Raw genomic sequence first — 109,529 nt, 5'->3', positions numbered from 1 at the left:
TGGATTTAGGCATGTTTTGTTCGTTTTGGTTGTTGGGATTTTTTTCCCTTCTTTTACAGTTTAATTTGATAGCAAGCTGGCAGTGGAGTAAATGGAGTAAATGAAAACCCTGCTTTTAAATTGTAAGGAAAACAGCAGGTAGCCATTCATACCGCTTCAGCTACAATGGCTCAAAAGGCAACAGAGCTCATCCAACTTTTCTTCTTACATAGCCTCTAATTGAAAGAGCATTTCAATAACAGCTAACACCTAGCAAGCGATTTGGAAGAGGTACAAGCAAAGAAATGTGCTGTAATGAAAAGCTCAAAAGGGTATTGTCTTGATACATGGTTGATTTTAATAGAGGGGGGCACTGTTCTGGTACAGGGACAAGAGCATAGAATCATAGAATATGCTGAGTTGGAAGGGACCCACTAAGTCCAGCTCCTGGCCCTGCACAGGATAGCCCCACGAATCACACCGTGTGCTTTGTCCAAATGCTTCTTGAACTCTGGTAGGCTTGGGGCTGTGACCACTTCCCTGCGATGCCTGTTCCAATGCCCAACAACTCTCTGGATGAAGCACCTCTTCCTGATATCCAACCTAACCTGCCATCCCAGCTTCCTACTGTTTCCTTGGGTCATCAGAGAAATCAACACTTGCCCCTCCACTTGCCCTCCTGAGGAAGTTGCAGACTATGACAAGACTGCTCCTCAGTCCTTCCTTGGTAATTTATTATCAAATACAGCTAAAAATGTCAGTAGAAAAACACAGAGGGAAAAGCATATCACACCCATCTGTCAGACCAACAACCCATCCACTTTTTTTTTCCCCCTGGAGAAACATGTAGAATGGAGAACAGTATGATTTTGGCTGAAGGCTGAGGGCCAAGGAGTATTTGAAAACAATCATATTTCTGTTTTTAAGAATCCTCCAGACCTAACCTGCTTTATTACCTGATACATCGGTTCCTCCACACCTGGGAGCTTTCACAGGCTTACTCCAAAGCTAAATAGCAATAGGAGACAGCAGAAGTTTTGTCGCTACATATAAGACTGAAATGCATGGTATTAGTTCATCAGATAATAGTGACAATAAGGATTCTTCCCCTGCACTTGGTACTAGTGACGCCACACCTCGAGTGCTGTGTCCAGTTCTGGACCCCTCAATTCAGGAAGGACATTGAGGTGCTGGAACGAGTCCAGAGAAGGGCAGCGGAGCTGGTGAAGGGTCTGGAGCACGAGTCCTGTGAGGACCAGCTGAAGGAGCTGGGGTTGTTTAGCCTGGGAAAAGGAGGCTAAGGGGAGACCTTATTGATGTCTGGAACAACCTGAAAGGAGGGTGTAGCCAGGTGGGGACAAACCTCCCAAGTAACAAGTGACAGGACAAGAGGATGCAGTCTTAAGCTGTGCTAGGTGAGGTTCAGGTTGGACATTAGGAAGAATTTCTTCATTGGTTGATTAGGTATTAGAATGGAGTGTCCAGGGAAGTGGTGGAGTCACCGTCCCTGGAGGTGTTTAAGGAAAGACTGGACATGGCCTCTGAGTGCCACGGTCGAGTTGACACGATGGTGTTCGGCCATAGATCGGATTCGATGCTCTCAGAAGTCTTTTCGAACCTAAACGATTCTGTGACATGGCACAGTGCCTGCGGGATTGCCTGCGTTACTCGAGGGCCCCATTTACCCTCGTTCTCCGCGGGAACCGTCGCGCCCTCCGCAGAGGCGACGGGCGGGGGGGCGAAACTACAGTTCCCGTCACGCCGCAGGGGCGGAGGGAGAGCGGCCGATGCCCTGACGGCGGAGGCGGGCACGGGGGGCGGGCGCCTCACGGAGCTCTTCGCCGCGGCCGCTGTGGCGGGGCGGGGGCGGCGCTGCTATGGCGCTCTCCGCTGCCCCCCTCAAGGTCTGCATCGTGGGCTCGGGCAACTGGTGAGTGCGGCGGCCCCTGGCAGGGCGGGCACCTCGGCGGCCGCTGCGGCCCGGCCTTCCCGGCGGCTGTGCCCGCCCGGGCCTTGCTGTCGGTTCCCAGCCGGCGCCGTTGCCGCGCTCCCCTCAGGGGTGGCGGCTGTGAGGCCACCCGGTGCCGGCGGTGGAACACGGTGTCGCCGGGCCGTGGCGGGCTCTGGGTCGCGCTTGTTCCTTGCGGGAGGGCTTGTCCTGCCATGCCAGGGGGCTCGTCCTGCTGCCGGCTCCCTCAGAACGGAGGTGCTGCCCTGACCTACTCGGAGGAAGAAGCGGCAGAGTCGAGCAACGCAGTTCTAGTGCTTACTGACAGTCGCATGTACTGCGAAGTTGTTCTAGGATATTTTTAACCTGGTATTTGTTGTGTGCTTTGTCCGTTATCAGATGACGTAGACATTAAAGATGCTGTGCATTTTAAAAGTTTTTTTTCCAATTACCCCCTGCCTGTAGAACTTCACTAACAACCTCGCTTGTCTGCACAAGTGTTGCTCGGGGCTTTCTGTGTTTCTGTGTCTATTTTCAAAGACAGTTAAAGAAGGACATGCGAGACACTAGGTTATCTGAAATACCTTTTCTTTTTCCCCCAAATTGATTATGCTGAGACACACTGAGAGCTTGAGACATGGTTTTATTGCTGTCTCTATCTCTAGTTTATAATTAGACTTACATACACTTGCTTCTTCATCCACTGAAAGCAATAGACTTACTTGACATCATTCTTCAAGAAGAGTACCGTGTTAATAACCCTTTGTCATCTTAAGTTATTTCTTTTTCTTACACCAGATCCCTCTTTACAGTGAATAAATTAAGTGCAATGTATTATAGAAATAGGTCTTCACAGTTTGTCAGTTCCAATTACTAATGCTAAGCGCACATTATTCAGGTAACATAGGGTTTTAAGACTTAAATTTGGGGGAATTCCGTGTAGAGCAAGGCACTGTGTTTTATTAAACCAAGCTTGCCTGTCTTTTGTCAGGATGATCTTAGACTTGTTGCTCACCTCCTGCCCACTCTATGCAGTTGGCTTTTGCTGCTGTTAAAAATACCAGCAGCTGCCAAGTTTTAATTGTCTTTGTGATCCCCTTGTTGAGGGGATGGCCGACATTTCAGTGCAGCATCTCTGCTTTCCTTCCACTAGCTTGTAAGATGTGTGCATTGCACTATATATCACAAAGAAATTACGCAGTTAGACCTCATCTTTTTAGTAATGTTGTGGCTGTTGTTCCATAGTTGAAGTCTAAAAAAAGTTTTACAGGAAGTTTGACTCTATTGATTCACCCTGAAACATTTGCAGAAGCAAAAGGATTTGTCGATATTGCCTACTAGCAATAACCACATGCAAATGTATTTTGTTTTCACCTCACTAAATCAGTTTAATAAATAAGAAAAGTTCCTGCCTAATGGGATGACTTGGTGGCAAAATGCCCATATCTCCTATGCTGACAGAAAGAAAAAAGCTGATACCTGATAGTAGCATTCTCTCTTTCTTTTGGGGATAAATGTATTTAAATAACTTACGGCTTCTTTCATATGTAATGTCAGGGTTTTTTGTGAGGAAAGCAGAAATCAAAGTAATCCGAATTTGAAAATAGTAATTCTTGGTGAGGTAGGTAGTTTCTTCCTCAAAATCCATTGGATGACAGATGCCAAATCCTGCCTGCAAAGAGCACTGTGATTTGGTAATATGTGTAGCCATTGAACTAAATTGGACTAAATTTGTATACCTTGTAAGTGCCTTTTGAGCTGGGACCTGTGGTCCTAAAATATTTAATTAAAGTATCAGTATTTAATGCATTAAAGCAGGTATTTAGAAAGAAATTGAAGCATTTATAAATGTCTGATCACTGATATTTGGGGATTATATACTTCAGAAGCCTGGGTTATAGGGGTGTGTGATTGGTGGTGCCTAAATTGTAAGCATTGTAAGTAGTTGATCTGAGTGGGTTTTGCCATCTTGAGCAGGTTGGAAACAGTGGCTTTTAGGGTTCTGTATGAGATGATTCCATCAGACAAGTCTTGGCCTTCTCATGACCCTTTAACTTATACCTGGGGTGAAAAAAACCCTAAAGGAGCTTGGCAGGACAGTAGCTTTTGAAGGGTTAAGCCAGTCACCTTGGCTGATTAACTACTTCCAGTCGGACTTGTTTGGTTGGTTTGCTACAGAAAGGTCACCTTAACAATGAAGTTGACTTGGCAGGGGTCAGTCGACACCTGATGGAAGATCATGGGACAGGACAGATGGCTCAGCATGGAAGAGCAGGAGCTGTGCTGTCTCCTGGCCATGCCCTTTTAGGGTTGCTCAGCTTGTGTTAAGATATTTAAGACAGGGGATGAAGTAAGCTGTGTGGAGAGGCTACACCTTGGGAATATGCCTTGGAGCCCTGGGATTCCAGGACAGTGCCCAGAGTCATTTAAAGCATTGTACTGTAGCCTGTTCTGATGACAGTTCCAACGCAGGTTAATGAGGTGTGCACAGTCAGAATTTATCCTTCACTGTTTTCTTGGAATCAGTTGTTAATTAACCTGATTGCCAAACTTAAACTGAAACTGTAACATTTGGGAAAAGATGGGAAGTTACTGGACAGAGGGGTTTATGCAGCTAGGAACTTGTAGAAAACTGGGAGGAACTGTGGCTTAACTGAGGTGATTTTACTGGAACAATGGTAGAGCTAGATAATTATATCATTTGCACTTGCATGTTGTGACCTCTACTGCTGCTGTTATCAGGGAAAGTTAAGGAGCTTTTTGGCTTTGTGCTTTAATTAAAAAGTGATGAGGAGAAAGCAGACCAACTGTGAAATGGTCCTAAAAGAGTGGTTGCAACATCATGGGAAATGATGAACCAGAGAAGCCAGTCAGGAGAATCTTGTTGAATTCAGAAACTAAAACTAGGCAAATATTCACTTTCTTTAATACTGCATTCAAAGGTTGGTTAAAAAAAAAAAAAAAAGAAAAGAAAAGAAAAGACAGCTCAGGCATTTAAGTGTTAAATAGTAATGGAATTAATGTCTCACTTAAGTAGTACACACTGCCAGATTTTCTGCTGGCAGACTGAAAATCCTAGTCAGAGAGTTGCTGAATCAGTTATTTCTGTCTTGCTCTGTCACCAGCAAGCACAGAGAATGTGTAGTGAAGTTCAAAACAGAAGGCAGTGAGTTTGCCAGGATCCTGACTTTGTATATAAATCTGTAGGAGTAAATGTACTTTTGCTCAAGGAGCTCAAAGCACTGTCTGAGGAAAACATACCTGTGCTGTGTTGAATGTGAGCTCTGCTGTTTGTATGGATCTGACGTTTGGAGGCTGAGCTGGTGAGCCGTATAACAGTGCAGCAGAAACCATGCTGGACAAGGTTGATAAGAGATAGCTTGCAATTGTCTTCTGTATCACCCCAGGGCAATTTTTAGTGTGTGGAGTGCTATTAGAGAAGTAAATTCCAGTCTTTCAAGACATATAGTTTTATGGTTTGACTATAAAAGGTCTACTTAAGGTACTAAATTTTTTTCTACTGCTACTTAGAGGAAGTGACCTTAGTTATGTGCTAGCACACATCTTTAATACAAGCACAATGAGTTGTGTCATATCAGAAGCTCTTGAAGCAGAATGAACTCATTTTGTTCAGTTGCCAGCTATGGGTTTATTACAAACAACATCCAATATAAATTTAGAGGACTGTGTGAATATAACTAGAGTGGAAAAGTTTGTGTTCTTACCTTTCACACATAAAGTGTGCAGTTTACACACACACACACACACACACACACATAAGCCTCAGATCAATGACTGTAGTTTTATTGCATCTCTTAAAAATTTTTGTGTCTCCTTAGTAGGTAATCAGTAATTATGAAACTACTTCCTATCCCAGAGAAGAAACTTGGGTCAAAAGGTTTAATAGAATGATGAAAGGGAAGATCATGTTTGTTCCTCCTCTTGTAATTGTGATTAATTTTGTTACTACTTAGAGACTTGAGAGGCAAAACTGATCACTGTAATTCAGATCTTACTGTATGCTGTTCTTGGGAAGAATATGAGGGTAACAGTAATGGACTTGTCTGCCTGCAATTGCCAAGGATGCTGTCACTGTAGTTAAATTCTGTGAGGTTGGCTGCACAGCCATGAAGCTTATAACTTCTGCAACATATAAATGATTCTTGACTTTCAGTGCCTATCAGTATTGTACAACTCATGAGTCAGTCATCTTAGCAAAGAAGTTTCTCATCTCTTAAGGGTGACAATGATGCTGTTAATAAAATTTTGTATGTCACTTTTACCTCAGCTGTGAAGATACCTAAACTCTCAGTGGATAGCTGATAAGAAAACAAAATAAGTAAAGATGTTTCAGTAAATGCTTCACTCCAACCTACTATAGCTGTAGTTGAGAGAAAGCAGCAAGTGTGAATGACTAGTGTATTTTTCCACTCACTTAAATATGTAAAGTATTTTTTAAATACTTTACATAGTAAAATAAATACTGTTTAAATAAATAAATATTTAAATAAATAATATTATTTAAATAAAAATTAAATATTTAATGCTATTTTACTATTACTCTGTGGTAACTGGTCAAATAATCTGTAAATTTGTGATTGTTTTAAAGACAATCTTTTTTTTTTTTTTTTTCTACAGCAAAATCATAATTTTTTAAGAGTATTTTTGTTTTCTTTTGTGCAGGGGGTCTGCAGTTGCCAAAATAATAGGTAATAATGTAAAAAAATTGCAGAAATTTGCTCCCACAGTGAAAATGTGGGTCTTCGAGGAGAATATTAATGGAAGAAAACTGACAGATATCATAAATAATGACCATGAAAATGTAAAGTATCTCCCTGGATGCAAGCTGCCAGATAATGTGGTAAGGCTCAGAAGCTAAGGAGCAGAGGGAATATTGCTTGTGTTGTAAATGGAGGTAGAAATTTGTTTTGTTAACACCTCTAGGGTTTATAATATTTCAGACTATGCTATTTTACTGATGACATCAGAAATTTGAACAAGTAAAATTATGTAATTATGTAGTTAAGTAAATTAAATGCACTCTTTCTACTTTGGTGTCACTATTGTCTTTATGTTACTTCAGTTTCTGTACAAGAAAGCAAATGTGAAAACAAGAGCAAGATCAACAGCTATACCCTTCAAAAAAAAATGGCCTCAACCTTGGATTGGAGCTATTGGTCTGGGAAGTTTATGCTCCTGTTTATTTTCAGTGATGAAATGCAATAATTTGTAGCATTTGGCATAAGACCAAGCTGCTGAGGCTCAAGATCAAACTTGGGAGATTCAGTTTGAACATTAGGAGGAATTTCTTTGCAAAAAGACTGACTAAACATTAGAATGGGGTGCTCAGGGAAGTGGTAGAGATACCATCCCTGGAGGTGTTTGAGAAAAGACCGGACGTGGCACTCAGTGCCATGGTCCAGTGGACTGGGTGGTCCAGTGGACTGGTTCATTCCAAGTTCTATGATCTCAGAGGTCTTTTCCAAACGAATTGATTCTGTGATTCTGCTTTTATCAGATAACACTTGTGTGTAGTGTTAATTTTGAAAAGTTATGCAGCTTTTCTCTCCCATAACTACACAGGTTGCTATACCAAACCTTAATGAAGCGGTACAGGATGCAGACTTGCTGGTTTTTGTCATTCCTCATCAGTTCATCCATAAAGTATGCGATGAAATCACAGGACGAGTACCCAGGAAAGCGCTCGGCATAACTCTCATAAAGGTACGATAAATACCATGCATTAATAACTGAGAATGTGTCCTGGAATCTTCTAGGATGAGATGACTTGATGTTTTGATATGAAAAGTCTCTGTGCATTATTCACTTGATTGGTCTGTTAAACCTTTCTAGGTGTAAGATTAGAATTTGTCTCAGTCATTAGTGGATTGTTACGCTGTGCTTGCAGGAAGAGGAAAATGAGGCTCTTCACAAGACTTTTAGAAAGGAAGGGGGAGTCAAAATGTTTTGCACCACTAAGCTTTCCAGTCTTTTATTTGTTGTTTCCAAAAGCAGCATTAGATTAAGAGCAGAGCACAAGCATAATGCTTTGATTGTTAATGCACACCCCACACGCTGAGTTGATCATTTCAAGAACTGCTGAGAGAATTTCATGTGACTGAGAGGATAGTGCTCTTGTTCATGTCAAATATTACCTTGCAACAAGAGAGTCTGTTCAGCGTCACCCGAAGACAGTTTGAGCATAGGAAAGAGGAGAGAGCAGAGGTGCAGGAGACATTTCTCCGGAGTGTTTGTAGTTTTGTTGGCAGAAACGTTAAAAAAATGTGGATTAGCTGAATTTGGGATTGTTTTTGGGTGGGTGGGCTTTTTTCCTCTGTATGTTTAGCTGGAAATAATAAGCTATTCCCACAAGCTGGAAGATTCTGTTTTGTTGTTGCTTTGTAGGCCATTTTCTCAGCACACATTCCCTTGGTTCCTGTGATTTCTGGAAAATGATACATTTATGGATCTCTGCTCAAAAAAACCCATATCATTGCGTACTTCAACCTTGTGTCTTTAGTTTGGCTAACAAAGCCCATCAAATCTATTGTGTTGTCAGTGCTGACTAGTGTATTGCTGAAGTGTATGAAATAGTAATGCTTCTGAAGTGTTCTTGCTCCGAATTGTAGAAAAACTCTTCATACCATAGAAGGGTAAAATAAGGCACTGTTAAAAGTGCTCAAGATAAAGTTTATTCTCCTTTAATTTGCTGACTGTGATTTATATTCTCCTAGTGATAAGAATAACTTATGAAATTGCTGAACTAAATGAGGATTTATGTTAGCATATGTGAAGTCAGGGTCCTGGGCCTATATTCCCTTGGAATTACTGTTCTGGGTACTAACTACCAGTGCTCTAATGGAGTGTTGGTTAATGGCTATATTTGACAAAAAAAAAGAAAAGGGGGGGTGGGGGCAGTGGGAAGGGGAAGAAATACTTGTGTTTAAAAAAAAAAAAGAAAGCCAAACTCCAAACAGACAGAAACCCCCAGGAAAACAAAATGTCCATGCTTATTGTAGTGGTGGAAGTGAAATTGTGGCACTTGCCATGCAGTGCAGAGTTGGTTGCTGGGCATCTTCCCACTGTCACATTGCAACAGTGCATCCACAGGCAGCCTTTCCAAAAAAATGCTGTGAGGCCCCTTAATATTTTGCAGGAGAATGCAAAGTACATGTCAGTTTTTATGAAAAGGCATAACTATGCATCATTAAAAGTATCATTTGAGAAGAATCTCAGGTAGAGATTTAACACAACAATTCATTCTTCCCTCTACTTCTGCATATTCTTTAGGCATGCTGTTTTAATCAGTGTCATAGTTTTTGTGTGCTAATGCAATGCTAATGATGTTAAAGTGGCTTGTGTTAACTTTGATAGTTAAAGCGCAGTTCCACTCTGAAAAATATTATTTGTGGGACATCTCATTTCTGTGCTTTCTAAATTGGTTGTCAAGCTAGCAGTGTGTCATCTTTTAGTCTTTTTTTCCTGTTTTTTCTTTCTGACAGTCTAATCTTCAAGCAGAGCCTAATGTCTGACAATAAAACTGAATCTTTGGGAAATAAAGACATTAGTCTGCTGGTTAGTACTCATTTCCATTGAAACATTTGCATCTGTGCTGCTTTACATTAGCTCTGTGTCTCTGAAAACCTAGCAAGTGTCTGTGTGGCTGTGGGAAGAGGAACCATATAAAACTTAGAGTGCAGTATAACAGTGAGCACAGGAAGCAGGTAGCTGAAAGTCATTCAAAATACTCTTCAGGCAACCTCTTCAGCCTCATTTTCATTTCCCTGTTACAGGCCCCAGGGGTTGCTCTGACAGGCATGTTAGGATGCAAGGGATAAGCTCACTTGCATTGCCTGCAGACCATTGCTGCCCAGTGAAAATGCCCATGCTAGAGCCTTGTTTTTGCAGGGAGGAAGGGGTGTTTGTTTTTTATTCTGTCATTCAGTATTGGATTTAACTCTACAAGAAACAGGTACAGCTCTCCTTGACTTCGTCAGGAATTGTGCTGTTTCACAATGGAGCAGAATCTGGCACCTAAGCTTTTCTGGTCTCCTTTAACTTCCATGAATAATTGTTGTGTAGTTATTCACATTTTTGGAGTTGTTCCCAGTGTGTGCATGACTTTCTGTTTATTATTTGCCTGCTTAGGAAGAGGGGCCTTACAGTTATTTTGTGGGGACATTTTTGGCACTATGAGGGAAAAATGCAACATGCATTATGTGCTTGCTTTCAGGTTGTTTCTGTATGGCTCATTAAAGATGAGAAAGCAGAGCTGTGCATTATGCAGTACAAATTGAAAAATAATGCAGAAATACAAGCAACTAGTTTAATTGGCAGGTTTTATATAGGCATGATACATGATTGCGCCATGTTATTTAAGGAGCACCATGTTATTTAAGGACCTTTAAACTGTGGAAGTGCAAATTATTGCCTTCCTGAAATGTCACTACTAGCAGCATACAAGTGTGCCTGTATATATATATATGTGTATATATGGAAGTATATACAGGATCACACTTTTTGCCTATAAATCATAATTCAGAATTACCAATTCCCAAAAGTATCAAATCCTCAGCATTGAAATAGAGCATTGTACAAAAGGTGGTATACTGTGGGAAAGAATGACTTTCAATAGCTGGTCTGCTGTACCCCTGTAATAAAAGCTGAAAAGGATTCCACATTTAGCAGGCTGGGAGAAAAGTGTTTTATCAGAAGAAAGTGGTCTCATTTGGAGTTCTAGTTCACACAGTTCAGGGTACCAGACTCTCTTCTTCTCTGCAGTATTAATATGTGGGGTGATCTTTTCTAAGGCCCTATTTCTGCCCTTTTTCACACTTTGTAAGAATGCATTATAAATACAGATTAAAAATATCCTTAGAAGTTAAATTATCCTCAGTAATTCAGCTTTATACATATCTTTGAATGACTGTTCCATTTGTATTTCTACTAGTAAACTGTTGTTGGTGTTGTACACTGGGGAACCTGCCTCTGATATTTCAGTTCAGATATCTGTTCACAAAACAAGTTATTCAGATGCCATTTTGTGAGTTTCAGTGCAATTTCAGATCCAAGTTCAGGTCTGGTTCATAACTGATGGATTGGTTATGCTTCACTGATTAAAGATACGCTGATAATAAGCACCTGATTTCTGAGTTAACAAAGCAGAATGCTCAGCGCTAATTAGAATCAGGTCTTTGAGGACAGAATAAAAACTGGTTTCATCATCTAGAGTTTAGTCCTAAATCTTAAGGTGCTACCTCCAACAATTCTAAGACATTTTGGAGAGGTCAAAATAGCAGAAGTGTCTGTGGTAGTACACCTGTCATCTTTAGTCTCTGTCTGAATAGGCCTGGTTTCACTTCTCACCTGTGGGCAAGACTAATTGTGTTCTGCTTGCATCTCTACTGTGCCTAATGAATGACTTTTTAGTAATTGCATTTGATGTTGGCTGCAGGGAATAGATGAAGGCCCGGAGGGACTCAAACTGATCTCTGACATTATTCGAGAGAAGATGGGAATAGACATCAGTGTGCTGATGGGAGCTAACATTGCCAATGAGGTGGCAGCAGAGAAATTCTGTGAAACCACAATAGGTACTGTTCCAATTTGTAAGAATATCTAAAATGTGCACCTGTCCTCACAGGTGTACACCAAATATCTCAAATTTCACTGTTTTCAACATTAGCTGACTGTTATCAGACACTGTTGGTTGAATTTCTTAGAATGTTTACACTTCCAAAAATACTAGGACAATACTGGGAATAGAGGGAGAGATAAGAGCACAATTTTGCCTATTCTTACTAGGGTTATAACCTTAGCATGTGAAATACAAGCATGTTTTTTATCACCCTTCATATAACAACTGCTTCATTTTATTACTGTGTTTAAGATTTTTCTTGGATCTGAATGGCTTTATATGGATGAATAATTATAAATTCTGTACTCCAGCTCAGATGCTATGGTCAAGATGGTACCTTCATGCATGTTTGTTTTGGTTTGACTTTTTTGTTTGTTTTTTTAAGGTATCTTGTTTTAATTTCTCAAAATACTTTGTTCCCACAAAAACTAGAAATGGTTTTAGTTCTGTGTTGATGTCTGCACACCTTTGCAGCATAAGGATGTACCTAATCTTGGATTTTACAGTTTCTAGAAAGGTGTGTACTCATACTTTATAGCACTGAGTTCACATTATGGTTTTTTTTCAGTGTTAACTTTTACAGTTTTGTGCACTGCTAGCTTTGAAACATCTCATTCACAGCTTTTGCATTGAACTTAATTTTGAATGATTGAACATCTAGTGTTTAGAAATTTGTCAGGGGCAACATGCTTGATTAATAAAGCAGCTTTGACATACCTTTATCAGTAGCTATTTTTCTGGAATGCAGAGTTTGAAATAATTGGTTTAATTGCTCCTACCATAGTCTTAATTCATCTCTGTTTTATTATTAGCTGTTCTTTTTCAAGACAGTGATCAAAAAATGGACAGTGTGTAGAGAATTCATGACATTGTTATTTAGAACCTGTTGCTGAGCAGACAATAAATTGTGAAAAAGTCCTGAGTAACTCAGTGCAAAGTTTTTAAGTGCAATGTTGACATGTGATTGGTCCCTTAAAACAGGGTTGTTTATGGGATTGAGATTGAACAACTTTAGCTCTGCTTTTAGGCATTTTGGCTTGCACAGGAAAGGCTAAATATCATACAAATTAATTACTCATTTTTTTTAACTTTCCTTTCTCTCTCTCAACAGGCTGCAAAATCTTGGAAAATGGCCTTCTCTTCAAAGAACTCCTGCAGACTCCAAACTTCCGAATAACTGTAGTAGATGATGCAGATACAGTTGAGCTCTGTGGTGCTCTGAAGGTAAGATTAACACGCTGCAGGTGATACAAAGATGAAATAGTGATCCTTGTAGAAATAAAAGAGGGTATTTCAATTTAAAATAATAAGTTCATTGTATTTTATATAATATGTAAAACTGCCACGTAACATTTCCAGAAGAACCAGATGGGAAATGAGGGAGCAGCATTTTCTGAGAGCTGGCTTTTAGATCTGTGTCTCACCATCTGCCAGGTTCTCCTTCTACATCTTCCACTTAACTTACACACAACTTTGATGCAAGTATTGATTTCATATACCTGGCTGATATATTTCTAAATCTGTTTTAGTTCCCTTTTCTTTTTTGCAATAGTGTGTTCACCAAAAGAAAGGGAGAAGGAAGTTGGCATTAATGCTTTGTATCTATTGACAAAACTATCCCCCTCTTCATTGTCTGAAGCAATGTGAGCTCTCATGTTTTATTTTTTGTGGACATGTACTACATAAGGTTTGTGTGGATAACCACATACAGAAATTGCCTGAATAGGAAATAAGTTATTTTGGACAGATACTCATACAAAATTTTTTTAGAACAAAATTGATGCTGACAGGAAGCAAAGGCTAACTTAACCATTGTTTAATGGCTATTTTTGCAGGTTAATTTGCAGGCCATTAGTGAAGGGGGAGGCATTAGTTGTTTGGCACCCTAGCAAACAGTACCGTAGTTCACATTATCTGATACCTATCTTGAATGATTTCTGATGGGTGTAGTGGTTTAATTTGGCTTATTTATTTTTTGTGTTTTGGATAATTATTTTGTCTGCCTTTGATTTTGCTATTGAAATTTTGAGTAAACTGAATTAATTGGCTGCAAAGCTACCACACCAAGCAATGATGTCTTAAGGTAAGGAATTCTGATTCCTGCTTAGTGAAAGTAGATGGATAGCTATAATAGCATATTTTTTGGCATATTAATTTCCTTAATTTCATCTTGACAGCTGTCATACTGGAAGGCCTGTGATAGAGGAGGTTATGAGTCTGTGCACTGATGGGATTAGGTGTTTTGAGGCAACATACTTTGGAATAACTATATAGATAGAAATTTCTTGATATTATGGAGCTTGTAATTCATCTCCACAGATATTGCTTTAAAATGATCTGGTGATGTGGGAGGTTACCAGAACAGAAGCCCTTGAAAAAGTTTTGCAGATTCATTTTTCTTTGAAATACACTCAGCAGAATGTTTTCTGACAAGCATAAACTTGTTTAATAAAGGAGTCCTGTCCCATAAAATTTTTATTCAGGCAAATCTCATGAAAGGGCGTTAGAGATGAACACGCCCATCAAACTGGGCAGGTAGTCAGCAGACACTCAAAACTCCACTGTAAAGGTCTAAGGCAAGGTACCAGTATTTCTTTGGAATTGCAGTAGAATTTGAATAGATTGTTGTTTTTGATGGAAGGATACTAAGGTAAAACTTCTGGGGTTTTTTTGTAACCCCATTTTATTGCCCTCTTCTGCTTCATTATTCATTACAGATCCTGCAGACTGAACTGTCTAGTTGTATTTCTGAAAAGCTGTTTATATTCTGTGTGCTCTATTCATTTTTTATTGATTGCAGTATATTTTGTTAATTGAGTTGAGATTTCCAAAAAATGCACGGTATAAGGTCTAAACAAAAAGTGAATTAAGGATAGATTAACTGGTATAAAAATACTGTGGATTCCTTGCATAATTAAAAGGCAAAACTGGTATCAAGTGGCATAGATCTGTCATTCTAGTATAGGTGGTGTCTTTAAACATGCTCTGCCTACATCTAAAAGAAAATATTAATAAAATTGTAATTTTAAAGTAATTTTTCATTTAAAACCCTTTCTAGCTAATCCTAAATCTTGTGCTGGCAGCATGTAAATAATGTCATGAGCCGTTTTATTCTCAAAGATTGAAGAATTTTATTAATGCATTGGGAGCATGTCTGGCTCTGAAAGAAAAAAAGCTAAAATTAAACCTATGGATAAGGTTTTATTGCTATAGTGTAAAGCAAAATGCAAAACTCAGGTGTGAATAGTGTTTTTTCTTAGAAGCTGTACATATTTTCTATTAGGAGAATTGTTTGCTAAGGGTATGAGCCAGAACTTTGTTTTTTTATCATTAATCTGATAGTCTTCGTAATAAAAGTTCAAAAAGTAGACATATTTTTGTATTTTTTTTTAGAGTAAAATCTAATGTGGAGCTTCAGTCAGCTGACAGTTTGTTAAATTTGGAAAGTTACTTCATAAAAAAACAGTGAAAATTAGCTTAGTTTAACTTCCTGGGAGGAGGAAATTCCAATTTCAGAAGGTAACAGTGTCATGTTGTGTGGAGACACAGGCATAAAAAGAGGCTCTACTCTCTTTCTATAGCAGTGCCAATTCAAAATGTCAGTAGTGGCACTGCAAAATACAGCAAGGAGGACGGGGTAAACAGGCAAACACATCCCTCCAGACTGTCTTTCTGGATGTGGAAATAGTAAAAGCAATTCCTGTGTTGGTATTTAAAGGATGAGAAACAGTAAACTATGGAAAACAGTATATTCTCCCAGCTTCTGCACCTTTCTGCAAATACCAGCTTAGGAAAGGGAGACCTTCCTGGTATTACTGGCATAATGGACTAGCTGTTAAAAGCTTGTACTCTACTTCACTTTTTGTTTCTGCACGCCTTTCTAAACAAGGAAGATTTTCAGTGTGGGTGGTTGCCTAAAGCTTGTGAAAAATACAGAAGGGTAACAAAGAATGCTCTGAGCACAGCTTTCCCTTACAATGATAATTATAGGTTTGAAATTTGTTTTTGGAAGCCTGTTTGAGTTCAGACTGTAATATTAGGTAGTGCAGCTGGGTGATTATAAGAGAACATGTGCTTGATTGCTCTTTATATATGGATATATATATATATATGGGTATGTATAGAATATCCACTTCATTAACTGTATTTAGATTTGTGACAGTGGGCTGGTGGAGATACAGTGAAGTGCAGAAATCGGTGCCATGAAAATGCAGTTTTGTGTCAGCTTGGAGACTGGCTGAATGGACAGTGGCAGTGACTTTACAAAATCTGATGGTACTGAGGAGAAACAGCTTTCTACCGTAACCTGGCTGTTGGAACAAAAAGCGCTTGGTATGTTCTTTGTGAGGGTATTTTTTTTCTTTTGAGGACTGATGAACATTTCACATTTGTCTGTTGACCTTTTCTAAGGGTTGAGGACAGAAATTGATGAAGTTGAAATTTGGATAGTTTTTTCAAGGTGCCCAGTTGACTTTACAGGCAGCATGACTCAAGACCACCTACAAGTACATGTGCCATTTGCCAGACAATGAATGGGCCTTCCTAGGAAATGCTTAAAGATTATGTCACCTAAAAATAGGATGTGCAGCCCTGTCCACATACGGAGTTGCTGTTGGGTATTGATGGATGTAATACTGCAGAGCAGCATGGACTTACCATGTCAGAGGTGTCCTTAGAGTCCTTACTGCCTGTGCCAATGTGGTGTTAAAAGCAGCACCGATGAGAGGCCAGACTGAGCTGGGATATGAACCTGGCCATGTCCTTGAGAGGCTGTATAAACATTGGTAGCTGCAATCTCAGGGCTAACTGGGTACCCCAGCTTACCTCACTTAGTTGCAGCAGTGCTAGGGGTGGCTGAGAGGAGGAGAACTGAGAATCTAATGTCTGGATATGGCAAAATGGCCAAGTTCCAGCTGCCTGATGATCAGGGATCTAGAGAGTTAAAAACCTTTAAGTGGCAGCAGCCAAGGACCAAAACAGATGTGAGTTACTGTAGGAAGGAGAAGCAGCAGCAGCTGTGGTTGCCTTTCAGATTGCTTCAGGCTCATCTAAACTTTCTGGCTCCAGCTAAGCCTTAAGTAAAGAAGTATAGTGATGATTTATTGTTTACAGAGTTATGTAACTCAGCGTTGTTACTTGCAAAGTGTGTTTAGGGCAGTTACTGTTGGATAGTCAGTCTAGATACTATAGAAGTTGATTGTAAGAGTTTTTTCCTTTTTCCTGAGATTAAGTGGAAATGAAATTCAAGTTCGCCAAGAGCAAGCAAACAGTTTATACTTAACCTCTCTGACAGTCCTGCTGATACTGTCTTGATTTTTTGAGTCTTTTCATTTGACCTCAGCCATCAGGGGAAGCAGTGAGCTTCTCCAAGTTGATGTGTAAACAGAGGGAAAGCAGGCTGTGCTAAGCTGTGACACTGCCTCAAGGAAGGTGAAATAACATTTCTGCTTAGTTCTCTTATTGATCCATTTAATTATGGAGAAATAATGGTTGCCTCAGAAATGGCTGCTGAATGGCTGTCTTCATGAGCATTCCACAGATGTGCTGTACGCTGGATATTGAATACTTCTGAGCACTGACTCTGTAGGAGAGCAGTCTGTCAGCAAAGTCTGCAGACTTGTTGTCTTTGTTGCCTTGGTCATCTGCTGACCGTGCATTTGTGACCTCTTGCATATTTGCAACAGGTTGTGTGCAAGTAAAGGGCATGTTCTCTCATTTGTTCTGACATATACTGTGAGCACTGCCTGGCATCAGCATTTCTTTTCTGGAGCATAGCTTCACTATCCCTGTGATAAAATAACTAAATCCATTCCTTGCTCAGGTTCTAAAACACCTAGGACTAGGACTAACACCAGCTTCACGATACCAGAACAGCTTACCTGTTAGGGCAAAGTATTTTAGTAGCTTAAAATGATATGCAATATAAAAACACACTGGGATGTGTGCTTTCTTGTAAAAAGCTGTCAATGCCAGGATAGGGGAAATGTATGTTCTTAAGCATGTAGTGATTTTGAGAGCTCTGAATGCCTCAGGCTATGAAGAGCATTGTGTTACAGTCCTTTTGGGGTTATTGTGACAGTATCATTCAACCTGTGGAACATGTTTGTCAGTAGGCACTTCCTTATTGGGCTCTCAGACTCCCACGTGTGCATGCAAATACAGTCGGTTTCTAATCTCACAGAAATGTGCACACTCTTCTCTTGCACAAATACATACCCACTGCATTTGCAGGAATTCCCATTGCATTTGCAGGAATTCCTGTGCTTTCATGTTGCAGTTTAATCTCAGCTGGCAACCACATATCGTGCAGCTACTCACTCACTAACCATCTACCCATCAGGGATGGGAAGGAGAGTAAGTGGTAAAAAGTAAAATTAATGGGTAGAAATACAAACAGTTTAATAATTGAAATAAAGGAAAATACAGTAACAAGAACAGCAGTAGTAACAGTCATTTTAATGAAGGACAGAGTGAAAACCCAAGAAGAACCAAGTGATGCACGCTGCAGTGGTTCACCAGTCTGTCCCCAAGTACAATTGCTGGCTCCTGGCCAACTGCCTCCAGTTTATATACCGGGCATGGCATTCTGTGGTATGGAGTATCCCTTTGGCCAGTTTGGATCAGCTGTCCTGGCTATGTTACCCCCACCCCAGACTCTTGTTCACCTGCTTACTGGCAGAGCATGGGACACTAAAAAGTTCCTTTCTTAAAGTGAGCATTACTAGCAAACAACCAAAACATCAATGTGTTATCAACACTATTCTCACACTGAACTCAAACCACAGCACTATAACAGCTACTAAGAAGGAAGTTAACTGAAAACAGGACATTTCAGGTGTAGTCTTAGTCAGTGGCAGCATTCAAAATCAACCATATGAGATACAGAAAGAAGTTTTTGCCAGGTCACTCACCCTTCCTGCCTTGTGTACTTCTCAGAGGATCACAATAGTGGTAGTGCCACTAGGCTCGTGTGTCAATTTGTGTTTCACTTGTGCATCTTCCTGAAAAAAGCTCAGCTTAGTGCCCACAGCCAGAGATTTCAAGTAACAAAATGTCCATTTTGGTCTTATTTGGGACAGAAGGATAACTCAGTTGTAAGTTTTGTGAGATTTTTTGTTGTTGTTTTTAAAGGGGTGGCTCATCTTTGAGCAAGGTATTACTTTCAATGTGGAATAATTAGTTTTCTACAGTATATTAGGCACAAGACAGTTGTCAGAGATTCTTCAAGGATTTAAATAAAACCAGATGGTAGACATTGTAAATTAATAGTTGTGCCTGAGTGATATGTATACCAGGATATAAGTCTCCTAGGCATAGGGGTGTGTTCTCGAGCATAATCCGTTGTCTTGTTTTCTCATTATTTGCAAACTGTGAGAACGTACAATGGGAACACTGTACAAACAAGGAGCTCAGTGTTTTAGAGTTGGACTCACAACTCCCCTTGTTCCCTACCTCATTTCCTCAGAAGTAACTAGTCTTGGTGTGACTTACTTAAATAAGTATTTCTGTTGCTCCAAAGACAAACACTGCAAAAGCTACAAGTAGACAACGAAGTACTGTAGACCAAATCATATTGTGATCAAGTAGACTGTTTCAAAATGGAACGTCAAGCAGACAAAGCTTGAAGGAAGGGGAAGCTTTAGTATGGGAATGTTCAAGAAGTATATGGAAGCCCAAAGGTTGCTCAGTCATGTGTGTGTTTTTAGCTGAATGCTAAATACTTGCTGACTTCACATACATGTAAAATCCATTTGAATGGGTTATCCCATATGAAAACTATTTAAATATCTGTTTGACTTCCTCTTGCTGTGGCATCAAATGAAAAAATATTAGAGGTTGCTCTACAAGAGACATCTGATGAAAACATACCTTGACTGAATCACCACAGCCAAGATCTAAGCCAAGATGATTTAAATGAGCAAATTTTAAAATTGTCTGTCTTGGGCTGCTTCAGATCTAATTCTGGGATATCTGTCTGCAATTTTTAGGGTCACCTTTAGACCTCAGCTAGCTGCTGAAAAAGGAATGACTGATCCTCTAGCCTCATTTGATTTAGTCACCTAGCCATGACTGGCCACACAACTCTGCAGCTGCCTCAAATTTGTGGTTCTTACAGTCGAAAACCAAACCAGCTGTTGATTAGCTGATTATTTTCAGTCATATCTTCTGATTGTTGTTCTTTCTTCATCAACAGTTAAAGATGATTTTTTTAATTTTATTTTTTTCCCTGCATCGGGTGCTACATTAGGAGTCATAATATTGGTCCTCCTGTGCTTTCTGTTGAGGTCACCGCTGCTGCTGCTGCATGCAGGAAGATATTAACATTCAAACTTCCTTGTTTGCTTTACCAATATGTCAGAATGCCATCTTTTTTTGTGGGTTTTGGTAGGGTTTGTTGTGTTAGATGGATTTTTTTTAGTGGGGATGGTGGAACCATGGCTAGCATCTGCTCTGACTCCCAAGCCAGAAAATAGTCACTTTTCTCAAATGTGTCTCATCCAATGTTTATGTTCTGTAACTAAAGCAGGGACCAAATAGTTGAATGTTAACAGCACATTCTTCATAGAAGGCTGTCACTAGATCTAAGGATAAAGCAAACACTTTTTTTTGCTGAGGGAGGTCTTCCTGTGTCATGAACCTTTTGGGAATCCTTTATTAACTATTATGGTTATAGAAACTCTGCATACTTAAAAGGGCTGGATACTATTGGCTTGGCTGAATTTGGTCCCTTAGCATGTCATCATGGAAATCAGTAAATGCTTTTTAGCTGTACTGTCGCTTTAATCATAAACAAAATCTGGATAAAAGGACTGTAGGATGTCAGTCTAATTTCACCCCTACATCAGGGCAGGAATAGCTCAATCTAGCTAAAACCTTGTTTGGGTGTAGTGCAACCTGTTTGTTTTTAAAGATGGTCAATAATAATAGCTCTACATCCTCAGGGGTAACTTGTGTTAGAGCTTTAACTATGCTTTTATCCTTGAAAATGGAAGACTTTACATATTTTTTTTCTTTTTATTTTAGATTATCCCATAGACATCAAAATCCCCAAACCAAAATAATCCAAACTAACAACCTAGTCTTTCAGCAGTAAAGTGTTTGCAGTCCTTAAGGACATCTGTAAGCAGTAATTGAGTCATTTCCCATTTCTCTTCCTATTAGAATATAGTAGCAGTAGGAGCTGGTTTCTGTGATGGCCTTTCCTACGGTGACAATACCAAAGCTGCTGTTATTCGCCTTGGCCTAATGGAGATGATTGCCTTTGCCAAAATTTTTTGCAAAGGGCAGGTTTCTACTGCAACTTTCCTGGAGAGCTGTGGCATTGCTGATCTCATCACAACGTGTTACGGTGGCCGGAATCGACGTGTAGCAGAAGCACTCGTTAAAACTGGAAAGGTACCTTATAAGTACTGCAACTCCTTGTTTGCTGGAATAATAGTAGAGTTATCTGAGTCATGGTATCTTAGTGAGTGCATACCCTTCTGTTTTTTCTTGTTTCTTAAGTCTGTTGGCTAGGATGAGTGTAAAGGTACTAAAAGGTGGTGGGATGGTGATAAAAAAAAAAAAGCTTGAGAGATAAGACATTGTGAGATGCAAATTTAGAAATACTTACAAACAAAAACATAGGAGAATATTCTATATGCTCACTCAAGATCACTTTTGAAAAGGAAAAATCTCTCAGTAACTTACTTTTTTCATCCAGATGATGTCAGGCTTCTGAAAATTTTATCATAGCTCTCCTTTGCTTTCTTTTTTCCCTCTGTTGCTTAGTCTATTGAAGAATTAGAGAAAGAAATGTTGAATGGTCAGAAATTGCAAGGACCACAGACTTCTGCAGAAGTGTATCGCATCCTGAAGCAGAAGGGAATGCTGGACAAGTGAGTAAGAACAGACAACAACTTCCACATACCCCTTTTTTATCTCCTTAATTCTTCCTGCATATTTGGTTTTGATATCTTCATGAAGGTAGTAGCCAAAAGGAAGATCAATGTACTAACAGTAGAATAAAAGTTAACATCAGAGAGAGAAGTGAATAGAACCTCAAAATAATATTAATGTAGATAGAGCTATTAGTGTGATGTTAAATTTGTGAATATCCTTCTGTTTGCAGAGTGTAGTATTGCCTTCTGCTACTGCAGAAAAGCACAGCAAGTGCGTTTTAATATGTGAAAAGAAAAAAAAATGTATGAAAGTAGAAGTAGCACTTCCTAAAGAGACTGTGAAAAGTCTCTACATCTCATTTCATTCTAGGAAATTCTTTACTTACCTCCAAGGAGATGAGCTAGGTGATCATCTGAATAGAGTGACTGCTTCCATCACATGGATTCTAGCTTAAATATTGCAATTCTCCTTCTTTACGTGACTTCCAGTTTGCTGTTGGTTAAAATCTCCCATCTGCCTCTGTAGGTCAGGGGGATTTTCTTTGTGGTATGAAATTAAGCAGATTGTCCTGGCTTTGTTCACTTGTATTTGAGTCAGAACATGAATGATTCCTATAGCCACACACAGAGTTGTCTCCTTATGAGATGAAGGGATGCATTTATCTGTTCCTGTTTGTAAAAGAGGAATGATTATAAATTTAAAAACTGCCAGTCAAAACACCAAGCCTTGTTACTTTTTTTCAAAAGTATTTTTTAGTCTAGCTTTATTGGGTCTAGCTGCATTAAATTATTAATGTTTTAATACTGTCTTTGGATGTAAGGTACCTAAGTCTGTCTCCTCAGTGTACAGTAATTAAGCTAAATGCAGGAAAAAGTAATTAAAATGTTGGCTTCATTCTTCCCTGTTTATGATTCCCTAAATTAAACAGGATGCTGTGTTTGAGTGTTGTTTTGTATCCTGTTCTATCTTACAACAAATTGAGTGCATTATAGATGATTTTGGGTTGTGCTTTTAATGAAAGACATAAAAACAGTGTTGCTAATTTCCTTTTGGTATGCCAACATATATGTGTCAGTTCTTCATAAAAGCTCTCATTCAACAAGACTTTTGAAAGCAGCTTTAAAACATAAAACACAGCCATGGTTTCAAAGTGAAGAGGTAAGGGTAGAATTTCGTACTGTGGTCCTACAAAACTATTCCCAAGGCTACATAGAAATGTGCAAAAGTCAAAGTTCAGAAAAGCCTTGGTAGCAGGGTTGATGCCTATTGATATTGTGGTGCAATTACTTTTTTCTTTATTTCAACAGTTGTAGTCTGCTCTCTTGATGTGCTCAGGGGTAAGATGCATTTGGAATTTGCTGGGTCTGAGGTTGCAGTCAGCCTTGGTACTGGTTTCTCCACATGAAGTGTAGCAGACCTATGCACAATAATGTTCTCTGGGAAAAGCAGCAGGACTTAGGTATTAGGTTGTGGTTTGTAGTAGTGGTTCTTCTTCACTGAAAAATAACTGGCAGGACTGTACCTAAACCTGTAGGAAACCTGCTTTTGCTTCAGAAGGTCCACCTGTTTTGTGGCCTCTTCTCACATAGACATAGTAAATTGTATTAGTGCCTACATGTGAGCTTATATGGTAACAGCATATGAACCCCCCTTCAGCCTAGTACATCATACAAAGTGAGTGATAAGTGAGATTTGTTAAGGAATGCAGAAGTTATTGTGTAATTTTTTTTCCTGCAGATTTCCTTATAAGGGTTTTGCAATCTAAGCAGTTTAGCATTAGATTTGAGAGAGCAGCTATGTGGCTATATGATAATTTTTTTTCCACCAATGAAGTAGAAATAAAACTCAAGTTGGTCTAGTTCAGGGCAATGTGCTGATAGCAGAGCTACTGTAATGTAATATGTGACAGCAGAATGTATAGGCCATCATATATTGTGCTCAGTACTGCTCAACACTGAAATGTGCATTACAGATAAAGCTTTAGAGTGGCTGGTGGGACACCTTTCCTAAGGAGAAAGTCCTAGTTCAGATGTATTCTGAATCACTCAGAAATTGAACTATTTCACCATCTCCAGTGACCCTTATTTTTTATTTCCATTGGTCAAAATTCATCATTATAAAAAGCCATGCTGAAATAGTATATGTACTTGGTGAACAGATGCCTAAAATTTACCAGGCTTTGAATGAAATTGGAACTTGCCTGGCTATTACTATCTGGATGGACAGAAAGCCAGAAAGCAAATACAAATTTCTGTAAAGCATCTTGGCTTTAACAAACCTTTAGATTATCAGAGAAGCCTGAATAATTTGGGGGTTGTTGGAGATATGGCAAATCTAAAAAAAAAATAAAATAAAATCCAGGCTTAATTTTGGTTTCTTATTAAAAAATTGACTTTCAATGTCTTCCTGGGTCTTTTTTTGGTCATACTCTGCTTTATCAAGTTATTGCTCAAAAGTACTGTGTAATGGATGTGCTAGTCATCCTTTTTAACCACAGATGGGTACTGCTGTAAGAACAGTCAGGAAAAATGTTTTTTATTTATTTTTTAGATCACTTTACGGTTGTTCCATACATAATTAATGTCTCAGGCTCCATTATAGCTAGCTAGGCTTCTGAGAATCACTCTATTTCAGAGATGTGTGGAGGTTCTGTAGTTATGCCCTGCTTTTCAGCCCAGCATTTGCCCCTAACAAATAGAAAAAAGAAATCATTTTTCCCACCTATCCCTTTTCCCCCTCCCTCTCCTCACCCTTTTATATTTCTTTCATTTAAGAAAATGTTACAGAAAAATTTACACTGTGTTCACTTTCCCCACCCTCTTTCCTCAGGTTTCCACTCTTCACAGCTGTGTATCAAATCTGCTATGAGGGGAGACCTGTTAAAGAGATAATATCCTGCCTTCAAAGTCATCCAGAGCACAAGTAAAATCCATCAGGCTGTAGTACTCATGCAGCTTTCTGCCTTTCAAATTCATGTCTGGGTTCAAGTGGATGTAGCTATCATTAAGCTTTGTTCAAAGCTGCTCTTAGGCAACAGGAACAACATGAATGTCTCTGAGCAGGTATCGGTGTTTGTTACCCAGCCTGGTTTGACACAGCATGTGGTGTTGGTTTGGTGATTGTCCTTTTACTGGCTGAAGTGCAACTCTTTTAAGATAAGCAATGCAAAAGTTGTGCTACATGCCTGGTATATACACAAGTGTACTTTGAGTTTGCTCCTACACCATAAAACACAATGCTTTGTTGTCTCATATCAAAGCCTAGTCCAAAATCTGCTGGACACTGTGGGAAGAATCCCAGTGGTTTTGATCAGAGAATGAATCAAGCCTTGAAATACTAGGAATCTATCTGTTAGAGCTTTGTTTTATTCTGTATACGCAATTAAATATTAACATTTTTGCATGCTTATGACTATATTAATTTAAGCAATGTTAATGCAAAACAAGTTGTAGCAGTTATTCAGGGGGCTACAGGGATATTTCAATGAACTCTAGTGAAGAATATTTTGATTTTTGAAAGTTGTTGAAATTGTCAGGCTACTTTGAAATGTCTAAGTGAATTTAAAGTTTTTAATTACACTGTTTTAAAGGGAATATTCTAGAGGGGGATCATTGCCTCCCCTTCTGTTTTTTAATCCTTGCATTTTTGTATTTCTCCATTTCTCCCTTACTATTCCTCAGTGTTAGGTTCTTCTAGAATCCCATTCCCCAAAATAAGCCAGAGGTGTAGACCTCAGTGTTCTGAACCCTAGAGCCTACCGTTCATTTTATTGTTTTTCCTGTGGTTGTTCTTCACTGGTATTGTTGTTTGGGTGGTGAAGAATACCCTTGGGTATCCACTGCTCCAAGTTGTTCTGCTGTGTTTTCAGCTTAGTTGCAAAGTGTTGGGCTCCCCACAACACTCCAAGGAATGTCAGGAGAATTCCCTGGTACAACACATGCTTGTATCGTCAGAAGGGTTGTGTGCCAGTATGATGACCGCATTCATTTCAGTGCCTGCCAGTGTCTGGCATGTCCACTGGGCTGTAGTCCTGATCCAGTCTTCCCAGTTCTGGAGTTACTCTTTCACTGGACAAAGCTTTGATGGGTGCTGAATCAAATCCTTTACAACTAACCTCCCAGAAGGCTTTTCAAAGGCATCCATCTCTTTTATTCCCCAGGGATCTCAACTAGGTTTTTTCAGGAACCTTTGTTTTATCAGGGAGGTTAGTTTTATTTGTTCTTGGAAGATTTGTGATTTTATGGAGTTTAAAGGTGGGAGAGGTTGGTTTGGTTGATCTTTTTAGATTGTTTTTTAATTGATGCAAGAGAAGATAGATAAGTAAAATCTGTTTTGCTTTTCTTGTATACTAAAGTGGGGGCGGAGAGGTGAAATACTTGCTACGTACATTAAGAGTGGACTCCTTCCAAATGGGAGACAAGGGTTGGCATTAGAATTTATAGAACAAGACTGCCTGTCTGCTCTGAATATCCACACCTAACGTCTGAGCAGTGTCAGAACTGTTGTTCACTGTGCCGGTTTTAGATCAGAAGTCATGAGCGCACACACCCATCGTGAAATTTTAGGTTGTCATTCAAAATTTGTTTAAAAAAAGAGGATGCCTGGGAATAATTGTCATACTTACATAGCCTAGACTACTCTGAAACAGGGAAGCTTCAGGGCAGCTTTGTGTGTGTAGGCAGGAAGGCCCTTCCACTCAGGGGTACCATTTTATTGTGCTCCTGAATTGCTTTGAATTAATATTTGGAAGATCTCATGAATGTCCTCAGATATTCAGGGGTGTGAAAAGTTATTTTGCCTTACTTCTGATTTAGTGCTAAATATAAGAGATGACTGGAAGTTAAGTGACACCAGATGTTTGTGGCAGTTGGGAACATCACTGGTAGAGCTGACCTGAAGCAAGCACTCTGGTTAGACATTTAAGAGGATGTTCTAAGGTTGGAAGCACTGTTACGCTAACGCACACATGGAGCATATGCTCCTCATTACTGCATAACTTTCAGTGTGTTTGCTTATGCTTTGTTTTGTTCTGTTTTTTTAATACCAAATTGGTGGCTTTTCCGTTGTATGTGTACATACACATTATATATATGAACTTCTTTTTTTTACATGCAGTATGTAGGACAGTAGCATTTTTGTAAGATACCTAAAGGGCTATATGAGCTAAATGTGGTAAATTAATATATATTTTTAAATTATTTCTTTACTATTCCAATACTACTTCTACCACTGAAATTCCCAAATCTTAATTGTTCTTATTTTATAGAGAAATCTATATTCTAAGGCAAATCCAGAGAAAAGCTTTTTATGGAATTCTTTCCTCCAGTCTGTTACAATACTTGTTTTTTCAGACAAGAAGTGAGGTTTCAGTAACTAAAATAACTAAAATAGTTTATTTAAATTTCTATTGAGAGTTCATTATTTGCATTTGCTTTTTAGTGCTGGATAACACTCAGCTTGGCACTAGATATTTTTTCCCCAATGATATTTACTGCTCATTAAAAGAGTGACATGGTACTGGAACTGAATGATTAGAAGCCTGCTCTGCAGACACTCTGTTTTGCCTAGTACTGGGATAGTCTTACTGAAAACATTAACCCTGTATGAGAGGGTCATAAATTTTGTAACCAAGAATATGGTTTATGAACTTTAATTGCTAAGGAAGGCATTACATTCTAATGTTACTTACTCAACTTGCCCTCGTCATATGTACTGATTTTGTTTAGAGATGGTGAATGTATACCTGTTTGAAGAATTACTACAAATAAACATTTTTGTCTTGAGAATCACTTCTGTTGTCTCATTTTACAAGGCTTGCAATTAATATTTTAGTCACTTGATGGAGCTTGGGTTTTTCTGGTTGCGGTATGCAATGATAGCAGATATGAGGTTGCCATGCAAGAACATAGATTTTAAAAAGCTATTTGGCATCCAGATGTCAGCAATTTCTTTCTTTCTATTAGTGGTAGAATTGTGGTGTCTTTGACCTCTGAAAACAAGTTCTTGTCTTCAATTCCTTCAATTGCTGTGGGAGCCACTGGAGGGCACTGGTCGGTAAATGTCTGACTCCACATGCTCCGGAGTTACTCTTCTGACCATTTCTGAATTTCCTGAGGTTCCTGTATGACTGCACTTGTCTTACTGTGTGTTGCTTGTATTTAGAAGATGGTTATAATTCAGCACCAGATGCGTGTGTTGTCGGTCCACTGGAATTGAGGAAAGGATGGAGGAAAGGATTTGGTATAAAATGCCCAACATATTATAACCTCCACCCAAGGCACTGCTTTGCCTGTCATCTAAGACCCTCCCAAGTACAGGGCAACAGCCACTACCTCAGCTGTTGGACAATATGGTCAGTGAGCTCTTTCAGTATCACTGGGGTTCCTGTATGGTGTACCCAGTGTTCGTTTCTGTCGGGTGTTGAAGTTGAAAGACTTTGGGAAGTAACAAGAGCGCATTGTGCTCAGTTTTGTCAGTTTGTACATCAGCTAGAGGGGTGGGAGGTGTCACAAGTGTTCAGGGAAAGGAATGGCTGCTACTTAGTGTGGGACATCATACTGTAAAACAAGTATGGTTTTTTTGGTGACCAGAATAGTGCATTGTCTACTGGAAGCCTCAGAGCAGTTAGTAAAATGAGAGCAATGTCCTAATCCATCATTTACACATACAGATGCCAAGAGGAGTAAAGATGGTTGCCCAGCAATCTGCCTGGACACATTTTATTCCTAATTTTAAGATGGAATTTTAGCAATTAGGTCATTTCTTATGGTAATTTTGCCTCAAAATTATATTTATTTTAAGAGTGCGTGAAATCAACCAATAGAATAAATATGTAATTATCTCAAACATGCCATTGAAAAGGGCTTAAATTCTACTTAGTCTGAGTCAACAGAAGAGTAAAAACCATCACAAGAAAATTAGGATGGACACCTTTGTTTTATGAATCTTCTGAAGGGGTAGTGCTTTCTCACTAAATCAGTGCAAACAGACTGTCTCTCATTGTCTGACTGCAAATAACAGCCAGGCTGTACAAGAAGTGTGGCAGACAAGAAGTCAGTGTCCAGTGGCCTGTGCTGATGGTTCTTCATAATGCTGCCAACCTGGACTTCATTATAAGCCTGGAGTTATATGAATGAATTACATAGATTTCACAGCAGTGAAATTGTATAATGCTGAAATAAAATGTCCTGGAACACATGGCACGTCATATTATTAGAAAGTGTAAAACTCTTTATTTTCTGCCTGTCTCCTGGCTGCGTGGATTTTTCTCCTGTGATTTGCCATGAGCTGATAGAAATCTGAGCACTAAAAGGTAACACTTCCATTTTGAATAATGGATGAGAAGAGCATCTGCCTTCAATCCCAACATGTGCAGAGGAGAGGTGTTTGGCATTCGGGTTAAATGAAACACGGTTCTCTTTCAGTCTGTTCTGAATCTTGATTTTAGATCCCTGCTTTGGGTAAGGGCTTTGAGATACTCTTGATCTGTCAGTCTAGTCCTGCTCTTAGAGAAAACAATTGCAAAACTGGATTTTAAGAGGAGAACAATGGGATGACACCCAGCATAATGGTATCTCTGTCAGAGTTCCCCATGTCTAAATTGAATTTACCTATTTGTTACATTTACCTGTTACTTACAGTATCTGTTTTAGGTTTAGTGAAGGGTAGTTGTAGGGGCATTGGGGACCATTTGTTGGTTATTTCTGTAAGTTACTAGAAACTGTGTGAATTACTGATTTTAAAAGTATGCCCTTCCTGTAAGTTATCCTGAAGGAATCAATGAATGATAAATAAAGTATCACTCTGACCTGTGTGATCAATCCTGATTTTTTAGGTGATGTAGCTGCCAGAGTCCACTTAGTGTAATCCACATTCTGCTCTGATGTTAGCACTGCTGTTTTTTGCTACACTGCATGTTTCCTTTTCTCACCTGGATGAGAGTCACGTAGTGTCCTTCACCCTACAGCTTTTCTTTGTGCCTTTTCCAGCTTCGTTCTCATCTTTGTCTAGCTGCACCTGTATGTGTTTTATAGTGAATCTTAAGAAGTGTTCTTCATATCAGAAGGTTGGATGTGTGTACATGCTCACACATGCTCATCTACACAGGTAAACCCTTGCTTACCTTGCTTTTGAATGCTCGTGTGCCCAAATAAGCCTTGTAAGGTGCTGGGAATTTTGCACAGGATTTTAGCAAGGCCACCAAGAGGATTAATGTTCAGCTGCCTTTGCACTAGCTAATGTCTGTCTATCCATTTAAAGCTGTCTGGCTGTGAAGCTAGTGTACAGATTTCTTCCAGCCTGTCCTCTCTGCCTGTGATGGCAATAAGTCAAGTTGGGATAATTGATAACAGTGCTGCTATTTCAGGGATACAGTATCACATCCATGCTGCCAGTCCCTGAAGCTTTGAAATGCTGCATTTGTAGAGAATAGTACATATTTCATGTTCAGGTGAAAATAATAGTGACATTAATTGAACTACTTTGCCCTTTCTTTTTCCAAATCCAGGTTTATTATAAACCCAGTTCTTGTCATAGGAACATACTTCAGCTCTCAGTGTGATAGATTTCTTCTGTATGGTTTGTGTTTTTGTGGACTTGGTGAGTATCTTTCAGTTTGATGATTACTGAGCACAGGCATGTGGTAGGCTCAGAAAGTACAGCCTTGGGGACTTTTAGTTTGCTCTTTTGCTATTTAAAGGCTGGAGAGAGCTAGAAAGCAAGCCAAATCTGTTAGCAAGCACTGGCTGTGTTCCTGATCTACATCATTTTGAATACTAGTATTTGAAATGCAAAGTCAAACAAAAGCACTTGCATCACAGCTGCTCGGGACTGTGAGACTTTTTTTTTTAGAACATGCTGTTCTTTTTTTGTGGTACCCGTTCCCTGTATTGTTGCATGGAGAAATAAACCTGCATGTATTGTGATCCATGCTTTAGGAGGCTCTAAATACTTGAAAGCAAAGTGAGCACAAAGCAAGCTGCTCGTTACTGAGATAGCTGAGCAGAGCCAGCCTTGGCTGTACTTGTGCTTTGGATTAAAGCCCAGGTTTTATATAAGTATTTTTAGTGGTATTTTTAAACCGAATTTATATTTTTTTTCTAATTCCCACTTACCATGCAGATTTGCAATGAAATGTGACAGAGATGCTTCAGATATTTTGTTGTTTCTGGGCTTTTATAAAATTTAATGATGATGTCATCAACATCATTTGCTTCAAGCTAGGTGGTAATTGCAGTAGCACTTAGTCGAGCCAGTCTTCCCTTGTCTTTGTTTAGTTTTACCCTCCTGTTTTCTTTATCTGCATTTTTTCAGGCTGTAGGCTACTATAGATAAGGAATACCTTTCATTACTCCCAGAGCTTTAGCCAGCATGGAAAAAAAGGATCAGCGTACTGCCATGTGCATTTTGCCTTGTCTTATATTTGATGCCCCGCAGAGAGGTTAAGAGGAATAAGGTCTTCCAGGCTTTCATACTCTTGGGTTTAATCCTTATTCCACTCCCATCTTTATTCATATATTGACTGTTTTAAAATAGCAGCAGCTTAAGTTGTTTCTTAGTGGTATTTCTGGTGCAGTTGTTCAGGCTGCTGTAAGTCTCTTTTATAAATGATCGCACCAAGATCTTGGTAGCTAGCAATGATCTTTAACCCATCTCTGCTTAAGCTTTCTAACAAAAGCTGCTTATGTTGATTCTAATGTATTCCTGTTCTGAAGCCATAGTATCCTACACTTATTTGTAGTCTACCTAGTTACTATGCTCATTTACATGATTTTTCCCCCTCAGAAATTTTATCTCCATCTTATGAATGACTATACATTATTCACAGATGCATTCAAAAACTGGTAATTCAGCTCCTTGAAGCCATTTGACAGAGGAATGTGCAGTTTCCAGGTATGACAATTTCCAGGTGTGGCTTTTCTTCCAAAATACAATGTGTATTTAGCCTTGACAAAGCTGGGCAAGGCTAGAGCAGCAGAGGTGTTTGCTAGCAGGCACAATTAGCTTTCTGAAAGGAATCAGTGGAATGGGGTTGCACTGCAAACCCTACAGGTAAATCCTTTTAAGTGTTAACATGTATGTACTATGTGAGGACAAGAGAGGGAATAGAATGCAAAGTATTGCATTTGCTGGAACATAAGGAATGAGCCTAAGTCAGTTTTAACCAGTGCAAGAGATGGTAATACAAAAACATGCCCTGAAATACAGAAAGAATGAAGACAAAGCTGTTGAGAGTTGATTGAAGTCCCCTTTGGCCTGTCAGTCTGTACCAGGCATGGCTTTATGATAACAACTTAGTGCAGCAGCGTTCCTTTTAAAACTAAAACCTGGAAAATGTCTCCTCAGAAACTTAGCAGTTGCTGAAGCAGAAGAGAGATTTCACAAGCACACTTGGTGTTATCAAAATGCATAGAGATAAAACTGTTGAAGTTCCCTTTCCATTCCATGTGTTGTTTCTACAAGCAAGAAATGGAAAACTAAGATGAGAAAAATAAGTTGTTCATGCATTCTAGACAACTTATGGAGAGAAAATACGCACTTCACTCACTTTTCTGTGGGATCATGAGAGTTCATGAAAATGTGATGATGGTTATGAGAAAGGCTGGTAAGAGAAATATCTGCAACTTCCTTGGGGTTGCACATACTGTATTTAACAAGTGAGAAGTAATCAGAAGTGTTGGTTACCTCCTCATCAGTTTGTGATTTTTCTCAGAGCTAAACTAAGCAGGATTAGGTCTGACTAAGTAGTCGGACGTAAGTCCTCAAAGCAAACCTCCTCAAAATGCTCTTCCTGAATTTCTGAGGGAATTATCTTCCTTCTCTTTTGCAATTGCAGATTCAGAACTAGAAGCGGGAGCCCTAGGTAATGGCAAGGTAGCCATAAACCTGGCTATTAATGTTTTATTATGTGATCTTAAAACCAAGTAAGTATAATACCGCCAGCAGCTCTGCCCTGTTGCCATCAGAGGTTGAGGTTAAATGAAAACAATTGAGCAAGAACACTCCAGGGACACTCCAGATGTGATTTTATTAATTTAAAATAGGTGGGCTGGAAATGTTCCTGGTTGCTTCCATCTGAGAACTTGCATGTTGTACCCAAGCTCTCTTCCCTAGCACAAAGCCAGCATCACTGTTTTGGGTTTTTTTTTTAATTACTCCTGTAATCAGTGCAAAGTGAAGAGTAGTGGATGTGGTAACATGACTTTTGAAGAGGGATTCATGTGAAATGACTGTGTTTAGCTAGAACCTGTCGTATCAGCATGTGGGTTGGATCGGGATAGCATCCAAGGAGCAGTGAGCAAATATTGGGAGATTTGAGCGTCTCTGTTCTTGTAATGTTGGGACAGTAATTAGGCCCAGAGTGCGTGGACAGACAGATTTTAGGAAACATAATGGGAACACTTGAGAAGCTCAGTTCAAGCTACCTTGTGTTAATTACTGAGTTTTACTAGACTGATTTAAAACACATTATGTTATAATGACTGGAATCTCTGCACCAGATAACCAGGCTTCACACAAGTCCTCCTTGAATGCATCACTAAAATGAGAATGTTTTATTGTTACAGAAGTTATACTCATCCTGAATGAGCAGGAAACCTAAACTATTCAGGGCAGCCTGCTTGAGTCAGGATAAAAGCATTTCAACTGGACTGTTAGAAGGCAGTTCCTCAGATTGCTGACCTTGCTGGACATACTTTAAGGAACCAGTGACATCATTCCCTGGGACTGCTTGCTGTCTACCTGCTTCTGAGTGTTAAATTCACATTTTTAAAAGGAAATGCATGCACAGACAACACTTGAACAGGAATAACGTTTAATTTTCAAGTCTGCTTTCAATTCTGAAGTATTAGTCTTAACATATGATTTATCTCTATTCAATGCAGTTTTCTTGGGCATGCTTATTTCCAGGTCTTTGTGTAGCTAGATAGAGTTTTGGAGAGGTTATTTTGCTTTCAAAAGAATTATCTATTTTGAGATGATTAGTAAAATGTATTGAAATCCAGTAGGCAAATCTCAAGAAATAGCTGATCTTCAGTTTAATATGGATTCAGAGTGTTTGGGGTTGGTGGTGATGTGGGTTGGCAAATTTTTTATTTTCTGTGCTGCCTGTGAATGAGCACAGCTTACTGCATCTTCTTTAGTCCAGCATTCTTGACTGATTATAATGAATTAGTGGCTTTTTTTGGAACAACTTATGTCAAGGGATTCACTACCACACACAAAGGGTAAAGGTAATTTCTCTATGTAGTGATCATGGAGTCTATGCCTCTCTTTATTATTCATCTTAAAAAAATTATTTTCAATCACATTAATGAAGAACTGGGAAATAATGATTTATTTTTCAAGGCAGGGATACACAGAGAACAAGTACATGGGGGGTGTAGTCCTTCAAGTCCTGCCTCTTCTTCACTTCCCCAAATTCAGACTTAGACTTGAACTGTATCACTCACACTCACATGAGAGAGATTGAGGATCTGCAAACCCTCCATTCTCCTCTCCTAGAGAGGCCCCCTTTCATGGCTCCTGAATGGCTCCCCTTTCTGTGCTGTTATAAAAACACGATGGAATACCTGTCCTTGTAGTAGAGGACAGGTCTTCACCAGCATTTTTTCCCCTTTTCTGCGTATTTTTTTCTTATCACTGGTTGCCTTAGACTGGGTTGCTTTCTATATTGGAGTATTTTTGCAGGCTGGAGGACATCATCTATAAATTAGCTGCTGTTTAGATAGATACCTTGAAATACCCATTGAGGTATCCCAGTGTTTTTCATTGCTATTGATGAAGATAATTTATTAAATCCTGCATTTTAGGATTTAACTGATGATTTAACAGGATGAACTGAAGTAATCCACTTAGTCATATTTCCTTTACTTGTGAATTACATCAAGAAAACCTTCATTAGTGATTTCAGACAGCTCATAGAAGAAGTATTCTAGCACAAGAAGGATGTGTGCATGCAAGAAATCACAGAATCATTTAGGTTGGAAAAGACCTCTAAGATCATTGAGTCTACCTGTTAAGCCAGCACTGCTATCTTCACCACGAAACTGTGCCCCCAAGTGCCGAACCCACATGTTTTTTGAACACTTCCAAGGATGGTGATTCCACCATTTCCCTGAGCAGCTTGTTCCAATATCCGACCACCCTTTCAGTAAAGAAATCTTTTCTAATATCAAATCTAAACCTCCCTTGGAGCAAATGAGATTTCATCAAAGTAATACCTGGTTTAAATGTGTCATTGCTAACTTCAATACTTTCCCTTGCACTGCCTGCTGGAATGATGAATCATGAAATGATGACCTCCCTGATTACTCCTTCACTGAAATAGCAATCATAGCATCACTTAAAAAGAAAGCCCAGCAGTTTGATGCATGAACTTCATTTGCACACACTGATACAGCTTCTTTTCTGGGCCTCTGATTGAATCCTTGTGAGGATGGCAAGTGAGTAATTATTTGATTGGTGTATTCAGAGAATCACACTGCTCTTGTAACATCATGGATTTGATATATTTAGTGACCACTTTTTTTTTTTTTTTTAATAATTGTCTGGATCTATGGGACATGCTCTTGTATGCCTCTGTGTGTATATATATATATATATATAAAATCAGATTTCTGATATGCTGAGGAGATGAAGCTATCACACTGCCTGTCCTCATCTTCATAATCTTAAATGATTGGTCAATTCCACGTAAACATGACAAAGAGGAAGGTTACCAGAAGGTAACAAATTCTTGTAAATGCCAAGAATGTGCTAACTGAGGATATGTTCTCTGTAGAAAAATCTCCATGGAATTGATTGCTCTTACTAATACCCCCACTGCAGCCAGCACAACCAATGGAGTCTGAACTTTTTTTTGATCATTAAGGTGAACCAGCCTCAAAATTTATTGGAAAAGAAGCTTTTTTCATTGTAGGGATGTATGGGGACATCTGTATAATTAAAAATCTCACATCGTAATTGTCTCATAGTTAGCATTAAGCTAGAGATTTGCAAATATATGATGGACTTCATTCATCTTAACATCAATAATTAGAGCAACATCCATCACAGAGCATTCTCTACTTACTCCAAATCTAGTACTGCAAACCACAGGGCTGTGCCAGTTCACATAGTTTAAATACCTGGGATGCCCTCAGGAGAAAGACTATTTTAGCTGCACTATGAGCTGTTAAAAAAATCCTTCCCGGTATGTTTTCCTCTTCATTCAAAGAGCTTAGATATCCTAACTCCTATCTGCTCTTCTCCCAGCCTCCTAAAATCCCCAAATGAAAACATTCCTTTCTTCTAAAATTCTCTTTTCCCTCACTGATCTAGGGAAGAAGCATTATCCATGCTCAGTAGCTAGTTAGCAGGGTGATAAATGACTTGACAGGATAAGCTTTCTCAAGACATGGCATAAATGGAATAAGCCTTTGTTCTGAGGAAATCCCAGTCCCTCCAAAAGGCAGCCCATCATCTACCCCCTGGCTGTTCTATAGTCTCACACCATGCACTGTTCTCACACAGCCCAAAGCCTGCAATTTTCCTAGGAAACTAAGTGAATCGAGAAATTTAGCTAAATTTGTCTTTCTGATTAATTTAAAAATCCCAGCAGGTTTTACTAGGCCAGCAGCAGAAAACACACTCTGTTCCCCATAAATACATGCAGTCATAACAGAAACATTATTCTCTCTTCTGTTTCTTCAAACTCCTGCTTCTCTTGCAGAGGATGTTTTTGGGAAGCTAGAACTGGAGGATGCACTAAGCACCTTGGATCACTGCAGGTATTTTTTCATGCACTGGCACAGAGACTTACCAGGAAACAGGGGCTTTACATGCTGGTTCTTTGCACATCTGTAACACCAATACTATGAAAGAATCCAGTGATTTACAGTCATGAGCATATTCTGTATATCCTAAAACACTGGTGCCTGCATCTCTGTGTCCTGCTTTGAGCTGAACTTGACTGTGTTTTGTACTAGGGAGAATTGTTTCCTTGGTTTTGTTTTATTTCAGGGCTAAGACTGCTCTGTGAATACAAACATCAGGGTCACTTTGTTCTTTGTTGCACAAAAGTCTTTTGGCGCTTGTCTAGATGCAAAGATAAACTGCTGATTTGAAAATACCAATACTAAATTGCTCAGCTGCTTGGAGATTTCAGGCCACTATGTGGTGTACTGTGTCCTCTGTTAACATTTTCCTCTCCTGTTAATGAATAGATGTCAAATACCCTTATTCCATACTAACAGAAACGCTCTGTTAACCAGTGTGAGGAGCAGTAAAAGATATGCCTGCACTTCTCTGCCTTCTCCTTCCACTGTTGTGTTCCCCAAGATTTAGGTCAGTGCCCTGCCAGGCTTAGTTCTCCTCTGCACTTCATCCCACTATGACAGAGCATGTACACTCCAGCACCTCGCCCCAGTCACCTTTCCCTGCAGATCCTGCAGTCAGCCCACTGGCTTTTAAACTTTCTCTACATGAGAATTTTTCCACCCTTAAGCCTTGCAGTCCATCTGCATAAAATTGATTATCCCTGTACAGCAGTTTCATTACTAGTTTTCACTGTTCAGACATAGCAAGATTCATGAGATCCTTTATTCTGCTGCCGCTCCAGGAGATGTGTCAGGCATTGGTATTGCACGTGTACTGTACAGCTGAGTGACTAGAGTGTTAACAAGACTGTCATTTCATGGAAATTATTGGAATTAATTTCTGTGGTTTCTCAAATCATTTGGGCCATCTCTTGTTGTGCTCTGTATAATAAAGACCACAAAATTTGTCAATTTGTAAGTGTGGTAAAGAGTACGTTTCAAATAAACCTATAGCTTGGAATTACAGATTTAAAATGATGGTGAGTTTACTGTTTTATTTAATAAATCCTTCAAATAGCTAATCATGTTATGTAAAAAAAAAAAATAAATTCAAAAAGCCCCAACAAAACCACTTTATTTTCTGTCTGAATTTGTCCAGTTTCAGCTTTTAGCCATAGTATTTAATTAGGTTTTTACCTGCCAGCCATGTCTTCTCTCAGTGTATATACACACAGCAAACTCAAGTCACCTCCTCATAATTTGGGATAATATAAGGTACACTTCGAGTCTCAGGCCTGCATCATGGTGTTGTACCAACCACAGCAGAGCAACATAGCTGAGTTTTTATTATTTATTTAAGCCTGCAAGCAAATGGAGTTGGCTGTGAACTTTCTCCTTAAACTTGGATGGTGCTGTGATGAAACCACGGTAGAATTATAGTCTGTCATTAATTATCTAAAAACAAATACGGCATTCACAATTGTTGAAGGTGATATTTTCCTCCTGCTGTTTTGCACTGGGCTTGGATGCTGTATAAACATTACCTGCTGCAATTTACTTAAATACTTAGGCAAGCACCACCCTTAGCAAGTAGAAAATGCACATGTCTTCAGTGGAACTGTTTATATTCTCAAGGACGTAATCACTAATATGTGTTTGCTCCATAATAATATTTAAAGGTCTGTGGCGGACTGCTGACCCTAATGAAAGTATTTATGAGTGTGCCTCAGGGACAGCCTGCCTGGACATGCTCAGGGGCAGAATAAGCTCCTTCCTCACATAACACAACGCCAGACACTCTTGAGTATTCGGGTGGCCTCTGATTTGCAGGTGTGGGCAGGCACAGCCACCAGCTGTGCTTGCAGGCTCACTGGAGAGCAAGACGGCCAAGAGCAGCTGGGAAGCAGCCTGGGAAATAAAATGCAGACATGCTCTTGCAGGTGCACTACAGAGCTGAGGTCCCTGGCCCCTAAGTATGAAAACCACAACTCCTGTTCTGAGATTTGTACGTAGACTTCATACTTCTCACTACAAACTGTTTAATTTGAGTAGATGTGCTTTCCGCCCTGAAGTTAAGCATATATATTCAGAGTGCAGGGACAGTGTGTTCTAAGTAGAAGTCAGCTCTGAAAGAAGTAAGCAATTTTTCTTCAGCACAGTATCTGTGACATAGTTGTTTTGCAGGGCTGGCAGGGATCTTTAGATTCCCAGAGTAGATAAAACTGCTGGTGAAGGCCTAATGCAAAGAAAATACATGGCTTATGTACTTTGTGCTTTCTTGTCTTAGCACAGTCTCTATCACCACACAGTTTACTTAGTGTCATGGGTTTCAAAACTGAAAAATAAAATCTAAAAGTCAGTATATTACTGTTCCTAGCACAGAGTTAATTATCTGTATGGCAAAACATGTTGTAAGACGGCTTTCTGGCAGGTAAAACGACTGTGTATCTAGAGTCAGGACTTTGTCCATATAATTAAAGTAATAAAGTAAACTTTATGTAAAGAAAGAAATATTTGTGATAAGAGTACAGAACATATACAGCTAAATTCTGCCTTTTCCTGCATTATGGTAGTAACAAGCATCTGATGATAAAATTCCATATACTGCCATTAATTTGATTGTTGTTTGAATTAATTTTAGGTGTCCAAGCTGCAAAACAAAACAATCCTTGTGTTCAGTAACAAACAAAGATTCTCTATGCATTTGCCAAATAATGGCCATTTTGAAAATACAAGCATCTCGTCTATTCTCTCTGTTGAAGCTACATTAGAAGATCCAAGTATCTCAGTCATGAAAACCATCTTTACTTTGTGAAACATGGATTCCTATTCAGAGACATTTGCCTTGATTGGTCATGTGCCTATGGCATGTGTTACTACCAAAGTACAAATCAAGTATTTCTGGTTTGGGTTAGTATAAATCAGCTTTTCCATATGGTTGTAAGCTGCCGAAGGGTAAAATATGTTATAAATCATTTACTTGAATACTTTTGTAGCTTAAAGCCTATACTTTCCTAATTCTGAAAAGCCATTAGGAAATTTCCAGTCATTTCTTGATTTAATGCTAACTAAAAATATCCTTAGATTAGCAGAGTAGGATGTCAAGGGTGAGAATATTTGTCCTGGACATCCGACATTAACCCCCATTCCTTGTGCAAGGCCTGGTTTTTATGGAAAGAAAAGTTCCTTTCTCTCTTCAGAATAAGTTCCCTTAGCTTTCATAGTTCACTTCTAGGTGGTTTAAATACAGTAAGTTTTCTGTTTGGACTGAAACCTGCCAATAACCACCGAAAAATCTCACTTATCTTTTATATGTTAACATGTTTTATTTACCTAAAAAAAGTCTGAGTGAGTTCAATATTTGAAAATTCTAGGATCTGGGAAGGAGGAAGGGAAGCTGTATTTCAAAACCAGAGAAACAGTTCAGGAAATTCCAGTCAGCTCCACTCCTTGGGCCTGTGAGTCTACTTTAATTAGCACTTCCAGCTGTCCAGATTGTTGCTAAGAAAATAGTTCTAGAGAACTAGATCAGCAATGTCAAAAATGTTGATACCTCAGGATTTGAGAACAAAACCAGCTTAAATGGAAGAATCTGTTAATTAGACATTGAGACGTTCAGGAATAATCCCTTTACTGAGAAACTTGATAACACTGGTATCCACTATTTTGCTTTTACTTAAATAAGTTACATTGAAAGGCTTCACCAAACTGCATATTTTTTTTCCTAATCACAGTTTACTTCCTAATAGTAGTTGACAAACAAGAGGTTACAATCTTGACTGGTGTTTAAAAGCCTTGCCGATCCTTCCCTTGAAAGGTTAATTTAAAATAAAGAAAATGGGCCACCTTATTCTCTCTTGGTAGTTCTGTAATAAAAGGTTGATTGTTCAAGCAGCAGCATTCAATTATTCTGTTTCTGATGCTATCTACGTGTAAAAAAATCTAGCTAGGCTTCGCTGGTCCCCGAAGGCTTTCCAGTTCCAGCCCTCAGTGCAAGGATGCAAAACAAAAATTAGAGCCTCACAATCAACATTCAAAATGTCAAGTATTATGTTGTCAAGTTAAAGAATGAATTTGCTTCCAGGAATATCAGATACAGAAAAGCTTCTGGAGTGTTTACCCCTTTTTTTAGTGAAACTCATTCTTTGAATATGTTTGCTGGAGAAAAATAAGCTAACTAGGGAAGTCAGAGTGGCAGCCAGTGTTCAGATAAATTGCCCACAAGTGTAGCCCTCCAGTTCTTGTTGAATTAATCATGATACTAGACTTCTACAACAGACATTGAAAGCATACAGTATATGTATGTAGCATACAGTATAACTGAAGCAGAAAACAATTAGTTCCTTATCTGTTTAATTTTTTTCTCCCCTGCAGGAGCTGGGATGCTCAAATAATAGATGTGCAGACCAAGAGCAATGAAATTTATTGCTCTGATTCTAATGGTTGAAAGAAAACCAACACTGACCCTCAAGAGTTTAGGGAGCAAAATAAATAAAGAGTTTTAGAATTATGCATGAACACTGAGAGGACTGAGTAACATCCTGGAAACATGGTGAGATCTAGTGTAAAATAAATCACCTCTCAAAGGGAAAGTGATGTGAATGGCTTAAACAACTTTGAAATTAGTGTTAATTTTGATAGCAGCATGAATTTTAGCCCCACATTTCCTCACTTTTACTTACTGATCTTCTAGGTGGAAAACTGAAAAGACAGGAATCTCTCAGAGGGGAAAATAAATGCTGTTACAATGGATCCTCACAAACAGCAACAGGGGCATGGCAAAGTAGCTCTGGCATCAGAAGAAACCTTGGCAGTGCTGAGCAATCAGATAAAACAATTCTTACTTGTAAGCCAGTTGAAGCAGGCCTTCTAACAGACCAGTGCACAGGTATGTTCTGTTCCTTTAAAATATCAACTGTCATTTAATAGAAAGGAATAAGATAGGAACACAAAAAATACAGAATGCTGTTAATACCACCCAAAAAAAAAAAAAATGTTTTGCCAAAACGTGTAAAATTCCTTGTTTCATGATTAAGAAGTTGTGTTCAGTTTGAGTGTGTGGTTTACTAATGGTCTTTTTTTTCCTCACCAAATAAATAAATAAATAAATAAAGATGCTATCTGTATATCTTATCATGTTGAGTGACAGGCATCATGTTCTGATGACCTGCAGTTCATGTTTCCAAAACTCTGCCGCATTTCTTCTGCCATCTTATAAAAAAAAAGTCACCAGTGTTTAAAACATTTACGTTGAAAGGCTTCATCAAATTGCATGTTTTTCCTAATCAGAGTTTGCTTCTTTTCCTAGTCAGAGTTTAGAGGACACGAAGGCTCCACAGAGCCTGAGCCAAGATACACATTCCAAGAAGCCCATAGAGCCTGTACTGTGACACACTTACACTATGAGCGGAGGCACAATAATGCACAAGAGCAGTTCCTTTGGGTAATTCATGTTTCCTGTATTTATGGCAGAAACTCTCCCATACTCCTCCTCCTCCCTCCCCAGCTGCTTCAATCCCTTGCTGAAAGGTAATACCACAAAATCCAGCCTTTGTTATCCAGTAGGAGAGCAGCAGTAAACAATTCAAGGACAATAGCCACCAGACATGTGGAAAACACTTCATTTTTACTGAATGGCCACATGCAAGTCCTTTGCTAATTAGAGCTCCTGAACATTGAAAATAACTATAATCTGTTATTGTTGAAACCCCATGATTTTGGTGGAATGGAAGATCTCTTTAGAAGCTCTTAAAAGATCCAGAAATGTTTGGATCTGTTTTTTTTTTAAAAAAACACTTCAGACTGGAGTAATGAAAAATATAGGTTAAGCTCGACACTGCCAGGTACTAGGTCAATAATGACAATAGTAGTAGGACAATAATGACTTTTATGGCTTTTAAAAGTCTTTTGTGTCGTTCAGCCTCTTGGTTGTTTGGCAGACCCCAGCAAAAACCCAATTTCCAGCTCTGAGACGGCTGCGTTATGTCCTCGACTCTTGTTCCCTTCCCGCTCTCCCAGGCGATGGCAGCCAGGAGGGACAGCCACCGGCAGCACCAGCACGGCTCCTGCCAGCCTTTTCTGCCCGTGGAGCCAGGGGTGACAGCCTGGAGGGACGATGACGGCCGGCCCAGGGGGCTGTGGCACACAGGACGGTGGCTCAGCTTGGCTCCTCGGCTGCACTGGAAGCAGGCGGGATCGCAAGTGTGTTAAAGTCCTGGATGTCAGGAGATGGTTTTGAGAGGGGCCGCGCTTTGACCCTCGTTCCCTAGCGCCGGGGATGCCTCTCTCCAGCAGCGCCGGGTCCCGCCCCGGGGGCACGGCGGGAGGGCTGGGCGGTCTCGGGGCGGGCGGCCCCGCTCCGGATCCTCCCCCCGGCCCGGGTCCGGGCGCCCAGCACCCTCCTCCTCTTCCCCCGCGCCCGGGCGGGGGCTGCCCGCGGCGCCGGGGCCACACAAAGCGGCGAGCGGCGGTGCCTCCGCGCCGGCCATGGAGCCGCCCGTGCCGCCTCAGGAGCAGCCGCCGCGCCCGCGCTCGCACACGGTCACCACCACCAGCAGCTCCTTCACCGCCAACCTGTCGGCCAGCTCCAGCACCCTCGCCTACGACAGGGAGTTCCTGCGCACCGTGCCCGGGCTCCTCATGGTGACCGAGATTGTGAGTGACCCGGGGCGGGGGGCGCGGAGGGGCGGGGGAGCCTCGGCCTGGGCACCCGGCCACCGCTGGGGTGAGGGATCGGGGCGCTCCCCTCGGCGCATCGCCCGCTGCGGCTGCCGAGGGTCCGTGCCCGCGGGAGCAGGAGAGGCTCCGCGGCGTGGGCACAAGCGTCCCGCCGGGAAACTGGAAAATCAGCGCAGGGCACACGCGGTCTGTTCAGCCTCCCGTAGTATCTGCGGTATCATCACGTCCCGTAGAGGAAAGACGAGTTTTGGCAGACCGGGAACTGAGTTTTGGAGACTTTTCTGTAACCACATTGGTTGTGTATGCTTCGCACTTCATAGCGCGCGAATAGTCATGACGTCAGAGTTAATTAAACAATTTATCTTTGTTTCCTGTGTCAATAAAAAACATTTCCATACGCTCTTAGTGCCTAGATACACCTGTGGAGAGTGGGAGATTAACTGACACCTTTTGGGCTTGGTAGTGAATTTGTTTTTTGCAGGTAGTCCGTAAGGTGTAAATGAACGTACAGAGGACCAGGCAACGCTAAATTCACTTGCCTTAGTGGTAGGTGGTGAACAGCACAACGCCAGGATCCCTCTGCAGGCCTGTGGGCCCTCAAGTGTGTCGAGCTGCAGACACACGGCATCTCCTCTTAAAAATTATGTGTTTAATTCCACTCATCTACACTATTAATGATTAAAGATCTTAAAGAACTGGCTGCCCCAACTAACTTTTTGAGTTTCCCGTGTGAAGTTTTCGTTGTCTTGAAGCTTCAAGGATTAACTTACCAGACCACATTCGTTTTCAAGGCTTGAAAACATTGTGCTTCACCAGAGCAGTGGAATGGCTGTTGGTTTTGCTGACTTCAAAGTTAAAATAACTAGGCAAAGCTTCAGGCTGATGTGTGATGTAGGACCTCTGGCAGGAGCAGTGCCATTGGAGGGAGAATGCACTGAGATGCCAGATTGTTGTGCAAGCCAATAGTGATGAGGCTGTGAAGTCAGCGCCTGCTACCAGCTGGTACCCTGTTTGCCAATGTCCTTGGGAGTTCTGTTGATATCTAGTTGATAGGTGGTTGTAGGCTTGTTTTGGCTGTTAGATACAGGAGATGCTTCACTGTCAAAGCTGTGGTAGATCTGTGAATAAACAAGTTTTTGAAAGAATAACTGCTTTCTTTTCCACTCTTTTTCAGTTAGTAATTACAACAGAGTTATGTACCTTTCTTGTACTTTATCTGAAGAGTGATCCCACTGAAGATCGTTACAGAGGTGCCCAAGGCTTTTCCCAAGCCCTGCTGGAATGCCATATATTCATCCTGGCTGTGAATACTGGATCAGCTGCACTCACATTGAGCTACATGGCCACAGGGCATGCACAGGCTCTTGCTTACTCTTTGTTGGAAGTGTGCATTCTAGTTTGTGTTGACAGGTTGTACAGCTTACCTTTCTAAACAGTGATGATGCTTTTTAGGGGGATTTTGTTTCTTCTCACCATTCCTAACTCCTGGAATAATTGTAAAATGTGAAGATGAGCAGTTCCTGACCAACTCAAAGGAGCTAATAAAAGTCTGTAAGGTAGATTAATTGTTACTGTGATGGTGTTTGTGATGGTGTATTTTAGAGAACAGAGTACTGTTCTGATATGAAATTGAAAATTGTAGGGCAGGTCCTACAGAATAGCTACTGATAGGTAGTGCCTTTAAGGAAATACTTCTAGTTCTTAATTCCACTTATTTTAAAGCAGCTAGAGTAGCTGTTCTTCTGTGAAATTAAAGAAAAACATGTTAATGCAGACCTTTATATGGAATTAGCTGAAAGAACCTCAGGTACTAAAATCAAATAGTGAGTTTACACACACACATACGTATATATGTATGTGTATATGTATGTATGTATATATATATGTATATATATATATATTTGGCATCAGGTTTTGGTTAAACATTTTCCACCAGTTCAGTATGTTTTTTGTTGTTGTTTTGTTTTGTTTTCTCTTGAGAGAAAATGTGCCATAACAGAGCATGACTAGAGATCCCAAGATCTCTATTTCAAAACTTTCTGTGCATATTCAACTTTATTGGAGTTGTGTACCCTAAATCAGCCTGTTCTGATTGTTGTGCCTTGCCTGCACCAATTGAACCTTCAGGATATTTCTGACCCTTGGTACTGATCCCCCAGCTTATAGCACGATCCCTCTGCTAAGGATTTTCAAACCTGTAAATAAGAGCATGTAATTCGGTCTCAGGAGTTGCAGCCTGGTAGATCTTTTCCAGTCTAAAGAGCTCTAAAGAACAGCTGCTGTGGTAGGACCATCCCTTTGCTTCTGGTGCCCTTCTCTGCGACACCTCTGACATGGACAGGGGAGAGGAGTGTTTTTAGTAATATCTGCTATCAGTGCAGATCCCATGTCCATGTTAAAGCTGAGCTAGGGGCATTAAACAATGGTGCTAAATGCTCTGAGAGTTTGCACTGTGGGGCTGCATAAATATTTGATTATTGCTGCTGTCAGTCAGCAATGGGCCTGCAGCAGGAGGGGTACAGTCTGTGTCTCCTGGCTCTGAAACTGGAGCTCTCTTCTCTGTGTAGGCAAGGGGCAAATCTGTGTTATTCTTTGACCAAAAAGTATGGAAAAGCAGGAAGTTATCACATAAATGAAATATTCTAGCCCTATAAATGAAGGATCTTGATCAGGTTTTGCACCCACTTCCCTAATTTGCATACTGTGAAGATGAATTAACTGCTGTGTGGATTTCCATGTGTGCTGGTAACCAGCCTACATCTGCACTGAGACTGTGATTTAATGGCACAGTAAATTCAGCCTAACAGTTCCTTCTCAGAGATTCTTTGTAGTCCTGCAAAGCACTGCTCTGCTATTAACTCAGTCTGCTGTTTCAAATTTGTTCAAAATGAGTTAGCTTTATAAAGACAGGTTTTATGATGGATCAGGTATTATCTGTCCTTTATGTGGCTGCTTTAGAGCCTGTGTAAATGTGGGATGAGGCTGACTGTGCCTATTCAGCAGTAATAGAGTTATGTACCTAAACCTGCTTCAGCTTAATTCTATAATGCCTTTCAGTCTAGCACTGCACACATCTAGCATGAATGAACTCAGAAATGCAGCCTGAAGTGTAGGTGCTGACAGATTTCCCTTGCCTTCGACGTCTGCCTCCAGGACCAGAGCAGGTGCAAGGTTTCCTGCCACTTGCTTGGAAAAAACTGGGGTCAGTTTATTTCAGTGGAAAGAGCAAAATAGAAAATGCCACCGGGTTTCTGAGAGGCCTTTGGAAACTGGTGTAAAACATAACTTTGGTGCATGGAAGGAAGTCTAAAGCACTTGTTGCTGGACAGGGCAGGGGTTCTGACTCAGGAGACTTGGATTTACTGGCCTTACTTGGCCATTGCCTGCTGGAAATTAATTTATCTGAATCTCTTTTAACTTCTTAGAATATCTCATCTATTCATGGAATATGTGTACTAATCTTTGTAAGGCTCACTGAGATCCATTGGTGAAAAGTAGTGTAGAAGATGTAAGTGGTGTTACAGAAAGTCTTTAAATGAGAAAATGAGATGTCAGTTGCCTGGGTTGACACTGAAGTAAAAATACACCATATAAAATGATTGATACTGATTCCTACAGTGTAGCACCACCAGTCCCCCTGGAGGATTTACAGTTTCAAAATGAGCAAGTATAGCGATTTCTAGAGATATCTTTTGAGTGTTTCTTTTCTGTAAAATGATGGCCCAGAAAAACTACGTTTATCTTCCTGGGACTTTTATGGCCAAGAAAAATGATGGCTAGTGATACCTTCTTGGAGCTGTAAATCAGCTTCTCCAGTCAAACATTATGGATCACTTTGGGGAAGTGGAGAGTTTTGTGGTTGCTATGGATGTAGTTATAAAAATATTTACTTTCTAGCAGGATGACATTGATCTCTTCAGATTGTTGCTTCACATCAATGTGTTGCTAGATGAAGTCTCTTGTAAAACTTGCACTACTGATTTTAAGGCTTGTGATAGCTATTTGACCTTGACAAAAACAAATACTTATATAGCTTGGAAAGGTTTAGAAGGTTGTTAGGCTGCTGCTGCACATGAGATCTTGTGATGGTCTAAATTTTAGTAAGCTGTAATTACAGTAGCATTTCTTTATGCTGTTCTATGCACATTATTCTTTGAAATGCCCAAAATAAAATAGATATTTGAAATAGAAGCCTGATAGCAAATTATGTACTTTATTAGCATCACATAAAATTGTGGTTCAAATTTATGTTTCTGGACAATAAAAATAATTTTGATCACTGGTTCATTATTCTTCTTCAAATGTTAGACCTTTGAACGTTCAATTCATAAAGGAAATATTGTTGACTTTGTTTATTCTAGTAGACTGGTGACCCTCAGAATATTAAATAGATATTGAAAGTTATGTCAGATCTAAGATATTGAGGTTGCCCAACCAGAACAACTGGAAATGTGCAAGTGTTTGTTCAATAGACGTTTTACCTTTTTCCTGAGAGTTGCATCAAACTCATCTACGGATATTCAAGTGTTGAATTAAGTCAGCAATACTCATATAAATGTTAAGGAAAATAGAAATAATTCAGGGGGGATGATCTACTGTGAAAAAGCTAAAATACTAAAATTACACTTAAAGCTCTCCTTGCATTTAGCTTTTTCTTTTAGTCTTAAGCCCTCTCTGACTGCAGTTCCAAGTTTTATGTATATATGCCATCTTCCTCCTGCCCTCCCGTTTCTTGGAATGGCTCAGAAGAATAGCTCAGAAGCATGAAGGGAGTTTCAAAGAGCCCTTTTCCTCACCTGAGTAGCAGCAAGACTTTCTCTTCTTTCAGGAGCAGTTGAGATTTTTTTCTTTTTTCTTACAATGCGATTTTTACTCCAGTCATAGCGTGTCTGCTTGCAAGTAGTTGACAACACTGAGCTACCTCCTAACGTGTTGAACAAGTGCTTTGCCTAGAGGAGATGTACACAAGCACATATTTTAATGTTATTCACTTTGAATTACTGAATGGAAAAAACCAAATCCTGTAGCAACTAGTCAGTCACTTCATCCAGCAGCTTCATGTTCCTATGCATGAATGAGAAAAAACACAATATAAAGTCTCAGCTCTCTCCTTTGGTCTTGATCAGACAAAACTCTCGCTGAAGTCAGGTTTCAGTTCTGCCTTCTGTAGGTGCTGTTGTTCCACTGCTAGCCCTTAGCTGTCCTTAGTGTACTGATTATACACATCTATACGATTTCCATCTTCCTTTAGGATCATGTAGTTATTTAAAGTTACGTTTCCTGTAAGGTCTTTGGTTTCCTGGACAAGATCAGGGTGTTTCCTTGGGAAGGGAGAACTGTTTGGGGGACACAAGAAAACAGAACCTTTTGAACATGCTCCAAGTGATGACAGAGAAACAGTGTCAGGGCTAAAGTGGTAGGAGGGTGAAAATGCCTATTAAACTGAATGAAGATATTTTTCCAAAGGTCAAAAATGCAAAATATTCTCAATACGTCACAGTTAAGGTACAACACGTATGAAATGTTATTATCTCTTCATGAGAAGAATGCTTTAAAGTCATACTTAAACATCAAATTTATTGTTGAGTGGATAGTGAATATAATATAAATCCTTCCCCCTCCCCCCATCCCGAACTCTAGAATTATTTTTTTTTTCTTTGGTGCCTTCAAAAATTCTTATGCACACAAACTTAAATAATCTTTTTGGGCTTCAGTGGCCTGTGTCTATATGATAGTGAAATGTGCAGTTCTCCCATTATTCCTAATGGAATAGGCAGAGCTTCCCAGGTGCTTAGCTTTAGCATGGTGCTGTGGCTGGGTGTGAGTCAGGAGGGTAAATGCTGAGGTGAACATCATGGTCTGAGGACAAAAGTCGATGATATAGTTGCAAAGAGACTGTGACTGCATTCCTGAAAATTGCCTTTTTCCAGATATGCACAGGAGTCCCAAATCCCTGGGTAATCATACTATGGGAAGTCAGTGCCTGATAGAGATTCCTGATAATGATGGAGACATCTGATGGTGCATTTTTCCTAACATTAATTCAGATCCCAGACTTGGCTGTGTCTCTTCTTTGTGGTTGTTAGTTTGTTGTTCAGTTGGGATTTTTTTTTTTCTCCCATTGTGTTATATTCTTTTTTTTTCTCTTTCTGCACTATCATTCCTGCTTTCTGTTTGGAATTATTTATTATACACTGTTAAGACCACAGATTAGAGGATCTTGAAGCAGTGTTTGCTTATCCAAAGAACCCTATTTTCCATGCAGTCTGTGATGAAGAGGTGTATTTGTTGGCAGTGTAGTAAGAATGTGAGTGGGAAAAGGACACAGAAAGAAGTTGTCTGTGGGTCACACTCGATTCTTGAAAAATCATTAATGGCCCCCAGATTTCTGAGTCCATTAACAAAATGCTGCTTCTAGAGCAAAAGCAGATGTCTTTCAGTCCCTGCCCTTTGGATGGGAGCACTCCTGTGTACCTGGGGAGTGTCTGATGTGTCTGCTGTGTTCTGTGCTCTGAACCACCTGTGTAGCACCAACAGACAGGGTTGGAGCAGTGGTGCCTCAAAGATTCTTCTTAAAAATTGCGTTCTCAAAACCACAGAAAAATTCTCTTGGCGACTCTGAACCCTTCAGAATGGCAAGTGTGGAGGGAATGATGATGTGTTGTTCTTATCTGCTGATTGCCTTCTCATTCAGCCTACTGTTCTTTCCTGTTCTCTCCTGGGAATAACAGTGCCATATATATAGTTTATAATGGTCATGTAGATAAATATGTATGTATATATATGCATATATATATATATATCTATATTACATGTATGCATGTATATGTTTGTATATATATTTATATTTTTATATATGTGCACACACACATATATATATGTGTTTTAGCTTCATTTTATTTTGGATAAAGTACTGTACTGTATGTATTGATATTGTATTGTGTGATATTGCTGCAGTTTTTTCCCCTTTGAATTCCAGAAAACCAGCAGAAAGTGTGTCCTTGCAGAGAGGACCTAGCCCTTTGTTTTTTTCTAGGGTCAAACAGCAAATAGCTTTTAGCATCCATAAGGCCTTTGGCCAGGTAGTTCTGTTCCTGTGGCCTGAGCCAGTTCCCCATGGAAGCTGCTGGCACTAATTCACCTGCCTCTGAAAGGACCAGATCAGGTATAAGACTCTTAAAACTCTGGTGTAGGAGGGACTGAGTAAGGAAAGAATCAAGTCACTGCTTTCAGTGATGCCTGGGACTGGTCCAAGGAAAGTATGGTGTTATGCTTATGTTAATAAACTTAAGGAGGCTGAGCTTTTGGTTTTATATGCAGTAATACAGTATCCAGGCTTTGCCAGATCTCTTCACTGCACAGGCTTGGATCAGTCCTGGCTGTGACTGCATTTTTGCCAAGCTAGAGTGCAATATTGACTGTTTACACTGACCGTTTTTGTGAGGTATGGGTGTGCAGATGACATTGATGCAACCACAGGTTTGCTGAGAGAAAAATCTTCAGAGCAAAGCAAAACCAGTTTCAACAAACTGGTATTGTTAGAGGCATGCAGTCTGCACAGTTTGTTCTGGGCAGCCACAGTGTTTCTGGTCTGATGTAAGATGTGCTAAAATCAGATTCAGTAGAACTGAGACAAAGTAAGTAGGCATGGTAACAATCAGCAAGGTGTCTGTCTCTGGATATACCATAATCTAGTTATGAAGAATAAATAAATTGAAAACATTCCAAGTAGGACCCTGGAAAGAAGCCACATAGGAAAAGCAGCCTCTCTGATCATACTCTGGTAATCAGTTCTTGCGTTTAACTGGTAGCCTAATGGGCACAGCTTCAAAGGAAATCTGTCAAGAACCTCTGCTTCATACCTGAAAATAAGAATGGTTTGTATCATCAGCTTTAAATGTGGCTGCTGTATCCAGGCCTGAATTTAAATATATTCAAGGTGATGCTGTTTTTGCACAGATCCATTTATTTAGCCTCAAAGTTGTACAGCTGCTAGCTAAAGGCTCCTTTTTTTTTTTCTTTTTCTTTTTTTTTTTTTTTTCCAGTCTGCCCCTTTAATATATATTTTAGCATATGTTCTCTACATTCAACAATAATGGTATTCCAAAGGCTTTGGCTCCTATGGCGGGTAATGGCTGAATGGGGCAGTTTTGAGAAAAGTATGAGGAGCTGTAGGTGAAACTTAAAAAGGGAGACAGAGTGTTGCAGGGAGGAATTCAGCACTGGGGAACGGGGGAAGAGGTAAAAAAAAAGCCTCTAACAAAAGGAAAACCTCTACAATGTGTCTTTAAAATGGCACTTCAACTGATAACATCATATTTGGTTGTGCCCAGCCAGAGACAGCCACTGTAGGGCAGACTGACAAGGATCAGGTGAGGAGAAGGTGAGTCTGTGGTGGATGCCTGTTACTGCTGCTGTGGATTGGAAAGCATAAACAAGTGCACAGTTATCCTTTACAGGCTCAGGACACAACTACGATACGTGCTGGGGAGAGTGATGCTATAATTCAATCCTTAGTGGGGAAAACAAGACCGAAAAATTACAGTATTCATGCTGATTTGGTTGTAGTTTAATTTGTAAACTGTGATGTACCTTGCTATCAGGAACCCCATGTGCTTATTTCCAAGAGTTTATAGGTACTTAATAAACAAATAAAAAATTATTTTATTAAGGTCCTGGAAATTAAGAAGCATCAAAATTGGTTTTACCCTGGCAGTGTTGATTTCACATTGAATTGTGTGCAGGTACTGGAATCCAGTCAAAACCTGCTTGATCATGTTATTTTTATCAAGAAACTCCTGTTATGGTCATTGCATAGAAGAGCTTTTCTAGGCGTGACTGGGATATTGTGCACACAGCATTGGAGGAAGTCATGTGAGTAAGGAAAGGGATTATTCAAAGGGAGAGGATGGTCTCCTGGCTAATTGCTTCCTTAGAAAATTTGATTTTTATCTTCTGCTTGTATCATAATGTTCCTATGGGATGCTAGACAAGGCAAGTAAGCCCTACCTTTCATTGTGCTCACTTTACTCCTTGTTTTCTGAATCCCCAGCTTTGGGTCTGAGTTGCAGAAAAAGCGATTATTGTCAGATGGGTCTGAAAGTCAGTATGAGCTCTGTGTTCTAAAGATGCAAAATGCAGTGCCATAATAAACACTGTGGAAAAAGAGTTTTCCAGAAATTTGGCAAGAATTGGCTTTTGATCCTAATTTTAGTGCACTGTTGAAAACTGGGATAGCGTACTACTCTGTCTCACAGAGATGTGTTTAAGAGTTTATTGATCGACTTGTGGGACAATACAGATAACACAGTGTTTTTCAAGAGTCCAAGCAGATGCAAAGCTCTGAGTTGCAGTTCTGCAGACCACACAAGTAAACAGGCAGAAAGCAAAATAAGGGAAGGCTTTAGTTCTGAAGGAGGCTTTCCCTTCTGTTGCTGCATGCAGGTGGTGGTGTGGAGAAAGGGAAAGTATGTGGTCAGAAAATTATAGATTATACCATACTGTGTATTTAACCAAGGATAGAATTAAGATGTGTGAAGAACTTGTTTCTGGAGGTGTTGCATATTTAGCTGCAAGTATTTCAACATGTTTGTCTCTCCCTCTGCCTCTGTCCCAAGTCCTTCTCTTTTCTATCTCTCTTCTGTAGTGGGTTTGGTTTTTGTTGTCTCCCCACCTCGTTTCTTCAAGCCCTCTTGTCCAGCAGCTCAGGGCAACTTGCCAGAGGCCTGCTTTGCATGATTTTCATCTGCTGTTCTTCAGGCTGGACAGAGAAAGTCAACACAGAAAATGCAGCTTCTACACTATGAATTTAGCAAAATGGTGTTTTAATAGAGGTGTTGGGCAACTGAAAGAAGAGGCTCTGCTCAGTAAGAGACATCCATCTTTAATGGTTTCATAAAGCTCTGGGTGAACAAAACTGTGAAAACTATGAAACAAAACTATGAAAAATACCATAGTATTTTAGAACAGTATTAGAAATACTGATAGCGATACAGTGATTCAGGAGGTTGTTGGTGAATATTGTGACATGTTTAGTTCTTGCATTCATCCAGAACGCAACTTTTTTAAAATGAAAGGCATAAAACAGGCTGGACAGAGCTGGATTTTTTGAGACCAACCACAATCTTGTGGTGATCACAGTGAAAGATGAAAAAGGCTGAAAAGCTCTTCAATGTAAGAGATTCAGGATGCATGGAAAAGCAAGATCTCTGTTGGAATTTCTGATTGATGCTTCAAAACCTCTGTATGTGCATAAGCCGTGTTCATTGGACTGTGCAATACAATCACAACAGTTATTGTGGATTGCCAGTTGACCTCCAATAAATATTTCCCCTTCCCCATGCTGTTACTAAGATATAACACAGTACAAATCAATACATTAATTAGTGTTCTTTTTATTTCTCCTAATGCATGGGAATGAGCTTGGATGCCATATAAAACTCATGCTAGACAGAAAAACAGTTGTTATTGGGAAACTACTATATTAAGTTTTGGAAAACCACAATCCTTATTTTACTCTTTTGAGTACATTCTTATATTGCTGGGACTTAGCTTTAAAGGGCAGTGTGCAAGAGGAAAGTAATGACCTACTTGAAGAGACAGCTTCTCTTGTGGTGTGTTTTCTGTTTGAAATACGTAAAGATGTATAAAACGTGAAGTTGTATAAAACTAATCTTGAATATACAACGCAGGCCTGTGGAACTGTAATTTAATGATGAAACTTGCCATGAGTGAAACAGTGATAAACAGCTATATGTTACTAGGTACAGTTTCATCGTTCCATTTGGTATATTGAAAGGATTTTCTGTTTAACTTCTCAGCAAAAATGGTAGGAATCTTAGCAGGAGAATGAGGATTCCAAGCAGTTTTTTCAAACTGGAGATTTCTTCCTAGACTTTGGCAATCGTGAAACGTGACCAGACACTTGTACAAAGAACTTGACATTCTCTTTATGCAGTAACAGACAACTATCTAGCTAATGTTTGCCTGAAGTAAGCAAGTCAAGATAATGTGTTAAAGGTGAGATGGGGTCTCTTGTAAAGTGTTTTACCAGCTCAAGTTAAAATTAAACTGAGTACACAGTGATAAATGAGAAGGAATTCTCTAAGCTTGGTTATATCTAAATTTCACTTTCTTATTAAGGTCTGCAGTTGAATGCTAGTCTTGGGCGAAAAAAAAGAAAAAAAACATAAGCCAAACCAAACATCCCTCTCCCCCCACCAAAAACTCCTAAAAAAACCCCAACCACCCTATAGTATGTCTGAAGTGATTTTCACTCTATAACTGAGCTTCATTTCAAAATGAAGTTTTGAAATGAAGGTCTCAGTTTAAAAAAATGGTGGATTTTTTTAAGTGAATTTAAAAAAAACCCACTTAATTTTGGCTTGTGTTGGTTGTTGTTTCTGTAGATTACATATTATATGGACAATGTACACAAGCAAGAAGATGACCCTGAGAACTGGTGCAAATACAGTCCGGATGAGTTGATGGGAACAAAATCAGATTAACATCTGATGTACACAAACAATATTGTTATGAAGAGAAGGTCATAATGAATCAGTTCTTGATGCTATTAAAACCTGTTGTGAATTTCCCATTGACTTCAATCATCCCCACATATCTGCACACAAAATGAGAAGAACACAAAAGCCAACCTACCGTGAAGTCTATGTGCTCTAATCAGCGCTGACATTGTTTGTCAGACTCCTAAGGACCAGCAGCTCCTTTCCGAGAGTCGTTTCCTATCCACTTGTTAGCATTTGGTAAAGGGCGGCTCTGGTGTTGCTTCCGTTCAGCGCTTTGAAGAAAAGGGTATGCCCAGAAACTTTCCCCCCTGGTTTCTTCTGCCAGGGCTATGGATTAGTCCAATAAAAGAGATCACCCCCCTTAAGACCTTTCCTCTCCAATACCCCTTCGTGGAGCCCTCACTGTCAAATTAGATTCAGATTAGGAGGAGCCTAATTAGCAGCTTTTACCATTGTAAAATAAATAAGTGGGAAAATAAAAGTCACAGTTAACCCACTTGGTACAAGATTACCCCAAAAATTCCCTGTCGTGCTACCTGCTTCTTGTGCACAGTTTCTTTTGCTTGGACATCTAGCTGATAGATGATGAAAGGGGAAGCTGTTCAGATCAGATCCATTGCTTTTACATGTTCTTTTATAAAACCCAATTGTCTAATTTATGTATTTCTTCAAAGCTCCCTGTAGTCAGGTATCCCACAGTACCAGGAGATACCTTATTTTGTAATGAAACATTGATAATTTTTTTACATCCACAATGTGATTCGATTAAATCCTATGTATAAAAACAGCTCAGCATCACAAGTATCAATCTAAATGTGTTTATTCAATACAACAAATGGGTTTGTCCCTGAGCTGTCCTGCCTTAGCACTGGATTATCAAACGATATATGCCTTTTCCTGTATCAAAGACAAATTGCTATGCGTGCTGTGTTCTTCCTTTTCCCTTTGTGTGAACTAGCAAAGCTCCCAGCTTGTGATGTCTTTCAGTGTTCTAATTCCTTTTTGGTTTCTTGGTTTTATGTGCTAAGACCTGCAATGCTGTTGGCAGTAGGAGATTACACTACATGACTTTGTGTTTGTGCACATTTCATCATAGTGGGCTGAGTATTCAGTGTGTGTGGACATGGGCATTTTGATATAGCAATAATTCATAGCTTGAAGAAAGGGGTGTCTGCAAAGTACTACTTTTTTTTAGAACTACTTTATATATATGTAATTTTTATTTAAGTTATTTTGAGGTTTTTCTCTTTTTGATTTGAAACTAGTAATATCAGGCTTTGCAGGGAAAATGTGCTAAGTATCTCTGACTGCATGCAGACTTTTTGAACAAAAAGCTGCCATGTCATTATACAGGCTTTCCCCTCCCCCCTCAGTGGGAAAACAGGAACTTCTGAGGGGGCAGTAAGTAGCTGAAATACTCAACAAAGAGCACTTGAACAAAAGGCTGGTAACACCTCTTTATTGTATCTGCACTATTGTCATTCTAGAGAAGAAAATATTGAGCAGAAGAAAGCCGTGATCCAAATCTGAGGAAATAGAAAGGGGAAGAGGTGTGGAAGTTAGCTAAGTAGATATAATTTAGTTGATTGTGTATATTGGGATGCTATAATATAAACAGCACTACAGGAAAAGGCTTGGATTTTTCAGAAGAGCCGTTTGGGTGGGAAGGGAAAGCTGTAAGCTTGCATAGTGATATGGAGGCTTTTTATTCAAAAAGCTTGTGTGCAGTCAAAGATATTTAGTGTGCTTTTCCCCCAAAGCTGGTGCAGAGCACACCCTTACTCTGCCTGTAACCCCTCAGCAACTTGGCTGTTGCTACCTTACCTAGAGCTCTCCTCCTCATAACCTTGGCATGTGTGCTGCGTCACTTGCTGCTCATAAATCACAGCTCAGATGCAGACAGCCTTCGACAAAGCCAGTGGCTGCATTTTTGGATATTGGTACTTCCAGCTGCCTGCACTGACCCAGCAGCTGACCCAGTCACAGCTCCCCTCAGCTCAAGCCATGATGTGCTGTGACCTAAGTGCAGCAGAGGTGGTTGACTCGTAAACTGTTCAGTGGTGGAGTCTGACAAGGTGACTGCCCTCCATTTATCTGCCTTTCTCATCAGCCACTGGTCGATACTGTGGGAGCCTTGTCTTCCCTTCTCACAGCTTAGTCTGTGCATGAAACTGTGCCCTGACACACTGGAGCTGGTGTCCTGTTCAGCTCACTTGGCTTTGGCAGTGCAGGGGATGGGTGGAGGTTGGATGGGATGGAGAGCAAGCAGTGCTGTCTCAGTCCAGTGGTTTGATGCCGTGCTGAGATTTCCCTGAAATTTAGAACAAAGTTCTGGCATGGGTTAGGACTGTGGGCACACTTTGCTAGGTACGTTTGGGGGCTGTACCAGCTTTTGGTCTAACAACATGCTCATCTCTCAGGGAAACTGCCCTGCTGACAGAGGAGCTGGAAGGAGAATATGTGGGAAATACCTTTCCACTAAGAGGTGTAATTGCTCTAAACACTTTCAGGCATGCGAGATTCACTGATCCATAGTAATCCCTGTAGTTTGTAGCTGTTCTGACATCTGTGAGCCATATTGCGAAATCAGATTTAGAGGAGAAATGGAATCAAAAATTCTTGAAAACTCAAAATATATTAGCTGTATTATGGGGATAATGAAGCATGAGTGAAAGCAGTGAGAGCAGCAGCTCTTGGCGTTTCTATGTTTATGCATTATGGGAGGCAAATACAGAAGTTCTGGTTTCAGGCTGATAGCTCATAAATGCAGACAGCTGACAAGGTCTCCATGCCTTGCTGTTCACTGCAGTTTACATTCTAGCCTATGGTGATACCACAAACCAGTGATTTGTTTACCTCAAATATACTAAGCATTAGAGTGCAGTAATTGAGGAGCAGCTTTGTCTGCAGTCACCCTTGCAGGGCATTAACCTCTGGCACAAGAGCAGAGCAAACATCTGAGGGACATTAAGTCATTTCTGCTCACATATTTAAATCTGGATAAGCCAATGGATTGAGGGGTTTTTTTAAAACTTGATTGGAGACTTTTTTTCTTACAGTGGAAAGCTGACATTTGTCACCAGTTGTTTTGTTCTTTGTTTACATAAGGCCCATTGAAGCAGTTGGAGAACATTATACCCTGCTTCACACACAGGCATGTATACTTAATTTATGACTTCGGTAGTTTGAATTTCGAGTGTCAGGTATCCCACAGACCTTTTTACTTTGTTCTTTTATGCTGCATGCACTGCTTGAGTATTTATTGTGGAGAGCAGACAGGCTGTGGGAAGTCCTTCAGGCTTGTGGACTTTTTTCTTCAGAACCTTGAAAATAAAGTTATGGAGCTTGAGAAAAAGGAGTTCTCTAAAAGCATGACTGATGTGTACAGTTGTTTTACTTGTTTGGCCGATTAATTTTTTTTCATTTGGCATTAATATTTTCACTAGCATTTAATTTTTCATCCTGAAGTTGCTTTAGTACCCTAAATATCTCTGCAACGCATTAAATGTGGAACAGTGGTAACAAGCTTTAAGTAAGCCTCTGTTAAAAATTTAATGCTGTATTTGTTCTTGATTCCTTCAAAGCCAGCTCTTTCTACTACTACCACAAAAAGAATAGAGAGAAAGATAAAGCAGAATTAAAAAACCCAATGTAGCTTGTTGCCAGAAGGGATGCTAGTATTTGTGATTATCTCTTGTTCAGCTGTGTCTTGTCAACAATTTTGAATATGGCTCTTAGTTCAAAGTTAGCTTTGATATATTGGTGACAGATGGACATTTTGGAAAAGGACGTGACTTGTAACTGACTTCAGAAAAATTCAGATGAGAAGTGGGGCTGGGGTTTTTCACCAATGAAAGCAGTAGACATTATGGCAGCTTTTTTTAGAGACAAGATGAATTTTATCATTGCAACATCTACGCCAAGGTGTCATCTCTTTCCAAAAAGAGAGTTGAAAGAGAGTTGTAAGTTGAAATCTTTATGCTATTGGCAGCGTGGCCAAAATGGTCCTTTCTGACAGTGAAGTCTTTGAACACAAATGCCTACAGAAGACTATATGCAAGTGTTAAATATTTATAGGCATGCAGTTCTTCTCTGTTGTTAGTGCAAAGTGTACTCAGGAAAGAAAGCAATTTTGCCAGAGAAGGAAAAGGATTTTTCATTGAGGTGCTTCTACAACATGTTCAGTCTTTGTAAAATCCTTAATCTTTACCTAAAAATGTGAATCATAGTCCTAGGGTTGGATTATTATACCTGGGACTCAATTATAGAACTAGTCAAGAGATACAATAAGCTTCTAAATGGCCAGACAACAGCAGATCTGAATGCAGACTTCTTTTCTTATATCTTTATCATCTTATTTTCTCCTGTTTGTTAGGCAAAGGGAATTGTTTCAACTTTTGATGACTAAAAGATTCTGTCACACAGCAAGAAAAAAGTCTGAATTTTACAAAATAAATTTTTGCAGTTTTCAGCTGTGGAAATTAAAAGATACTTTCAATCTAAAGTTTTTTTTGAATGAGCAGTTAAAGGTTTCCTTCTGTTTAAATGGATGAGGAACGCAGCAACAGATTTTCATAGCAGATACTCCCTTTGAATTTTCCATTGCATCATATCTGGCTTTATGACTTTGTATCTTAACTATGGGGAAAAATAAAAGTTATTCCCAAAGAAGTAATAATATTCCTATTTTAATGTAGCAGCTGAGAATTGTGAAACAATGCTGCATGCCCACTAATTATAGGTATCTCTATTTACATGGCCTAACAGGAAGGTGGAGATGTAAAAATAGCAACAAAGAGCCAGTGACATTATTAATAAAGCAGCTGTATACAGCATTGTTCTCTTGAAAAACCATTTAAACAAAGTGAACTACATAAATAATCGTAATTCATAAGTGAGCATTGTTAGGAATTCTGCTTTAAAAATAGTTCACCTCATTAATGTACAAACGATGGCAAAATGACTTTTTTTTGCGGGTGTGTATTTCACGTGCACATATGTTAAAAGTAACTTACAAAATCATTGCCACTTATTGAGAGGCTGGTATTTTTCTACCCTCGGGAACTATATCCCTTCAGGGAAGCTGGGAGGAAGGAAAATAGAGTGTTGCAAAACTTCTTTCAAAGGAAGAGTTTGTGTGTCGATAGAAGAGGCAATATCAAGGCTGAGGAAGACTTTTCATGTGTGATTCTATTAGATCAAAAGAACAAATCCTTCCTGCCATCATGCACCATTCAGAAACAGTAGTAGTTGTAGTAATAAAAAAAAATATTAAATAGCCACATTGGAGAAGACACGTTCAGACAGACACAAATGGCCCTGTATCTTTTGAATTAAGAATCTGCTTCTGCCCTTTTCCAGTTTAAGTAATAAAAGAAAAAGTAAAATGAGATTACAGACATTTAGAGATTACTGCATCTTTTTTCTTGTTTTTCTGTACAAGGACAATCAAGTGATTGAAGTCCTCACAATGAACTTCTCAAAAGCAAGATACAAACATTGTATTCAGTGAACAGGGCAGGTTAAGCCTGCACATTTAATCTGTGTAAGTGCTTTATGAAGGAGAAGTAGTATTCAGAACTCAAGGGCTATACTGTGGTCTTCAGAAATATGCCTCTACTACCTTAAAGCCCATAGTCCTTCTCAGGAAAATGCTCATGTGTTTGTGAACCAGTTGTTTGTGTAAAGGAAAAGGAATATGTTAAGCTTTTTGTCTGCCCCACCCAAGACCCTGAGCTGGAAGGGGGCAGCCCTATCTCAGAGTTAAACTGCAGCTGCACTCTGGAAGTCCTTTCTGTCTTGAGGAGACGTGTGAAATCCATCATCAGCTGACATTCTTGGTGAGTGTGAGGAAGCTTCTTTGTCCAAATCTCAGCTTCATGTCCCAAAACAAGAATTCAAAAAGCCTGCCAATGTGGTTTTCCTTTTTTTTTTTTTTTTTAATTTAAATTGCCTCAAAGGAGCACTGCAAGCTGTTTTAAATCCTTCCACCAAGTAGCTGATGTTCCTGACTCATGTGAGCTCTCAAATCTGCACATAATTTTATTGTATGAAGATCTAAAATTCAAATCAATTAAATCATATGGCATTGTATGAGTGCAATGATAGGTCTCCTGACAAATCAATTCAGTAAATTGTCCCTGCATCTCATGTGAGTCATATAGGATTTATTTTTACTTTTTTACTGCCTGTATGAGGACAGGACTGTTTAGAGAACTAACTTGAATGTTAATTCTCAAATAAATCAGTTACAGCTTCTACTCAGAACTCAAAAATGTATTAATATTTGAATGTTAAATAAAAAGTCATTCAGCCTTGTAGTTTCACCAATCTTGATTTATAAGCAGGCTTTTGAAAAGGAAAAATTATTGGAATTTGAAATTTAATTGCTACTTTTAAATCTGAAGGTGTTTGTACTGAATCTTCAAGTTTTTTCTCAAAAAAAGCCATCACCTCTAGAGGTTGCACAAAAGCAGCCAGTAGGAAACAAAGAAATACATATCCTGTGTCTCATGTGTCTCTGTGTGACTATTTTGCTTTGTAATTGTCTGCTTTAGAATTCATACTTGAAGGCATGGTTAAATGAAAACTTGCTCAGAAAGTAACTGAAAAGGCAGATTATTTTATATTTGATTCTAATGTGCTATTACTTTACATTCTCCTTTCTCTGCTGCTGAAGGGCAAAATGCAGCAGCAATTCCAGTGAGTAATTCCCAGCTCCACAAAACTGCAGTGTTTGCTGTAGGAGTACCACTTCAGTTTCCTGACAGGGCTGGGAGGAGAGGGTGAATTTGGAACCAACAAGCATTTCTGCACAATATCAGTGTTTCTCTCTAGGAAATTCTAGGTGGTGGGAGAAACCCCTGCCACTGCCAGGCCTTGCTGAAGGGGAAGGAAAAGGGAGTGGCAGCAGCATTCCTTTCAGTAACATCCCTCGGGACTGTTAGATAAGAGGCTGTCTCCTCTCTGGGGTGTTTAGATGCTCCCTTCGACCTTTAGAGATTGAGCGCTATGCAGGTCATTGCCTTGCACTGTGTCACCGGGTGCCCTTCCAGAGAGGTGAGTTAGCTGCTTAGGCCAGGCTGCTTATCTCTAGTAGCATTTTGTGCCACCCCTCTTTATTTTTACATTACACTGTGGCCCTGATGGAGCCACTGATAACAGCCACCAGCGTGGTCCCAGTCAGCTGCAGCAGCTCTGAGCTTGCAGGATTTTCTCCTGGCTGGCCAGCTCACTGTATCCTGCATCAAGGTGTTTCTTTCAGACTGTAGAACGTGACAGGCACAGACAAGGCTGTCTTCTGCTGCCTCTTTGTAGATTAAATTAATGTATGCATAGTAGCCTATATAAGTGACTCTGCGTGCAGATTCCCAGGCAAAACACAAGACTGAGTTAGAATTTACAGGCATGGGTAAGCAGAACTGTGCTCCTGAATGCAGCCCTCAAACTCCAGAGCATTTAATGTGGAAAGTGCCCTGGGACAAGGACCAATCCTTATGCTTTGTACACATTTTAATGGCCTGTTAATGATCAACCTCCACTCTACTGAGAAGATAAATTTCATGATGATATAATTCAAGCCAGATTCTTCACAGTTGCTTGAGATTATTTCTTGTAATTCTACTTTAGAAACAAATGATATATCGATGTGGCATATGATCATCTCATCCTATTCTGTCAACACTTTTACATCTTGCAGTCCTTGGCTGCCGGAGATTTTTGCAGGAAAGGAAGGGAAATTAAAACCGGAAGTAATGGATCTGGTCAGTGGTCTGTTTAGCTCGGTCTCTAATAATCACTGATACTGAAAACTTAGGAAGGAGTGTAAGAAGAACATTCTGCACTCTTCTTCTCTGTTATGGTTTTCTAACTTCTAGAAAACTGCACATGTAGGAATTTCCAGTGCTGAAGATTGCTGACTATCCTGACTATCATATATGTATATAATGTATACAGACAGGCCTGACCTGGAGTGTGTATGATGTTTCCTATGGCATTCTGTGATTTGGTTATGTACTGTGGGTTTTTTCTTCTTTTTGATTTTGTTTTGTTTTAAAAGACCATTTCATTCTGTTTGCTTTTCATCTTTTTGTGTGATTATTTAGCAGGGTGCTCCTTGTGTCACAAGTCCTAACCTACTCCTCACTCCACTCTTTATGCCGCCTGACATTCTGCAGACTTCTGTCATATCCTCTTTCAGTCTTCAACAGAAAATTGGATCTGTCTTTTTTTCCAGCTATAACTTTATTTTCTTGTAGGAGCTGTTCTCTGTGCCTTTAATAATCCAACTGAATCATTTTGTAAGTGGAAGGGAGGAATGAGCAGAACATGCTCAATGTGTGGGTACACCATTGATTTATAAAGCACTATGGTGTTTTCTCTTTGGTAGAGGTTTTACTTTTATTTTTTTTCCTAAGAGTTCCTAATCTTTCATTGTAACAATTTTGATGACATGAACAAAATTTACAACCTGAACAAACTCTTATTTCTTGTTAACCTTTTGAATATCCACTACTCTGCCTCTAGTTATTAATAGAACTTCCTGAGAAACTGTAAGAAATCTGTTGTAGCGATTTCATAATTTTGACGTGGTATGGTTGTGTTTTCCAGAAAACATCTCTTTTTTTTTAATATAAGCTACCTCCTTAAATTTACTGTGTTACTGGTGTTAGCTCTGGTCTCACACATTCCATGCATATTTCCCAGGTGAAGCAACCTGTAATATGCTGCTGGCATGGACAGCAGAATTTTCTTACTGACTCCCACCCCTGAGTTATTTTTCTGGGATGCCAGATGCAGTGAGCCGAAGCACCATATCACAGAACACTCCTCATTCATGGACTGCAGTAGGGAAGGAGCACCTTTGTAATTTATACCTTTTTAGTAGGTGGTAGATTACTAAGGTGACATGAAGTTGGGTGTGCTGCTGCATTTTGCCCAGGTGCTGTTGTCTTTATGCCTGGGCAGTGCCCATTCTGATTAGAAAAAGAAGTTTCTCAGTTGCACACCTCCCTCTCTCCACTCTTCCCAATGAGACTTTATAGTTTCTTGGGCACCCCTGAGTGCTGGCTCTGCCTCCCAGTGTGACTCCTTTTGGAAGTGCAAGCTGATACCCTTATTTACACATGCTGTGGCCAGCTCAGTGCATCCTCCCTGCATGGCTGGTCTGGATAATGAGCGTCACCATCTGAACACCAGGACTGGACTTTCTTTACTGGCTCACACATGAGGAAGTCTAGTCCCCAGTTTTTTTAGGCAGAGGTGCTCCTGGACTCTTTCTGGGGGATTTGGGGTAGGTGTGGGAGTACTTCCCTGCTTTGTGGAGCTGTGGGAAAGGCAGCAGAGGTATGTCAGTCCTTGAAGGGCTTTGTCTGAAGTCTCATTCCATTCCGGAATAGGTGTGTTCACTATTGAATGAAGTGTCTGCCAGAAGGCTTTGACCCATTTCAATCCTGGGTCAGGAGATTTTTCTGACATGTCATAGGATGTGGACTAAGCTCTGGGGTTGAGAGAGTTCAGTCTTTGATGAAGACATACTTCTGGAACATATTTTGGCACGTGCTGCTTCCAGCAGTTTTCTTTCTTAGGAAATCTACCCTAAACAACAACTCTGGGGAGCAGGGTGGTTATCTCAAGCTGTGATCAGCACTATTTCATGATAGCCCATTTAACCTGTGGTGAGGGGTGTGTGCTGGTGCTGCCACAGAGCCAAGAGCATGACAGACATTTTAAAGACTGGTGGGAAGATTCAACACTCAAACTGGTCGCTTCAAAGTAATTAAACAGGTATTCAGACAATTTTTAGAAATTCTGGGAAAGCAGAAGAGACTATATTTTGGACTTTCATTGGGCAGAAGGGTTTTCAAAGCTAGGAGAGACTTGAGACCTTAGCTGTTGCTTAAGTTTGATTCAAATTATAAAATTGGTATGTCCACTATGACTACTGACATACTTCTGCGAGCACGGTGGGTTTGAAAAATTTTTTCTAGCAAGGCAAAGCCCTGAAAAATCTAATGAAGAGAGGACAGTAGTGAGTGGCTGATGTCAGATCATTGTTATGTTTGGTGATTGAAAAACAATGTTTGAGACTGGGAAAGAGAAGCAGTCAGGTAAGGCAATAGATTATTGCAGAGTACATTCACATGGCCCTTGAAATTTCAAAGACACTTAAGCAAGGTTCTTATATCTTTAAAAACCGTGGCCAAAAAATATTGTTGATTTTCCTCATCTTTTCATCTTTACTCAGAGTTAATAGAAATATTTTAAGTTTTAATCTTTCTATTTAAAAACATGCTCATCACCTTCTGTCTGACTGCAGCACTAATAAGATTTTTATATTTTGTATTTTAGTCTGCATTGATGTTTGATTTATCCAGTAACTGTAGGCTTTCACCTTATTTTTTCTTACACTTCTGGGGTTTTTTTTGTTTGCTTTTTTTAAGTAAAACACATCAAATGTTACTATTTTGACTAGTTCATGGGTAAACTGACAGTTGATGTTGCTGTTCTATCTGGTATGGAAGTGAACCTGTTAAAGATGCTTTGGGAAGACACTCAAACTTGGAATTACCCTTGTGAAAGATTTTATATATATATATGTCTTATTCTGAGTGGTCCTTCTCGATTTGCAGGGGTTGCACTGTATGGAAATTGCCCTGATGTTACTGCTGGGCAAAGTGCCCCTTTCCTAAAGAAAAAAGCAATGATTGTGCTCGCTCTAGTGGCAGAAGGCAGAATTGCTGTATGTCACTTCATGGATGATGTATGAGAGCACAAAAATTCTGATTTAAAGCCGCTTTTTAAGTGCAGCACAAACATTTACTCCATTTAGCCTGAGCTGGAAAAACATTTAAAAAAAAAAAGTAATTCTGTATCTGTAAATAATCTGCAAATAAATCAATAGATCTGTAAAATAAAAGCAGCTGGAAATAATACAATTAAATCTGCCTGTTCCTCTGACTGTCCTGGACATGTTTTACAGGAGCAGTAGAGGGAGAATTCTCTTTTCCTCCCTCTTTTTTTTTTCCTCCTTAAAAACCACACCAGCACCACCACCCTGATAGGTAACCAAGGGAGAAAAGGATGGAGGTTGAGACATTCACAGGCTGCTTGTGCTGCTGCTAAGGTAGCTCCTAACTTGTGATTTAGTAATGAAATTATGATGTGCAATAACTTAGAATGGTCTCTCTGTCTTCTAGTCATAAATCTCCTTTGCTAGGAGGAAGAGGCAAGATGTCTTTCTCCTTGCTGGATGCTGTCCACATTTGGGTGGCTTTGCATACAGGAGGCAATTCGTGCTGCAAATGTACAACTCTTTTAGTATCCATCTGCCATCCTTGTCGTCTGTGCCAGCAGCAACTGCATATAAATCCTGCAGTGCTTATGGTCGCAGGAAACATCTCTTGGATAAAGGATAGGAAAAGCTTCTGGCATATATATATATGTGTGTGTGTGTGTGTGTGGCTTTGTTCTGTTTTGGTTTTTTTGTTGTTTTTTTTTTAATTGATGAGCATCGGGTTTTTCTTCATGTCGCCTCTGCTACAATGAGACTTCTTTTATTGTGGAAAGGACGTATATACATTTTTAACCTTTTTGCTGAGTTAACCACTCAGGAGAAATACTGGAAAATTCCAAACCCTGCCAGCAATGGAGAGGAGTTGTTACATCGTAGCGTTTTTAAACGCAGGTTGCAAGTACAAATTTTCTTTGGCAGTTCTTAAGCTGCTTTAAAAAGTAAAACTGGATACACAGATTCAAGCTCACAACTGCTTTTATATCTGCTAACTTCTGACACCAGCAAAGATGTGTCTCATGAACTAACAACAAAGGCTTTTTTTTTTTTTTTTAAGTGACTAAATAATCTGATACTTTTGAAGTTCTCAACACTGCAGAAGAATTATGGCACTTATTTAAGGGTTTGAATATATAATTAAGCATCTAGTTTTAAATCTGCACACTCAATAATATTGGACTTTGCTACCAAGTTTCTTCCTTCTTATGGTGTCTGCCAGCTGCTGAAGTAGGCATTAGTGCATTTGACATATTAATGCATTTTAGTAATGGAGGTACCTGATCAAGCAGCAGCCAAATGACCACAAAATAAATGTCTGAGTTGAAATCAGAACCTGCCATAAACAACAGAAAACTGCTTTCCTTTATCTTGCACTGAAATCCCTATTCCCATCTAACTTGAAAGACTGGACCCGGTTGGTGGAGCCCTTACAGTCTTAGGACCCAGCATCCCCTCTCATCCATTACCACATGCATTATTTTCTTGGGCCTTCTTGATGCCTTTCCCTCCCCCTTTCCTGGGCCCATTTCTTCCAGCATGGTAGTATGTTCCTGTAATTCTAATTAAGCATATTCTGACTTGCTCATAAATTAAAATCAAGTACTTAGCTATTACTAATACACTCTAGCCTACCTGGTTATAATAAATAAAGGACAGGCCTTTCCCACTTCCTGGGTGGAGCATTCTCCCTTTCTTTGAGCTGACTTGGAGCAGTGAAGGTGGCTGTGCACTGTCTGTGCTCGCTGAATTACTGCAGGCACCCCCCTGCTGTTGCTGATCTTGGCTTTCCAGTATTGTTTACCTGTCACTCACTTGCCAGATTCTGTACCCTGGATGCTCATCGAGATGACATTTGAGTGTAGTCCAGTTTTTCCCAGTGGGGAGGTGTGACACCAGACCAGTATCAGCTCCAGCAGATACAGGAGTGTCACCCAGTTTGTACTGATCTGTTGAACAGCAAAGCTGTCGTGTAAGGGACAGTCAGAAAATTACGAGGCAGCTGTTTAACACCACAGAAGCAATCTCAGTATTTAACATGCTGAGAATACAGGCTAATCACAGAAGGCTTGTCTAGATGTCTGTATTTCTTTGGCTCCTCAGGTATTTTGTAGATGCTGACGGCCAGCGTGAACTTTAAATCAATTTATTGCATATGTTTACATATGCAATGAAACCATTTGCCATATCATTTAACTACACGGAGTGAATTGTTGACCATGAGCTGATCTGACCTTTTCAGGTCTAATCAAGAAATCTGAAATATTATTTTAGCCTGTCAGCTCCAGTAATATGCTGTGAGAGTATCTGGATCTAAGTGAAAATGTCAAATGTGCTCTAATATGCAACCCATCAAAGTTACGATGCAGGAACCAGTTAAGAATATAAATCTGTAGAATCTGTGGTGCATCTCAATTGCCTGGGTGAGTTGTTCTGCCATTGATACAAGCTAGCTAAAAACATGGATCAAAAGGAATTCTTTGGAATGCATCTGAGGTGTACAGCCACCTAAATATTAAAATGATCTTGAAAGAGGGGTGAAAACTCCAGGTTAGAATACTACTGGAAAAACAGGTCCCAGCATGAATACTCATGCTCTAGGGAATGTCTTGCCAGCTGTAGTGTGTAGTAATGTAAGATTAGTGATCTCATGTAATCTCAGAGTTTTCCTTTTTAATTTTAATAATTTGCTGCTTGTGAAGATTTTGCTCTTTTGAATAATAATTCATTATATAAATGAGGTTCTTATCAAACTTACTGCAGTTAGTAGTAAAAAATTTTTGTAGTCTTGTGCATTTCATGAAAAATCTACTTCTATATTTAAAACTGTTCTAAAAACCAACACTTATAAGCAGAGTATTTAATGGTGTTTAATTCCTTTTTCTCACCTTTGAAATTTCTGTTCTTGGTATTTTATAAGATACTAATATCTAGGATAAATCTGCCTTTAATATTTGTTTATCAAGCACGAGATCAATTGTTTATCAGTATAATTTCTGGATGATGAATTTATGTTGGGATTAAAGTGGATGAGTGTAATGCAAAACTACTGTGTATCTTAAGAAAATGGCATTTTGTTAGCTAAACAGTCTATCAAAATTGTTTAGCCTTACAACACTTGTTAGACTAAAATTGAGTTGGTTCTTGTCTGATTGTGGGTAGTTCATTCAATTTGAGGTGCTATTAACTGGATTGCTACTATTAGTAAAATGTTGTTGGAAGTAGAATTAAAATGAACTATGGGAAGCATTGGTGAACCGGTAACTTTGCACTGAAAACAGTGTGTTTTAAAGGATCCACTTAACACTATTTGAACTGTTGTTACGAGGCAATGCTGCCCTCCCCTGGTATGCTGTGAAAAGCAGGAATTTTAATCCCAGTCTGAGCCGGTTCTAGAGTTTCCTACTGAAGAGAAATTGGTGGATTGGTGAAAACGGTGGGGGGAAAATGCTCTTAAACAGACTTCCTATATGCTTTCTCTGTAAAGAGAGAAAGAAAACTCAAAACAAACCGTAAAACAGACATTTGTGCAGTGTGTCTATGTATGGACAATGCAGATGAATGTACAAATAATATATATGAAATCTACTCTCAATACACAATAGAGGGCTGAATTAAGTTTGTGTGGCAAGTGGGAGGATGAATTGAGGACAAAATAAACAGGTGCCAGGTGGTAGGAGGACCAATTACAAGAAACTTAACAGTATAGTTTTGTCTTGTAAGTGTGAAATCTCTAAACTTTATAGGTATGTTCAATTCTGCAATAGAGGAGTAAATGTGACCATGGCCAGCAGTTTGCATGGGAATAGGATCAGCTCTTGTGCAAATGAAGCTGCAGGAAAACTGTCATCTGCTGTCAGGGTCTGTTGATTAAAAAGACATCACCACAAGCTTGGGAAGTCCCTTCACTGCACAGTCCTGAGAGCTGAGGAAGGTAGTCCTAGAAAATAATACTGTTGCATGGTCTGTTCTTTAATGTATATCCTCAGATGTCTGGTACTAAATGCTGCTGAAGATAGAATACTGGGGTAGAAGGTTCTTTGGACTGTCCAGCTGTGGCTATTATGTGTTAAATGTGTTGCTATTTTCTTTAATTTTGTAATCCTTGCATTTCTTATTGCTAGGAAATTTCACCATAGTCCAGATAGCAGAAAGAGATAAGCCTGGGTAAAGCTTGAATTTTACTTCTCACATCTGACTCTAGTAAAGTGTGTGGGGTGGGCTTTTTATTTATTTGCATGTTTTTAAGGTATAAAATATCACTTTCTTTTTGTGGTTAAGCTTTTTCTTATTTCAGGACAACTTGAAAAACACACTTTTTTTTCCTGTTGCAGATGACTTGACTTAGGTTTCGCTTGCTCCTCATTCCTTTTAATGCCTTGGAGATCACCTAACACAGGAGAGAACTGGAGAGTATGTTTAGACCTCTGGTTCACGTATTTCTTGGTGTCTTAGATCTGAACAGATTGCCACATCAGGAGGGAGGATTTTCCCCCCAGACTGATTTGCTTGAGGAATTTGCTTGAGTGTGCATCCTTGTTTGCTACTTAGGGTCAAGTCACTTGGGAGATGTTTTAAGAACTGTGGAATATAATGACATTCCCAATCTGACTTGCTCTTCTCCAGTTACAGTTACATGTTGTAGTGGTGCTGATATTTTACTACAACCTTTCGCAGTAAGATCTAGGAGTTGTTCTGTGTCTGTGGTGCCTGCCAATCCACAGAGCAGGTGTGGACCATCCTGAGCTGGACCTCAGCTGGTAAGTTACCTGTGACTGTGGCAGACAGAACCTGAAGATCCCCGTGGTCTTTCACAGGCTGTTGTTTCTAAAGTGACTTTGCCGGCAGCAAAACAGCAGTATTTGCCTTCATGTACAACAGCAAGCTACAATAATCAATCCTTTTGGGAGCTAGCTGTAAAACCACTGCAAGGATGGCTCCAAATTGAGTTAAATCAACAGATAAGATGCCTTTCCCTTTGTGATACTCTGCCACAGTTAAACCAGTTTTATATGTTCTTTTTTGTTAGCTCAGTATTTTGCCAGCGCAGCATCTCAATTCAGCGTTCATGTGGGTGTGGTGTTCAAGTGATGTCACTCCTTGACCTTGAACGAGTGTATGAGGTGTAGAACTATGTAACAGTTTTATTTCTTCTCCATAACTTTTGCAGGTATTGGGGCTGCTGGTGTGGACCCTGATCGCTGGAACAGAATACTTTCTATACCCAGCCTTTGGCTGGGTGATGTTTGTGGCTGTGTTTTACTGGGTTCTCACCGTCTTCTTTCTGATCATCTATATGACAATGACCTACACCAGGATCCCACAGGTGCCATGGACCATGGTGGTAAATACATACATTCTTTGTTGTTTTAGGTTTGCGGGGTTTTGAAGAGAATAAAGTATTGGTGCATTGTACATGTATATATTTAACCAACTCTACTTGTACTCTAAATATTGGTGCATTCTATGTGCGTATTTAACCAACTCTACTTGTACTCTTTGCAGATTTTTCCCTAATTACTGTGTGGCTGCATACCTGCAATGTTTAACTTTCATACTACACAGACACTTTTCATAACTTTTCCTATGATGTTTCACCATTTTGTTCAGTGGTTGTTGCAGTGACTTGATTTTCAATGCGTGTGTGTGTGACTGATACTTATGCACAGTGACCTCTTTTTATCTCTGTAGTGGTCGCATCCCATGAGGAATGAGTCTGTTGCTGCCTCTGAGCTAACAGACCTGGCCATATGGCTTAAACAGCAGAAATCCCTACTGGAATCAACACCATGCATTAGAAGCAGGACTTGGGCTCTTAAAAGATGAGTCTTCCTCTGCTAAAGTTAAAGCAAGGATAGTTCAGAGGTAGAAACACTCTGACAATCCATATGTAGTCTACTGTGAAAATGGTACTGAAAATTACATATATGTAAAATATGTACCATGTAATCCTTTGCTTTGAGCTCAAGAGTTAAAGCAAATCAGATAAGCAGCTACTGTAATTACAGAAAAATTTCACAGGCACTTAAAATGCAGATCCAGTTTTTATGGTTTGAGCAAACCTGGCCAGCTCTAACTCTCAACAGTATATTTTTACCTCATTTGCATAACAGCCTGGTCTTCAGGATAGTAGATCCTAAAAGTCACTGCCATTTCAGCCAACTGGCTATTTGTGACCCATATAAATTTTGTCTTTGCATTTGTTGGATACAGTGAGATTCTGTTTGGAGTTTTTTTATGCCTAATATTATTGATTAGAATTCTGTTATTTTTATGATGAAATGTATTTGACTTCTGTGTTGCTAACAGCTTGTTATCAGCTATATTGTGTATGTGACTAAAATTGAATACTAGAATACTCTTCTCTTTTAGTGTTCCCATTTGCTGCTGCAATAAATAGCCAGCTATAGCAATTGCTAATAAGAGCAACCAGGATTATATTCAGATAGCTTCTCTATTTTCAAGTTTCATACCCAGCAATTACCATTAAGGCTGTAACACTGCTATAGAAATATTGGATTATTTCAATTATAGCAGTAATGTGTCTGGGTACACTTAAAGGTGTGGGTTGGTTTTTTTTTCCCCGTTGCATTACATGTAAGTAAAGTACATTCAAGGGGAAAGCATCTTTATATCCATTTGAATAAAGCTTTGGTCATTACCCTTCTTTCATCAGCACATAAATGAGTTGCCCCTGATCTATGTGGTAGACATACTAGAATAATTGATTTGTCTCTATTTCATATTTCTTGCTCTGAGTTCCAAATATATTGTAGACGAACATCAATGTAAATCCAAAAGGTAGTTTCCCTTTATATAAAAGGGTCATATAAAGAGAAAATAAATACAAAATAAATAAAAGATGCTTGTGCTACAGCTTGTTTTGCCCTAAGGTATTAAAAGAGCTTTTGGGGACAGCCCTTGAATTGGTCCTCTGCTGCTCCTATATGGCCAAGAGGAACGTTGAGTCTCTTTTCAGAGAGTTGCTTTTAAAGTCTTTGTTAGAAAGACCATGACACACCTTTTTGAGTGAGTTTACACCCACCTTTACCCTATTCTCTGAAGAATTCTGAATTTCAGTATCTGCCAGTTATTGCTCTGTCTCCTTCAGCAACAGTAAGCTCAAACTGTTCCTATTGTATGCAGTATCCAAAATTACATCTGGACCTCTCCGTCATAAATTCACTTTTTGCAGGTTAAGCACATTACCAAATTGCTTAAGGTGCAGTTACTTCTACTGCAAATTAACCCAAAAGATGTGCTTCAAAACTGACTCTCCTACATAGTGCAAGTTTTTTGCTAAAACAATCAATGGAAGCTTTTAAAATCTGGTGAATTTGAATTTAAGAAGCAGATGGTAATTTAGCATGAACCATTTGGTTTGAGTAATATATTGGCAGTAAAGGCCCAGTCAGCTTGCACTGCATTCCATCTTCCCCAACAGTGTTATTTCCCAGAGCAGCACTTCTCAGAAATTATGTGCTTTTTTCTTTTCTACATGACAAGATATTGCAGGGATTTGTAGCTTTCCAGGGTAATTGAGTCTTTTTGGAATGGGAAATCTGAAAATAACAACAAAAATACTCTAGGTAATCAAATTTGGAGTTTCTAAATCGGTGCTTTACAGAAGTTCACCAGAACCTGCCAATTGTTGGCATCTCATCCTAAAATTAACTGTTTGATATTTTATTGCTGTAATGCCCAGATAAAACAAGGGGTGAGATCTGTGGATAGATGTAGTACCTTTTATTAGGCAAACTGACATAGGTGAGGTGAACCTGCACTCATTCGTAAGTGTGTGAATCAAATCTCAATCACCAGTCCTTGGACTCCATCTGAGTGCTGAGGCACTGCCCAGCCCAGTTTCCTACGGAAGGATAAGTGGGTATTTTTCCACTGTTCCCTCTAACTTCTCTTCTTCTCTGCAGCCTTTTTTTAGATTTTGCCAAAATTGGTGAAAAGTGAATTAAATTGTGGGTAATTGGCATAAATTCCTAGCGTCCACTGAGTAACACGGTGCAAATAAGTAAATTGGAGCTGCACCAGTATGGCAGCATTTAGACAACTGGAGCAACAGAGCTGAGGGTTATATTTGTGTGACACTCTGGAGTGCAAAACTGGGGTCAGAAGCTGAAGGGAGCTGATTATGTGCAGCATTAGGACCAGGTCTATATTGAGTTACCAATCCCTGCAATTCTAACTAGATGCAAAGCATGTCACAGGCATTCCACTGAAACATGGCACCAAATCTGTGTGCCTTAGACAAGTAGCAGAGCAGACTTTGAGGGGCTTTAACTTGTTTTTTTAATTAGAAGAAACTTCCATGACCAAGTAGTGAGAAAGTAAAGGACAAAGTATTAAAATCATGTAGTTTAAAAAAACCCTCATACATTTTTCTCTTTCATCTTCTTAGACATCTGTTCTCTCTTCCTTTCCTGTTCTTTCTCACATGCAAAAATCAAACAAACTTTTTGTTTGCTCTCTGTAGTGTTATGTGAGGTCATTCTTACCTGCTTTGCTTCTTTCTTAATAATAAATATAAGTACCCTGGGACATTAAATTTGCCTCTTGAAAAACGCAGCTTCTGCCATGGGTCTTGATGACCCATGTAGTCTGTTCAGACTGTTCTCCTTGGATTTACCTGTTTCTTTTTCCTCTTAAAAACAGGCAGAAGGGAAAGGTACTGAGAGATGGAAGAATGCAACTGAGAAAAAAAATGTCACCTTCTTTATCTCCTTCAGTAGTGTAGAAAACAAAGTTTTGGAGGCTTTTTAAATATTCTCCATGCCAGGAGTTACTGATTCCTATATTGGTATAGATTAGAAATGTAATCAAAGTGCAGTTTTATCTTGTTTCTCTTTTTTGTTTTGTTTTTTATCATGTAGTGTCATATTTTTACTGCCTAACCCTTAGATTGTGGTAACCAAACTGAGTCCTTATTTTCACTTTTGGTAAATCAGAGCACACCAACTTTAAGACTTTTCTGGATTTAGTGTGATGGAGAGAACAGTTTGTCCAAAATATGGTCCAATTTTTATACATCTTCAAAGCAGTTAAATTTTAATTTTACAGATAGAAATGTGGAAGAAGGCAAAAATAGTTAAGAATGACATGTCTAGTGTACGTTGCATGTGTTCAGTGTGTTTCAGAATAGAGTTTTGTAATGCTGGAAAACAAATGCCTGTGCATATTAATGACTTATGTTTGTCTTTTCATCAGGGTCTGTGTTTTAATGGAAGTGCCTTTGTTTTGTATCTCATTGCTGCCATTGTGGACGCATCTTCAGTTACCAAAGATCTGGACAATCACAATTACAACAGCTGGGCAGCTTCTTCAGTGAGTTCATTTCTTGTTTAAATCAATTCTGCATCCAATAAAGTTAGATCAAATAAAGGCTCATTGGAAGCGTGGATTGAAGTTGCAGGTGTTCTGCATGTTGAAAAGCTGCAGAGTGATACACAAAAACTATACGTAGCTACAATTTGTTACATAATTTTTAGAGGTGATTAGAAATTCCACCAGGAGATGACGTTCACATCAGAAAAGGCAGTAACATTTTTAAGAGCACGCTGTTTTCCTCCCTTGCCCCCATTTATTACAGGCGCTCTGGCTGAGGTCAGAGCCTGCACATCAGAGCAGACAAAAAAGATTGTGTGAGCAATGAGTCACCTCAATGCACTTGGACAACTTCAGAAGCAGTTTAAACTAACTCAGCTAACTTTGCATACTTATGGATAAGATGCATTCAGCTTTCTGTGGACTGAGCCATTGTCCACATTGCCCACCCAGCACCTTGGGGAAGGCCCTGGAATGCTTTTGCTGTTTCCACAATGGTATTCCTGTTATGGCTTCAACCTTTGATAGTCTTTCCTTTGAGTTGTAAGGGCAACACCTGAAAAATCATGTAATGTGATGAAATCAGTAATTTGTCTAACGTTGCTATCTTAGATTTAGAAATCCAAAACAGTCAAAGTGGATGAAAAAGAACTTAAAAACAAAAAAGGATCAAAAAAGAGCCTTGCCACTTTTTGAGTTAGGTGAATGCATTCACTAGCAAAAGTAAGGGAGTTGTAAAAGAACGTTTTTCATGTTGTGGCGACAGGAGTCAAATTCAATTGTATACAAGAATTCCAAATTATTGAGTGTTCATGCTTCTGCAGCTGTTCTGACTATTCACAAATCCTGTCTGAAGCTTATTTTATATGGCCATGAACACAGGAACTCAAACACCTGCTCTGTTTTTGTCCTGGGAATTGGATGATTAAATCCCTGCCATTTCAGTGGTGCTCAGGGTCTTCTCCTCTTGGCAGTTTGTAGCTACGGATCTGTTACTCAGCCACTGCAGCTGACAGGAACTTGCTTGCTGCTAGATAAGCTTCCATGCTGATTCAGGTTTTATGCAAAATGCATGAATGTTCAGTGTCTCATGGGAGGTCTGGATTCTCTCCTAATACTTCCTAATAATGTTTATCTAACACAGTGTCTAAATAAACTATTAAATGTGGATTCTTGCTTTCAAAATCCATTAAGGGTTTCATGGATAGAGGATTTAGCAAATCATCTATCCCCAATAGTCATTTTGTTAGAAAGATTTTAGATGGAGCTTTTATTTAATAAGAAACAAAATGATTGAAAAAATAAGAATACTACATTTTTTTATTGTAATAAGATTTTACATCATCATCTACAGTTTTTTGGTGTTACAGATTAAATTTGCATTAGACAAGGCTCACCAAGAGCCCTCTGCTGAAAGGCTTAGATTTACTGCCTGGATGAATGCTCAGCAGGGCTTACCCATGCCAGTGATGCCATATAAGCCAGGAACAACTGTAGAATCATAAAATAGTTTTAGGCTGAAAGGGACTTCTTGGAGGTCATCTGGTCCAACTCTCTCCACTCCTACAGCAGGGCTAATTCATATCAGGCTACCAGGGCCTTGTCCACTTGAATTTGAGTATTTCCAAATATGGCTATTCCACAATGCCTGTGTGCCTGTTTGATTACTCACACTGTGTTGTTGGGTTTTTTTTCCCTAATATCTTCTTGAAATTTCCTGTCCTATAACTTGTGTTTGTTCTTTCTTGTCCTATCATTGCTCACCTCTTAGAAAAGTGGTGTTAATCATATTTGCAGTCACAGCTTTACTGGATTCAGTTACCAGCACAAAACATTCTGGTATTGTCATTAAGACCATATTTAATATTGCCTGTTTGGAACAGCATGCAGTGATTAACAGGAACTTAAGCACTGGTGCTGAATTGGACTTTATCAGTAGAAGTGAAATAAATCTAGCCTGCTATGGAAGGCTTATTCTGTTACCAATTTCTGACAGAGGAGTGATATGATAGTGCGGCTGCTGTCACTGAGGAATATCTTTATTCATCAGTAGAGGACTCTGGAATTGGTAAGGTAATCAGCAGTGCTGTTTGAGAACATGCCTGGGCCTGCATTTGAATCCAAGCTTTCTCTGCAAGCAAACAGATGCACTGTGAGCCCTACAGGTGGGCTGTAGGCAGTATCTGGATCACAGCAGCAGGGCAGCAGTGTTAGCTTGAGCTCACATTGTCCCACAGACAATTCCTCAGCCTCTAAAAGTGCCAAGTCCAATCTGTAAGATCCGTACTGAGGCAGTATAATGAGGAATTTATTAAAAAAGTTGAAATTCGTCATGTTTTGTCTGCTCAAGCCTATATTTCTATGCATAGTATAAGCTTATTTTTACACAGTGTTGACTGCAATGGCCACACAAGTACAAGGAGGTGAGAGTGTGCCATTTTAGTCAGCTTGCTACTTTCCTTTTCCCCCAAGTCCCATAACTGTTTTTTTTTCCTTAGAAATTACAGTGTTCTCGATTGTATTTATTTCCTAACATATTTTTTCCCTCTCTCTCTCTACAGTTCTTTGCCTTCGTGGTTACCTCCTGCTATGCTGGAAATACATATTTTAGCTTTATATCTTGGCGATCACGAACTTTGCAGTAAATACTTTGTTAAAGTGAATTCTGTAGTGTAAAGCACCTTGAGGATTATTCACTTTTGATAAAAGCTTGGAAGAGGGATGAGGTATTTTTGAACATTTCTGTTAGAATTGACACAATATAAACTGAGATCAAATTATTATTTATAATAATGCCGTGTTTAGAGACATTTAACCCTGACTTTGTACTATATAATAAAATTTCATACTGCTTCTTTTAAAATTAACATGGTATTTTTCTAGATGTTGTGTAGTTGTTACTACTAAACTTTAATAAATCTTATTCAATGTGCCACATTTGTAAATGTAACTTTTTAAATGTTACAGGTATACTTTTGATACTGAATGCTACCAAAACTAAGATTGATATTGTATAATTATTGTGTGAAAAGTGACATTGTGCAGAAAAAACACCTGAAACTTAAAGAAAATAATAAATAAATGATCCAACTGTACATGTTTTGTAAACTGGGAGTAGAAGGTTGCTTTTTTAATTTCTTCTTCAGGGTTTAATATATACTACCAACAATTCTGATGATCCTGTCAGTGCTAAATCTAACAGCTTCTCACATTGCAAGGTGGCTTTTGGAACCTGTTCCTGTAGGTCTGAAGCTCAGCTCCGAAGCTGAAGAAATCTTGTGCCTGGAACACATTATCTTCACAGGTTTCTCAGATGCAACTGGCTCCAAAGCATGAGCCCAGACAGCACCCCCTTAGTGCTCGGTGCTTAACCTTACTGAGGGTGTCACAAATCTCTGGCTAAAGGTAACACTTCTTGTTTCTCAGCAGATTGTGCTTGTTTGGGTTTTCTTCTCCTCAGAATCTTTAATCTCTCTTAGTAAAATCTGGGCTTCTAAATCCTATTAAATGATATAAAGATTAAAGCCACAGAAGAATTGTCAGGACACCAGTGCTACAAGCAAGGAATTTCCTCCCTCCTGTACTGTCTACTGGCATCATCTCTAACTTGTTAGTTTAACAAATGAAGCTGGTATTCCTATTTAAATAACTTTGAATCAAGCAGAAGTATGACAGGATATGACTTTCAAAGCAGATACCTTTGAAAATTACTTTCAAATACAAATTACCTAAGGATTTTTTTTTCCAGGAACTACGTGGTAAGTGAAAGCTTGTGATTATTTTATGGTGTTATTTAAAGTTTTCCTCATTTAAAACTACTGGTGAAGCTTTTATTCTTGGATTAAGAAGATTTGAACTCCTTTCTAGTCTTCAAAAGCTTATTTGGTTAATAATATATGGTAGTAGAGAAAACTTACTGCTTCAAAAAAACCTTCTTTATCTCTCCTTATAACTAAATGGTGTGTGGTTACTTACATATGTGCCTTGCAGAAGATTTATCAGCAGACAGCTAATTCCCATCTCGATCACATGGTTTTCTTCTTGATTATCTGTCAGTCATAAGATTTCAGTGTAAGGGAAGGCAAGATATTATTTAAAAACCTATACTTGTCTGCAAATTGCATTTGGCCTACACAACATAGGTCAGACTTTCTGCTGGTTGCTAAATTTATCCAGTTGTGAGAAGGAAGAATGGCTACCAACTCTGCATTTTATCTCCACAGATAAAATGTGTCATTAAAATCCTGTATGCTCTTTTCCATCACTGGGAAAAAAAAAAAAAAAAAAAAGGAATCAAAGGCATTGAAATGATCCAAGTGCCAACTGATAAAGTGTGACTAGAAATATAGCTGCAATTAAAATTTCATCAGAGATGTCTTATCAGTAAAAAAGCTTCTGTGGTAATGTGGTAATAGGAAGACTTTCTTAATTGATATTTTATGTATCTATTTCAACTCCAAAGGATGTGACTGTGTTTGCACAAACATTTCAAGATTTTGTAGTAACTGCAATGGTCCAGTCTAAACTCAAAACCCTCTGTCTCATTTGTGGGCAGAGGTAGTAAGAGGGAGTAGAGCTTAGAGGAAGTTCTGTTTCATCCAGTTTACCTAAAACTGTCATGGCAACTGTGTTACATGTCAGAGTAAGCCCTTTAATGTAAGATAAAAGCAGATAAGTAGTGATTCTGGCAAAATATCTGCATGCTCTCTGAAACTTCAATGCTCATCCTCAAGGGAAAAACCTGCAGAATGACATCCAAAGACAAATATGTGAGTTGAATCCTTAATTCTGAATTTAAAAAAAACAAAAACAAAACAAAACAACATACTAGGCAAAAATTTGCTTTGTACTTTGCCTTGCTTTTTTTTTTTTTTTTTTCTTCACAAACCATAACTTACCTGCCTTGCTCTTTCCTTTCAGGAAGAAAATTATCTTACTTCCCATGTTCTTTCTCATCTGTTTAATTTCTCATCAGTTGTCCAGATACCAACTGTCTTGTTTTTCAAATATTCTGAATATCTAGTTAAAATTAGGAGGAATCAGCACAAGCTGAGCATTCCTTTTGGAATTTGCTCCTCCAAGTTCAGGCCTGAAGAAAGGCGTGTGCACCCGAAAGGTTATCTTCCAGCTCACTAGTCTCAAATACTGATCTGCAAACTATGAGTTAATGCACTTGTATATTCTAATATTGATAAAGAAGGTAACCTAGCTGTGGTTTATCATATAACAATTGAAACAAGGCTTGTATCTGCTGTAGGTTAGTATTCGTAAGGTTCAAAGAAGCCTTAAAAGAACAACTGGTAAGTGGTAAAGTCATTAGTGAAATTCTTAATACAGATATTTAGAAGAATAAACAAACTGCTAATAAACTTGCAAAATGAAGGTATTTGACTTATAAATAATTAGTGTCAGACAAACAGTCTGAAAAATCTAAGTTACATATGTAAGGGTACTCGGTGTCAACTTACGGCCATTAATTTTCATTTATTAAGGAGTTGTCAGTACCTTTTTTCATCATCATACACAATGTACTTAACAAGACAAAGTAAGTAGCATGAGAACTGTATTAAAAACTTCAAATGAAGTAGAGTTGATTGACTTTTCTCAGTGCTTAACAGAAGATGGCTGTATTGCTGGGTAGAAAATATGTCTGTTATTCTACTTGCATTAATTTATTTCTGTTTCGCTGTCCTGAACTCAGGTCAGCAGGGCCCCAGTCACACACACATTTTCAAAAGAAATAAAGAAGCTTAACCAGCATGTAAAACCCCTGTATTTTCTAAATAGGAAGTGAAGAAGTTACTGGAACCTTCCTCCACAGGGCTTATAGAAACCTATAGCTATGCATGCTTCTGAATGGGAACTGTAAGGAGAAGAGGAAGAAAAAAAGCAGCTGTTTAAAAGTGGAACAGATTTTAATTTTTTTCCTCAGCAGCTAGCATTTTACCCTTGTGGTGGTAGCCAGTGTTGTGGCTTTGATACCTAACGACATGAGATAAAATGTGGTGGGACAGGTAATACCTCTTATTGCAGTCACAAGATGGCTTAATAGAAGTCCAGAACTATATACTGCTTACTCTAGTAGGGACCATTGCCCACACTGGCAAACCCATTTTGCTCAATAAATTGCTTACACTGGGACTTTATGTGTGTTGGGGGTCATCTGAGCTTACACGTCTTCCCTCTCAGGACAATTTTAGCTGCTGAAGGAACTTATTAAATACTAAATATGAACAGAATCTGCATCATAACTGCAGAACAGAGCAGCAGAAGACGGGGTTACTACTCCAGTGAGTACAAAAGTGGCACATGCCCAGCTCAGAGGCCCCGCTATTACCTCACTTGTCAGAATGCAGAACAAGTTATTTTTAAACTTGAGGAAATATATAGCTTCCTTTGCTGCGTTTCGTTAGTATCGCTGGATGATTAAATTCAAACACCGGCCCTGAGACATCTGGACAGTCATTACAGTTTTACCTGTTGCTGCCCATTTAATGCAAATGGTTTTTATCTTTTATGAGGTCGAGAATCAGAGGAAGGGGGGGGTAATGTTTGGCAAGAACGAGTGCCTTGTGGGAAGGCGCTGTTTGCAGCTGTACCTCCACAGCAAAGGACGGGAGCGGGTCCCCTCCCAGCGCACCGCCACCAAACTTGGACGCGCTGCGGGGTTTGTCACTGTCCCCGCCGAGCTCTCCCCGCTGGGGCGTCCCGCTCCCGGCTCGGGCAGCCTCCCTCCGGCCTGTTTCCATGTAAGGCAGCTGCGGCCGCCGCTCCCGGCTGTCCCGGACCCCGCTGTCCCGGCTGGGTGCGGCGGCGTCTCCCCCGCGGCAGGGAAACCCCCGCGGTTCCCCCTCGGCCTCCCCCGCCCGGGGCCGCCGGGGCCGGGCTGCAGCCTGGGCGGGCGGGGAAGCGCCGCGCTCCGCCCGGCCCTGCCAGCCCCGGGGCGCCGCCGCCCCGCCCCGTCCCATCCCATCCCGTCCCATCCCGCTCCCCGGGCCGGGCCGGGCAGCGGCGAGGGCAGCACGGACGCAGCCATGTCGCACGGGGCTCGAGTGATCCGCACCGGGGTGAGCAGCGGGGGCCCCCCCGCCCCGCCGCCCGTCACCGTCGCCTCCTCCTCGGCGGGCTCGGACGCGGAGCTCATGGACGGCGGCTATTTCCGCTCCTGCGCCGGCATGCTGAAGGTGGCCCAGATGGTAAGGGGCGAGCGGGGCGGGGGACGCTGCCGGGGCTCTGCTGGGGCCGGCGGGGATGGGGGGGGGCGCGCCCCCCCCCGGCGCACGGTCCTTGCGGCGGCGCGCCCGCGGAGCGCCGTCGGGCAGCGCTGGGGCCGCGCCTCCGGGCGGCTTCGGCCCCTCGGCTCTCGCAGCTCCCAGCAGCACGGAAAGCCCACGTTCCTCTGGCAGAGCGAAGCGTCTTCTGTCGGAAGCTGCCTTCGCCTCTTCCTAAGGCAGCAATGAGCGCTTCTGACCAGACGGACGTGTACGAGCCCAAAGGAGCAGTGTTAACTTTTAACAGCGATAGCGCCGTGATGCGATGGCACATCGTGCTGCAGTGCGACCCCTCATTCCGTAGCGTGGGTAAGTTTTTAGGAGACAGCGGGGCCAAGTGCCGGTGCCCATAGCGACCTGGTACAGGTGGGCACCCCCTCTGAGGCTGCAGCTCCTGCTGGCTCCGTGCCCTGTCTGTCAGAGACCTCCCGCAATGACACTGGGAGGGATGTGGGAGATGTTTGGCTGAAATTCAAAAGTAGTTGATGGTGGAACGCTGCCAGGATTTGAGCTGATGCCTTAAATCGGTTCATGAAATTCAGCTCCATGCAGATGTGGAGAAGATTAACAGATGGATAAGCTCTTTCTCGTTTTTATGGCCCATAACTATCTGTGGGATGATTTGTCAGCTTAATTACAGTAGTGGCAGTGATAATGCCCAGGAAAAGGCATGAAAGACATCATGTACCGATACCTCCACAGGTACGTTTTCATCCTGCAAAAACTTGTGACAGCGTTTTATCCTGACGTTGTTACTTTCATCTTTTGTAAGCTCCCAGTGCCTTCTTTCCCCCTGCCTGTATTCATCCAGTCATTTTTAAGAAGTTGTGTAGGTTATTAGCACCCAGATTTCTAAACTGGCATTCAAAGTTAGGATTCATTATGTTCTGAGTAGTAGCATCAAATCCCCGAGTTTCTCTTCAAAAGCTGCCCAGTTTCTTCCAGTTCATTATTAGCTGTCAGCTGGCCTTAGAAATGACCCTCAGTAGCAAGAGATGAATTGACCATGACTGGTTGTGGCTGCCTCCACCTGCTGAGCATCTGCCCTGCGCTCGTGAGCTGTCTCTCACTAAGAATTCTGTGCAGTAGGAGCACAAAGAGTTGTCTGCTGCCTTCTTCTGGCTTGGGTTGTTCCCAAACCAGTGAGTGGAGCTGGGGAATCTTTTCAGGAAGAGACAAGTGGGCACGTGTCTACATTGCAACTGAACCCATAGCCCTAAAACAGTAGACTTGTGCTCTGCTGATGAGCAGAAATTTGCTTTCACCACTGTGGAAAGAACAGTTCCTTTTATGGAACTAGAAATAACTAATCCTCTCTGCCCTCCATCCTGCTGTGGTGTCTCTACAGCTCTGAGGTGTGACTCCTAAAGCTACCACAGCATGGTTACTCGTGCTGTAATGTCACTTTCTGCTGCATGTATTAAGTGCGTGCATTCTTTACATGCTTTACATATTTTCATGTGCTGGATGTAAATCTATGTAATTTTATGTAATGCTTCACGTACTTTGCATAAAGTCGTATTTTATCAGTGCAATTCAATCTAAAATTCATCCAAATTTAGCAAGTGGCTCTCTGTGGTGACTTTGACAGAAGTTAAAATAATCTAAATTATTTTTCCTTTGCACTCTTTCAGCTTTGCCTTCTTATATTTTTCTGCTTTTTATCTTGCCTGTACACATCAGTAGGAGTTACCTCAGGTATTCAAGGAACTTTGGGCAAATGAACTTCTGGCAGTATCACATATCACAATAGCGTCTTGTCAAATAATTCCATAAGAAAACCAAATGTTTGTGCTGTAACATGTAGAAATAACCATGATACATTAGTTCTAGATTTACTCTTGCACCAAATAAAATAGGGAGACCTAAACAGTTTTACAAATCTCTTTCATCTCTTCTCAGACAGTATTTGTACCCACAGGTCCATTTGTATGAGCATTCAGTTCTCCTAGTACAAACTGTTGGCAGTAACTATTTTTTGATAAGGATTTCTTTATGCTAAATCTGTAAACATTCCTGCACTAGTGTTGGTGTAGCTAGTGGCTGTAGTCTTACTGAGAAGGAGAACCCTTATGCTGGCACAGGGCAAAGGTAAGGTCATTTGGGTTAGATATATATCACACTAAGTTGTGTGCTGGGCCTCTGAGTGGTTGTGGTTGTGAAGAGGAAACGTTACAAGTTTTGTTCTCTCTTCCTCAGTCCCCTTTACCAAGAAGTAGAGGATGTGATAGAGAGCAAGAAAGAAACATTTCATCATTTACTGTAAAGTTAAGGGCTGTCTGCTGTGCTTGCAAACTAAAAAAGCCCCAACTTTTATTGTTGTATGTATATGTGAGTGACACAATTCTAATACATGACAAGAACATGCTATGGAAATCATAGGAAGGAAATAGAAGATAATGTTACAGCTGTTCTGCTGTAAGACAGAAGGACTAAAGCTCAGGAATATTGAAGAGATTGTGCAGCCTGAATTGTTGCTAATTTTTGGATGTTACCAGTGCTTTCTCTTGAAATTCTGGTGCTGCAGTGTCTAGCACAGAATGAAATTTAGAAGGAAAAAGTGTTTACTGCCTCTAAGCCTACACAACTTCTTTTACTTTTTTTGCTAGAGATTTTTTTTAACCTTGTAGAATGGTCATAGCTTCTTCACAGCCTAGGGAATAGTCTATAAATATGTTGAAAATAAAATGGAGGCAAAAACATAGTTATGCAGACTTGTGTATTTTGTGTGGCAGTAAGAGAATTCGAAGGCTGCTTTTCTATGTGTGACTGTTACTAACCACAGTTGGGGTCCTTTTCAAAGTCCAGTCTGAACTGATTTTAACAGGAAATTGCAAAGTATTTCAACATCTAACTTACCCCAGCTTGTTTCACTTGATGTTGTTAATACAGCCTTTGCTTTTTCCTTCCTTTTCTTCTTTTTTTTCTTTTTTGTATTTGCTGTTTTGCCAAGATCTCTTAGGGATACATGCAGGATCCCACTCTGCCCACCTTGGTTCTGTAGCAGCAGTGTACTAAGCAAGTGTGTGAGTGGGCGTGTATCAGTGTGCACAATACACATAGACCAGAAAAATTGACTTGAATTACTTGAATTTTAGCCAGCTTGCCAAAATTGACACAGATGGCACACTTCAGCATTCTGCATAAGCTGTGCTGGTTTGGTTGAGGCACATTTGCTTTGTGTTCATGCCACTGCTGGCTTGTTTTATTGTAAGCCTTTGTAGGAGCCTCTGTTGCTTAGCTTGGCAAGTTCTCAGTAGATGGGTTCCTGGGAGTTTTTTGAGGCCTCCTGTGCCAGCAGGGTCAGGGGTGTGAGTGTGCATTTGTGTTGTCACCAGGGTGGCTGAAGTGCCAGCACTGATAGATTGAAACAAGTCTGGTTCCACTGAGTTGTCACAGCTGAAGTCTGGAGGATGCCACTGACAGTGGAGGAGGTCCTGCTTTCAGCACAGCCCATGTTAGACAGGGGAGGCTGTAGAGGTGTCCCACTCCCTTAGGCACTTGGTAGGAATGGTTGTATCACCTGTCCAAAGTGTCTGGTGCAGAGCTCTGCAGGAACGTGACCATACAGACTGAAGAGGGAAGAGAGGAGCTGAGAGCTCACATGTAGGAGAGCCATCAAGGCACAGCACATGCCTGTGTAGGTCTTCCAGGAATCTCAAACTGTTCTCAGACCACTCCTTTTGCCTGAGAGGTGTGGAGTGACCCATCTTTGCCTCTCTTTCACCTCCCCCAGGTTGGGCCAAGCTAACTTTGGTTCCATTTCAGACTGGAGGCCATTGTTCCTACAATGACACCACTGTTACTCTTACAGCTCCATCAGGGTAAGCACAGCCTCAGAACACAGGGTGTTTTAAGCTAAAACCCGTGCTGATTCTGTCAGCTCAATATGAGCCAAAAGTTTCACAAGACAGAAAACAGAAAAATCAAAATTACCTTCTCAAGGGTGAAGGAAAGATTTACAAGCAATTGTAATGTAAAGAAAAAGGATAAACTCAATACAAGTTGATTTAACAACATTTTAACTTGTTAAAAATGTTAAAGCAATAGCTAAAGCTTTTCAGCAGAGTATCTATTTAATTTCCAAAGTATGCCTTGACAAAAGCAATGACATACTTGACAAATGAATGGCCAACAAGACAGTCAGTAATTCTGAGCAACTTTGAAGTGTGCCGAAACCTCTCTGGGTTATTTGTATACTAATACATAGTTGCATAATAGTATTCAAGAGAATATTCATTCATCTAACACTGAAGGCAAGAGAATGCTGGTGGTTAGGTTGCTGTAGCCTAGTTTCATTTCTGAATGTGCTGTATAATATCAAATTTACTGGGGACCTATATTCAGAAGAAGTTAAAATAAGAAAAGAAAGCAAAATCTGTTAGTGCAAGAAAACAATTCCTAATCAAAATCATTGATGCAAGAAAAAGAAATTCAAGAAAGCAAGTGCTGCTTGGAATTATTTGAGAGCTACTCAGTCTTTTAACTCGATCTTGAGACTGAAGCATCTTCTGCCCATGGAGTTGATTGAAGTAAAACATCTAATTCCGTGCAGTAGTGTGTCAGTGACACAATTTTGCCTCCATGGTAATAAAGCTGCTCAGTCAGAAGAGAGGCATTCTGGTGATATGCGGAGGTGCTGAAATTGTGAGCCTGTCTGTGAGTCCTGTATAGACAGTGCTTTCAGGGGGATTGTGGAAAATCACCCCAAAAATGTGCCAGATAAACTACTGGCTGAGCAATGAGACACATTTTCTGAGGCCAAGGTCAGAGCTGTTGTAGCTGCTCATTATTTCTGTTGTTCTGCTGGAAACGGCAATAAAAGGGTCTTGCTGGGCGTGCTGAACAGAGAGAAAGAAAAGAATTATCTGAGTCTTAGATGGCTCCAAAGTAAGCTGGAGCACTCGAGTAAGGAATGTCCAAGCTTGGTAATTAAGCCCAGTAGGACTGGGAGGTCCTGTTATTTCCCCTCTGACAACACCAAAGCTGGCTGCCTCAGCCACTGGTGTTTTTTCCATGCTGCTGCTCTGGGTGCCCATTTTTTCTCTGCAGGTGTTTGCGTAAGAGCTGGAAGCAAACGCGGTGTTCTCTGCATGTTAACCAGGGAGTGCTTGCTGGCAGGCTGACACACTTCTGTTTGATGAGGTGAAATTTCACAAGCAACACCATTTTAAGGAATTTTTCCCTTCTGTCTTGTCTCCATGCAGCTGTTCTCAGCTGCAGTGGTGCAGGTGTCCACCAGGTTACACAGTACCTGGTGTAACTAGGGAACTAATGGAGGTTTACTTCAGCTTCCTGGTTTTCTTTTTCCATAACTGTTTTTAGGGAACAGTGCAGCCATAGAGGCTACTGTGGGTAAGAACAAGTGTCTGGCATGGAAAGGCAGGAAATACATAAGCTTGAAATGGTTCCATGTGTTTCAAACCACAAGCTGAAAATGTAGTCCTTTTGCTTTTTTCACTTGGGCAGGGGAAAGTTCTGTACATCTGTTTTAAATTCTATCTACCTCTTTTAGGGAAAAAAATAAACTTGTAATTTTTCTGATGTCAAAACTGCTCTAGAAGGCTAAAAAAAAATCAACTCCAGTATATTTGCAAAAAAGCAATTATAGTCATTGTTAAACACTAGGATATCTCTGTTCTGAATGTGTCAGTGAATGTTTTGTTTGTTACTTATTAAAAGAGGCTTTCTAAAAGCTTAAAGTTGGAGCCATCTTTCACTGCTCATTTGGTGCATCCATTAGGATTTGTTGCAATACATTCATTAACAATCTCTGTACATGTAGAGGTGATTCTTTCTGTAGAGGTGATTGAACAGGGGTCAACAAATACATTTTCTGAAATAACAAAAAAAAAGGGAAATGAAGCATAGAAATTTACATCACCTGAGATGCGTTTAGTATGCCTGAAAGAGCAGAGTGAAGTATTGCCAGTGGTTTCCTGGTAAATTTGTTTTATGAGAAGTTAAATTTTAAGGCACCATTTAAGAATCTTAGGTCATATGGTGTCTGTGGATAATAATGTGTGGTGGAAAATATGGATTCTTACTGCTCTGTGACTTCCTTTTGAGATGTGCAGAAGCAGTGTGTTCCCTGTTCTCACTTTGGAGATGGTGTGCCTTTGAACATCCTCCTCTCCTGCCACAGAGTGACAGATACCAGTGGATCCTTTGTTTACAAGTTCACTCTCCATCTACTCAGAGCCTGTACATGACAAAGAGCATCTTGCCAAGCATCCTTCCTTGGGTTCCAGGACTGTAGGGGCTGGAACAATTTGTTGTGTCTCACTGTGATCCAGCAGAAGCCATCACTGAGAGAAGCACGCCTGACCCTGAGGCTCTGGTACCTGCTCTGCATTACTGGGGTATTGTCCCCCAAAGCCAGACAGTGTTTCCCTCTATGAGTAAGTGTTTCCTCCGCTCCCCTCCCTGGGGAGTCCCTCTGAGGTGTTCACTCAGTCCTGCGGCTGAGCTGTCCCCTTTGTGCTATTGTCACATCATATGTGCTGTGGTCTTGTCCTCCTATTTTGTGGTGATATGTAAAGTATACAGCAGCCAGAAATTGCTATTTTCTGTACACAGAGTTCAGACTCTGAAGTTGCTGTGATTTCCCTTCACCCACCTGCGAGCTTCCTCTTCTTTGCGTAACTGAGATTCTTACAGGGGTCATTGTGGCTGAAACAACTCCCTGCGCTGTCATGATGGTCATTTGATGAATGTAATGGCAAGGACAGATGTGCCTGACTGGTCAAGGCTAGGTGTCTGCAGCTTTCAAAGCCAAAACAAACCTGGCTGCTGTTCCCACAACAATAGCAGCAGCTGCAATGCTTAGGGCTTCCTCTTCTGCTCACAGCTTCCCTTAAGGAAAATGGAAGTGCGATGAAGACAGAATTGAGAATCTGCTTCTGGGGGAATTTTCTTATATTTTTGGCAGTTTGTTGTGTTGTTTCTTTTTTTTTTTTTTAGGAGTACCACTAATGAGTTCAAGACACAAGTGCTGACAGCTGGGCAAGAAGTATGCTGTTAACATGAGATGACCATCAGCAGCTGCAGAACTGCAGACTGACTTGGCCTATTTTCCTCGAGTCTGTAATCATTCTCTGCAAGAGCTCTTTTCTTTGTTTTGGAAAAGCACAGTCTCCACTTGCTGCTTCTCACCTGCTGGCTTTTTGAGCCCTTTCAGCAATTGCTTGAGTATCCAACTTCCTAGCAGACACAGGAGTGCTGTCCCAGCCTGTTGGAGAGGCCTGTCAGTCTCCAGGCGCTCACTGAAAGCTGTCAGATGCGACAGTGCCACAGGGGAATCTCATCTCATCTCTTCTCATTTTTTCCCCTTTTTCATCACCCTTCACTCCTCTGGCACCTTGCTAAGCATTGAGTATTCACACTTAGAAAAGGTTGTTCTCTGGTGTGCAAAGACCCCCTGATCCAGCCAGCCAGGTGTGATGATACCAGTTCATCTGGGGGTCGTCATGATGTTTTCAAGAACTCTCACCTATATTGTCCTGATGAAATGGCAGCACAGTTAACAATGTGCACTTTGGTGATGTAAATGAGTCCTCCTCTTGTTCAAGGAGACTTTGCTCAAGGCTCCCTTTCCATGGCTTAGCAAAGCCCTTGCTGGAGATGATAGATAAGAACTTTTTAATTGCTGTCTGTTCGACTGCCAGATGTCAGTGTGATGATCTCTGAGGCAGAGGGAGATATGCCAGGTGTCAACTGAAGATCTGAATCAGTCAAGCACTAAATGCCTCAGACAGTGAGAAGGGGTTGTGTTGTGAGCAGCATCTGTAAGGACGAGCGATGAGCAGATTGCTCGCTGAGGGTTGGCAGATGGAGGCATGAGACATCACTGAGCGCTTCACGTGGTATCCCCTGATCTCAACAACTTCCAGAAAGATGAGATTGCTTTTTATTTTTTCATGCATTTAATTTGCTAGGTTAACTAGAATGATCATTGCCATGGGGTACTGGTTTTTGTGTTGTATGTTCCTATCTTACTTATAACTGCCTCTGTGCTGCTAGATGTGTGTTGGATATCCAGAACATGGTGGGAACTTCGCTGCCTGTAAGTGTACACAGTGTACCCTGGGCTTCTAGCAGCAAGCCAGCCTGAGCCAAGCTTGGTTGGGCTCCTTCTCTGTAGGTGGTATTGCCACGCACAATTGGTGGATCCATTTTTAGACAGCCATGAAATTTATCTACAAGAGCTTGATAGCTCACAAGTATGGATTAAGCTCTTTCTAAATTGTATTTATATCTATATATCACTGCCAGTATGGGACTTCATTGTCTTTTTAATGGGGAAGCAATACAAACAAGCTAGTCAATATATCTGAGAATGGTGCAGTGGAGTCTCAGAGGTTCCTGCAAGCAGTTCATCATCCCAGCCAAATAGAAGGAAGTATGGCAGGTGAGGTGGGCAGTCTCCTGCAGTCATTCTCCATTTACACAAACACTGTGGACTGCCTTCTCCTGTCATTCTGTCTGACTTCCAGATTTACCAGATCAGGGAAGAACAGTTGACGTGGCTCTCCGGGAGGATCTAGATGTTGGAAGTGCTTGACTTGCAGAAAAGAGAAGTATCAATCACAGCTTGCTGTGCAATTTTTGAATCTGGAGAAATTTGGTTATACTAATTCCTCTCATTTTTGGTTGCTAGCACCAGATACACCAGTTTCTCCTAGGGGAGTCTGGAGATTCAAGTCTCTTACAATGTTTTTTACTTTCTGTAGTCTTTTGAGATGTGATTTAGAGATTCTCCCTACTATGCAAGATACATGATCTTTTACTGTGGGGTGAACTACAGCAGGAGCCACGTGCATATATGGTTTTTTGCAGCAGTAAGGTAGTATTCTTCTAAATGGGCTTGTCGTGTGTGACACAGGTCCCCAGCAAGCATCACAACTGGGGGTGGGGGGGGGCAGAGAGTATAGGCTGAGTGATGGAATCTTTGCATCTACAGAAAATTAACAGTCATACAGAGGATGTGTCTCTGCTCTTACCTGAAAGAGCAGGCTCGTCCATTACTCAGGGATTATTACTTGATGGGAGGGAGCACTGGAGTGGGTGGCTGGCTAGCTGTTACATGGGGGCTGTTGCCTGCAGAGGGAATTCATTCCTTATTAATAAATGAGCAAGCTACAAAGTGCAGGGTTCTCCTGACTTTGTCCACAGTTGTATTTTCAATTGTTTCAGGTGGCACCTCTTTGAAAGTTAGAGGGAAAGCAGCTGTGTTTCCCAGAGTTGGAACCTTGCTAGGGCATTTGTTGTATTAAAAATTCTGTTCCTATCCTTGCAGACATGCTAGCAGTCAGCTGTGCCATTAATAGTGTTTTGCAGTGGATTTTATGTGTTTGGGGAATTGTTTGTAACTTGCATTATGCCACTTGTGCAATGTTACTCAGTTGCTGCAATACTTTGAGGGTTGTGTGTGCAGCTTTTATGTAGATTGAAAAAACTTACTGATAGTGCTTTCACAGTTGGAATGTTTTAAATTTAAGTTGATTTTTAAACAAATTGGAGAGAAGAAGAAATAAAATTATGAGGTTGTTGTGGGTAACAAGCTTTTATGTTTTTCACTAATTCACTGCCTGATGAGAATATAGCATATTGTTTGCCATGTAACTATGAAGTTCTCAGCTTTCAGTAAATAACATGCAGGGTTGTATGGTGCCTTTCAGTGTGTGCAGGCAGCTATGGGATTGAGGCAGGGAGCTAGTTCAACTGGCAGGGGCAGGATTGAAGTCCTGCATGCACTGTGATCAGGGCTTAATTGCAGCTAGACATGACAAAGAATTACCTTTTTAATGATGATGGCTAAGCCCTGCAGCAAGGGCTCTTTAATAATGTCTTTCATATGCTGGTTCTGGGATTACCCCACACCCTTTTCTAGCACTGAGGCCTGGGCCTGAGCAGATAGATGTAGAACACCACTTACTTGTACTTAGGATTGTCCTCTTATCTGTGTTGTAGAGGGTCTGAATAAGATTATTTTGCCTTTTCTCACCCTCCTACCATTTTTATCTTCAATAAATAGCCTGTGGAAATAGTGGTGCACAAGAGAAGTGACTTATCAGAGGCCAGGCAGCCTCCTTATTTTAGCAAAGCAGCCAGACAAGAAGGAAATCTGCCCAGACGCAGGGGCTGAGAGATGATTGTGCAACCAAAGACTGACCGCTTCACAGAACCATGCACTTGCAGGCAGCTGATTTCATCTGTCATTAAAGAAGTTCCAAATGGACTGTGCCCTTTATCTTCTTTTTCTAGTAGGGGTTTTTCTCTTGCAGCTCACATTTCCAGCACTGCCCTGGAAGAAGGAAATCTTGATTATAGCAGCAGTCAACATTGCTGCTTAAATTAGCTGAACCGGTCTTGCATGAACTGCTGTTGTAACCTTGGTCTGTGCTTTGCTCATCTTTTTGATTTGGGAAGCTGTTAAAAAATTACTTTACTCCATCCAGAAATATGTACTTAATAATATGTGGGTGTTGCTCCACTGTGTTGAGGTGTAACATTTGGAAATGTACAGCTGTAGTCAGTGACATTTCTCCAGGGCACAGTTATCCTGATTGGCTCTCATAGGGATGGAAAATTCCATTTACTATCTTGGCTGGTGTCACAAGCTGGAAACTTTGACTTTTTTTGTTCAAATACAAAAAGCATTTAGCTCTTATTATATATTTTTTTTAAAAAAAGGCTGTGATGAAACTGCATGAGGGTCAGTGCTCTCCCTTGCTCCAAATTTGCAGACACCGTTTCTGTACGATTACTTGCATTGAAACTTGGGTACGTTTTAAGACAGTGGAAATCAAACAAGGTTTTACCAATTTTATGAATAGTCCCCCTCTTTTGAGATTCAGGAGGAGGGACATTAAAGCAGTACAAAGGTTCATCAATCTTCCAGCAAGTACAGTGGATGAAAAAGAAGAGCACTTTCAGGTATTACCAACAGGAAACTGCTGAGCCAGAGCTGCTGCCTACAATGTTTGTACAGGTGTAGCACTATTGCTGAATCCTGTCCCCTGACATGTTTCCCCTGAATGGTGCTAATTTTTGGCTAGCTAATTTCAGTACATGCCCTGATCCAAGAGAGTGGGAAAGATAGTTAGGAAGTACTGAAAGAGTGAATTTGGGCACATTGTCATGTATAGAGGGGAATTTGGATGGGAAAGAGTGAGAGATACAAAAGGAGAAGAAATATGGAGTGTAATGGAGGGAAAGAAGAGGAAAGGGGAATAAGGAGCAGGAAAAAAAGGAAACACTGGAGACAAAAAGTTGTCTCTTCTTATGGGAGGATATAGTTGAGGGGAAAAGTCAAGAAAAAAATATTCTGAGAAACACAAAGATGTGGTTGTACATTGCATGGCAAAGTAATTAAATGAAAAGATAACAGAGCTGGGTGGATTATACATGAGGATGTGTATGTCACAATATTGTGGTAAAACTTTGAGATAAGAGTTATAGTGTTTCTCTGTAACTGGGTACCTTGAGGCAATTTTGCTTCTTATTAATGTTATCTTTCCTCCTGCAGTTAGGTTGGCATTTCACATCTTATTTCTATATAGAGAAAGAAAACTATTATCCAGAGCTTAAAGTTACAGGGTAAGGTAGCGGTTTCAGCCTGGCAATTCAGTATGTCATTTTGGGATTTGTAAAAACCATGGTCTGTGTCTTTCTGCCATGAAGATTTTTAATACTGCTCCTTGTACTACCACAGCAGCTAGAAATCCAGATAAGGGGTAGTCCACATGCAGTGAGTCAACCCCAGCTAGCAGCCAAACACCCAGCCAGCCTTTCACTCACTGCCCTCCCCTGCAGGATGGGGACAAAATAGAAGGAAGGCAAAAAGACCCATAGGTCAAGATAATGACAGTTTTATAAGGAAAGCAAAAGCTGCACACACAAGCAAAGCTGTGAATTCTTTCACTACTCTGTTTAAGGCCAGGCTGGATAGGTGGTCTAGTTGAAGGTGTCTCTGTCCATGGCAGGAAGTTGGGAATAGATATCCCTTCCAGCCCAAAACATCTTGTGATTCTATGATTCTGTATGTAATGGCTGCTTGGGAAGAGAAATGCCATAACTTAAAATATTCCCTCTTAAACCTCCTTGTCTTGAGTTTTTATCACTGAGCACAACATGATATGGGCTGGAAAATCCCATTGCTCAGCTGGAGCCAGCTGTCATTGCCCATGTCTTGCCCAATGCCAATGTCTTGTGAGCTGCTTTGGGAAGAGGGGAGGGAGAAGAGAGCAGAAAGCCTTGTTGCTGTGTGAGCCCAGTTCAGCAGCAGTGGAAACGCTGGTACGTCATCAACACGTTTTAACCACAGAAAGCCCAGCTCCTGTGAGCTGCTGTGAAGGCATCTTGTGTCACACCCACACCAGAACACCACCACTGTGCAGGGGCTTGCACAGCCACAGTGGGGAAGGGTAACCTGTGCTCCACATTCACTAGCACAGTGGTGAAAGAACTGCTGCACAGGGGTGACTGAAAATGTGCAGTATTGAACAGTCAGGGGTGGTCAAGAGAATGAGTAGTAAAGTAGTCCCAGCCCTAAAGATTTAGAAAACAGTTTATTTGCCATGTCTTGTGCATGGTGTGCTTTTTGAATCACTGCTCAGTTGGTTATATGTGGATAAATGACAGGAAATAAAAACCAATTTCCATTTTACAGTGAGCTAGGACTCTCTTTTTTCCTTATCTTGTGCACTGAGGTAGCAACTCATAGCAAGTCTCAGAAAGGGAACCTTTTCCTCCTTTTGCTTGTTGTGTGGCTTCCTCCTTGGATGATTTTCACACCTGCTTGTCTGCTACATCTGTGGTCTCTTGATTGTTCATTTGGGCTTTTTGGAGAGGGGAGCAGGGAGGAAAAGGATATGGGTATTTTGGTATGGTTTTGGGGGTTTTGTCCTGTCTTTTTTTGTTTCTTTCTTTGTTGGGGTATTTTTAGTGGGCATCTATTTTCATTCACTCTGTAAAAGAAAACAGTTATCTTGCCCTAGATACTTATTATCAGTCCTCAAATTTTTTGCCTTTGTTTTACATGTCTGAAGTGTTTGAAGGTCCAGAACTTTAGCACAATGCGTGTGGAGTCTTTAGTAGTCCTCATTTGGTGACTGGAGGAGCTGAAGTGGTGAAATACATGATTTACTGAAGTTCAGACAGAAGTAGGGCTACAAAACTGGGGTCAGGATTCAAGAGTTAGTGACTTACAATTCCTCCCTTGTGTCAATGTTTGCCTGTAGAAATGGCAACCTCAGAACATTAGGCTTTCCTTTAAGAGTGGGGTTTTGTCAGTACTGGAGATCATGCAGGATTTATATTTCTGCAGGTAGCTGTGCCTATGGAAAATTCAGTTCTCTCCAAATGTTACAGAAGAATTAGGTATTGGCAATAAAGCCAGGGCTTTATTTATGATATCCATTATAGCAGGACAGTAGAAAAAGATCGTACAAAGCACTTGCACAGATTGATTCCTGGGTTATGAAATTGTTCTGCGGTCAGATAAATGACAATCTTCTACCACATGAGCAGAAAATGTTTTGTGGTGCCAGCTGGCTTGTAGGTACATGCAGAGCAAAACAAACCCTTTCCTTTGTTACCCTCAGGGCACTAGTGAAGGAAATCGTACTTGTAATCTCTGCACTGGTGTGCACTCCTGCATGCCCCTTCCTTGGAGCAGGTGGTTCCCTATTTGAACCTTCTTTGAAGGGTTTTTTCCTATGTTCCTTCTTTGAACTTTCTGGCTTGGCCTGGGCTTTTCCATCTGTGCTGGTGCACTCCAGCACAGTGTGTTAGTGCAGGAGAGCCCAGCCCATTAGTCCTGAGGGGCAGGCAACTCTTGGACAGCTTCAAGGCTGTCACTTGGCCTCTGGGACCGGTGACAGGACTGGAAGCCACAGGAGGACCCAGCCAGCAGAGAGGCTGAGGGTTGTGTGGCTGGCTTGCTCTGGGTCTCAGCATCCCCCATGGGGACAGGGTGTTTGGAGCCAAGCTTTCTCTGTAATTGCATTTTAAGGACCTCAGCCACCCAGGAGTGAGCATGGGGAGTTAGAGGTGGAATTCAAACCATCTGAAAATAGGAGTACTACACCATCTGGGCCTCATGCCATGGGGCTTTTCTCCAGGATACATTTGCCTTAGGAGTAATTGGAAGTTGGATCGCCCTCCTATATATGATTGCTTCTTAATATGAAGGCATGATTCCTCTCCTTTCATTGAGAAGGTGTTGAATTTTCCTGCAGTGGAAGATTCATTTCCTTGAAGTCTTGATATACATTTTCCTTGTTTTTTACTGAGTGTAATAATGACCAGTGGACTCCAGATGCTCATTCTTTGTCAGGGACAAGAAGGAACAAGGAGAAAAGTAGCTGATTTTTAAAAAGAAACAGCATTTCCAGGGAACACTTCCAGAAGCATTTTATAGCACAGTGGAGGAGAATGTATCCCTCTTGTCCAGTCCTTCCCTATCTTCTCTAGCCTGAGAGGTACAAAAGAGAAGTGTGCCATTCTGAACAGATGGATGTAATATCTATGGGCAGGAAGGAAGATCCAGAGAATTACAGGTTTGTCAGCTTCCCCTCAGTCCCTTGGGAGATGATGAAGAAAATCTTCTTAGGAAGCATTTCCAAACACATGAAGGACAAGAAGGTGATCAGGAGTAGTCAACACAGATTTACAAAGGGGAGATGATGCTTGACCAGCCTCACTGCTTTCTGTAATGAGATGACTAGCTTGGTCGACAAGGGAAGTGATGGATGTGGTTTACCTTCATCTTGGTAAGGTTCTAGTCTCCCATAACACCCTCACAGACAAGCTGACAGGGTATGAATTAGATAAGTGGGCAATGAGCTGGATTTAAAACTGAACAGCCTGGCCTAGAGGGTTGTGATCAGTGGTACAAGGTCCATCTGGAGGCCAGTCACTAGTGGTGCACCCCAGGGGTCCATACTAGGGCTGGCACTGTTCCACATCTTCATCAGTGACCTGGGTGATGATGCAGAGCGCACTCCTGGAAAGTCTGTAGATGATGAAAAACCTGGCAGGAGTGGCTAATGAGCCAGGGGATTGTGTGCTGGCATGGAGAGAGAGATCTTGGCAGTCTGGACAGAGAGGAGTCTCATCAGGTGTGACACAGAGAAATGCCAGGTGCCATATCTGGAGGTGTTTGAGGGTAAGCCCCTGCACCAGTGCAGGCTGAGGTTGGAAAGCACTTCTCCAGAGAAGACCTTGGGATCCTGGGGAACAGCACACTGACCACGAGCCAAACGTGTGCTGTTGTGGTGACAGTGGCCAACAACTTCCTGGACTGCTTTAGGAAGAAGACCACATCAGGAAAGAAGACATTGTGTTTCATTTTTTTGGTAGATCTGAATTAACTTCAAATCAGAATGGGGTTTAGGCTTGGGAGGGTATGTCAGTGCCATTCAAGAGGCAGCATTTTGCACAATCACATAGCAAGGATGTGGTTACCTCATCTTCAGCTCCAAGTAGGGAATAGGATGCGGATTCTGTAAAAGTCTGGCAGGCTCTGTTACGTCTTTGCTGTCGGCTAAGTGCTGACTGCCTTTAGCCCACATTGCCTTGACTGCAAGACAGTTCCTGATCTATCCCAGTGTCCCTAAACGTGCTTCACAACTCACTTCAAATATCTGGCCCAAAGGAAAGTCAAGAAGTGGATTAGTTTAAGCTGATCAACTTGTATGAAACAGAGTAAATATGGAACTTTATTTAAATCCATAAATCCCTCTTTGGAGTTGATTAATGCTTATGGTCTTTATTTTGCTTCTCACAAACCAGAAAGCACTTAAATAATAGTGCCCTGCAGTGTGTCCTCACCCCTTTTTGCAATGCAGGTCTGGAGTCCAGATGTGTATTGTGGAGCACACTGAAATCTTCTATGAGACTGACCATCACTTTACCTGTACTTCTGATCACACTGGCTTGCTGGCTATGGGTTTCATCTGTGTTGTTCTCACAACCTGTCAAATGCTATATTGAAATGGAAAGAGCAGTGCCCTGGATTTTTTTGTGCCTCCAGTTTTTATTTTCAGGGTGTATAAACCTGCTCCCCTGAGCACAGATGCATAAAGAACACTTGTAAGATTTGATCACTTCAGTGCTTTGCCATTTATTTCTCTCTCTCTGTGCCACAAACTGACTTCTGAGATAGATGCTCAGCTGTATCCCAGACAGCTACATATTTATCACTTTATCACTCAGTTCTCTGGAAACCACAATCCCAGGGGCAAAAAAAGGTGCAGTCATCACCAGGTATATCATGATAAACCAATACCTGGTGAAGGAACTTCAATATTTCTCAGTTTCAAAGAACAAGTGATATTGTGTGGCTCTATTACCTGTATTTGTTAGCATTCTTCTTTCAACAGGTGAGTTTTAAACTCTGACTGTACCTGCAGGGAATATAGCAGTGGCAGACGTTGTACAGCTTCATATAAAGTTGTTGAGAGGGTCCCCTTTGCACCTGTCCTGTGAAACAGAATCATGTACCTATGAAGCAAGGACCCTCTTTAGAAATGGCAGGTGAATCTCATGCTGCAAGATTTATGCTATGAAGGTAAATCTTCGAAAGAAAAATCTCTTGCTGTGCAGTGGTTTCTTCCTATCTGTATCTGTTTTAGATATGGTGAGGCATATCTAAAACCAAAGAAAAGGGAATCTTTACTAATTGGATTTGGAGTTTATTTATGAAGAGCTGTTGAAATGGAAAGCATGTTTGTTCAAATCCACCATTCTACCCTGCCAGGAGCTGAGCAGATTCTTCATTGGTACCACCTACCTATTTTCTTATTTCTGAGTATTGTGACACCTCTGATGTATTTTCTATCCTTGGATGACTCACATTCTTCTTTATGCTTCTCAGTTTTTTATACCTTTTAACTGAAAAGAAAAATACTGCTATGAAATTGAAAGAACTGGGTCTAGCTTAAACAAAGAGTTTTTTCCCCAGTGCTTTTTAATATTTGGATGGTGGTTGTACTTCAAGAGTCCAGTCCTTCTTATCCTTTGTACACTGCAAAAAAACCTACTAAAGTTAATTGCTCATGCATGAAATGAGCCAGTGGGCAGATTTAATATTTCTGTAAATTAACGCTTCCTTCTTGATTTTCACAGTGTAATTGAAACTGGGAACTGATTATTGTGAAGACACCTGAATAAGAGAAACTTCTTCTGGCCTTTGGTTGTTAGAGAATGTTGTCCTCATCCCACCTTTATCCACGAGCAAGACTTGGTGCTTGCTGTGACTTGTTGTTGAATCTCCCTATAGAACAAAATTTCATTAAATTTAATTTTGAATTATGGAAATAATAGCTGAGTCTTGCATCACTTTGAGTGTTCTCCTAGATTACAGGGTAAATTATCTGCTTCTGATTGTTTGGGTTATTCAGTGGCTAAGTCAGATGACTCTGCATAATTGACATTAGGATTCAGAGAGCAGGGCATCACTTGCAGGGCTAATATCAACTCCTAATATCAACTGCCACAGCAAAAGTAATGGGGCTGGGCCAGGTCTGACAGCAGTTTAGCCACTTGTGTGGGAAAGAATCTGGAGCACTGACTTTTTTCTTTGAAGCCACTGTTTTGAGGTGGTTCACTGTCAAGACATTGATGTGGCTGTTTGGATGGAGTTTGGTGAAGGAGACAGGTCCTTGTGAAGGTTTTACATACAGACCTTTTGGTTGCCCTTGTACATGCATACATTTAGCCTGTCCACTTAGAACTGAGCAGGTGAAACTTGGCTAATCCCTGGGGAGAATCTAAGCTATGTTGTTTGGGCGTAGGGGTTTTCTTTTTTCTCTTTTAATCTTAAGGAAATTATTCTGATAATGAATGCAGTTGGTTAGGAGTTTGGAAGATGAGTGTGCAGGAAAGGATGGTAGAGTCTTGAAGTGCTGGCTTCCTCAGATAGTTTTTTAATGTCTAGGAGAAACAATTAAAATGTGAATCATTATAGCTCCTAGCTGACTTTGGATGAACTAAAAATTACAGTGGCTGAAAGCATGCACTGATTGAGTCTGTAATAAAAAAATATTTTAGTATATTCTCAGCAGATTTATTTCAATCACCCAGGTTAGCCAGGCTGGTGGAAGCAGCAAGATTAGTAAAATAAACAAGTAGCTTAAGATTAAAGAAAAAAATTAAATAGCTTTTGTCGTTAGCAAGCATACAGCTGAAAGAAGTTGTACAATAAAGCTTAATGGTTTTATGTGGCAGTGTTAACTTATGGAAGTTTTGGGGATGAGGCGAGTTAAATCAGTTCCTCCAAATGTTCATATCATTTACTCTGATACTGCCTTACAGTCCACTAATACTTCTGCTCTGTAGGCGGTCGAAGAGTAAAACTCTCGGCTCAGGTCCTCTGATTTTTCATGTGAAAAATGTCACTAAATGAAAGGGAAGGTACAAGTGTTCATGGACACCTCCATTTTCACAGCTTTCACTGAGCTCCTTCTGAAAGTCTCTGGGATTCAGATTCTTCAGTCACTGGTGTAACTCCAGGCAGTCAGTTCCATTTCTCTATTTGAGACCTCTGCTGTGGTACATAGAGACATCTTCAAGTTGAATTCTTCAGGCTGAAACTGCTGCTTTCCTTCTGGCCATTGCTTCTTTCCCCAGTCCTAATGGTTGCCTCATCTCATTTATCAGCTAGTTATAAAACCTTATTATCATGCTCCTTACTTTGTCTTCCATTTTGATGGGACCATCCCATTTACATTAGATACTTGTCTTCTAAGTGCCATTTTATTGTGCTTAAAATCATCTCCACGACCCTCTGAGCACCACAGTGAAAACCTTGAATGTGCCTTTTGTCTTCCAGATCTCACTGCTGATTGGATTCATCAGCGTAAATAACTCTCCATGGACAGATTACAGTGCATACAGCTTCTTTCAGATTGTCACCATGTGCGACTTGGTTATGATTTTGTTCTTCTACATCATGCACATTTTCAGAGTCTACAGGAAGCTGACTTGTGTTAGCTGGCCACTTGCGGTAAGCCTGGGTTTCTCTCCTCTCTTGGGGGTTGAGGTCTCACTTTCTCAGTCCATTCCCGTGTGCTGTCTCACAAAGATAGGCTGTCTTTCACTCAGTTCTTTTCTGCCAAGTGTGCAAATCCTTTTGTTGCTTGCTTTCAGTTCAGTAGATTCTGGAACTGTAAGATTTTCAGCTGATTTGGATTTGATTCTGCCCTCCTTTACGCAGACATAAATCTAGATTTACTATATGGAAGGCAATAATTTTATCAAGAGACAATCAAAAGGAAGCTACTGATCATCAAGCCTTCAGCAGATGGGTCCTAGCTCAGGTCATTTATAGCAGCTCAGGGATTGCTAAAGTACCAAATCATAGCATTAGAATTCATGTACTACATCCTGTCCCAAAATAAAACCTGAGAGTGCTATTTAAGTCAGATGTGCCTATTTTTGGTACGGTTTTAGACAACTTACACAATAGCAAAAAATAGGAGCCTCAGCCTGATTGCCATAGCCTGGCCATTCCTGGGATATCCTGCAGGATGTTCCTGCCTCATTCCTGCATTTCCCATACACATCCATCTCTCATGTCCTAGCAGAGAACCAACAGGCAGCACCAAAAATGTGAGACCTGAACTTCCTCAGTAGCTCTGGCTCGGGTCAGCTAACAGAAGAGTTCTGTATCCTAGCATGGGATGATGGATTTTAGCAACCTCTTAGAATATGCCTCCCTTACATATGTTAGTTCCACTGAAGAAGGATCAAAGGAATGGGGAAAGCCAAGTGGAGAGATAGAGAGAAATTTTGAAACCCAAGAGGTGGTTGGGTGGTGATTAATGGAAGCTATGTAAGTAATTTACAGATCTAAGATAACAGTTTGTCCATCCATCCACTTATAACCAGAGAGAAAAATTTAATTTTCTTTTTAGGTGAAGAATATGGTTAGACTTCTTTTTTTTCAAATGTGTGCTGTCACTATCTGTTTTTAAAGGTACTTATTCATCTAGAGATAGTACAGCTGCAGGGATTGAAATAAAGGAGCGAAGTAAGCTAATAAATTACTGTTTTGCAGAGCAGCATTTAGTGTATGCATTGCTGCAACAGGACTATGCTATTTTTGCCTCTGCATGGGCTGCTTTTGTTTTTGATTTTTGTTTGGTTGTTGTGGTTGTGTGTTTAATTATTCCTCAATGTTCCAGAGTTTAAAGCGCTGAAGTTTGTGGCTGCTCAGCTTCAGAAAGCTCTATAGGATGTGGTGCTTGAACATTGCTGCTCTGTTACAAAACAAACAACCTCATTTTCAGTCACATTTAAGTATCTTTAGAACAGAAGAGGAAGACATGTGAGAGAGTCTGGGAAACTACAGCTAGCATTTGGATGAGTTTCCTGGCAGGATCTTTACATTGCAGTCAGGGGCGTGATTTCCAGCCAGTAAATCTGAAGTGGTTCAAGAGGTTGTTCATTGCTGACAGCTTTTAAAGCTTGGAAGTATTTCTCCAATGGGGCACTCTTCCGGCCCTGCCGGGGGGTGGTTCTCCACCTAATGTGGCCTTTGACAACTCTGTTGCAGCTTTGCCCATCCCTTGGATTCCTCTAAAGTAGTAGCCTGTGTACACTGCTTTGTTTGATGTCTCCAAGGAGGCAATGGCATGTCCCATTTGCCTGCTGCATCATGGGCTAGTCAGAGGAGCCTCCTTATGCGTATAATTTATTCTGGCAAATGCAAGGGTTGAGGTTTTGATTACCCAAAACAAGCTTACAAATTAGGGAAGTAACTTGTGGTCTCAGAGCCTACTTTACAGGGAAAAATCCTCCTCAGCTCTTTTTAACACCTGAGCAGAGTGAAACTGGTATGGTAGACTGTTCATCTTCTGGGCTTTCATTGGACAATTTCCTTTTGAGCCTATATTCTGTCTTTTGGTTTGAGACAGAATCTCTCCTCTCCTTTGTATTTGCTCGGCTCATGCTGGTAGTGCACTGCAGGTAAAGGAATCAGATATCCACCTGCCCCACCCCACCATGCACAAGAAACAACCTGTGTTCGGTGTGCAAACACCTGCACTGGTTATCATAAGCTTTGTGAGGATTCAAAATTGAAATCCATGGATACCCCCTGCTTGTAACAAGGTAAAATTGACCCCTGGACTGGTACTTATCACACCAGAGAAGAGTTTAAATGTGGTGCCTTGGTTCTCTCTCAGAAAACCCCATGGCATCATGTTTGACTGCAGCTGTGCTTTTCGTGGCTTCCCTCCCTTCTCTGTGGTTTCCAGTCTCAGTTGATATAAGTTTTCAGTAAATGCAGCAGAAGATTCAGTGCTTACTTTCTAAGATTATCAGAAGTAGGAGCATTTGATTTTCCACTTACGCCATTTCATATAGGCTAGAGAAATATAGAAATATGTCCTTAAGGTTCCTTCCTTCCTCCAGAACCATCTCTTTAAGTAAGGTGTGTACTTGATGCAATGAAGTAATGTACTGTGCTGAATTGAAAGGGTTGCATCCATACCCAGCAAGCAAATCCTATTCTACATTAGTAGACCTAAGCTGTTATTTTTTGCACAGAAACTGAGGTTTGGTATAAAACCCACTGACAAAGTGAGTTGCTGGGTTTTGGGTTTTGTTTTTTTTTTCTGTTTTGCTTTTTTTGTTGTTGTTTTTTTTTCTTTTTGACTATGTTTTGTCCTCTGGGTTTGAGGATTTGAGTCATCCCTGCCAACTTATTTTCTTTTTGAGACATATCAAAATGCTTTCCAGATAAGTTTCCCTTCTGATTTGTGCTGTGCTTGTCTTTACAGGAGTTTCTTCATTATTTAATTGGTACAATTCTGCTTCTCATTGGATCAATTGTAGCAGCAGCTAAGAGTTACAATATAACTGGACTTGTGGCTGGAGCGGTAAGACTGTGCTTTTTAGGCTTGACACTTTTAAAATTGCAATATATTAAGCAGGGCATTGGAAATCTACCTCTTGTACCTTTGTTTTCTTACAGACTTGCCTTACTTGTGTCTTGGTTGGGTGAACGACCTTTTAGCTCATTTCAGTGAATGTTCCGTAACACAGTGCCAACAGAAATATTTTGTTGTCAGATGCTAGACTCACCACTGAAGTTGATATTTGTCCTGACAGAGCGCTGAAACCAAAGGCTTCTGCTTTAACTCATAGGAACTAATGTGTTTAGGTGAAGAAGATTAAGTTAATTAAATTAAAAAATTAAAACTAAGACAATTAACTTTTGACAAAAGACTGTTGTAGCAGCTGAGGTTACCTAAAGGATTCCACCCCCCTGTTCGGCAGTCAACACTTCCTGTTCCTGAACAGAGCCCTGTTCAAAATAATTTCTACTGAGCTAAAACCCACTGGGGCTCTGAGCTGGCTTCTGGCAGGTGCTCTCTGCCTCTCTTGGCTGGCAGGCTTTACAGAGAGGCATGACTTCCAGTGTGGGTGACAGTATTTTCACAGCAGCAGGACCTGAAATACAACTCCTCCAGAATAAAGAATTACTTTCAGAAACTTAGTCCTGATGATGAAAACAGACTGGAAGACCTACCTGACTTGTTTATTTGGCAGATAGCAAGGAAAGACTTGTTTGAATGGGGCAGTAAGAGAGCAGTAATCAGAGGTGCTTGAAACAGACTTTTCTTTGTTGCAGAATCATAGTGAGAAGTTTAGAAGTTGACACTCTGTGCTGCTGTCCAGCTTTTTCTCCCTCCTTGTGTATGACTCTCAGTCTGTCTTTCAGTTTTGACAAGACATAAGCTGCTACTATACAGCTTCTACAGAAATTTCTGGGGTTTTTTGTGTTTTGGCAGAATGGAGTAAAAAAAACCCGCTTCTTTTTGGGTCTGTTAATCCCATAAAATGTGTAGCTGAATATACAAAAGTGCCCATACATGCATGGAATATGTGTCATCAAATGCTCCATAAGTATTTGTGGTTTGTTTGTTTTCTCATCCAGACTTTCGGGTTCCTGGCTACAATACTTTGTGTTATAAGCATGTGGTCATCCTACAAGGTTTCGTGCATCACACAGTCAACAAGTAAGTATTGTGCTGAGTAACTGCCAGAATGCTGCCCAAAATGAATATTTATAGTTTCTGGCACAGGGCTGTGTCTACCTGGAAGGATTTATTAATGCCCTGGTTGTTGTGACTCAAAATTACTCAAAAAGCAATAATTCCCAATTTTCTGTCACCACAGACGTTATCACACCTACTGACAGCTGTTAGCAAATAACTGCAAGAGCAAAATAACTTGCTTCTAGCAAGTAGTGAACGTGGCAACGCCTTTTTTTCTCCCTCCCCCACCCCTTAGCAAAAGATTTCCTGTGTGTTGCTTAAGAAATTGGATGAATTTGTTTGTGGCAACACAAGTGACACTGTCTTCCTTTTCAAAGATGCATCTGTGTGACTCCATCACCTGTGCAAGACGTCTGCTTACCTTACCAAACAGGATACCAAAGAGGAGTGTTCACTACTGAGGAGAGAGCCGTGGGTATTTTGTTACTAGCCTGGACAAGCTGGTAGCTTTGGAAGATCTACTTGAATGCCTATGCAAAACGATGTTGTGAACCAAAGTTTTTTTGCTCCCCCCACCTCCCCACACCCAAAGGAGTTTATAATGGAGAACCTGCTTGTTTTGGAGAAAGACAACTTCTGTCTCTCAAGCTGGGCTGTGGGGCTATTTCCAGCTATTTGCAATAAGTGTATTTAAAACTCATTTGGACAGTCATTTGGTTCTCCTTTCAGAAGGATGGAAAAAATTCCTTCTGATTTCCTCCATCTGTTTACATGAGGGGAATCCTGCAAATTCCTACCTGATTCTTAACTTCCAAGGATTATATGTTTAACAAAGGAACAGTTACAAACTAATTTGTGCCTGGATAAGCTGACCCAAGCCTTTGTTACCTCTTTCCATCAGAACTGTGGACTTTTTCTAACATCAACTCAGCCAGCATCAAAAGTTATGAACTGCAACTTGAAAACATCACTGCAAACACTTCCTCCTAGCCCCAACAGCACACGATGAAATCAGGGATTTTCTCCATGCATTTTTAGCAATCAAAGATTATTTGTAAAAAATTCCCTTGCCAAATACAGGAAAATATGTACCCAAGAATATACATTTAATATTTTATGGGGTCTTTTTTTTCTCCTTTTCATAGAAAGACCACTTCTGTAGAAAATTTCTATGCATTTGCTATAAGTTATTTGCTTTGTAATCTAACAGTGTTTATGGAAAGCCCATTGTGAATGGAACAATGCGCTTCTTTCTCTCTCTTACATGTGGTTTTGTCACTTCCTCTGCCTCAGCTGGAATCTGTGCTCCTGGGGACTCTGCCCAGAGCCTGGGCAGACAGAACAGTTCAGTTTTATCCAGCCTGGTATCATCATTAAATTCTATGTAACTTCAGTGCTGAGACAATGCCTTCTTGGCACCTTTGTCTTTCCTTTTGCAGTCCATCTCTGGTGAGCTGGGAATTCTTTGCAGGAAAAAAGGAAGCATGGGCTTTTACTCCTCCTCCTTGGTGCTTCTCCTTTCATGTCTAGCTGGGAAGTAGAACTTGGATTATTCTGTCAAGATCGCTGCATGATGGTGCAGCAGAAGTTGCATTTATACAGTTTACCAGGGACACTCTGAAGAAAAAGGCATTTTGTCTGAAATTCTGCATCAATATTGCCAAGTAATTTAATGGTTTTCTCAGAAAATTCCTTTTGTGCCTCAGGGCAGGTCAACATATATTGCTATTTGTTGCCACCTTTTCTTTTTTTTTTTTTCCCTATCCTTATATATGTACCTTTACTTAGAATTTATTTTTAACTCTGGTAATTGGCCAGCTGCTAAAGTGTCAAAAATTTTGAGTAAGTAAATGAAAATAACTGAGCAGATAACTTGAAGAGGTAAGAATCCCCCTCCTCGTGGTGCAGTTTCCGTGATTCTTTTTTGTATTCCTTTTCAAAAGTGCCCTATTTAGAGCAACACAGAGCAGGAAACAATTGGAAAGCACTGTGGAAAAACTGTGTTTTTGGTGGATGAAGGTACATACATTCACACTAAGATAAAGTGTTTCAACATTAATACAGAGGATTATTCAAGTCACACACACACACGGTTATGTGAGTAATTTTTTGCAGCAGGGGTGCTTGATCACCAGTCCTCCTGCCAAGACTGACTTTACAGTTTTTGGAAACCAGCGGTCTGGCTTTAATTTGGACAGATATGACAGATGTTTAAGGGTACAATTTCTGCTGTTCCCCTAGAAGAAAAGGACTGTGTTTATTTCTCCTTCACCTCCTGAGGTATCCTCTCAGATTGACAGTAGGAACCTTCCCACGAGCTTTAAAGCACACTTGGCAATCCTGTGCCAAGCCAATGTTCTGCTGCAGACAGCGTGAATGCAGCTGGCACCTCAGCGCTGCGGTGGCAGTGGGGACAAGCACCTGCTAAGGACTGGGGCAGGAGCCTGAGCTTGTTCTACAGAAAAGGCTGTTTCCACTTTCTCCTGGAACCATGCCCTCTCTCCTGGCACTATACAAGCTTTTTTTTTTCTCTGCCTCTCACATCACTCTGTCACTTGTCACCATATGGAGAAAAAAAAAGTCCAGGGGGAATTTCATGCAGTCTAACAACCAAAGAATTTCTGAGCTATGTTCTGTGGTCATCCAAAGGATATGTTTTGCTGTAAGCACACTTGCAGTGATCAAGAGATGTAAGTTACCAGTTCCCTTTTGGTTTTTGTACCTACTGGCAGGGCTAAAATATTCCTGCAGCTTTGGCTGTTGTGACAGTGCTGGGTCCATAGACCCACCAGATGCTCCTAATCAGGATGCTCTCAGGCTGGAAAACTGACATCTCTGCTGCCAAAGTTTCCTTGCTTTCCCCAAGTCCTCCTTGTGAAGCGTGTCTACCAAGAAAAGCACAGATTTTCTGTTATCACCAGCTCCACCGGGGCTCGTTGAATGACAGCTCCGTCTGGCAGGGAATTCAACACCTCTCTGCTGTACCTCTGCCAGCAAAAGTGTCTTAAGTTTCCTTCAGTGTCAACCTGGCTCTGAAAGCTCCATCTGTCTGCAACTTTGTCAAATATGGGATTCCAGCTGTTTTAGAAATAAACTCTGTTAGCTATTTGGGTGATGTGGAGAATCAGACTGTTGTCCTGGTCATTTTTTTCCTTCCTCCACTACAGCAGTGGCTTTCTCTCAGGGGAGTATCAGAATACATCCTGTAACTGGAGTACAGTAGGTAAGAGCCACAGAAAAACCTGTTCCCTCCTGTTGTGTTTGGATGTGCTGGTCTCCAACTATCCCACCCAAAAGTTGTCCATCCTCTTCAGCTCCAAGATGAGTGTAGTTTATCCTTTGAGCTAACACAGAGTTTGGGATTCAGTTTTTACTGAAAAATTAAAATGTAAATGTTGGGAGAAGAAAATTGGTAGTACAAACTGTTTCATACTGTTCATAAACCTCATGTTTGAGCTCTAGGGGCTTGAGATAAGCTGGAGAGTGAATAGTGCTTTTGTCAGGTAGAAACCAGGAAAATGAGAAGGGGAAATGAAATGTTTTCAAAAAGAGGAAGAGTGGCTTTGAAAAGCTTGAGGACCACAGTGTTGGAGGAAGACATTACAGCTTATGTGACCTGCATAACTTGAACACTTTCTCTGTTGCTGAGAATTGGTTGCACTGTTTTGAAACAGTTCACTATGTGAGTTTTAAAGGAGGTAGCAGGACACCAGGATAATGATAACTTGTAATGAAGTGTGTGGGTGGTGGTGGAGTGTCAAGTGATGCTCCATGGAAGAGGACTCGGAATTTACTAGGACAAAAAGGAGCAGGAGAGAAGGAAGATCAGGTGCAAACAGCAGTAGAAAGATTATGAGGGGAGGAACTAATGTGAGTGCCTTGTGCACTAACAGAAATGGTGGCAGATATTAACAATTTCTGGCTGTGCTGGTTATTTAAGGGCAGATCTGCCTGGAGTGACAGAGAAGTCTCTTTACTGCTTGCCTGCACTTTATACCCTGTGTCTGGGATTTTCCTGTTCTGCTAAAGCTGTGAGGGGAGACACAAGACCTGACCACAGGCTGTAGAACATGGCATCAAGTTGCCATATGTTCTACCCTGTTTCACTTAAAATTGCAGTGGGCTCCACTGTGCTTAGAGACAGCATGGAGTCACATGGTGCTGCTGAGGCTGTGTGCTGGCCAGGGGCCTTGGCCATCCCTGCAGCTTGGGCAAAGTATGGACCTGCTTTTAGACTGAGTGCCACCAGAAAGCCAAGGAAAGCTGGATTTACATATCACTGGGCCCTGCTGCACATGCTGGAGGTGCTGCTGGTTGTGTGAGCCAGGGAGAAGTGGGTACCAGAGAAAGGGAGGCCCACATCCTGTTCTTTCTGCGTGCAGAGATTTACACCCAGGTGACAGAAGAGAGCGCTCACCACAAAGCTCTAGGGTGCTCTTAAGCAACCCACGTGTTTGGGCTGTTTCAAGTTTCACACTGGAGCAAGTGCAAGTGCCATGCCCTTGGCTTACCTGTCGCTCCTGTGCAGACACACAGGGCTGCACACTTGGGAGCCCATCCTGTTGGGAATGGGTGGCTCTTGGTTCCAGTCCTGGTCCCAGGGCTTGCTTAACCCTGCTACACGGGAGCAGGTCAGAAAGTGGCTATAGTGCTTGTTATCTTCCTCTCCTGGAGAAG

General features: G+C 40.5%; 3 protein-coding genes across 4 annotated transcripts; all 3 read left to right on the top strand.

Annotated features, from left to right (window-relative positions):
- The first annotated feature begins 1,782 nt into the window (after positions 1-1,782).
- Positions 1,783-41,182, top strand: GPD1L (glycerol-3-phosphate dehydrogenase 1 like). 2 transcript variants are annotated; one of them, XM_088063849.1, is made up of 8 exons: positions 1,783-1,909; positions 6,611-6,788; positions 7,511-7,651; positions 11,382-11,520; positions 12,676-12,788; positions 20,727-20,960; positions 21,336-21,442; positions 40,935-41,182. In XM_088063849.1, exons 1-8 carry the CDS (start codon positions 1,857-1,859, stop codon positions 40,975-40,977), a joined length of 1,008 nt encoding a protein of 335 aa, XP_087919975.1. In that variant the 5' UTR covers positions 1,783-1,856; the 3' UTR covers positions 40,978-41,182. The 2 variants fall into 2 exon arrangements, with proteins under 2 accessions (XP_087919975.1, XP_005519032.1); XM_005518975.3 differs by lacking the exon at positions 40,935-41,182 and adding an exon at positions 24,276-27,235.
- Positions 41,183-42,652: 1,470 nt separating this feature from the next.
- Positions 42,653-77,677, top strand: CMTM8 (CKLF like MARVEL transmembrane domain containing 8). The gene is made up of 4 exons (XM_005518976.2): positions 42,653-42,895; positions 70,404-70,577; positions 74,453-74,569; positions 77,131-77,677. Exons 1-4 carry the CDS (start codon positions 42,728-42,730, stop codon positions 77,212-77,214), a joined length of 543 nt encoding a protein of 180 aa, XP_005519033.1. The 5' UTR covers positions 42,653-42,727; the 3' UTR covers positions 77,215-77,677.
- A 3,882-nt stretch (positions 77,678-81,559) lies between these two features.
- CMTM7 (CKLF like MARVEL transmembrane domain containing 7) lies at positions 81,560-105,969 on the top strand. The gene is made up of 5 exons (XM_005519147.3): positions 81,560-81,765; positions 100,679-100,852; positions 103,632-103,730; positions 104,792-104,873; positions 105,230-105,969. Exons 1-5 carry the CDS (start codon positions 81,604-81,606, stop codon positions 105,241-105,243), a joined length of 531 nt encoding a protein of 176 aa, XP_005519204.3. The 5' UTR covers positions 81,560-81,603; the 3' UTR covers positions 105,244-105,969.
- The last annotated feature ends 3,560 nt before the right edge of the window (positions 105,970-109,529 follow it).

The sequence above is a fragment of the Pseudopodoces humilis genome, chromosome 1, assembly GCF_049639895.1.
Source record: "Pseudopodoces humilis isolate 2021_Gansu_Grassland_sample_001 chromosome 1, ASM4963989v1, whole genome shotgun sequence".
Lineage (NCBI taxonomy): Eukaryota > Metazoa > Chordata > Aves > Passeriformes > Paridae > Pseudopodoces > Pseudopodoces humilis.
Note: the sequence above shows the minus strand (reverse complement) of the source record. Positions and strands in the feature narration are given on the sequence as shown.

What these genes read in the sequence shown, in the direction of transcription:
- CMTM8 (XM_005518976.2), top strand. Translation starts at nt 42,728, where the DNA reads ATGGAGCCGCCCGTGCCGCCTCAGGAGCAGCCGCCGCGCCCGCGCTCG. An exon ending in TCCTCATGGTGACCGAGATT is followed by an intron (nt 42,896 to 70,403) that starts GTGAGTGACCCG and finishes TAACTTTTGCAG; the next exon opens with GTATTGGGGCTGCTGGTGTG. An exon ending in AGGTGCCATGGACCATGGTG is followed by an intron (nt 70,578 to 74,452) that starts GTAAATACATAC and finishes TCTTTTCATCAG; the next exon opens with GGTCTGTGTTTTAATGGAAG.
- GPD1L (XM_005518975.3), top strand. Translation starts at nt 1,857, where the DNA reads ATGGCGCTCTCCGCTGCCCCCCTCAAGGTCTGCATCGTGGGCTCGGGC. An exon ending in GCAAGCTGCCAGATAATGTG is followed by an intron (nt 6,789 to 7,510) that starts GTAAGGCTCAGA and finishes ATAACTACACAG; the next exon opens with GTTGCTATACCAAACCTTAA. An exon ending in ATTCTGTGAAACCACAATAG is followed by an intron (nt 11,521 to 12,675) that starts GTACTGTTCCAA and finishes CTCTCTCAACAG; the next exon opens with GCTGCAAAATCTTGGAAAAT.
- CMTM7 (XM_005519147.3), top strand. Translation starts at nt 81,604, where the DNA reads ATGTCGCACGGGGCTCGAGTGATCCGCACCGGGGTGAGCAGCGGGGGC. An exon ending in TGCTGAAGGTGGCCCAGATG is followed by an intron (nt 81,766 to 100,678) that starts GTAAGGGGCGAG and finishes TTTGTCTTCCAG; the next exon opens with ATCTCACTGCTGATTGGATT. An exon ending in GTGTTAGCTGGCCACTTGCG is followed by an intron (nt 100,853 to 103,631) that starts GTAAGCCTGGGT and finishes TTGTCTTTACAG; the next exon opens with GAGTTTCTTCATTATTTAAT.